Below are 144,179 nucleotides of genomic sequence, written 5' to 3' on the forward strand. Positions count from 1 at the left end.
CGCTCGCTCACCGAAAAATCCGTACCTAAAGACTAAAATTGATGATGTCACATCAATACCCAAAACGGGAAATAGGAGTAATCCGCTGAATCACAGGCCGATATCACTAACATCGATCTGCAGTAGGGTTTTGGAACATATACTATGTTCGAACGTTATGAATTACGTCGAAGAAAACAGTTTATTGACATATAGTGAGCATGGATTCGGAAAACAACTAGCTCTTTATATTCGTGATTTAATGAGTGCTATCGACAGGGGATATCAAATTGATTCCACTTCTTTAGATTTCCAGGAGACTTTAGACACGGTTCCTCACAAGCGTCTTCTAATCAAACTGCTTTCCTGTGGAATATCGCCTCAGTTGTGGGACTGAATTAGCGATTTCCTGTCAGAAGCGTCACAGTTCGTAGTAATAGACGGAAACTCATCGAGTAAAACATAAGTAATATCCGGCGTTCCCCAGGGAATTGTTATAGGCCTTCTATTGTTCCTGGTCTATATTAATGACACGGAGACAATCTGAGTATTCGTCTTAGATTGTTTGCACGTGATGCTGTTATTTACTGTCTTGTAAAGTCATCAGATGACCAAAACTAATTGCAAGATTATTTAGATAAAAATCTGTATAGTGCGAAAAGCGGCAACTGACCCTGAATAAAGAAATGTGTGAAGTTATTCAGATGAGTAGTAAAAGAAGTCAACTAAATTTCGATTACGCGATAAGTCACACAAATCTGGAGGCTGTAAGTTCAACTAAATACTTAGGGATTACAATTACAAATAACTCAAATTGGAACTTTCGCATAGATAATGATATGGGTAGAGCAAAACGAAGACTGGGATTCATTGGCAGAACACTTAGAAGGTGCAACAGATCTATTAAAGAGACTGCTTACAACACGCTTGTCCGCCCTATTCTTGAGTATAGCTGTCCAGTGTGGGACCTGCATCATGTGGTACTGACGGATGCCATCGAGAACGTTCAAAGAAGGGTGGCTCGTTTTTCATTATCGCTTAGTATTGGAGATAGTGCCACAGATAGTGGCTCAGACATGATACGTGAATTGGAATGGCAATCATTAAAACAAACGCGTTTTTCATTGCGACGGAATTATCTCATGAAATTTTCAATCGCCAGTTCTCTGCTTCGATTGCGGAAACATTATGTTGGCACCCACATACATAGGGAGAAATGATCGCCACAATAAAATAAGAGAAATTAGGGCTCACACAGAAATATGTAAGTGTTTGTTTTTCCCGTGCGCCGTTCGAGAGTGGAACGGTAGAGAGACAGCTTGAAGGCGGTTCACTGAACCTTCTGCCAGGCACTTTATTATGAATAGCAGAGCAATCGCGTAGATATAGATGCTGATGTCATCAGTCAAATGTTGGTGTTGGTGGTGGTGGTTAGTGTTTAACGTCCCGTCGACAACGAGGTCATTAGAGACGGAGCGCAAGCTCTGGTTAGGGAAGGATTGGGAAGGAAATCGGCCGTGCCCTTTCAAAGGAACGATCCCGGCATTTGCCTGAAACGATGTAGGGGAATCACGGAAAACCTAAATCAGGATGGCCGGAGACGGGGTTGAACCGTCGTCCTCCCGAATGCGAGTCCAGTGTAATGTTGGTGTTGATGGGCCCAGGAGAGACGTAAAGTTTTGTGTCGTGCTGTCATCGAGGATATAGGAGTGGACCTTCGGCTCTGAAAGCCGAATGGTTTTCATGCTGACACTTTTTGATGGCCCAGCATTGAAAGCTGCAACAATTTGTGGAAGGGTTCTACTTCTGTCACACAGAATGATTCTCATCAGTCGTCATTGATCCTGTTCTTGCAGGATCTTTTTCCGGCCGCAGCGGTGTCGTAGTGTGGTGTTTTACCCGATTCCCGATATTCACAGCACACTGGTGAACTGGTCGTACAGGAAAATCCCCACTACGCCGCTACCTCAAAGATGCTGTGTCCCATCGCTCGTGCCTCGATATAACAACGCGTTGAAACTCACCTAAATCTTGATAACGTGCAGTAGTAGCAGCAGTAACCGATGTAATAAGAGCGCCGTACTCTGCCTGTATATTTGAATATGCATGCCTATATAAGTTTCCCTGGCGCTTCGGTGTTAATTTGATGAATTTATTTTACACTATAGAGAACGTTATATTTTTTACACTGAGCTGGAACGAAGATGTCCTAAAAGGACTTGAGGAAGAGGAACGGCATTACTAGACGTGCGAGGTGGTTATAATTAAGCTTTCGCTACTTAAGAGGGCCCCAATGACAAATGAGCAATCGCCCGCATCTCGTGGTCGTGCGGTTGCGTTCTCGCTTCCCACGCCCGGGTTCCCGGGTTCGATTCCCGGCGGGGTCAGGGATTTTCTCTGCCTCGTGATGGCTGGGTGTTGTGTGCTGTCCTTAGGTTAGTTAGGTTTAAGTAGTTCTAAGTTCTAGGGGACTGATGACCATAGATGTTAAGTCCCATAGTGCTCAGAGCCATTTTTGAACAAATGAGCAATCGAAGGACAATGAAACTCTTTGGAAACACTTTTAAGGACACATGGAAGAGAAATAACGAATACATCAGTGAAAGAATCACATTTTAATTTCCACATAGAGTTCAACATTTGTTAATTTCGTAGCATATTTAGGTTCCAGGGTACAAACGTTTCTCAGTGTGGTGGAGCCCGTTGGCGTCCAATACAGCCCGTAACCTCACTATAGATAGCTGCACTGCTTCTCGAAACAACAGTGGACAAGAGAATGCTTGTCTCGTGGATTGCTTAAAGATAGCCCATTCCGCGCAGCATTCTCACTCACTGCAACAGTAACTTCTGAACAAGCTGCGCCACAATTGGCCCTAGGCCTCTCCCTGGCGCAAATAGTCAGTTAATTCGAAAATCATGTTCTTCAACCGTTGTTCCGAAAGAGGACCTCTCCGTATTTCTTTCATGCGTCGATACTCCCGAAGAACAGGAGCATTATTGCTGTTATTTTGGAAAAACAGCTTTACGGGTGAGGTCCCGATCATCTCGTCCAGTTCAGTGTAGACCGTCTGCAACTGTAACGCACACCGCTGCTTGTGTTTCAGTCCCACATCGCCGTACCTGTACCGACGCCTAACGGTAAGTCATGACACTAAAACCAGAAACGCAAATCCTGCAGCGCACAGTCTGAACGTCATTGCCATAAAGGCGGATATCAGTACAGTAAAAAGTTTTCTGTCAACACTGGTTAATGTAGCCAAAGTTTAAAATTATAACCACCATGTGTTTACATAGGCCAAAACAGAATTTGCGAAACAAGAATATAAAGAGAAAAAAGATGAGGTAGAAATAATTACGAGGAAAATAAATGATGAATCGTAGAGTAATTTTTTGAGCGGAATTGTACAAGATAACCACGGAATCTGTTTCTAACTTGCAAGATGATAATGTATTTGAAGAAAACTCAGAAATACTCAACAGTGTTAGACACAATACCAGATGATAAATGGACAGCTCGTTGCAAACAGCCCTGGTGTAATGAAAAGCAAGCATCAGAGGAGGAACCCGCACCCCATCCTGAAGTTTTAAACCGTATGACGGCGATGTCCTACTGATCAAAAAATTAAACCAGACTATGAATAAAGCAGAAATCCGGAAAACAGCAGGACGGCACGTCTTAAACTCGGAGTTACTTATATAAAGAGGAGGTGCTTTCAGTGCTTCACCGTCATCATTTATACAAATTATGTTATATACGAAACCATATCCCAAAACCACGGATAGCTGAAACTGTCGTATCAGTCTTTAAAACATGAAATGAATCCATAATTACCGTGCTATAACAGTAGCACACACAGCCAGTAAGATTTACGCCAAGATTATAGAGCAACGTCTCTAAGTTATTGTTGAAATCTGTTAACTGAAGAACAAAACTTTTTAAGAGAAGCGAGATCGTATACATGTAATTTTTGCAGACTTCAACAAGTTATAGTGAAATTGAGAGAGTTCAGTAGGAAACATAAACTGATAAGCCAGAACATCATGATTACTGCCCACGGCGACGTTGGCATTCTCCTGATGGCGTTGGGGACACGTGACATGGTAATGAAGTATGTAAGTGGAGCATGCGTGGACGGGGGACCACCCTCGAAAACATGGGCGGCAACTGAGATTTGTGAGATAAGCTACTTTGACAAAGGGCAGACTATTATTACGCAGAGCCTGTGAACCAGTATCTCGAAAACGGCGAAGCTGGTCGAATGTTCAGATGCTACTGTCGTGAGCATCTAGGAAAGAGGTAGAAGGGCAATCAAACTTCCAATAGGCGATAAATGGTTGAACGAACACGCCTCTTCACGGAAAATGGGGTTTGGAGGCTTGTCTGGTCTCTAAAGTATGATGGATGGTGATGTGTTGCATCTCTACCCAAAAGAGCACATCTCTGGTGCACGCACAAGTGTTTCGGAGCACACCGTTCATCTTGCGTTGTTGACTATGGAGCTCCGCAGCAGACCACACCTACGTGTTCACATGTTGTCACAACGGCGTCTTCAGTTACGGTTTCAGTGGGAACGGGACCATCAGGATTCGGTATTTCAGTATCTGTCTTCCTCTACAGTTTTTACCTTCTAGAGATCCCTTTGGCTCCATGGCCGTCATTCCCTGATGTCTTAACAGATGTACTATAATCCTGTCCCCCCCCCCCCCCCTCTTAATAGTGTTTTCCACATATTACTCCCCGATTCTGCCCAGAACCTCCTCGTTCCTTACCTTATCATTCCAGCCAATTCCGAACATTCTTATCTACCACCAAATTTCAAATGCTTCTATTGTCTTCTTTTTCAATTTTCCCGTATCCCATGTTTCACCATCGTACCATTCTGTACTCCAGACATATTCTGAGAAATTTCTTCCTCACGTTAAGGCCTATGTTTGATACTAGTAGACTTCTCTTGGCCAGGAATACCCTTCTTGTCAGCGCTAGTCTGCTTTTGATGTCCTCCTTGCTGCGTCCGTCATTGGTAATTTTGCTGTCTAGGCGGCAGAATTCCTTAACTTCATCAACCTCGTGACTATCAACCCTTTTGTTAAGTTTCTCGTTTTCACTATTTCTGCTACTTCTCATTACTTTCATCTTTCTTCCTTTTGCTCTCAATCCATAATCTATACTCATTACACATTTTAATTCCATTCAGCAAATCTTTCTGGTAACACATGTTCAATTCTCATTAAACTTTCGCGGGAATGCTAGTCACATGTACGCACTATCGAAGCATTAGACACCACTGCATTGACCGGCAAAACACTAATGAACAAATCTAGGCACGTTCTCGTAAAACGTAAAATATGCAGCCATCAATCTGAAGATTCTTTGTGGTCACCGCAGCGCTTTACTAGGCATGGTGCTGCTGAAGTTGGTATGCGCTCACCTTCCTGCTACCTCTGACCTGACTCATCCAGCCAGTTAAGGTTACAGTTTAACCACGCCACAGTTCGGCATTTTTCACGTCAACAAATATTGCCAGTGGGAAAAGAAGTGACAAGTGTCGTAAATGATAACATATAATCATTTTCGCTATAGTATTAACTCACCGTGACACTGACTCGATTTTTTCGAAACTGAAAACGTCTGTTCTCGTGTCTTGATTATAATTAGGCCTTTGTGTTACCTACGTACGAAAAGTAACTTTTCCTCCAGTGACTGATTCCGATATTCATCCGTAGTAACAAGAATTAAGCATGATTGCAGAAATAAAACTGTGAAAAAGGCAAATTGATGTATTTTAAATTTTCTGTCTTTGTGCAAAATAAAAATAACAGCGTTATAACAACATCTCGTCAATATTTCGGTTTTATGATTGCGAAACGCGCAGTACGCTAAGCTCATGCCATAAATATTTCCACGTAGCCTTATCATTTGTACAATTTGTGAATACTTAACGCAAAAACCTGTCCCTAATATACATTTTGTGGTGTCACCGCCAGACACCACACTTGCTAGGTGGTATCCTTTAAATCGACCGCGGTCCGTTGGTATACGTCGGACCCGCGTGTCGCCACTGTCAGTGATTGCAGACCGAGCGCCGCCACACGGCAGGTCTAGTCTAGAGAGACTCCCTAGTACTCGCCCCAGTTGTACAGCCGACTTTGCTAGCGACGATTCACTGTGTACATACGCTCTCGTTAGCAGAGACGACAGTTTAGCATAGCCTTCAGCTACGTCATTTGCTACGACCTAGCAAGGCGCCATATTCAGTTACTATAATTACTATCTTCGAGAATGTATTCTGAACAGATAATATTGTGAATCATGTACCGTCAAGAGCAACGTTCATCATTAATGGATTAAAGTTAAGTATCAAACTAATTACGTCCGCTTTCTGAATTCTCATTCCTTGTCATGTTCCAGACCTCACGTCAGTGTAGTTCTTCCCTCCTCAAGCCAGCCTGCGTGAGCTAGGACGCGTGCATTTCGGCCTCCACTCGTAACACGGTGTTGACTCTTCTGCTAACACAAAACATTTTAACCACTGAGTTCTTAAAATTCTACGACCCGTGCTTCCAATACTCTGAAACGTTCCCCTTTATTTGAAATCTGAACCATAAGTGAAGGAAACGCAGTCTGGCTAAACCTACCGGACATATCATGGTGACATGGATTTTCTCATAATGCAACGGAATCCTTAAAGTGGTGGAGTGGAAGGTAGAGTTTAAGATAAGCTAAACTAATTCATAACTGCCAACATTAACCTTACAACAGATCTCATGCTGATTCTCTCTATTTGCGAAGGTGAATTACACGCTATAAGTGTAATTCGTGCAGTGCCAATATGTGTGACCTCTGTAACCTACACCACTTAAGGAACCGAAAAGTTCTGAACTAGTGTAATAACAGAACATTGAAATATCCGTCGCTGCAACCACGTGACTAGCTGAAACTTTCGTCTGACAGCAATAGGAAAGCACCATCACTGTTGAAAACCATTTATTTTCTCATTCTGTTGTAAATATAATGGAAACGAATCACAATTCATTCGAAAGCGTAATTCTTAAGGAAACACAAGTGAAGATCAGAGGATTGAAATATAACTTTGTAGGAATCCCAAATGCTGTTCATAGGAGCACGTGACGCTGCCATACGTGACAAAACATTCACAAAAGACAACGAGAAATAAATACAATATTAATATTAACTCCCGTAAACTCATTATGGAGTGAGATAAGCAACTTGCATGCCTCTGTCACTGAACAAAACTTGTATATTGATTTCCGCGTCTTCTAACGAAAACGTGAACTCTAACAAAGACCTAACTTTGTCCACGTGCTATGCAGCTGCAAAATATCTCGGATGAATAAATCTGGAAAGCTATCTTGCATATAATTACGCAAAGGCAGCGTAAGAAAACAACCATCTCATCATAATCCAGAACGAAGTCACTTCATTGTGTTCATTTCTTTATCACAAGGCAATGTAGCTGTACTAAACAGCTGCGCACGTCCATACACTGTCAGGTGGGGGGAGGGGGGGGGGGGGAGGGGCAGTGTGTCACTTTCTCTATTGGCCACATTGCTAATTCATTCTCCCCACCAAGCCATGCTATTGGTAGGTCACTTACAGTTTTAACAACATGCAATCACGATCAAAAATAATCTTATCTACCAAAAGACTACGTAAAAAAGGTACTTTAATCTAGCAGAAGAATAGGTAAATAAGATCCTTTGAGACGAACAAGAGCTTACTGATACATGTATGAACACATGGGACAAGAGGGATCAACAGACGAACACTTTCAGCATAAAGCAGGAACATCCATGGAGTAAGCATAGCCTAATGCTCATGACGCCAACTTCAAACCAAAATATTAACGTAAATTACGCGCATCCACCTCAGTCCCAAACACTTACTGAAAGTACAAGTGACCTACTGGTGCGTAAACTGCTTTGTGGTAATGCTTGTCAACAATGAATGAACCTCAAATAATTTATTTGAACCAGTACTGAATTTTTTATAGCTGGTATCATATGTAATACTTCAGGACAAGTGGGACAATAATTATATGCACAAACCTTTTAGCTTGATGTTGCTTTATTTTAAAAAAGTCGTATACATTACACGCATTCTTTGTATTTGCCATAGTTTTCAAGATAGTTCAGATTACATATTGGGTATCTAAACATTCAACAGTTGTAAGCAAACAATTCTAACTGTATAACCAAAGTTACCCCTGCAGAAATTTTCAGTTTTGTTGCTTTTCTTGATATTATCACGTGCATCGTAATTAAGTTACCATTACTTGTCGTAATTTAATGTTGTTTTTGTGGAATGTGTTCAAGTGATTCCTGTCATTAATGAAGTAAAAGAACACTTGTCATCACGTACACCCTAGAAAGGTAAGGCCTCTGCAACCATCTGCCTAGCATTTTGACCTTTTGTTCTGAACATGTCCCCATGTTAGTGAAGCATGGGAATCAAGGGGAAAAAATGTAACTCCACTTCCACTGACGCAAATAAAGTCGGCATTGAGTCCTGAGGTGTCATATTTGATACCAAAAAGCTTAAAGTTAGTAAACATGTTATGACACTAATTTATAGGAAACTATTAACAAAGAAATGCTTTAATATATTATTAAAGCATGTGGAAACACTTTTAATTCGAAAACGACATGTATTTATTTCGCCGAGACATGCTATGCAGTTGCAGAATCCTAAATTCTCAGTCAGTGCTACCAGTTGGTGACGCTCGGCAGATGGACGAACAATTAAGCTAGAGCAAGCACAATGCGTATCGTCCATGATACCACAGGCCAGAGAAGGTTCAGGTGTTTTATGCGAGAAAAAAATAAATCCTTTACCTATCATGTGTGATATCTTAATGCTGAGGAGGCTAACGTAGTGGGGTATGGTTACACTTTGAGATTAGACAAACGTTAACGTTTTACTTATATCCACTGGTTTTACATATTCAAATATTAAGAACAGCAGTGGTTAATAATTCATCCTGTTACGGATGCAACTCAAAATACGTCGGAGAAGGAAAATTACACCATAGCTGTTAAGAAATGTGTGTGCTACAACAGAACAAAAAGAAAAGTAAAATCTGTCTTTCAGTCTTAACTGGAAATGAATACAAACAACGATATGCTAATTGTTGATGCTAAGAATATTCTTTGCTCTTCAGTCGGTAGTGACAGCTTTGTCAGCGCAGGCAACCTACTGGACCTTAGCTACCAGACGACACTGTGTGCCGCGCTTCTACGTACTCGACAGCGAAAGAAAACATACCACGTGGAATGAAAAACCACAGGAATGGTATATGTAATTAAGTTCTAAATGGTTTACATTTATTTAGAAGTTCAATGAAGAAATTCTTAGTGCACCGTATTGAAAACTAAGATTGGTGGCAGAGCGAAATCGAGTGAAAATTGATTCGAAGTCCGTCTTTAAACGTCTACCGATAAAGCTACTCCGTTCAGTCACCCTGCTGAGTGATCAATTAATGCTTAAGCTGCTTGCGTAACAATTTCCGTTTGATGTTGATGGCATGTGCAACACGCTACGCTCACTACATGGATATTCCTGCTCTATGCCGTTGAGTATAATGTGCGTCGTTGAATTAATAATAGCTATCCTGTGCAGCCGTACCTGTTGTCATATTTCTCAGGATACTTACTGTCTTTATTCTCCAGCAATAAACTGCATCAGAGATATAAATCAATGTGTACTGTGAACGTATGAACTGATGAAGTACGTGTTACGCTTATACATGGTGTAGTGTAACGACGTAAGTTTTGTATAAATGGTCTTCTTTTGACATATGACCATGTGCAGACTTCGTCACCTACGTCAGTTACAACACACCTCAAAATAATTTAAGTTTTTTTTAAATTGTCTCTAAATGGTTCTTTAACGAAACTGTAATTAAAACATCATCATTTGAGTCGTATGCGCAGAATTACGTCACTCAGGCCAATTGGTTTGCACAAACTTTTTCTCAATTTAGATGTCGTTTTGTTTCTTCTCAGAAGTTATATTAATGCAAGTTATCTGATTTAACAAATATTAGAACCACATTGAATAAACTTTCAAGACTCAAACTCGCGATGAATATTGTCAAAAACTAATAATCATGTCAAATAAATCAGTCATCCTTCTTCCTTAATATAATTCTTCATAAATAAATTCTCGGAACACGTATTTAAACTTTTGTAGTATACACTACTTTATTATCTTCATGCATATAGACGTGAACCTGAGCCTTGACAAGATAGGACTGACCATTTACACATGATTAAACTTTCTATGACGTCATTGTTGTACAAAACATCAAAAAATCTCAATTTTTCAATTTTTAGAAGCACGACGCAACAACTCGGTTTCAGGATCTTCTGTTGCTCTTTGGCTGTCTACCCGCGACGTATAGTGGCCAGCAATTTTCTCTCTGGTCCCGGCAACGAAGATGCTGTCTCCGTTCGTTGCGCCGCCCTCTCCGTACATGAAACATAAAAAATAAAAATAAACTTTAGACAATTCACAACCATTACAAATATTATAAAAAAAACATAAACAAAAAAACTAAATTAAACCTATATTCACCTGCAAACTGGGCTGACACTGGTGGAGGGGTGACGCTTCAATTTCGCGTCCCACTACAATGGTCATACAGAGACATGGTGTACCGCGGCAGTCGGTCCGAGACACAAACGCACTGCGCAGAGAACGTTATGACCGCTTCGTCCGCATACCGAAATTCAGACTCAAGTAGGTCACTGTCGGGCGCGAGACGCGTCAGCGGGAAAAAAAATTTGCGGTTGCGACCGGCGATCAGCGTAGGCAGCTTCGGCTGCTGCCCGACCAGTCGGCGTAACGAGGCAAACTTAGTTTCTGGAGTTGGCTTTCGCGCACCACCACCACAGTGAGGAGCTGCGCCAGCTCCACAAGCGGGATTTGGGAGGCGCACGGACAGCCACCGACCACCGGCTGGCGTCCCGACCACGAAAAAAAAAAAGGGAAAACTAATTTAGAGCCGCCTCCAAGACAGTAACAAACCCCTCCCCTCCTCCCTGCCTTGGCTCGCTGCGCCGAACCCGGCCATCCTAGCCGCTGCCTCTGTCTTGTTATCCAATTTGCGTTGGAAGGGTCGGAAAACTACGCTGGAAAAAATGGAGAGGGCTTTAATACAGTAATTGGTTCCTTGAATTTCGTCGCAAAGGGTGTGTAATGAGGTGAGTGGAGAGTTGATTTTCGCGGCAGCCTTCTTCTCGCCATCCCCCTCTCGCTTCTATCTCTCCCTTGGTTTTTTTTCTTTTCTTTTTATCGAAGCAGACGAGTGTTGGGGTGAGTGCTTCCCGGGCTGCCTTGTCAACGCGGCGCCAGACACGTAATGGCCAGCACGACTCTTTCTCTCGGCTCGGGCTCATTGTCTTGCCTGTCTGCTATTACGTGCTGAAATGCAGAAACACAGGTTTACGATTTCCTTCCTTACAGACAAACATCTAGCAACTGTAGAGGATGTTGGTTCCTTCGAAACAAGAACACGTAGAGAACATTTTCCATATGGTATGCCTCTAAAATTGCCATATGCGCTGAAGCGCCAGAGAAAATGGTATAGGCATTCGTATTCAAATACAGAGATAGGTAAACAGAATACGGCGCTACTGTCGGCAACGCCTTATATAAGACAACAAGTGTCTGGCACAGTTATTAGATCGGTTAGTGCCAGGTTATCAAGATTCAAGTGAGTTTGAACTTGGTGTTATACTCGGCACACGAGCATTGAGACGGAAGTGCGGATGGGCGTGTCTCCATACGGAGACAACCTCATGAATCCATGGACGCCGTATTTTAACAGGGGACTGTTCAAGTTGGTAGAGGATCCCTAACGTTGACGGGCGTGTGCAGTTGGAGTGATATGGGACCCCTGATACGTCTAGATACGCCTCTGACAGGTGACATGTACGTAAGCATCCTGTCTGACCACCTGCATGCGTACATGTCCAATGTGCATTCCGACAGGCTTGTTCAATTCCGGCAGGACAATGCGACATCCCGCACGTCCAGAATTGCTACAGAGAGGCTCCAGGAACATTCTTGTGAGTTTACACTGCCGCTGGCCACCAGACTACCCACACATCTGGGATGAAACACGCTGTTAAGAAGAGATCTTCATCCTCTCGTACTCTTACGCGTTTATGGATAGCCTTGTCAATTTAGTTCAGCACTACTTCAGACATTAGTCGAGTCCAAGCCACGTCGTGTTGCGGCACTTCTTCGTGCTCGCTGGGACCCTACACCGTATTAGACAGGTGTACCAGTTTCTTTGGCTCTTCACTGTAAGTGCGTTGGGCAGTTTCCATGCCGTAACAACCAAAATTTAAATATGACACAAAAAGGAATACATCCCAGAGAACTGACCCACTGGAAGTACGAATATTACACATGGGAAGGGAAAGGGCCAAGCACCTCCCCCCCCCCCCCCCTCCACCCTTCCTACTTGCGCCTCACCACTTTGCGTACGCCTATGATTTGAAGTGACACGCTGAAACATTTTGGTCAACGTTTTACATTCGACCAAGTAAAACAGCGATAGTAATTTACGGCCACTTTCAACTATTACAATTGTAGATCAGGACTTAACGTGCACTACTGGCCATTAAAATTGCTTCACCAAGAAGAAATGCAGATGATAAACGGGTATTCATTGGACAAATATATTATACTAGAACTGACATGATCACATTTTCATGCAATTTGGGTGCATAGATCTTGAGGTATCAGTACCCACAACAACCACCTCTGGCAGTAATAACGGCCTTGATACGCCTGCGCATTGAGCTTGAATGACGTGTACAGCTACAGCTGCCCATGCAGCTGCAACACGATACCACAGTTCATCAATAGTAGTGACGAACCATTGCTAAGCAGCCATTGACCAGACATTTTCAATTGATGAGAGATCTGGAGAAGGTGCTGGCCAGGGCAGCAGTCGAACATTTTCTGTATCCAGAAAGGGCCGTATAGGACCTGCAACATGCGGTCGTGCATTATCCTGCTGAAATGTATTGTTTCGTAAGGATCAAATGAAGGGTAGAGCCACGGGTCGTAACACATCTGAAATGTGACGTCCACTGTTCCAATGCGAACAAGAGGTGACCGAGACGTGTAACGAATGGCACCCCATACCAATCACGCGGGGTGATACGCCAGTATGGGGATGACGAATACACGCTTCCAATGTGCGTTCACCGTGATGTCGCCAAACACGGATGCGACCATCATGATGCTGTAAACAGAACCTGGATTCATCCGAAAATATGACGTTTTGTCATTCGTGCACCCAGGTTCGTCGTTGAGTACAACATCGCAGGTGCTCCTGTATGTGATGCAGCATCAAGGGTAACCGCAGCCATGGTCTCCGAGCTGATAGTCCACGCTGCTGCAAACGTCGTCGAACTGTTCGTGCAGATGGTTGTTGTGTTGCAAACGTACTCATCTGTTGCCTCAGGGATCGAGACGTGGCTGCACGATCCGTTACAGACATGAGTATAAGATGCCTGTCATCTCGACTGCTAGTGATAAAGAGGGCGTTGGGATCCAGCACGGCGTTCCGTATTACACTCCTGAATCCATAGATTCCATATTCTGCTAACAGTCATTGAATCTCGACCAACGCGAGCACCAATGTCGCGATACGATAAGCTGCAACCGCGACAGGCTACAATCCGACATTTATCAAAGTCGGGAACGTGATGGTACGCATTTCTCCTCCTTACACGAGGCATCGCAACAACGTTTCACCAGGCAACTCCGGTCAACTGCTTTTTGTGTATGAGAAATCGGTTGGAAACTTTCCTCGTGTCAGCACGTTGTAGGTGTCGCCACCGGTGCCAAGCTTGTGTTCAAATGGCTCTGAGCACTATGTGACTTAACTTCGGAGGTCATCAGTCGCCTAGAACTTAGAACTAATGAAACCTAACTAATCTAAGGACATCACACACATCCATACCGAAGGCAGGATTCGAACATGTGACCGTAGCGGTCACGCGGTTCCAGACTGAAGCACCTAGAACCGCACCGCCACACCGGCCTGCCCAAGCTTGTGTGAATGCTCTGAAATGCTAATCATTTGCATATCACAGCATCTTCTTCCCGTCGGTTAAATTTCCCGTCTGTAGCACGTCATCTTCGTGGTGTAGCAGTATTAATGGCCTGTAGTGTAGTAACAACGCCCAATGGTAAAACAGATACAGAACATTCACTAACACTTTTTACTGGACATTAATATGGGGCGCCTCAACCATCCGCCTGTACGACGCCTTGACGTTTACTAGGAAGACTTTCACTCTCGTGTCAGATTAATTGCGGGGGAATGGCAGTTTCATCATCCTCAGCAGCCGAAAGTTGAAAATGCTGTGATGGAGAACTCTGCAGTCTGCTGTGAAACTGACGTTCTAACTCATCTCAAACTGTGTTCCATTCGGTTCAGGTCGGTACTTAAGGCAGGACAATCAATTTCAGGAATGTTACTGTCTGCAAAGCATTGCCTCACACATGCTGCTACATGACAGGATCTATTTTCAAACTCATACAGTCACCGACGCCATGTTCCCCTACCCTGAAGCAGCACAGTGATTCGAAATATGTGACTATCCTTCCACATTTACCGTGTTTTTAAGCCTAATAGATGGCCACACCGTAAGTACGTGAAACACCCGTACCGGGACACCTCCTTACTTCACTTTTGGCACTGATGGCGAGTGATGTTGTCTAGGCATTCGCTCAATCCGGACCATTCCGTATGTTTGCCATAGGATATGGAGTGATTCATCACTCAAGTGTCGTTTACAGTCATCTAATGAAGAGTGGCGTCGCTCTTTATACGATCTCAAATATCGCTTGACATGGACTACAGAACTTGTACCTTGCGAGGAGCTGTTCGATCATTGTATCTCATTCTTTTTAAATCCATACGCACTCATTATGCTACCTGGACTTTAGCTGGCACCTAGACACTGACGAGTGGCTGATTCATCTGGCTCCATGCGATTTTTTAAAACCAAACGCACGGTGACAATTGTTGATGGCCCAGAATTGAAATGTCCAGAAATATGCAGAAGGGCGATACTTCTGTCACGTTGAATGATTCTTTTGAGTCGTCATTGGTTGCAGGATCTTTTTCCGGCTGCAGTGATGTCGGATGTTTGATGTTTTGCTGGGATCCTGATATTCATGGTACACAAGTGATATGGTCGTATGGGAAAATCCCCACTTAGTCGCTACCTCGGAGATTCTGTATCCCCTCGCTCCTGCGCCGACTATCACACCACGTTCAAACTCACTTAAATCTAGATAACCTGCCATTGTAGCAGCAGTAAGCGATCTAACAACTGCACCAGATACTTGTCTCATATGGACGTTGCCGACCGCAGCGCCTTATTCTGCCTGTTTACATATCACTGTGCTTGAATACGCATGCTTGTACCAGTTTCTTTCTGAAACATACACTGCACATTTTTCGGAAATAGAAAGAGCTGTTGATGAATGGATTTCATAGAATGGATTTGTAGTTTGGGGCTCGTTCTGTTAGCTAATCAACAGATTGTAATAATGCTTAGAGAGTGTAGTTTTTGTTCCAAAATACGTTTTTAATGCTTTTGACATTAACAGACTAAAAGTAGGTTTTTGTTGCAGGAATCCGGTGAGCGTGTTTATGAGATATCGTCTTTCGAGAAGTTTCAACACCGACATTTGTGTTTGCCATTCAACCTGTATGACTGCTAGGTTCGATGTTTTTATGTTTGCTTACAGAGTACTTGTGTTTCCCTTGAGTGCATTGCAGTTTGATAGACAGTTAGTGTGTGTGACAGTTCAAGCAGTAAGTCATAGTGGACGATGGGACTCACCAATGCAGAAAGAGGCAACATGCTCATGGTGTACGGAGAGTGTGGGAAGAATGCAGTTCGTCCTTGTATGCGGCAAGGTATCCCAACAGACCATCTTGGCAGTTGTTTATCAGCTTCTTCATCCAGTTACGTGAGAGTGGTTGTGTACCACCTCGACAACTTAAACTGAAGGAAACAAGTGACGACAGAAGAGGGGGTTGCAGTTGATCCGCACGATAGTTCCCGCGCAGCTGCACGAGTAAGTGGCGTGAGTCAGCAAGTATCCTACTCATTCTCCATCGACAGAGGTTCCATGGCTATCACACGTCTCTCTATCAAGAGCTGAATGGAATCGACTATGAGAATCGTGTTAACTTGATGGGTATTAAGGATGCTCCACATTATCATGCATCTTTTTAGTAATTAAACCACATTTACCAATCATGAGCAGGTAAACCGCCAAAACATGCATTATTGTTCTGTTGAGAACCCCTGTTGGCTTCGTCAGGCGGAAAGTCAGGGTCTGTGGAATGTAAACGTGTGGTGTGGGAAAGTGAACCATCAGCTCATAGGCCAACGTTTTACAGACGGCATATTGAACGCACACAAGTATTGGAGCCTCCTAACAGACCAACCTTCCTGGATGTCAGAAAACATTCCTCTGCAGACTAGGAAGAATCTGAGATACCAATATAATGGCTGTCCAGCCCAATGTGCACGAAGTACTACAGCATTTCTTCATGAATTGTTTCCATATCAAACTTCCTGGCAGATTAAAACTGTGTGCCCGACCGAGACTCGAACTCGGGACCTTTGCCTTTCGCGGGCAAGTGTTCCACCATCTGAGCTACCGAAGCACAACTCACGCCCGGTACTCACAGCTTTACTTCTGCCAGTATCTCGTCTCCTACCTTCCTAACTCTACAGAAGCTCTCCTGCGAACCTTACAGAACTAGCACTCCTGAAAGAAAGGATACTGCGGAGACATGGCCGAGTTCGAGTCTCGGTCGGGCACACAGTTTTAATCTGCCAGGAAGTTTCATATCAGCGCACACTCCGCTGCAAAGTGAAAATCTCATTTTGGAAACATCCCCCAGGCTGTGGCTAAGCCATGTCTCCGCAGTATCCTTTCTTTCAGGAGTGCTAGTTCTGCAAGGTTCGCAGGAGAGCTTCTGTAAAGTTTGGAAGGTAGGAGAGGAGATACTGGCAGAAGTAAAGCTGTGAGTACCGGGCGTGAGTTGTGCTTCGGTAGCTCAGATGGTGGAGCACTTGCCCGCGAAAGGCAAAGGTCCCGAGTTCGAGTCTCGGTCGGGCATGTACATGTTCACATTTTAACGACGCTGGGAAAAGATCTACAACAGTCGAACAGACCACAGCAGTTGCTGTTGTGAGGTTTTCCCTCCTCACCTTCCTCTTCAAATTTAATATTTTGTTGTAGAGGAGGATGACTCTAATGAATATCTTAAGTATTTATTATTGTGGAAATGACGTAATACATGAAATATCGTTCTTCGACGTAGTCCCAATGCTGCATAAAGCACACATCAAATGTGTATGGATTTATCGTGAGAAGAACTATTTTCATTAACCCCCGTGCATCACAGTTTATATCTCTTCAACGCTTCTGAACTTCTTGAGTCCCGGCTCTTCTTACTGTCCTCGGAACACATGAAATTCTCTCTGGGCGATGACTACTGGGTACGGTTAGGGTTTGCTGTATTCAGATTTCATATCCACTGTTGTCGCTACGTGTTGCAACAAAGCACCTACCTTCAGATATCCTAGTTCTCTAATTACAGGTCGATGGTGATTTCGTAAAATTTGCTATGATTTTCTAGTCATTGTTAATCCGCTTTCCATGTAATATTATCTAATTACCATTCTTTGCACCTGTTTGGAAGTCTATTCGACCTTTCGCCTCGATAATTGAGAACAGAACTCTCGCGAGTTAGGTGGAGTGCTATTGTGCCATTTCTTACTCGCTCTTTTCATTTCATGTTGGTAATAGTTTCACCCCCTGTAACACTTCTGTCCGTAAATCTATTACTTTCTACCTCGAAATTAATCAAAGGTGCCAAATAGTCGTTGACGATGTCTTAAACCAGTAGTCAGTTTCTGTGGCACCCAGCTTGAAGAAACAGCAGATAATGGATGATATCGTATACTGAAAGAACACTACTGCCCCAATTACAGGGTGTTTAGTTTCATTTAATTTTTTAAATTCTTTATTCAATCCAATAATATGATACATATTAACCCACCACCTTATATATTAGTGGGTCTTAACAACTACAATTCAATTCAGTGATATTTAGCAGCACTTTAACTCTAGTTTTAATCTACTTACATGCTACAGGAAATGATGAGCTAGTTGTTCAATGGGTAAGAACTAACTTCTATTCTAATCCAACTATTCTAGAAGCTACTTCCTTCAGCATTACAGACGTGCCAGCCAGTGTGTAAACCTACTTTTTTGGCCGTGCCCTCCGAGCTAATCCCCGTGGGAGCGCCCCTGGCACCGGACTGGCTTTTAGAAAATCGCTGCAGGTTCTGTTTGAAGATGTCCTATCTACTTCATATTGAGAATTATCTATCTACTAGGTCACTATCGGTTGTTGTGTGGGTGTTTGCGCACCTTCCCCGTGTTCCAGGTTGATTCGTTTACAGTAATACGCTAGTTTCCCATCGCAAGCTGTTCTACTGCAGCTGAGTTTTCATTTGTGAGGATCCGGTATGCTGGACCCAAGTGCGGAGCATCTTCCACAGTGATTATTCCTCTTTCAGACATTTTGCACCACTCCTAAAGCCTCTGTAGAGACACACACTGATCACCATACTTTTCTTTCATCCTGCGATGCATTTCGATAGGTTTAACAGCTTCACTAATCAAACGGCCGCTGTAAGTCAACGGTGGCAGTGACCATTTCTGCAGTAACACAGTTTATTTTTCTGTGATGCAATAGCCGGCTTACAACTGTTGGTTAGTTATCGGAACACAAGGATAACTCTTCCCAACAGCGAATAATCAATAGTGTAACGCTTAGAAATTAAGCTCCACTGTGGAGAGTTCCTTTGAATAACCTTCAAACCTTCAAGGCGTTCCTATGTAGAAAAGCGTTCTAGCAAAACACCAGGATACTTTGGACTGAAGTTGTGTTATATTCTCATCCCACTGAAAGTTACTTACGTTTACTTGTTTGACTGATTACTTTACTTAATATGTGTCAAGTGCGTTACCGTTCATACTCTTGCTCTACGATCCTACTGTGGAGTGCACTGCTTTTCCATTCTTTGTTGACGTTCATACCAGCTGTGTGCTCCCGGATGTTATCTCTCCAACTTATTCTTGGTCTTCCTCTTCTTCTCCTTCCTTCGTTCTATCAAATGCCATTTCAGGTAGTCAATTATGCGTCATTCCTGCTATACTGCCTTCCCGGACCAACCGTCTCTTCTGTAGCGCTTCGACGATGTTACGATGTTTTTACAGCGCCCTCATTTCTTCATTTTCTTTTTATCATTCCCATGTTAAATTCGTCATATACCGTTCGAAAACTTTTTCTTAGTATTTTTCTTTCGAATGTTATCAATTTTCCTTCAGATGAAAATACAGTCTTGGTTGTGGAAGCTATTATTTTCAAAATTCAGTGACGCGTTTAGCCTGTGGTAGGAATCTTGGAATCACAGAACATTTTCACGGCGCACGTCGTCCATGAAAACGATTACACTATGCGAATACATAGGTAAAATGCAATTAGGATATCAAAATTTTTGAAAGTTCCTAACGCCTGTCAAATGGGTTGCGTTATAACTTCTTTGTACGTTGTGTGGTTCTTTAGTGGATACAGGAGCGAAGAACAGTTGCTGTTCGTGAACAGAGAATTCAGATATTAATTTAATCTATATCTAATATCAAATAATGAAAATGATACATAGCTTTAAAATGCCTTTACCTTACGTCTATGGTCACACATTTTTATTTTTTCATTAGACTGCCAGTTTCGGTCTATAATGACCATCTTCAGATCTGCAGCAAAATATAGGGAAACATAAATACACTAACAGATTGTCTACAGCTTAAAACAATAAAACAGACCATAATGAAAAGTACTACTGACATGCATGTACATTTCTGCGCTTTAAGTATTAAGAGGCCTGTGCGGCTGATCCCGGCGGAGGTTCGAGTCCTCCCTCGGGCATGGGTGTGTGTGTTTGTCCTTAGGATAATTTAGGTTAAGTGGTGTGTAAGCTTAGGGACTCATGATTTTAGCAGTTAAGGCCCATAAGATTTCACACACATTTGAACATTTTTTATTAAGAGGCATACCTGTTTTATAAAAACTTTTCCTAATGTAGGGCAGGCATAGTGGCATCGTTAAATGTTAAGCACAAAATCAGCATCAGCATCATCAAATATATATAAATAACAGCATATGCAAATGTCGTCTTGCTAGCAGCACTACTGTTCAAAACAAACTGCCGTAGAGTAGCTATAAGATGTTTGTGTTGCAAGTTCACCAGATGTCGCTACTGTAAGCTTAAACACATTCTTCAATGATTAATTGAACACCGTAAAATAAATGGAGATACAGTTGGTAAAGTCTGTAATGTGATAGTAAGGTATAAGAGGCATTACAGATATAAAAAGAGGTGAAATAAAACAAGCCAACCTGTCGCCGTTTTATTTGCTACCATGTCGCAGCTTGTGATACATAACTTTGTTGCTGTAGGTGAAATGTCAGTTCGCTAACAGTAGATTTGAATGTAGAAGTATATACAGATACAAAACATTTATAAATCTGTCACTGTTCGATACAGTATCTATTCATTGATACGAAACACTGCCCACTATGAAAGTCGGTAAACGTTATTCATCTGGCAAATGTACAAAATGGGTCCAATGTCTGAATGTCCGAAATAAAGGACACCCGCCGTTGGAGCTCCGGAGAGGGGATGGTTCGTATCAGCACCCTCGTGTCGCGGTGGCGGCTGTAGGAAACGCGGCGGCGAAACTGGCGAGGCGCGTATTGGAAAGTGAGGCCGACCTGATAGCGACCGATACCGTAGGTTCCTTGCCCGTAGTCACGCGTAAACGACGCCGCACAACTTAGGAACAAATGCACAGCAGAGCTGCAACGACGTAACGGATGAAATTTTTCTTCATATTTCTTTCAAAATGTTAATGCTTCACATCCGAATAATGATAACGGTAGAACATTGGATTCATACAAGCAGATTTTTTAGTCCGAGGTGATATTTTATTGAAGATTTTTTAAAAAATACTGAGAAGTGTTTTGCTCACTGTTGCTAGACGAGCATTTATTTCTGTAACCCTTCTATTGTTATTACTAAGAAAGCTCCCTGAGTAGCTGATGCCACGAACTATGTTTAAAGTGAATCGATCACCAGCCATAATGCATTACTTTGAATTTTCTTACATATGTTTTCCTTATTATTACTTAATCTTGTTTTTTCAGAGATTTTGTAGTAATTTTTCATCAATATGATTAATTCTCTTTGGGAGGTACTTATGAATGTTACATCATGTGCTTAGACAAGCCTACTAACGTTCACATCCTTCATTTGCAACCATTCTGAATTACGAGGGCGTGATGAAATGTAATGCCTCCATAATTTTAATGTGAAACTCTTAAGGCTTTTTAAATAAAACAAACGTTATTTACATTCTGCATCTTTATTTCTCCCAACTATAGACCAGTTTGTTGATACCGTTTCTGTAGAGTGTTTAGCTTTGTTGACGGATCCAGGACCTCACTTCTCCTTAGCAAACTTCGTCACTATCAAGTTATGTCCTAGAAGGTGTTGTTTAAGTTTTGGAAACAGGTGAAACTAGGATAATGCCAAGGCGGGATTGTATGGGGGACGATCGATAGCAGTGAACCCAAGGTGTTGGACTTTTTCAGACGTCCCAGCGCTCATTTATGGCCTTGCACTGTCAAGCTGAAGGCGTGGGTGCGCCGTGTGTGGACGAACTCTTAGTTGCAGTTTTCTGAAGGAATCTCATACACTCAAGCACACTGGTGTGTAAAATTACAGCAACAAACCGCTATTTCCCGGTCCTGTGTCTACTTCACTATGTAATCACACAAACTGTCAACAGATGCACGTTTTATCGTGTTCTGCATGGAAGATGGCATTTCGGTCAGAGGAAAACGACGCCAATGATGACGACTGAGTACTTATCAAACGGAGTAGTGTTTGCCGATTAGTCCCACATCCACAATCGCCGAGTACACAGAACAGTCACAGACGGTGCGGTACGGCACAAAGTCCCGCACCTACCAGCGCTCGTGCAGTCGCACGTCGCACCGGCATTCCATACACTACTGTTTGGTTGGCACTGACGCGTACCCTCCAATGCTATCCGTACAAAATCCATCGGCATCATGAACTGTTACCTGGCGATTTAGTGAAGCGGAGGGCATTTGCTGTGTGGGCGTTTCAAAAGATGCTGGAAGATGACGGTTGGTTCAGTAACGTGTTGTGGACCGACGAAGCTCATTTCACGCTCCTAGGGTCTGTCAACGCCCACAACTGCAGAATTTGGGCTACCGAAAATGCTAGAACTGTCGTGGAAACTCCATTGCACGACGAGAAAGTCACGGTATGGTTTCGATTTACCACGTCTACCGTTATCGGGCCTTTTTTCTTCGAGGAAAAGCGAGATTCCGGTTTTGTAACTGCTACCGTGACGGGTGAGACGCACGCCGATATGTTATAGAATCGCATCATCCCCAGCCTGGCTGAAAAACACCTGCTGGAACGTATGATGTTTATACAAGATGGCGCCCCACCCCATATTGCTAGACGCGTGAAAGATCTCTTGCGCGCGTCGTTTGGTGATGATCATGTGCTCAATCGCCACTTTCGTCATGCTTAGCCTCCCAGGTCCCCAGACCTCAGTTGGTGCGATTATTGGCTTTGGGGTTACCTGAAGTCGTAAGTCTATCGTGATCGACCGACATCTCTAGGGATGCTGAAAGACAACATCCGACGCCAATGCCTCATCATAACTCCGTACATGCTTTACAGTGCTGTTGACATTATTATTGTTGAGGAATGATGGTGGACATATTGAGCATTTCCTGTAAATAACATCTTTGCTTTGTCTTACTTTGTTATGCTAATTATTGCTATTCTGATCAGATGAAGCGTCATCTGTCGAACATTTTTTGAATTTTTGTATTATTTTGTTTCTAATAAAACCCCATGCCATTCCAAGCATGTGTGTCCATTTGTACCTCTCTATCTCCATTATTCCGTGGTTTATTAATTTTATTCAGTTTTCACATTTATACTGACTTTTTGATCACTCAGTACATTAAGAATAAAGATGTATAATGTTAAAAACTTTTTTTACTTACATTTTTTTTAGAGTTTTCTCATTAAAAATTTGGAGATACTACTTTTCTGCATATCCTCTTTTTTTGGATTATCAGTCTTCTAACTGGTTTGATGTGGTCCCCCACGAATTCCTCCCCTGTGACAACCTCTTCAACCTCTTCATCACAGAACCCTAGTAAATAGGTGAAATGGCGTCCCATTATCGCAGCACAGTAAACAACTTATAACTCTCAGTTTCTGGTCAACTCTCTTTACACGAATTGAAGTTTCGTCTGATTATCTTTGATGGTATTTTAATTTCGCTCTTTATGTTTAGCAGTGTCTGTCGGTATATATTATTGTAGGCTTTCTTGAAATCTAGAAATAATATGTGGAGATCTACATTGATTTCCGACGTCTTCTCAGTTATTTGTCTTAGAGTGAATAAATGATCTACTGTGGGTCTATATCTGTAGAAACCGCTTTGTTTAACTGATGGACTGTATTTTTATTTCCTTTTGGGTGAAATATATCCACGTTAATTTTAAAGATGTTACTTGCTACCCAGTCGTTACAGCGAGTCATTACATGGACACCTTACTCTCTTTCCGAAACGTGGAGCGCAATAAGGCCTCATTCCATATAAAAGGTATTGTCTGCGGAGGTGAGAGTATTCACTATTCTGGCAGACGGAGCGTTTGCCACGTTACCGGCAGAGCGACCAGTTTCGCGATCTGTCACGCTCAAGAGTAGCTCGCCTTGCGGCGGGCAGAGGCGGCTATGCGCGTCGGACGTGAGATAACACGGCGGCTGCTGCCGGCGCTGCTGCTCGGCACACAGTGGCCGGCGAGGAAATGAAGAGCCGGCCCAGCGCTGAGTCGCGCCTTCATTTCCTGCGGCCGCGCCCCGGACCCGGCTTAAATAACGGCCGCTGCCCGCTGCCGGCCCGCCGGGGCACACCACACCACAGCAGGCGAGGCCGGGCCAGTGTTGACACGGGGCGCCCTCTGCCCTGCCTGAAGGCAGGCGGCGGCTTCTGCTACCTGCTCACACATAATACCTGCCGCCACAGACACTCCACGTTCTTAGTTCACTAGAAACGTCGCTACAGGTTTCCTAGATACAAGCGAGCGAAGGAGTCGGACAAGGAAAAGGAATATTGCACACTGTAGAGCCAAAGGAACTGGTACACCTGGCTAATACGGTAGAGCCCTGCGAGCACGCAGAAGTGGCGCAACACGACCTGGAGTGGACTCGACTAGTGACTGAAGTAGTGTTGGCGGGAACTGACACCTCGAATCCTGCAGGGCTGTCCATAAATCCGCAACAGTACGAGGGGTGGAAATCTCTTCTGAACAGCACGTTGCAAGATATCCCAGATATGCTCAAGCGAAAGTGTTTAAATTCAGAAGAGCGTTCCTGGAGCGACTATGTAACAATTATGGACGTGTGGTGTGTCGCACTGTTCTGCTGAAAAAGTCCGTCGGAATGCACAATGGACGTGTATGCATGCAGGTGATCAGACAGGATGCTTACGTACGTTTCACCTGTCAGAGTCGTATCTAGACGTATCAGGGGTCCCATAGAATTCCAACTGCACACGCCCCACACTATTACAGAGCGTCCGCCAGCTTGAACAGTCCCCTGCTGTCACGCATGGTCCATGGATGAATGTGGCTGTCTCCGTACCCGTACGCGTCCATCACTCGATAAAATTTGAAACGAGACTCGTCCGACTGGGCAACACGTTTCCAGTCATCGACAGTGAACTATCGAATTTGACGGGCCCAGGCGAGGCGTAAGGCTTTGTGTCGTGCAGTCATCAAGGGTACACGAGTGGGTCTTCGGCTCCGAAAGCCCATAACGATGGTATTTCATTTAATGGTTCGCATCCTGGCACTCGTTGATGGCCCAGTATTGAAATGTGCAGCAATTTGCGGATGAACTGCACTTCTGTCACCTTGAACGATTCTCTTCAGTCGTCGTTGGTCGCATTCCTGCAGGATCTTTTACCGGCAGCAGCGATATTCGAGATTTGATGTTTTACCGGATTCCTGAAATTCTAGATTCACTCATGAAATGAACCAATGGGAAAATACCCACTTCATCGGTACCTCGGGCATTCTCCGTCTCATCGCTACTGCGCCGACTATAACACCTCGTTCCAATACACTTAAATCTAGATAACCTACCGATGTAGCAACAGTAACCAATCTAACTGCGTCAGACACTTGTTCTCTTATGTAGGTGTTGCCGGCTACAGCTCCTTTTTACATATCTCTGTATTTGAATAAGACGGGCGCTGTGACCGAGCGGTTCTAGGCGCGTCAGTCAGGTACCGCGCTACTGATAGTGTCGCAGGTTCGAATCCTGCCTCGGGCATGGATGTGTGTGATTAGGTTATTTAGGTTTATGCTGTTCTAAGTCTAGGGGACTGATGACCTCAGATGTTAAGTCCCATAGTGCACACAGCCATTATTTTGTATTTGAATACGCATGCCTGTACCAGTTTATTTGGTGCTTCATTGTAACATTGTGCATGAAGTAACAGCGGGCATACACTCCAAAACGCCGACTAAATATTAGGAATTTCGAGACATGGCAAAAAGAATGGGAAACTTCTGACAAGAGATGTCGGGCCTTTTCATTCTTGCTGAATATCTGGTAGCTATTGAGGCTGACATACTTTGATCTAAGAGGCGGTATGGAACACTTCCCCTCGGGCCATGGCCCTTTTCTTACATACATGCACTACTTTGGCCTTAGTCAAAAAAAAAAAAAATAATGGCTCAAATGGCTCTGAGGACTATGGGACTTAACTTCTAAGGTCATCAGTCCCCTAGAAATTAGAACTACTTAAACCTAACTAACCTAAGGACATCACACACATCCATGCCCGAGGCAGGATTCGAACCTGCGACCGTAGCGGTCGCGCGGTTCCAGACTGTAGCGCCTTTAACCGCTTGGCCACCCCGGCCGGCAAGCCTTAGTCAACGTGAAACATGTGAAGGGGAAAAATAGGTCCCCCAGCATATAACAATACAATGTGGCCACCCATACACGGTCGCCCGATGACAAAAATCGAAGACATAGATCAGTCTTTAAAAGACACCATAAATGCCGCGCATTTAGCTACATCGCTGTTGCACTATCAAGAGCGCCACACAATAGTTATAAACAGGTACGACCGTCAACAACGTCAAGACACGCCGCAAGCCACAACACGATGCATGGGACAACACAGATCGAAACACTGATATGAACACATATGAACTTAAAGGAACAGATGATGATATGTACACCAGATACAGACAGACATACAACTTAGTAGCAGATGACACAACTACAAGTAATATGTATCTAATATGTATACTGCAACCAATATGTACACAGAATTAGAAACAAACTACGAATAATAAATGAAACATACAGTCCATTTGTTTATTGTATCGTTGGTTTTAAACCTATAAATAATACATAAACTGTATGAGATGCAAACTATAAAACGTCAGTGGGAGGTTAGTCTCAGTATCATTATTTCAAGGATCCTTCCGAAGTTATGGCGCTCTCAAATGGAGAACGTAAATACATTAATAAATAATAATGTCATACCTCATACACAAACTGCGTATAGGCAGTCTCATGGCATACACACACAGGGTGATAATTATTGAAGTATATGAAATAAAAGTCTGAACGGATTGCATTAGGACGTTCAAACTGCACCGTTGACATGATGGGATTTAATATGCACTGTAAGGTTTGGTGTAACATGAAGCCCATTTTCATATGGATAGCTTCGTCAATAAACAAAATTGGGGCATTTGGGGGACTGAGAACCGCATTTCGCGATCGAGAAGTCTCTTCACCCTCAGCGAGTGACTGTCGCGAGCAATGTCCAGTCACGGAATAGTCGGTGCGATATTTCTCGATAGCATGGTGACAATCGAATGGTACGTGAAGATTTTGGAAGATGATTCCATCCCCATTATCCAAAGTAAGCCTGATTTTGACAAGATGTCATTCATGTAAGACGGACTTCGACCAAATAGAAGCAGGAAAATATGAAAATTTATGGTAAGGACTATGGGACCAAACTGCTGAGGTCATCGGTCCCTACGCTTACACACTACTTAAAATATCTTTAAACTAAGTTACGATGAGGACAACACACATCCATGCCCGAGGGAGGACTCGAACCTCCGACGGGGACAGCCGCGCGAACCGTGACAAGGCGGCTGAGACCGCACAACTACCCGCGCGGCCATAGAAGTAGGAGAGTGTTCGATGTACTGGAGGACCCCTTTGAGAACCGCGATCTGGACCTGGGTCACCCAGAGGCCACTGGCATAGGTCTCGATTGGCAGCCATATTCTCCGGATCTGAACACATGCGACTCCATTTTGTTGGTCTGTATTAAAGACAAGGTTTACAGCAGTAACTCCAAACCCTTTGCTGAACTGAAAACAGTCATTCAGGTCATCGACAGCATCGATGTTCCGACACTTCAGCGGGTCATGCAGAACTTTGGTATTCGTCTGCGCTACATCACCGCTAATGATGGCAGCCATATCAGACATGTCATAACCTAAATCTGAATATTTGTATTGGCGTTTACATGTTGAGTAATGTGTGTGCACGCCGCAGCTTGTAACTGATTTACGTTTGTTTTCATATAGTCCAATGATTTTCTCCTTGTGTATAGTGGTAGCCACAGTAGAGCATAATTGGTTTATTCAGATGAGAAAGGTCCAGTGTTTTCCGATATACATCTTTCCCATCGTCTATTACTATGTTCTTAAAAACATAGTAAGATTTATTTTCCCTTTCCGAAATTTATTTTATGCATCATATGTTTTTCTAATTAACAATACAATTATGTAAAAGAAAAGTAACAGAACTGAGAGAAGCTTCAGGAAAAGACTCAGGGACCATATCTGCTGCTTCGTGACTACTTTTTAGTAGTAAACGACCCACCATACTTAACAAGGACGTGGATCATTCGAGGTACAAATAAAATATCGTTACACATGTAGTTATTAAAATTGTTACAGAAGGAAGTACAGCAAACACAGAAATGTTAATTATTGTAAGTGTACATTATTACAGTAAGAGTACACTAATAAATTTGTAGAGGACTGGGTGACATATTAGTTATGAATTTCAATAAAGAGAGCAGACACCTCTGGCAGCAACAATGCCGGTTATCCAACTGGCCATCGAAACGTAATTAGCTTTGATGACAAACACAGTTACGTGATTTGATGGTTCTTTAACTCTTTGACGAAATTCATCGTTGTAATCGCTGGCGAATAGTGACGTACCACTTCTCCATAATGTGATGTTTTCAATGTGAGAGTGTGGTGAGACTAACTGACAAGTAGACCCTCAACTCAACACAGATGCGCCAGTGCAGTGTCAGAAAAAACTACACAACAACAAGTCCAGATTTTTTCAAATACTCAGCCCCGTAAAAAATACAAGGAAAGTTCAAAGCCGATTTTGGAGTAGATGGCCAAATATCCTCGGTGGTGACTCTCGCTGAGCTCCGACTGCATGGTCGTTGAAGACTACCGCAGAGGCACGGCGCAGCCCGTTATAGTTTCACGCGGAGGAATACACACGCTCCTCGTGACTGGCTGCCACTGGCAGTGAAGACGAAGCGCTTGCTACTTGCCTCGCTGGGCTAGATGATGCCACCTGACATTTGATTGGAGTTTAAGGTACGCGTGCCAAATTAGCTTCCCCGTATGAAGTGTCCTCTGGAGGACGACGACGATATATGCCTTGCTGAACGGCCGCGCCTGTAATTTCGGCAGTACTTGGCACTGAGATGTAAGGTGCTGGGATACAACAGCTAACATAGATAAACTGTTGCCTAGAGTCACATTCGACCAGTCTTTGTATTGAGATAGACCAACAAACTATTTTGCGCTATCGCGTTCAATGTTTATGTCGTGTAGACCTCGATGATACGGCACAGAAACGTACCTTGATATGCGAAAAATCTACACTTTAAATGCGTCATCAGTGCTCTGACTGGTTACATGCAACCCGCCACGAATTCCTCTGTCGTGCCAATCTTTTCATCTCACAGCAGAGATTGCAGCTTTCGCCTTTACTATTTGATGGGGGTATTCCAATCGCTGTCTTCCTCTACAGTTTTTATCCTCTACGGCGCCCTCTAACACCATGGAAGCTATTCCCTGATGTCTTAACACACATCCCGCCATCGTGTCCCTTCTTCTTGTCACTGTTTCCAAGGTTTTCCTTTCCGCATCAGTCCTACGGAGATCCGCCTCATACGTCAACATTATTCTGTAGCACCACATCTCAAATGCTTTGATCTCTTCTTTTTCGGTATTCCCACAGCCCATGTCTCATTGCTCTTCAATTCTGTAATCCAACATATTAAGGCCTATGTGTGATTTTAATAGACCTATCTTAAACAGGAAATTGCTTTATGCCAGTGCTAGTCCACTTTTGATGTCCTTCTTGAGTTACCTTGGTGCCCAAGTAGCACAGAGTTCCTTAACTTCGCCTACTTTGTCATCCCCAATTCTGATGTTAAGTTTCTCGCTGTTCTCGTTTCTCCTGCTCCTCATTACTTTCGTCTTTCTTCGATTTACTCTCCATCCATATTCTGTACTTATTAGGCTGTTTATTTCATTCAGCAGATCATGTAATTCTTCTTCATTTTCACTGAGGATACCAGTATCATCACCGAATCTTGTCTTTGATAGCCTTTCACCCTGGATTTTAACCAGAGTATTTAATTTTTCTTTAAATTTTGTCATTGTTTCTTCGATGTATAGATTTTACAGTAGCGGCGAAAGACTACAACTCTGTCTTACAGAGTTTTTTCATCCGAGCACATCGTTTTTGGTCCCCCAGTCATTATCCCTGCATGGTTATTGTACGTCTTGAATATTACCCGTCTTTTCTTGTAGCTTACCTCTACATTTCTCAGGATTTCGAATACTTTGCAACACTTTACACTGCCGAAATATTTTTCCAGGTGCACAGATCCTGTGAAGGTGTCTTGATTTTTCTTCATTCTTGCTTCCATTATCAACCGAAACTTCAGAATAGCCTCTCTAGTGAATTTACCTTTACTAAAGCCAAACTGATTGTCATCTGCCACACCGACAACTTTATTTTCCAATATTTTGTATATTACACTTGCTTAAGCTGACAGTGCGATAATTCTCGCTATTTCTATTTCGTAGTTGTGTTTATGAAGTTTTTCTGAACGTCTGAGTGTATATCGACTTATACATTCCACACACCAACGTTAACACTCTTTTTTTTCCCCATTTCCCCCAGAAATTTTAGAAATTCTGATGAATGTTATCCATTCCTTCTGCCCTATTTGATCATAAGTCTTCCAAAACTGCTGTATATTCTGTATGTAATACTGAATCCACTATTAGATATTCGTGTTTCTACTTCTATCAAGTCATCAGATAGGTCCTCCGTCTCATAGATTCCTTCAGTGTACTCTTTCCGCCTATCCGCTCTCTCCTCTGCATTTGGCCGTGGAATTCCCGTTGCAATCTTAATGTTACCGCCCTTGCTTCTAGTTTCACTGAACACTATTTAGACTTTTCGATATGCTGAGCCAGTCTTTCCGACAAAAATTATTATTTTCGATTTCTCTAAACTTTTCATGCAACAGTTTCACCTTAGCTTCCCTGCACTTCATATTTAATTCATTCCTAAACGACTTCTGTTTATGCATTCCTTAATGTCTTTCAACTTTGTTTTCCTCCTTTTTCATCGATAAGATGAAGCATTTCCCCTTTGATTCAAGGTTACTTGGCTCTTACCTTCCTTGTACCTAAGATTTCTTTCTGACCTTTCTTTGTTCTTTGTTCTTTGCAGAGATGTCCATTGATCTTGAACTGAACTTCCTGCTGGGCTATTCATTATCGCAGTAGTCTAAGAGAACCTCAAGAGTATCTCTTCATTCCTTAGTACATCCACATTCCATTACTTTGCCCATTGATTCTTCCTGCGTACACTCTTATACTTCTGTCCACTCTTCTTCATCACCAAATTGTGACCAGTGTCTACATCTGTCCCTGAGTACGCCCAACAATCCAATATCTGATTTGAGATCTCTGCTTGATCATTATGTAGTCTAACTGAGATCTTCCCATATCTCCCAGCCTCCCCTCCAACCGCATTCCACTCACCCCTGACTATTAGATTTCCCTCTCCACTTACGTAGTGAATTACCCGTTCAATTTCCTTATATACGTTCTCTCTTTGCTATGTTCTGCTAGCAACGTAGGCATGTATACCTGAAGTATTTTTGTCGTTGTTGATCTGCTGCCGGTTCTGATGAGAACAAACCTGTCACTTACCTGTAAGTAATAACTCACTCTTTTCGCTATCTTCCCATTCACAACTAATCCTACTACTGTTGTACTATTTTCTGCTACAGTTTTCTGCCCTATACTCATCTGACCAGAAGTCCTTGTTTTCAATCCATTTCACTTCACTGATCCCCACTACATCTACCGGGTCATCAAAAAAGTCAGTATAAATTTGAAAACTGAATAAATCACGGAATAATGTAGATAGAGAGGTACAAATTGACACACATGCTTGGAATGACATGGGGTTTTATTAGAACCAAAAAATTACAAAAGTTCTAAAAATGTCCGACAGATGGCGCTTCATCTGATCACAATAGCATTAATTAGCATAACAAAGTGAGATAAAGCAAAGATGATATTCTTTACAGGAAATGCTCAAAATGTTTACCATCATTCCTCAACAATAGCTGTAGTCGAGGAATAATGTTGTGAACACCACTGTAAAGCATGTCCGGAGTTATGGTGAGGCATTGGCGTCGGATGTTGTCTTTCAGCATCCCTAGAGATGTCGGTCGATCACGATACACTTGCGACTTCTGGTAACCCCAAAGAAAATAATCGCACGAACTGAGGTCTGGGGACCTGGGAGGCCAAGCATGACGAAAGTGGCGGCTGAGCACACGATCATCACCAAAGGACGCGCGGAAGAGATCTTTCACGCGTCTAGCAATAGCGCCATCCTGCATAAACATCGTACGTTCCAGAAGGTGTTTATCAGCCAGGCTGGTGATGATACGATTCTGTAACATATCGGCGTACCTCTCAGCCATCACGACAGCAGTTAAAAAACCAGAATCAGGCATTTCCTCGAAGAAACAAGGCCCGATAACGGTAGATGTAGTAAATCCAACCCATACCGTGACTTTCTCGTCGTGCAATGGAGTTTCCACGACAGTTCTAGGGTTTTCGGTAACCCAAATTCTGCAGTTGTGGGCGTTGACAGACCCTCGGAGTGTGAAATGAGCTTCGTCGGTCCACAACACGTTACTCAACCAATCGTCATCTTCCGCCATCTTTTGAACCGCCCACGCCGCAAATGCCCTCCGCTTCACTAAATCGCCAGGTAACAGTTCATGATGCCGATGGATTTTGTACAGATAGCATCGGCGGGTGCGCCTAAGTGCCAACCAAACAGTAGTGTATGGAATGCCCGTGAGACGTGCGACTGCACGAGCGCTGACTTTCCCGTGCATAGACGAACCCGCTACAGTCTCCATTTCTTCCTGAACTGTATCAGCAGCATTACGCCTTGTGCGCGGTCGGCCACTGCGGGGTCTATCGTCTAAACAACCCGTGGCTTCGAACTTCCGAAATCATTCTCCCCACAGCTGCATTTGTCAACGGACCTTTACCCGTTCCAATCCCCTTGATATGGCGATAGGATCGTAACGCTGAACTAGCACAATCCCCATTCTGATAATACAGCTTCACTAAGAGCGCCTTTTCAGGTAACGTCAACATGCAGCGACTGCTGGCGCATCTGATTCTCTCTCTCATTACAGCTCCTTTTATACACGATTGTCAAGCGCAGTCACTGACAATTGCTGTCCAGCGCTATCTGTCGGACATTTTGTAATTTTTTTTTTTTGTTCTAGTAAACCCCATGTCATTCCAAGCATGTGTGTCAGTTTTTACCTCCCTTTCTACATTATTCGGTGGTTTATTAAGTTTTCAAATTTATACTGACTTTCTAATCACCCGGTAGATTGACACATTGCATTTCCCTTTTCAGATTTTCTAGCTTCCCTATGACGCTCAGCCGGCCGCTGTGACAGAGTGGTTCTAGGCGCTTCAGTCCGGAACTGCACTGCTGCTACGGTCGCAGCTTCGAATCCTGCCTTGGACACGGATGTATATGATGTCCTTAGGTTAGTTAGGTTGAAGTAGTTCCAACTCTAGGGGACTGATGACCTCAGATGTTAAGTCCAATAGTGCTTAGAGCCATTTGAACCCACGACGTTCAGACTTCTGGCATTCCATTCCTGGCTAGTGGAATGTTCCCCTTCCGTTGGTTATTCAATCGTATTTGATCGTCATCACTCTCTTGGCACTCCCTCCCGAATATCCGATAGGAGGACTGGTCCAGAACCTTTTGCCAATGGAGAGATCATCATGACAATTTCCCATTTACCGAGGACGCTTTCCTATTACTCAAAGACCAGACTGCAGGTGCAATCAGTCAACATTATTTTATCAAGACTGTCCGAATACCTCTGTGTAAAGCGGAGTTGAGCACCATATGTCACGAGATGTATACCGGACAGTGTAAAAGTACTGTGTTGTAGTAGAGAAACAGCAAAGGCTTAGTGGATCAGCCTGGAGAAATCAGTGATTTCGACCGTAGTCTAACGTTTTGACGTCCCTGACTAAGAAATGCACCAGGGATATTTCAACACTTGTAATGCCGTCCGATCGTTGGTGATGTGATTGTGAAATGGAAACTCTAAGAAGCAGCGTAAACTAAACCAGAACTGGGCAGACTTCATCTAGTGACGGACTTGGAACTTCCGATATTGCGGAGCTTGGTTGCTAACCTTCCTAACATTTATTCACAAGAAAGAATCACCCGTGAGTTCCAAAGTAACACCAGCAGTCCAGTTAGCACAATGACTGTGCGCAGGGACTTGAGAAGAATTGGGTACAATGCTCCAGCAGCTCAACGGCCATCCTTACATTTCTGTTGTCAATGCTGAGCGACGGTTTGCGGCAGCGCGGTGTCTTCTGCCCTTTTTTACCAGCACCTACCTGTGAACTCGTCGCAGCAGATCGCCGGTAGGGAAGCCGAGTAGAAACCTACCGTACTGAGACTCGCACCAGGCTGGGTACAACGTAACTATTATAAAGTTCGGGAGAAGGTCTTAATTTTGAATGAAAAGTGGAGATTGTGGCAAAACTTCGGTGTATTCTGAGGCTGAGAATTACGGTTTCACTGCCACGATCGTGCAAATCATGACACAGTCATACACAAACCCTGTCATTCATGTTAGCAAGTTTATGGTAACGTATTTCCCGAAATCTGAACAGCAACTGAGCAGGGATTGTTCTCAAATGAAAATGCTCGCTATACTATTTTGTCAGTGTCTAAAGCAATTCAGTTTTTAGTCACCAATCTGCTCAATATTCCAAGCGTAATTACTGTATTTTCCCATACACAAAATTCCTTAAAATCCGTACTTTCTAAAAAACTCACCCGAATTAATACGCCTTCACTTTAAAGCACTTCTGAGACCAATAGCACAACTGAAATTGGCAAACTATAACTTCCTTCGGAGCTCATACTACACACGATCGTACCATCGAAAGACTGGGCTCCGACTTCTTAGACTGTCGTAAGAATACTGTATCTCCAGGAGAAAAGACACGCGAAGAATACTCCCTTCTGATTGGTCAGTTTTCTTTAAGGCCAATAGAAAAACATTATTCTCCGTCGTTAGTCCGCGCTTTTCGTGACTAACCAATCAACAAATAACACACTTTCGAACTGTACTTTTTCCCCAAATAAATATTTAACATTCTTATATTTTGATTATACTTTACGCTATTAACTATTTTCATTTGCACTCGAATTAGCTTTCCTTTTACCATAAACTTACTTAACATATTATGATACAAAATTGTCCTCGTCTGCATTCACACGGTCTTAAAACTTTCTCACACTACAGCGTTCATTGACAGAACAATGATCTACATATTTACTTTAGAACACATTCACGCATCATTCACAATAATAAAAGTATATACAAAACGGTGCAAACATAAAAAGAACCATTCACAAAAACATTCTCTTGACCTGTTTCTTGAATGTCTGTGTCCGCTACTGCACTCTCATGGATGAAAATTAGAACTACATACTCGACTGAACCCGCTTCAGACCATCGTCACTGTGCACGCATGAGTCATTTGCCCGATACACAGGCTCTAGACAGGAGCGATATAATGCTCCACGCCTCACACCCCTATGATTATAAAAGTTTTTTTTTTTAGAATATAGAAAATATCGATCCTGGTTTCAATCTTACAAAAATTTTATATTTTTATTAACTAAAATTACAAATTTCTTGCTCTGGACTGGCAGTCTACAAATAACCTAGCCTAATATTTTAATTTCTTTATGAAAAATCATTTCTTATTTGCCAAAACTGATGTAAATTCTCAAAACAAATTTTCCACATTTTAATAACTTTTTCAACATTTATAAATTTTTGTTTCATGAAATTCGTTTGAAGTTCGGTTTCTTGTTTTTTTTAAAGGCACTACGATTGTATTCTTCCTTTTAATAATGGTATTTTATCCTATATTAGCACAAGCACAACACTATAGTCATCACATACATATCCCTGGGTTTTTATTATGGGACCTTTGCATTGTAGCGTCGATAACATTCCTCCACTCTCTACATACCTGTCCTTCCAGGGTTTAGATGCAACGTTATCGCTGAAACCATTCTTCCATCTAAGACTTCATTCCTTACCTACATCCTAATAAACACTTATTATTACAAGAAGTTATTTATGAATTTTATATTTTGGTTGACTTGATTTCAAATAGAAGTAAATAAACAGAGTGAAAATTTTTTCACGAATCTATTTCCTTTAGAAGACTTCATGAATTTTTTCTTTTCTTTTTTTTTAAAAAAAAGGAAAGAACTAGTTGCTGTTGAAATCAAAACTTAATATTTTCTTTACTTTCACTCAATTGGAGAAAATTTAATTGTGAAAAACACATTTCACACAAAGCAATTATTTGCAAACACTTTATAATACATAGTTACCACTTTTATGCTGTGTCTCTTTGCATCACATCTTCTTCATACTTTTTATCACTATTGAACAGAAATCAAAATTTTTATTTACAATATATATATTATAATCTCCAAATTTATTCATATTCCTTTCATTATAAATGTTATCCAAGTATATTTTCGTCATATTTGTTAAACGTCCTTTAACTAAGTGGCCACTGTACACCCCTTTTCATCATTACAGTACGCCTTTTCCTGACCACCACACTTTACTGTTCATCATCAAAGTCTCCTTTGTTAACTACACTTGTCACTTCCGGTTACTTTCACTTCCATACATTAACATATTTATGTTGTCACTTCATTCCATTACAATTTCACCCCCCTTTCTCTCACCATAAAACTTACTTCATCATAAGATACCATAACGCCCTTTGATTTCTAAAACACATTACCTCCACTGACAGAGAAGAAAACTAAAGATGATAGATTCAGCTCATAATGACAGAACAGGAAGATTGACGATACGAAAAGGAACTGAAATAGCATTGTCAGTAGCTCGAGCACCAGGTGTTCGTCAAAAACCTAACACTGCATATGTTGGAACGCCCTCTGAGACATCTAAGCTCAGCTCTCATCATCCCCATACTCACTGCAACCCTCTAAATCATCCTTCCTTCTACAATACCTAATTGGTATACTGGCTACTTGTTCTTTGGTCAAATTATTTTTTCGGAAAAACGGTACAACCACAACTTTACCACTAATTTCAAAAATTACTATTTTTCGCTAAAATTTAAACTCCCTTTGTACTGATGAAAGAAATCTACGCCAATTACCATTTTTACACATCGATCGGGGATTACAAGGAAGTTATGGAATACTTGCACACCACTTATTTTCACTGGCAACAGAACTTCGTGTTTAACAGGTTTTTTAACTTTTAGTGTAGCTACAATTTCTGCATACCCATTACTGCCGTTATTACGAGTTCATTTCAATTTGGCAACAATTCTAACCCACTTTTACTCACAGCACATAAATCACTGCTACTATCTGCTAAACACTTTACTTTTTCGTTACACACTTGCAGACTAATTACTGACTGACTCAACATCTTCCTTTCACTGTTAGTGTCAGAACCCTCCTCCAACAAATCGTTCACAACCTCTCTTCTATCGAAACCGGCTTCTACCGGTTTTTCCATTCTTCTGTAAAGGATTCATGATAGTATTTTGTAACCGTGACTTATTAAACTGATAATTCGGTAAGTTTCACACCTGACATCACCTGCTTTTCTTGGAACAGGAATTATTATAATCTTCCTGAAGTCAAAGGGCATTTCGCTTGTTTCATACATCTTGGTCATGAGATAAAAGAGTGTAGTCATGAATGGTTCTCCCAAGGCTATCAGTAGTTATAATGGAATGTTATCTACTCCCGGAGCCTTGGTTCGACTTAAGTCTTTCAGTGCTTTGTCAGATTCTTCCCGCAGTACCATATCTCCTTTCTCATCTTGATCTACGTGAGCTTCCATTTCAGTAATATTGTCCTCAAGTACATCTCCCTTGTATGGTTCCTCTATATACTTCTTCGAACTTTCTGCTTTCCCTTCTTTGTTTAAAACTGGTTTACCATCTGAGCTCTTCATACAGGTGGTTCTCTTTTCTCCAAAGGTCTAATTTTCCTGTATGCAGAATCTATGTTACCCCTAGTGATGTGTACTTTTACATCCTTACATATGTCCTCTAGCTATTCATGCTTAGCCATTTTGCACTTCCTGTCGATCTAAGTTTTTTAGACATTTGCATTGCCTTTCGCCTGCTTGATTTACTGCATTTTTATATTTGTTTTTCAACGCGTAAGCACAAGGGCGTAAAATATATTGAACGGTAATATGCAAAAAAGTAATAAAAAATAAACACCACGAATCAAATGTCAATTTACTCCAAAGCGTAGTCGTCAGTTGGCAAAGTCACGTCTTCGCTAGTCATCTGAGCACGGCTCGAAACGGGACTCATCAGTGAAGACGGATTCCAGTCAATTAAATTCCAGTCCGAAGACGTGTCTGGAGACGGTCTGGATAGTAGTGGGATACCTATCTGACTGTCGCCCCTGTAAGGCCGCACCACAGGGAATGATGGACATTGCCCAGCAAGATCGCCGGATCTCTCTCAAACTGACGTTGTTAGGAGCATTATGAGCGGGGACCTCCAACCATCCCGAGATTCTGACGCCAATTGGACAGACTCTGTTTCTATATCTCTCACGACAGCCATCGTCACTATCAATGGTAAGCCGAATAATTGTCTGCTTAAGGGAAATAGGTGGACCAACGGGTTATCGCCTTGCTCAATTTGTGAAGCTTTTCCTCTTGACTAAATGACCCCGTTTTCCTGATATTATGAAGATTTGTTTGTCTATACATACACAATTTCAGTTCATTTCGGACGATTCCTTCAGGTGTGTCCCTTTACTTTTGGCTTGAAGTGTATATTTACGAAATAATTTGGCATAACGAAATTATGTTTAGATATAAAGTAATATGTCAATTCGCCAGCCGGAGTGGGCGTGCGGTTCTAGGCGCTACAGTCTGGAACCTGGCGACCGCTACGGTCGCAGGTTCCAATCCTGCCTCGGGCATGGTTGCGTGTGATGTCCTTAGGTTGGTTAGGTTTAAGTAGTTCTAAGTTCTAGGGGACCGATGACCTGAGATCTTAAGTCCCATAGTACTCAGAGCCATTTGAACCATTTAAGAAGTGAATATGTTAACAACAACACGCAAATACTATTTTTAGGCCTAATTTCATTATTGTCGATTAAACATGCTCACAATTAAGAGATTCGAATAAAGAATAACAACCGACGGCACAAACGTGCTGAAACAGATTTTGCTTTATGCGTTTGCATAACAGGTTTACCTTGTAGCCAGTAATTTAATCAGCAAACATGGCTACTGCAAATGTAGTAAAACAAAATTACGAGCAGGGATAAGATGCAGTGGAATGCCTTGCCTCCACGTAGTTGAGTCATCGACCCCTTCGAAGCGTAAGACGGAGATAGGTACGAGAGGAAAAGAAACAGTGAATAGAAATGAACGCCAAAGTTTGCCTCTAACAAGAGCGCCAAGAGGTATAAGCTTCGCTCCTGAGTACCAGGAAGCACTCGCCGGAGAGAATCGACGTCAATAAATATTGCAGCGACGACACTGTAGGAAGAAAAAGGAGTTTCGGTGCCGAGGAGTGAGATAAGACCCGCCGGGCGGACGCGACGATGTTGATGTATCGTGCCCGCTGCGTCGTGCCTCTCCGCCGTGGCCGTAATACTGTTTGCGGGAGAAGGAATAAGGGCACGCGCGGGAGGCGCCGCCTGTCTGCAGCCTCGGGCTGACGGCGGGAACAACGTTGAACGACGTCGTGTGGCCGACGTCGTCGCCTCAGAACGAGACTACGCAGCGCTGCATATCTCTAGCGTCTTGGAGTCTTCGCCGCACGTACTTGCAAGGAGACTTATCACGATAAACACGCTCATATTTTTAATCCTTCTGTTATTTCAGCCTTTAATCCAGTATCATGCCGCAATCGTTTCTCTATAACGTTGGAATGTCATATATCGAGAAAGGGTGCTTCCACTGTAAGGTGTCAGGACATGGGCACTTACGCGTTAGCTTACCAACAAGATTATTAACAATAAAGGGACTGGCAAGGGCATCAGATGATGACTCTATTGGATTATGACAAATATGAGGCACTCTCGAGCAGTACTCCCTGCATGTCTGCAGGATTGAGCCACTAACTTAAAGCATTGGTGAAAAGCGTCGGAAGTTGAGAATTGTGGAATGTAAAGTCTGCAGGTGGCCCTAGCTCGCCGGGCCGCCGTGGGCGGCAGGTAGCAGTCACCGGAAACGGGGGACAATACGGCGCTTTTGGGGCTAGGCCGGCATCCGGGGCCACCTGTGCTGGGCAACACGTGGCGAAGAAGGGAATTTCGTTTGCCTAGGGGCGTTATGCCCTAATCGATCATTGGGTAGATCTCAGTGGAGGGATTTAGGCGATGATAGAGCGTTCGACATTGGCCGAAACTGAGTATTCTTCCACCGCGTTTTCGTACGGGTGGGAGACGAGAGAATTGTGGAAGGACTTCGCCTTCAGCTATCGAGCGGTACGGACTTGGAGACGGTGTCTTGGCCATCTTCTTCGAGGGGAAATGGTTCAAACGGCTGTGAGCACTATGAGACTTAACTGCTGAGGTCATCAGTCCCCTATAACTTAGAACTACTGAAACCTAACTAACCTAAGGACATCACACACATCCATGCCCGAGGCAGGATTCGAACCTGCCACCGTAGCGGTCACGCTGTTCCAGACTGAAGCGCCTAGAACCGCTCGGTCACACCGGCCGGCCTTCGATGGGAGATACACGGTCTGTATCGCAGCATTGCACCAACGTGTGTTCCGTGCAGAGTTCTGCGGTTAGAGCTCTTTGTGTGCTCAGAAGCTATATTTTCTCCAACGCCTAACCACTTCCAACAGCTTACCTAATATTCTCGATCTAGAAGTTATCCTTGCGAGGTGCCGAGTATTCATCAACGCAGCTGCTGCTAATAGGGGAGCGTAATTGCAAATTGTTAATGTGCCATTCTCAGGAGTGTGTGGGTGGACAAAGAGATTCACATATTTTTTTGTAAATTTTGTCAGGTCTGGGGAATATCGAATTAAAATGCCAATATTACGATCGAATTATGGACTTCATTATAGCTAGCATTTACCCTGTCCCAGTAAGCTCAACATGTACTCTAGTCACTGCACAGCCTGCCCAGACGGGAAGGAAAGAAGGTCTGCAGCCTTCTATGTCAGCGAAAGACAGATAAGCTTTCACCACGTCGTCCACATAGAGGAATGATAAAATCAAGACACAAAGGAATTGATGAAAGTAGTGCCAGTGGGCTATGATTTACGTCAATGGGAAAAGTAGAAAATCTGCTGGACCGGGATGCCAAAGCGGCCTCCATCTTCCTGGGCAGGTGCGGTGAAAACTACGCTATCCGGGCACAGTCGCTTGCACAACCGCATGGACTACCCTATCATGCCCTCCGCCAGATCCAAGTAATTATTAAATTATACCAAAAACTATCGATTTTGTGCCCCTGCTCATTAGTCATTAGCAGCGCCTGTTGGACGGAGGGGGTCCGACAGCCGATCAGTCCCAGTCATTTCACCAGGAAGGAGGTACACGGCTCGTGTTGTCTGTAGTTCAACCATGACTAGACGGTCAATACCGCTCTTCGATCACGTCCGCATTGTTACTTTGTGCCAGGAAGAGCTCTCAATATGTGAAGTTTCAATGTCCGCAGCTCGTGGTCGTGCGGTAGCGTTTCTCGCTTCCCACGCCCGGGTTCCCGGGTTCGATTCCCGGCGGGATCAGGGATTTTCTCTGCCTCGTGATGACTGGGTGTTGTGTGATGTCCTTAGGTTAGTTAGTTTTAAGTAGTTCTAAGTTCTAGGGGAGGGATGACCATAGATGTTAAGTCCCATAGTGCTCAGAGCCATTTGAACCATTTTTTTTAAGTTTCAGCGCGTCTCGGAGTGAACCAAAGCGATGTTGTTTGGATATGGAGGAGATAAAGATGCATGCCTCGCTCATGCTCTCCAAGGGCTACTACTACCTACTGATTATGGCTCGGAGGAATCCTGACAGCAACGCTTTTCGTGCAGCAACTGGACATCGTGTTACGACTCTAAATGTGCAAAATAGGTTGTATGATGTGTAACTTCACTTCCGACGTCCATGGCAAGGTCCACCTTTGCAGCCACGACAGCATGCAGCGCCGTATAGATAAGCCCAACAACATGACGAATGGACCACTTAGGATTGGCATCACGTTCTCTTAACCGATGAGTGTCGGATATGCCTTCAACCAGACAATCGTCGGAGACATGTTTGGAGGCAAGTTGGTGAGGCTGAACGTCTCAGAGACACTGTCCAGCGAGTGCAGCAAGGTGGACGTTTCCTGCTGTTTTGAGGTGGCATTATGTGGGGCCGATGTACGCCGCTGGTGGTCATGGAACGCGCCGTGACGCCTGTACGATACGTGAATGCCATCCTCCGACCGAAAGTGCACCCATATCGGCAACATACTGGCGAGGCATTTGTCTTCATGGACGACAATTCGCGCCCCATCGTGCACATCTTGTGAATGACTTTCTTCAGGATATTGACCTCGCTCGACTAGAGTGGCCAGCATGTCCTCCAGAAATGAACCCTATCGAACATGCCTGAGATAGATTGACAAAGGCTGTTTGTGGACAAAGTTACCCACCAAATACTCTGAGTGATCTACGTCAAGTCGCCGTTGAGGAGTGGGACAATCTGGACCAACAGTGCCTTGATGAACTTACGGATAGTATGCCACGACGAATACAGGCATTCATCAACGCAAGGGGACGTGCTACTGGGTATTAGAGGTACCAGTGTATACAGCAGTCTGGACCGCCACCTCTGAAGGTCTCGCTTTATGGTGGTACAACATGCAATGTGTGGTTTTCATGAGCAATAAAAAGGGCGGAAATATCGTTTATGTTGACCTCTATTCCAATTTTCTGTACGGGTTCCGGAACTCTCGGAACAGAGGTGATGCAAAACTTATTTTGATGTGTGAATTTGAAATTCTGTGATAAATTAACTCCGGACGCTGGATCAGGACTCGAAACCAGAACGTCGTCTTTAGCGAGCATGAATGATGGTCCCCAACGTATTGTGGAGAAGTTCAGTGAAGTCAGGAACATAAGACACTGGTAGTGATAAAGTTGTGAAGTGAGTCGTGCATCGACAGCACATTCAAGAAGAACATTGGCCTCCAAGGGGAAAGTTACTCTTTCGAGACCTGGAGGAGCTCACAGTTTGAATCTGCAACGAAGTTTCGGTGAATGTTAAAGGAAGTACTCGTTGAATAGGAAATGAGATAGAGTTTTAGCCTAGCCTGAAAGTTATTCGAACTGTACAGTGATGAAGATGTGTAGGGAAAGGTGAAATTAGAAAGTGACATTGAAATTCAGAGAGAAAAATAATTTAAACATTGAGGTTGACTAACAGCAGTGTAATATTCTTAGGGACGACAAAGGACTTGAAAAAACATTGGAACGGAATAGATTCTGTCCTGTGAATTTAGAAGCTAAATAAAAGTTAAAGTAAAACAAATTTAATGGAACGTGTCAGATTACAGCAAGCAATGCTGAGGGCATTAGATTATAAACGAGACCCTAAAATTACAAGACGAATTTCGCCAGCAAAATAGTTGGCGATGACCAAATTAGAGAACATTTAAAACACGGATTGACAATACAAATTCAGTTACCACAGTGAAAAAATACACTTAACCAATCGCTTTTTAATTTGTTTACAGATCCATGTCTATAGTCATGATACTCATTGAAATGCCCACTTAGAGGAACACAGAGATGGATCTGCAAACTAACGAAAACCAGTTAAATATCTGTTATTAGAGGTTATCTGTCTTGAGCTGACTGCAATGTAATTAGAAAGAACCACACCAGACGCGTTTCGATTTTATTTATAAGGCATCTTCTGTGGCAATCTGTATATTGGATACATACGTTTGTACGTATATTTTTTGATTCCTTTGGGTTAAAAACACCTTTTTCTTTATGAAGTTAGTCTGTAGCTACTTACGGTACTCTTTACACAGTCAGCACCTTCCTCTCTTGCTATGAGTCGCTGATGACAGGCTTCATTTCACATCTGCAGTTTTTGGAATTTTGCGTTATTTCCTGCTCTGGACTATTTACAATTGACTTTCTTAACTGGTTTTCACTCATCACTGCTGCAGTGTTTATGCCTATTCGTTTGTTTTCCTTAGTGTTACCAACTTATGAAACGATTTTGTATGTGTATATATATATGTGTGTGTGTGTGTGTGTGTGTGTGTGTGAGAGAGAGAGAGAGAGAGAGAGAGAGAGAGAGAGTGAGAGATAGTGTGTTAGTGAGAATGTCTTGTATGTCGGCAAAGACTTGAGAGGAATGGGCCTTTTTTTGTTTTTTTTTTTTTGTTTCTGTTTCTTTCAAGCGGGGGAGGTGAGGGGGGGGGGAGGATGACAGCGATGGCCTGGACAGTGATTACAGGATAGATCTGGGAGAAAATGGTAGTAGTAAATGGAGCCTTTGGTTGTATTTGTACTTTTAATGTTACATTAGGTGGTTTACCAAGTTGATCTGATCCTTTATGAGTAGTTTCTTTTCTGTATTGGTTTCTACGATGTGATAGTTTTCTTGTAAGGTGAGGAGGTGTTTTCGTTGTTGTTTATCTTTATGATTTCCATGTCTGTGTCTCTGGTTGTAGTTTTATGTTGGTGTTGGTGTAAGTGTTCTGCAAAAATTGAATAATTTGTCCTATACTTCCATGCTCTTATATGTTCTTTGTACCTGATGTCAAATGTCCTGGTGATGTGACCTATGTATCTTTCCCCATATGTATTGCATTACAGTTGGTATATTCTTGATTTCTGATACAGATCAGTTTTTTCTATTGTTTTTGGGAAGTATCTCTGAATTGAGTTGTTAGTTTTTTTAAAATATTGTGTGTGTATTTGTGGTTGTATGTCATTGTCTACCATCTTTTACTTTACTTTTTACTAGTTCAATAATTCATCATTTTCAAAGTGATAATTAGAAAATTATGACCACCCATTGTAACGCGAAATGCGTGTAAGGTGGCAATATTTTGTCACCATGAATTTAATATTCTGCATATTCTTTTCGATTTGTATTTGTATTAGACCATTGTTTGTGATGAACAATAGGATTGTTAATGATTTCATTGGATACTATTGGCTAACAACTTCTGTAGTGCAGCACGTCTGGGAGCTAATTAGAGCTGAGCACTGTGAGATAGGGTGACGTGGGCCATCCTCAGTAGCCGTTATCTGCTGAAGATGGGCTGGAACGAGTCTTGTCGTGTTCTTCAAGGATGGACATTTACTGCTCTAAGAGAGAGGGAGGGAGGGAGAGAGAGAGAGAGAGAGAGAGAGAGACAGAGAGAGAGAGAGAGAGAGCAGAGAGAGGGGTTGGCGGTTAACAACGCTGGAGGCCGCAGAACTCAGGTAGTGTGGGCTATGCGGAGCAGGAGGTTGCACTCTAGTCGCCCTAAAAAACTTTAGAATAGCGTACATGGAGGAAGGGATGGAATAAGGCGAAAGGACACCCTCTTAAAGCAAAGAAATTCAATGGGTCGTAAGCGATGGTCACGGGCTGACCTCTGAGGACTCTTTTCATGGGAAGTATTTTAATCGCTTGTAGGCATGAGAATTCCATTTCGGAGACATTAGGCAACCACACGTACACACGCTGTATGTTATATACGCCACGGGGGTTTACACGTGTATCTGGAAAACAGGAGTTCCTTATTATTGGATATAAACGCTAGAAAACATTTTGACAAGGCTTGGATATTGCCTTTACGGATGTGAAAGATGGACGAAAAAACAGTTCAGCCAAGAAGAGAATATGCTTCTGAAATGTAATGCCACAGAAGAATGTTGAAAAGTAGAAGGGCAAATCGAATAATTACCGAAGAGGTAATGATTAGAATTGGGGAGATGAGAAATTTATCGCACAACTGGACTGAAATAAGGAACTGTTTGATGATGCGCATCCTGAATCACCATGGAACCATCAATTTGGTAATCGAGAGAAGGTTTGAGGCAAAAACTGTAAACTGAGACATATATGCTTATAGTAGAGGTGGATGAAAGACAATGAGATATCTACAAATTGATAACGTATTAATAAGATCTGTGTGTGTGTGTGTGTGTGTGTGTGTGTGTGTAGTGTGTGTGTGTGTGTGTGTGTGTGTACGAGGGTTGCCTAGAATGTAATGCACCGTATTTTTTTCTTTTTTTTTCTCAGCCGAATACAGTGCTACGAATTCTTGTTTGTGGGTGATTGTTCAGGTGTACAACCCTGCAATAATAGATAAACTAATCCATACAGCAAAATTAAATCAACCAACTGTCGAACAATCACCAACAAACAAGAAGACCACATTTATAAGGGTGCCTTTCCTGGGGAACATTTCTCAGCAAATTGCAAACCTCTTCAAGGCACACAACATAAAAATATGTTTCTTCACCAACAACAAAATACAAAATAAACCATACACAGCACCATAACCACTATACAACAGTATCAAAAGTCTGGTGTGAACTAGCTCATTTGCAACTCATTTCCAAGCTTCTACATTGGACAAACTGGTAGAAGCTTCACTACAAAATTTAAAGAACACATCGATGGACTCCGTGTTAACAACCTGAATAAGTCCAGTTTTGCCTCACATTTTGCCCAACACAATCATTCTGCAAACAACATAGAAGAGAATCTGCAAATATTCCATTTTGCCAGCAAACGCGCAATACTTGACCTTCTTGAAGAAATTGAAATATTTATCTACAGAAATACAGCATCTGACTACTTACTCAATGATCAAATTGAACTGAGAAACAAATTTATCCTTCATAACTTTGAAGATCTACTAGTTCAAAACAAGTAACCACTCTACGAAACCTACACCGCACCGCCTCTCCAATCCCCCCCCCCCCCCTCCCCAACGATTCCCCTCCCCATCCTTACATCCTAACTACACCAGTGCCAACGTAATATCCTACCACAGAATAAAACCTGTACTATATTTCTAAATGTTAAAGCCCTCTACTGCTAACATAAATCAGTACTTTTATGCATATTACTTCTAGCTGGAACAAACAGAAGCTGCCATTACCAATATTCCAGATCACTTTAATGTTAGAATATAAATAAGTCAACAGTTACAGAACTTTTGTTCATGGTTTTTAAATATAAAGTGTACAGGCATACAAGTTAGTCTATTACAATCACTGTAACTTTTATACATATACCTTTAACTAAGATAAACAGAATCTGGTCTTGCTAATACCCCAGATAATGTTAACATAACAACATAAATAAGTCAACAGTTCATCTGAAGGTTAGTTATTAATTTAAATTTAAATTTAAAGGTCCTAGTCTAACAGACAGCTGCATCTCACTGCAGATACAATAACTCTGTAGCATTGATTCATGGATATCTATGTTAATGCCAATAAAAAAAATTAAAAAAAACGCTATAAACTGCCTGTATTATACGTAATATACAAATAGGAATAAGATATCAGATCACCTGATATTTGATCTTGTAGTAGATTATTTATATATTTTATTTTGTACTCTCATGTTATCGTCAGTCTGATTAAAATATTTGCCCTTACATCGACCTTAATACAGATAAAGAAGAACAAATTACACCTCTGTGCTAAGTAGACCTATGCCATATCTTTCTCTCAAGAACTTTGTTACAAGCAACAGCTCTAAAGCGCATGCTGGATGCTGGAAAATTCTCGCTCTCGGAGTGTAATTGATATAGTTGGTGTGGAAGTGTGTGTAGTGACATAGCAACTGGACATCAAAATGGAGGCAGACAGATGGACTCTAACCGAAAAATCCACCTATACTGTCGCAAGCCAGCACCCAGCATTGTGCTAGCAATAATGATGTAACTTCCTGAAACCATCTGAAGATAAACCTGAAAAGGTTCGAAAACCAGGTCATGGAATAAAACGTTGTTGTTGTTGTGGTCTTCAGTCCTGAGACTGGTTTGATGCAGCTCTCCATGCTACTCTATCCTGTGCAAGCTTTTTCATCTCCCAGTACCTACTGCAACCTACATCCTTCTGAATCTGCTTAGTGTATTCATCTCTTGGTCTCCCTCTACGATTTTTACCCTCCACGCTGCCCTCCAATACTAAATTGGTGATCCCTTGATGCCTCAGAACATGTCCTACCAACCGATCCCTTCTTCTGGTCAAGTTGTGCCACAAACTTCTCTTCTCCCCAATCCTATTCAATACTTCCTCATTAGTTATGTGATCTACCCATCTAATCTTCAGCATTCTTCTGTAGCACCACATTTCGAAAGCTTCTATTCTCTTCTTGTCCAAACTACTTATCGTCCATGTTTCACTTCCATACATGGCTACACTCCATACAAATACTTTCAGAAATGACTTCCTGACACTTAAATCAATACTGGATGTTAACAAATTTCTCTTCTTCAGAAACGCTTTCCTTGCCATTGCCAGCCTACATTTTATATCCTCTCTACTTCGACCACCATCAGTTATTTTGCTCCCCAAATAGCAAAACTCCTTTACTACTTTAAGTGCCTCATTTCCAAATCTAATTCCCTCAGCATCACCCGACTTAATTAGACTACATTCCATTATCCTTGTTTTGCTTTCGTTGATGTTCATCTTATATCCTCCTTTCAAGACACTGTCCATTCCATTCAACTGCTCTTCCAAGTCCTTTGCTGTCTCTGACAGAATTACAATGTCATCGGCGAACCTCAAAGTTTTTATTTCTTCTCCATGAATTTTAATACCTACTCCGAATTTTTCTTTTGTTTCCTTTACTGCTTGCTCAATATACAGATTGAACAACATCGGGGAGAGGCTACAACCCTGTCTCACTCCTTTCCCAACCACTGCTTCCCTTTCATGCCCCTCGACTCTTATAACTGCCATCTGGTTTCTGTACAAATTGTAAATAGCCTTTCGCTCCCTGTATTTTACCCCTGCCACCTTCAGAATTTGAAAGAGAGTATTCCAGTCAACATTGTCAAAAGCTTTCTCTAAGTCTACAAATGCTAGAAACGTAGGTTTGCCTTTCCTTAATCTTTCTTCTAAGATAAGTCGTAAGGTCAGTATTGCCTCACGTAATTAATCAAAAACGTGACTGGTAACAGTTTTGTATAACTTATTTACAAAGAAGAATAATGTTCTTTTTATGGGAATTATCCTGGCACTGGGAATGAGAGAGTTACCGGTGTGTGATATGTGAAATGTCAAAGCCTGCTTGGCTGGACGAAGCTTGGAGCAATCAGTACTTTATTTATTTATTCACCCCAATAACTTATTTCAAAAAGTACATACTTATGGTTGCATTGCTTGGAATAGTGTGTATCGTGGATGGTGTAGCTGACCGTATGTGTCCGACCACGTAATCCAGTTCGCTTCAAAAAGGGACTTTTTTCACATAGTGCCGTTTGATTGTCAGGAAGTAACCATGCAGTGATTTTCAATCTGGCGGGCAGCACAACAAGTGAGGTGCATCTTACGATTAAAATGAAATTCATATAATTTAATAAATTGAAGATTTCGAGTCGAAGGTATCAGATTGAGTCCCGATGAAAATTACGTTTTTAGAAAACTTGTTTTCTGTACATTTTGAATGTATAGGATATGAAGATGACGTGCGCTTGAGTTATGTCATGTTTGCCAACGTAATTATAAGTTACGCAACAGCCATGCAATGAAAGTTCCGAACATGGACTATGCACAGCTGGATAACATAGTGTAGTACCAACAGAGACAATGTAATTGAAGAACAATATATTTATCACACTCCACCTACTGTTATATACGAAATGAAACAGTTTTTTAAAAACGTCGTAAGTATCTCTTCTTGATATAAATATCCAGTGCGAAAACCATGTGGTATGTAACAGATTGCTTAAAATTTGTTTGCAAGATAAACAATTTTCACTTTGGAATGTAGAAGGCGGTTTCAGAAAAAAATTAGATTGTAAAAAACTGAAAACTTTCTTACTAGGAAAGTGTGTAGGATTACAAACGCAGAAGCTATGCCTCATTCTGACAAGTCACGGATTAGATCTTGAGACACTAAAGTAAACATTTATTCAGATATGGCTACGTAAGAGAGTAATGAAGCGGAAACCGTTGACCAATTTTATCGATGCTAGCAATGATGTGTGAACTTTAAGGATCATTTTCCACAACTTTAATATTTTGACACACAACGTACTCATTCTCAAAACGTTTTCCTAATAGAAGTATGACATTTTGAGTAAATGATTAGTTAAGACGTTGTAATACAGCTGAATTATACGATGCGTGAAATTATTATGTACTAAAAGACAGGAATATGCACCGACTTATATTTTGAAAAAAGGTAAAATTTGAAAGGCCAACCTGTTTTCAAAAATTACTAATTCAGTACAAAAGCAGAATTGTGCTGTATACTGTGAAAACAGCAAGAGCGTAATCCCAAAACCTCAAGAGAAAATATTGCTTTTCTTTGGTTCAGTTTAATACAGTATGCCTCGGACATTCCCTACAGACTTAATCACTGTGTCAGCTCCCATTGCATGCGGGACAGAGGAATGATCGGTGTTGATGATCACTGGCTGTAATCTGCATGAAATCGTATTTGGAGTGCAGTGGTGTGGATACACAAAGTCAAAATTGCCTAAATCGGTGGTTATGTTATTTTACATAATCCTGTAAATCCCATAAATCTTTATCAAGTAGTTTCCCATTCCGGGAGAGGAGCTGTGAGTAGGCTTCATCTGCTGAAACGCACACCCCATATTTGCGCGCAACCGAACCCTCGCCACTTCCTTTGCTCCCTTCCCTGCTGTATCATCTGCACAGATACGATCCGAGTTATGCCGATACTACAGCGATGTGCACGTAAGAATGCAAGTGGTGGTGAAGCTTTTCCCACATACGCACATCTAACAAATTTTTTCAGAAGTATGTAATATATTCTAAACACATTTCTGATAGCCGGCAGTCTGCAATTGCTATAAACTCAAATGCCTGTGGTTTATGAGCTCGTAAGGTGTCAAATATGGTTCAAATGGCTCTGAGCACTATGCGACTTAACTTCTGAGGTCATCAGTCGCCTACAACTTAGAACTAATTAAACCTAACTAACCTAAGGACATCACACACATCCATGCCCGAGGCAGGATTCGAACCTGCGACCGTAGCGGTCGCTCGGCTCCAGACTGTAGCGCCTAGAACCGCACGGCCAATCCGGCCGGCTTGTAAGGTGTCAGGCAAATTCAACACCTTCCATGAAAACCCTGACATAATAGTGTCAGGCAAATGCAACACCTTCCATGAAAACCCTGACATGATAAGCAAATCCAGTAGTATGCCACATAGCTGTTACGTTGCAAACTTTAAAAACATTGCCCCACCACGAAAAGTATAACGTTTCTCATTGGATAGACAGAATTTTTGTAGGTGGAGCTTAAGGTTAACATTGAGACATTGATTGGTCAGATGAAATCACAGCCAGATAGTTTTTTTAAACCAACTTCGGTAAATTATAGTAAGGAGAAGTTAGGAGAGAGTTGCTTCCGAGACGGCGAGGTGAGTGGAGCTGTGCTGCCTCTACCCCCTGACGAACACCGACAAGGTAATGAACGCACGCGATGCCGCATAACAGCGCATAAAGCTTCACTCAGAACTGCAGAAGTCTCATCTGTTGCACCACCTTTTTGCGTAATACTAGTGTCGATCGTTAATTAAAGCTCATGGTGTTCACATTTGCCACTTGAAGCAAAAATCTGAAACGCGATGATTTTTCTGTTATATAGTTATTGAGAAGCCACTATAATATACGAAAAGTTAGATAAGTAATTAAAGGTAATTGAGGGTCACTGTAGACCATTTTGATAGTTTTCTCTCTTGTGAAACTTAATTTAAACCTAGATTATAGATGTGATATGGCATAGGTCATCCTTTGATCCATTGTAGAACTTGGAAACCCATTCAGGGAATATTCGTTCACATTTTTGTTGAACGCAGTTGGTTTTTGCCATGCCGTATTAAAACATTTCCTTTTATCAATAGTGCAATTTATAAACAATGTTTTGTGAGTGGAATAAAATTTCCAATGGTAAACCTAACTGCCTTTTCGACGTTATTTTACCAGCTAACTAAAAATAGGAAAGCCTTGAACCCCTTCCACTAAATTTAGTTAGTATTAAGATTCATTTACAGGGAGTGCAGTGGAGCTGACGCTGAAATCATTAAGTATTTGGTTATATCATCGCTAGTCTCACTGAACTCTTCTGAACTCTACATGTCATGTGTGGTCTGACGTCTCTTTACCAGCAACAAGTCCCAGGTTCAAACTAGGCAATTCCCTAAAACACACGCTCAGAGCGTCGTTGCGCGAAAGTGGTAGGGAGACACGATATAGAACAACAGACACCACGCAGAATGTTAGAAGCTAAAAACATGTAAACTCTTGCTGCCTCTGGTTTGTGTGTTTATTTTGTTAGGAAATAATAATTATTTGGTAACACTTCCCTTAAAATTGTTTAGGTTTACTTTTACACTACTTATAATCCTCTTTAATTCTCACTCTTCCAGTATCAATATTTCTTAAAAGAATTTCATGTTATCGTCATTAGTTTGCTTAGGTCTACTTTTAGAACTAATTACACATTTTCTGTTCGACTTCCAATACTATTACTCTGCGTTATTTTCACCATTATTTCAAAATTCCCTCTAGGCATTTCCATTTTTATTTAGAAATTTATTACCATATTACTGTTGTTACTCATCATTAAAGTCTTTAATAATAAACACTGTTTTTATTCCGTTTATCTTTCTGTCAGTATTGTCGTGCACAGATTGCACTAGCTGTGTTAAGCGACTTCTATATCCAGTCTCCTGTCAGGTATTCAACGACCAGCTACAATTCTTTCCCCCTGCCGCTTAGCGCTTCCGACAACTCCCCTTCCTTACATCCGCTACTTCCCCAGAGTGCTGTTCTGGGATGAATTGTGTCCCCACCGTCACTGATACTGCGTCGCCAACACCCTCGAGTGGCATCCTTCAGACTTTTGCGTCCGAATAGACTGAGTTATATGTCGCACACGCAGATCTTCACTTTCTGCAAGCTCATGCCGACGAGTTTCGTCACATATTTCAAGACATAGAAATCCATGTAACACTTCTTTCGGAGACCTGGCTCAAACCAAGTATTCCTACGAGTTCGGTAAATCTAGATGGTTACATGTAAGACACGACAGATGCACCGGCAGGGGGTGGAGTAGGGGCGTACATACGCTCTGATTTATCGCATACTGTGTTACACACATAAAACAATAATGAATATTAAGGAAGTGGGATGTATGTTCATAGAGATTAAATCCATTAACAAAAAGTGCCTGATACGTGTCCTCTCCAAACCATCTAAAGCAGGTGGGTTTGCCTGCTTCGAAACGGCTCTGAAACCGAAATATGAACTTACTCTGAGGTAACAAAAGTCGTGAGTTACCTCCTAATTTCGTGTCGGATCTTACTTTGGCCGGCGTAGTGTAGAAGTATATCACATCTAGAAACTGCTGTTTCTATAGCCGTCCATAACTGACAAGGTGTTGCGGGTGCAGGAGTTTGTGCAAGAAACGACCTCTCGATTATGTCCCATGTCGGGCGATCTGAGTGGCCAAATAATTCACACGAACTGACCAGAACGTTCGTCAAACCTATCGCGAACAGTTGTGGCTCTGTGACATGGCGCACTGTTATAAATAAAAATTTAATTGCTTTTTGGGAACATGAAGTTCATGAATGGCTGCAGCTGGTCTCCAAGTAGCCAGGCATAACGATTTACAGTCAACGATCCCTTCAATTTGACCAGAGGGCCCAGTCCATTCCTTGCAGTGCGCAACATTAGGGAGACACCACCATCTTGCACAGTGCCTTGTTGACAACCTGGATATGTGACTTTTTGGGGACCTGCACCACGCTCGAACTTTACCATTAGCTCTTAACGATAGAAAGCGGGACTGATCTGATCAGCCCACATTTTTCCTCTCGTGGAAGACCCGACCAGTGTTGTCACGATAGTAGGAGACGCGCTGCAGGCGATACTGCGCTGGCATCAAGGGCAGTCACGTCGGTCGTCTGGTGCCATAGCCCTTTAACGCCAAATTTCGCCACACTGTCCTATCAGATAACATTCGTCGTACATCTCACATTAATGTCTGCGATTATTTCGCGATGTGTTGCTTGTCTGCTAGAACTGACGACTCTACCCGAACGACACTGCCCTCACTCCTTAGATGAAAGCCATCGGCCTCTCCGTTGTACTCGATCAGAGGAATGGTTGAAATTTGGTATTCTCAGCACATTCTTGACACTGTGGATCTTGGAATTTGAATCCCTGACCGATTTTTAAAATGGAATGTCCCACGCGTCAGGATTTAACTACCAATCCGCCTTTAAAGCCCGTTAATGTTTGCCGTGCGGCCGTAATAACATCGGAAACGTGTTCACCTGAGTATAAAAGACAACACCCTGATGCACTGACCTTTTAAACCTTATGTACGCGATAACACCGCACCAGTATATGAGCATATTGCTATCCCAAGACTTTTGTCACTTCACTGTATAACTACAGCTGTTGACAATAATATAAATTTTCTATACCATAGCCCAACCGGGTACTATTATTAACGACTTTAAGTGATGAATACGCTAGCAGAAGTACCTTTAAGATTGGCGTTTATTACTGCAAAACACTTATTGGTGTCGGTGGTCCAGCATTTAAATAAAATATAAGTTGAATAACAGGGAAACAATAGATTCCTACTTCACGTAATTAGTTATGAACCATAACATAGCTCGTGAGATATTCGCTTCTAAATGCATACTACATTTTCATAGCAGAAGCCACGGAAATCTCACAAGTGCACAAATCGGCACTATGAAATATTTTTAATTCCCACGACCACGCGCAAACTGCTCAACACCCTCCAAGTATTTTCTGCGACCGTCCGTCACACCCTCCTGTCTAATACTGCCACGTGTCCTCTGCCACCAGATGCTCCTCCTCCACCTCCATACAGTCTCACCATTTACTTCGGTAGTCGCCTACCGTAGTAACGAGCGCTGTGATTGGCTAAAGTACTCCCGCCATGTCTCCAAACCAACACACACACTAACAAACATATTGAAACACATACGAAATACTTGATTTACATTTAAATAATTAGAAACTAAATAAATATTCCAACAGCTGGACTTTAACACGCTCTAACACACATTATTAAATACATAAACAAATTAAAATAAGCATATATCAATAGAATAGAAACGAAAGTAGGCCAGTAGCCTAAGGTCTCTGTGCTTTCTAAAACACAGTAAATATTTGACCAATCTCTTCATGAATAGTATATATCGGTTTTAAACAAAGACATAGACGTATAAAAATATTTATAAATATGCTGTCACAGTTTTTCGTGTAACTGTGGAGTACTTATGGCCTGATGCTATCAATAGGAATCTGCCCCAATAACTCATGTACTATTCAAGTTACATGCCTGTAATTCATACCCATTTAGGTTTGCACTAATAGCTTTATAAAGACACATTTATTGACAAAATCGGATGAACCGTTTAGACTTTGGAAACCCATTGCTAGGTGTTACTTGTATAATTTACGGTCAGAGACGAAACCTTCAACTAATAAAGATATAGAAAAGGTGATTACACCATCAGAATCTTTGTGCAAATAATGGTAATGTACATGTTTCTTTTTAAGGCATCATGATTCCACTGGCTGTTATTATTTTCCGCATGAACTGTGAAATGTCTGCCATTGTGGTTTCACAAAGGCCACCATCTTTGGCACTCCCGGCATACAAATCTCCTTCATCGACACAAAGCACAGTCCTTCACACAGCGTCAACATGGAATTCCTAGCCACGCGGTCGGCCTGCACCACACGCTGGGGCTACCCCTCTAGCTCCGGCTAGTGTTCGGCATCACGCAGTTGCTAACGAGCCCCGGCTTGCCGAGCAGCCTCTGCGGCCACGCCAACTCCGAACTTAGAATAATTTCAGGGCGCAAGAACTCTCTCGTTATCTCACAAACTCCTGCACCAAAAATAGCTTGGGGGACGTCTTTATTCGTTTCTCGGACATAAACGAAAATCTGCATCTGTTAAAAAACAACAAAATTACTCTACTGTTGTTGTTGTGGTCTTCAGTCCTGAGACTGGTTTGATGCAGCTGTCCATGCTACTCTATCCTATGCAAGCTTCTTCATCTCCCAGTACCTACTGCAACCTACATCCTTCTGAATCTGTTTAGTGTATTCATCTCTCGGTCTCCCTCTACGATTTTTACCCTCCACGCTGCCCTCCAATACTAAATTGGTGATCCCTTGATGCCTCAGAACATGTCCTACCAACCGATACCTTCTTCTAGTCAAGTTGTGCCACAAACGTCTCTTCTCCCCAATCCTATTCAATACCTCCTCATTAGTTACGTGATCTACCCACCTTATCTTCAGCATTCTTCTGTAGCACCACATTTCGAAAGCTTCTATTCTCTTCTTGTCCAAACTAGTTATCGTCCATGTTTCACTTCCATACATGGCTACACTCCATACAAATACTTTCAGAAACGACTTCCTGACACTTAAATCTATACTCGACATTAACAAATTTCTCTTCTTCAGAAACGATTCCCTTGCCATTGCCAGTCTACATTTTATATCCTCTCTACTTCGACCATCATCAGTTATTTTACTCCCTAAATAGAAAAACTCCTTTACTACTTTAAGTGTCTCATTTCCTAATCTAATTCCCTCAGCATCACCCGATTTAATTTGACTACATTCCATTATCCTCATTTTGCTTTTGTTGATGTTTACTCTACTATAAGACAAATATGCCCCCTTAGAGACCAGAAAAATAAGAAGGAAACCTGCATCTTGCCTAACTCAGGAACTGAAACAGCTGATGAACCTCAGAGACACCACGGACCGGGCGTACAAACTGCACCGTGTAACTGAAAATCATGTTGCTTACAAGCGGAAGAGGACCAGAGTAAATCAAGCTGTGAGAAATTCAAAAGTCAGCACTCCCATACATTAACCGACTACAGAAATGGACAGGATGTCTTATGTAAACGCCAGTGTGGTCTATATCCCATTGTCCAAACAGATAAACCGAACCGGTTCTTTACCAGAACTAAACCGCAAACAACCCAGAGACTCATCGATTACTGCACTGGTGTGAACTACGGTAGCATATAAAATTCTATATGAATTGCAACACCGTTAAAATAGCCACCATGCGCATGGTATCAGCATCTACTGAACACGATGGCGTCATAGTCGAAATGATATCGTCAAGCACTCCTTAACTACAAGTGTATTCTCTGAGGCCTAGAAACGGGGAATAGTTAAGACATTAACTAAAATGCTTGCTGCCACGGTGCCCTTTGATTACTGATCTGTCCAGTCCACGACCAGCTGACAAACAACCTGACTACAAGCAACTTTCTAGACGAATACCGATCAGACTTCGTAAACATCGCCGGCACAATATCTGATTTAATAAAGGTAACAGATGGCCTGAAGCTTGCCATGGATGTACAAGAGGCAGCTATCACGTGTTAGACTTCCGCAAAGCCTTTGAAATCGTCACCTACGACATTTTACTTTCCATACTTTCACTCTCTCTCTTTCTTATGAGTCATCTATCTTATCACTGATCTGCTGAGGCCTGCTACGAGTTTCTCTCCTCCGCCAACCTCTTTAACTCACAGAAGCACTTTCCACCTTCGCCCTCAGTTATGTGCTGGATGTATTCCAGTCTCTGTCTTCCTCTACAGTTTTACGCTCTACAGGACCTTCTAGCACCACGGACGTTCACTCTTTCTTCTACTTCCTCTTCTACAACGGCATTCCAGTTCCCTATGACGTTTACAACTTTGTTTCGCTTTGTTTACTGAATTCCTCATTCAGTATCCTCAGTATCTGCTTCTATCTCTTCATCTTCTTCGTTCGACGTGGCACGTATACCTTAACTAACGCTGTCGGGGTTGGTTTGCTGTCTAAACTGATGGCAACAACCGTATCACTGAACTGCTCACAGTGTCTAATTTTGTGACCTACTTCTATTCAAACGAATCCTACACCCGTTATATTATTTCCTGCTGCTGTAGGTATTACGCTGTATTCCTCTGGCCATAGATGAATATATTATTTTCATTTAAATGACCCACATTATATCAAGACTGAGCCTTAGCATTTGCCTATTCAGATTTCTTAGCTTCCTTTTTTTTTTTGGGGGGGGGGGGGGGGTCATCAATATTCTGACTGGTTTGATGCGACCCGCCAGCTGTACCAATCTCTTCATCTAGAGTAGTACTTGCAACCTAGGTCTTCAGTTATTTTCTCGATGTATTCCAATCTCTGGTTTTCTCTACAGATTTTTCCCTCTGCAGTTCCGTCTGGTACCGTGAAAGTTATTCCCAGGTGTCTTAACAGGTGTCCTAGCACCCTTTCTCCTTGTCAGTGTTTTCATATATTCCTTTCTTTCCCAATTCTGCACAGAACCTCCTCATTCCTTGTCTTACCAGTCCACCTAACTTTCAACGTTCATCTGTAGCACCACACCTCAAATGCTTCGAGTCTCTTCTGTTACGGTTTTCTCACAGCCCATATACACTACAATTCAATGCTGTGCTCCAAATGTACATTCTCAGAAGATTCTCTCTCAAGTTAAGGCCCGTGTTTGGTAGTAGCAGACTTCTCTTGGGCAGGATTTCCCTTTTTGCCAATGTTAGTCAGCTTTTGATGTCCTCCCTGCTCTGTCAGACGTGGGTTATTTTGCTGCCTGGGTATCAGAATTTCTTCATCCGCTTTGTGACCATCAATCCTGATGTTAAGTTTCTCGCTGTTCTCATTACCGTTACTCCATTACATTATTCGATTTGCTCTCAATCCATATTTTGCACACATTAGACTATTCATTCCATTCAGTAGATCCTGTAATTCTTCTTTACTTTCACCGGGACACCAATGTCATGAATTAATGTGATCATTAATATCCATTCACCTTCAATTTTAATTCTACCCTTGAACTTTCTTTAATTTTTATCATTTCTTCTTCGATATGTAGACTGAACTGTAGGAGCGAAAGTCTATATCCCATTCTCAATTCGAGTACTTCGTTCTTGGTCTTGCACTCTTATTATTCCCTGTTCTTGCCTCTGGTACATGCTGCATATTATACATCTCTCCCTAGAAGTTACCCCTAGATGCCTTAGAATTTCGAACATCTTGTGCCGTTTGACATTGTTGAACGCATTTTCCGGTCAACAAATCCTATGAACGTGTCTCGATTTTTTTAGCGTTGCTTCCATTATCAATAGCAGCGTCAGAACTGCCTCTCTCGTGCCTTTACCTGTCCTAAAGCCAATCTGATTGTGAAGTAACACAACATCAATTTATTTTTCCATTCTTCTGTTTATTATTCTTGTCAGCATCTTGGATGCGTGAGTTGTTAGTCTGATTCTGCGATAATTCTGGCACTTAACAGCTCTTGCCGTCTCCGAAATTGTGTGGCTGATATTTTTATGAAAGTTACATGGTGTATCGCCAGAGTCATATATTCTTCACACCAGTGTGAATAGTCGTTTGCTGCCACTTGCCACAATGATTTCAGAAATTTTGATCGAATTTTGTCAATTCCTCCTGACTTATTTTGTCCTAAGTCTTCCAAAGCTCTTTTAAAGTCTCATGGAGTGATCACGCCCGAAATATCGGAATCCCAACCACCTTTAACTCTCCGTGGGACAAATATCAAGTTCCCTCCTACAGCAAAGAGCCTAGGTGTCATAACAGATGAAAATCTAAATTAGACGAAGCGCGTAATATTTAACAAATAATTACAATTTCTTAACAGACCTCAGTTTGATATGCGTCTGCAACCTACAAAAGCCATCCAACAAAAGATAAAAACAAAGGAAGACAAACGCAGATCATATAAGGAATTTACAATTATCATTGTCTTTGTATGATACATATCCATATGTCGAATTACATCATAAAATATTATATAAATAATTAATATACACTCCTGGAAATGGAAAAAAGAACACATTGACACCGGTGTGTCAGACCCACCATACTTGCTCCGGACACTGCGAGAGGGCTGTACAAGCAATGATCACACGCACGGCACAGCGGACACACCAGGAACCGCGGTGTTGGCCGTCGAATGGCGCTAGCTGCGCAGCATTTGTGAACCGCCGCCGTCAGTGTCAGCCAGTTTGCCGTGGCATACGGAGCTCCATCGCAGTCTTTAACACTGGTAGCATGCCGCGACAGCGTGGACGTGAACCGTATGTGCAGTTGACGGACTTTGAGCGAGGGCGTATAGTGGGCATGCGGGAGGCCGGGTGGACGTACCGCCGAATTGCTCAACACGTGGGGCGTGAGGTCTCCACAGTACATCGATGTTGTCGCCAGTGGTCGGCGGAAGGTGCACGTGCCCGTCGACCTGGGACTGGACCGCAGCGACGCACGGATGCACGCCAAGACCGTAGGATCCTACGCAGTGCCGTAGGGGAACGCACCGCCACTTCCCAGCAAATTAGGGACACTGTTGCTCCTGGGGTATCGGCGAGGACCATTCGCAACCGTCTCCATGAAGCTGGGCTACGGTCCCGCACACCGTTAGGCCGTCTTCCGCTCACGCCCCAACATCGTGCAGCCCGCCTCCAGTGGTGTCGCGACAGGCGTGAATGGAGGGACGAAGGAGACGTGTCGTCTTCAGCGATGAGAGTCGCTTCTGCCTTGGTGCCAATGATGGTCGTATGCGTGTTTGGCGCCGTGCAGGTGAGCGGCACAATCAGGACTGCATACGACCGAGGCACACAGGGCCAACACCCGGCATCATGGTGTGGGGAGCGATCTCCTACACTGGCCGTACACCACTGGTGATCGTCGAAGGGACACTGAATAGTGCACGGTACATCCAAACCGTCATCGAACCCATCGTTCTACCATTCCTAGACCGGCAAGGGAACTTGCTGTTCCAACAGGACAATGCACGTCCGCATGTATCCCGTGCCACCCAACGTGCTCTAGAAGGTGTAAGTTAACTACCCTGTCCAGCTAGATCTCCGGATCTGTCCCCCATTGAGCATGTTTGGGACTGGATGAAGCGTCGTCTCACGCGGTCTGCACGTCCAGCACGAACGCTGGTCCAACTGAGGCGCCAGGTGGAAATGGCATGGCAAGCCGTTCCACAGGACTACATCCAGCATCTCTACGATCGTCTCCATGGGAGAATAGCAGCCTGCATTGCTGCGAAAGGTGGATATACACCGTACTAGTGCCGACATTGTGCATGCTCTGTTACCTGTGTCTATGTGCCTGTGGTTCTGTCAGTGTGATCATGTGATGTATCTGACCCCAGGAATGTGTCAATAAAGTTTCCCCTTCCTGGGACAATGAATTCACGGTGTTCTTATTTCAATTTCCAGGAGTGTATATCATCGTTTTCACTGTTTTTTCATATGTCGGATAGATAACGTTTATAACTATTAGAGGCATAATTTACTCTCGTAGCACTGTAGCTAAAATTTATCTCGTGGATGTTACAACTGGTTGGTCGTTCTATGCCTGAAATATCGGAATCCCAACCATCTTTAATTCTCCGTGGGACAAATATCAAGTTCCCTCCTTCAGCAAAGAGCCTAGGTGTCATAACAGATGAAAATCTAAATTAGACTAAGCGCGTCACTGTAATGCGCTAGAAGTCATCAGCATCTCTCAATGCCCTACAAAAGAAATATAAAAAGCTCTCCTCTCTTGAGCTGAAACAGGAAATTAACCTGCAAGGCCTTTCTATGGAAAGCTCATGGCCCTGGAACTGAGTATGAATGCCTGTGTTCGTTATATCTCTGATGTCGGACGTCTTGGTCACATTTCACCATCACGTACACAGCTACCTTGGCTGCGTGCAAACAAGTGCTGAGATTTCCATAGCCTCTGTTCTCTCTCTTGCCTTATTGATGAACACTACCCCTCATACTTCTCCTTAACCTTATCGCTCTTGTCTGAATAAAAAGGCCAGAAACGTCCGTTCGTAACAGAGCAAAATCCTTTCTGTTCGACTCCATAGTTCAGCAACCTTCTCGAAGTCCTTCTCAGTATCATGAACCCGACTGTGGAACGACCTCATGTTAGAGAACTAAATAACGTCTCCAGCGTCAGAAGACAGGTAGCGACATATCTCATTTAATAAAATATTCCGGGCTATTATGCCAAGGTCGAAAGGATTTCGCATTAAGACCCGGCGTTTCGTCACCATCTGTGTAGAACATTTATAAGGGGGATCGAAGCTTTGATGGATGTCCGATTCAGCAGTTGTCAGTTGTCGACTGTCGGCGTCCGCTGTTACTATCATCTCATGGTGGAAGACTGGTACACACCTTCCTCCAAATTTCATTTAATTTCACGCCCTCCCCCTCCACATTGAAATTTCTGGGGTGTTTCACAGTATCTATGGCTTTCTGTATAGCGTATCGTCGTACCCCCTTGTGGCTGCCACTACTTGAGTCCCATCAAAATAAATGCGATGGTCTCCTGGCTGTAAAGTATGTTCCGCAACAGCTGATATGTCAATCTCTCCTCCTCTGCTATTGCCACTGAGCTCTTCGAGTCGTTTTTTGATAGTTTTCTTTTTTGTAGTATCCACGTACACTTCCCCACCACAATTGCACGGAATCCTATACATTTCATCTTTTCCCAGATGTTGGCGAACATCCTTGGCCGATTTTAGGTGATCTGTGTGGGAGTGGAAATTACCACGATGTTCCGCTTTTTCAATATTTTTCCTATGCGGTCATTGATCCTTATTGAATGGCAGGAAGATTTCCGATTTCATCGGCGTTTGAGTATCACTATGATTCCTACGTGGTGGTCTTATCGCTCTCTTCATCTCATCGAACGAATAACCATTCTCGAGCAATGCATTGGTGAAATTGTTTAATTCTGCATCAAGCAGCCCTGATTCGCAGATTTTCCTTGTTCTGTCCTCGAACGTTTTTATGAAGCCTCGTTTTTGTTGTGGGGCCGGCCGAAGTGGCCGAGCGGTTAAAGGCGCTACAGTCTGGAACCGCACGACCGCGACGGTCGCAGGTTCGAATCCTGCCTCGGGCATGGATGTGTGTGATGTCCTTAGGTTAGTTAGGTTTAAGTAGTTCTAAGTTCTAGGGGACTTATGACCACAGCAGTTGAGTCCCATAGTGCTCAGAGCCATTTTTTTTGTTTGTTGTGGGTGGTGGTTCCAATTCCGGTGTAGGTAAAAGTCTGTGTGCGTGGATTTTCGGTAAACTGTGTGGCCCAGTCTACCACCTTCTTTCTTGAAAACTAACACATCAAAAGAAAATTTATTCTTTTGCCTGCGTCCTGCTTGGCAAACATAATCTTCGGGCTGATCCCATTCAGATGTTTGTCAAAAGGATCCAGTTCCTCCTTGTCATGCTGCCACAAAACAAACGTATCACTCACGTAAAGGAACCAGATATTCTGTTTCTTGTTCGCAGTTTCAAATTCCTGTTCCTCGAATTTTTCCATAAAGAAGTTCGCTGTTGCCGGACTTAAGGACCTCCCCATAGCGACATCATCCGCCTGTTTGTAGAACTATTCGTTCCATTTGAAATACGTGGTTGTGAGTCAATATTTAAAGTTCTGCAACATCGGGAGGAAAAATCCGATTAAGCTTTTGCAATACTTACATGTTTACTAACGCTACAATTAGGCTTACCATTGCCATTGTACGCACTCGTTACCCTTCTACAGCCTTCTTCCTTAGTATATTTTCTTTCTTTCCCCTTAATATTAGATGGTCCTGACTGCTTAAATTTCCTCTCCCGAGAATACACTGTATCAGAAAACATGTATCTTAAACACCTACAAATTCTTTTTATACCTACCACTATCGTTATTGTTATTAATGTCACGACTGTTATCATTATTATTATTATGCTGCAGTAGTACAAAAGTAATGTCAGTGTTAACTTTGTTAGTTTATAGTCAGTATAATTTACTCATATTGCCACTTCAGACACTCAAATCATTTTAATACTTAGGAACATTTTGGTAAGGTGGCTATTAACGGCCATCAAGCAATGTACAAAATTCGCGTTTGACCATCAGCTGCTATTTTCTATTTAAAACCCAAATATCGGCCGGTTTCAGGCACAGATCATCTTCAAGGATTAGGGTTAAAACAGTTTAAGCCGCAACGTCACATCCGTGACTAATTAAACAATCGCCACATCTTATATGTGGATCATGCCATAAATTCAAGTATAACACACAGGACTTTGGAAGGCATGCATACTAATGACATGCGTATGCACAGATATACTGAAGAGAAGATGGTTGCCTTCCAAAGTCTTTGGAAGACAAGCTTGCTAATGACACGCATAAACTGAGCAATACCGAAAAGAATATGGTTGCCTTCCGAAGTCTTGTGTGTTCTACTTGATTTCATGAAATACTCTACATACGAGACAGATGTGATGTAACTTAAACTGTTTTAATCCTAATCCATGAAGATGGTCTGTGACTAACGATACTTGGGTTTTAAATGAAAAAGTAGCTGATGGCCAAACATGCATTTTATACATTTCAATACTAATTGTTACATTAAAAATGTAATTTTTTTATGCAACTGTAATATAGATACTGTATGTGTGAGACCCTGGCCCGATGGAAGAGAGCACCTGATAGCCGCGAAGAGGTCAGGTAAAACAAATAAATATTGTGAGGTTATTCAATCACTGTAGTGTTTTCTATATGTAGCATAAACATCATGCTACAATATGAAGCAACAACAATAATTTTCCGAGTATACAATTTTATCTAGTGGTATTCAGAGATATTAATGGAAAATGGCGCCTGCCTCAGTGTTGGCAGTTAACTATGGCAGGGAACGGTTTGGAGGCAGTGGAGTCGGGCAGTGGCGATGCGGCAAGGTTACTTTCTGTCTCTGTCTATGCTGAACGCATCACGCCGCCGCTTCTTGCTAGCACATAGCAGACAGATGACGATCAAAATTCTGAGACTTTCCTTCGCAAGATAAGCAAAGCACCACCAGTGTACAGTTGGACCATGCAGAAATTAGGTTCAATGGACCAAGTGTGTTTGTCAACAAGGTACTCGCTTGTCTAAAATTTTGAACGATTCCCATACAGAAAATCGAATACGGAAGAAATGCATTCGCGTAGCGAATAAGATTAGACTTCAGCTGCACAATTTATTGACGACATTGCCTATCCGAGGACGCCTTCTAGACGACCCCAAAAACTGGTATGTTGTCGTGTGCGTACGTCCATCGCTAGCACAGGGATATTTTACTGTTTATATAAGAATATACAGCCTATAGGTGCAGGTTAACTTCATCGTTTACCTGGGTTTCAACGTTAGTAATAACGTCTTCTTCAGAACCTGCAAAAAGTTAATATTATAATGTGCTAGCAAATTATAAATTATATTAGATATGGTCATCCTACAGGACGCAACGTGTAGTACTTAGATAAAATATTATTTAAATGTTTGCCTAAAACAAGCCATGTCCTAAGTCAACTTTATAAAACTTGATGCATAACCATAAGGTTTTGTCACTTCTTTGAAACAAGCTGTAGCAAAATCACTTTAAGCCCGTCGAATGGGCCTCGTCGTGTGACTAGAGACTGCGGACAATAGGGGGCTTCGCGGTCTGCCTCACAGAGGGCGGCGCACATGCGCGAGGCGTATAGAATCAAACTCTTATTACGCACGCATCAGATAACATCTTCGCTATGAATTAATTTTATATTTTACTATTGTATGTTAATTACAGTATCCAGCATGACTACGTTTTACATTCTAATACAGAGCCTTATAAACTGACCAACAAATCTCTTATGAACATCTGTAGGAAAGGTTCTATTATTACAGAAACTGTATTGGTCACATGCATTATGAATTACTGTAAACCTAATATAGGCTGGAAGCCTTCGAAGTATGCCCTATTCTTTAGATACAGTTGATCGTTCAGTAAATTGCCTCTATCTGTAATTAGGTGTGCATAAATTTTTAGTTCCTCAAGCGTGTTGAGTCTATGGCCCTTCATGACGGAGTAGCTCTGTGTCACGTAAAGGTTTAGGTGTATGAGCCATTTGGACCAGATGTTCCGCAAAGGCTGACCCCCGTGTTCCTACGCTCTTTATTGGAAGATGTTCTTTAAACCTTACTGCTATAGCTCTGCCTGTTTGACCTACGTAATCACACATAACCTTAAATACGCTTAATTTCGCTGACTTATCACAGTCTTTCTCAAGGGGATGAACCATATTTCGCTTTAAACTAATACTCGTCGAGAAGGGAATTTTAAAACCTGAACTTTTCAACAGGCGCCCTATCTTGTAGGAGACATTACCTATATAAGGAACCGACCACCATTTCTTGGTCTGATCTTGGGTTTGAGTATTTGTGTTAAAAATTATGTTTTACTGTCGTGGCCCGTCTAGACATGTAATACCATCTTACAGTGCTTGTGTTCTACAGTTCTTCAGAGATACATGCAAGCACGTTGCCTAGTCCACAGTAAAACAGAGTCATTGCCAAATATTAAATCTTCTACAGTTAGCAGAGGATCAGTGTTTTCAAATGGTTCAAATGGCTCTGAGCACTATGGGACTCAACTGCTGAGGTCATTAGTCCCCTAGAACTTAGAACTAGTTAAACCTAACTAACCTAAGGACATCACAAACATCCATGCCCGAGGCAAGATTCGAACCTGCGACCGTAGCGGTCTTGCGGTTCCAGACTGCAGCGCCTTTAACCGCACGGCCACTTCGGCCGGCCGATCAGTGTTTTCATTCACTGCATTTGCTGTGTTCTACCAATGCCTCTTGTGGATACTGTGTTTTTGCGTTTGATGTTAGGAAGTGTAATATGTTTCATTTCCCGCTTGTCTGGTACAGACACGACTGCTTTTTGCTGGCCGTGCTACAGCAGCGACAGGTGCCTCGCGGGACGGGAGGTGGCGGCTCTCGGCTGGCGACATCGGTACACGCGACACGCTGCACAGTGTTCGCTACGCGGCGCACGGCAGACGGGCGAGCTCGGCAGTCGCAGCGGCGGCGCTGTTACAGAGGGCGCCACAACTGTCGCTAATTGCAGGCGTGGGCGGCGGGGCGGCGCGCTTTCAAGTCGGCCGCAGCGCCGCCTTAATTACCTCGCGACCCGGCCGGCGAAATTAAATGAGAAATTCTGGCGCTGCAGCGGACACGCCGCCCGCCGGCAGCGGAGGGCACCCAAGCGAGCGTCACATTGGAGTCTCCTACATAGCGGCAGAGCACCCCGCGCTGCAGGAATGTGCTGCCTGGTTCAGATGCTACGAAATGCTGTCGCCTGTCTCTCAATAATTCGGAGTTCAAAGGGTCTGGGAAGTAGTTCTAATAACTGAGAAGTCGGTGTAATATTTGACGGAGCAAGGTGGAATCAAGAGAGAGTCGAAATGAAACTCACTCCTACAATAGATGAACTTTAATTATAGCACTGCTGTTTTCGTAAATAATACAATGACAGGAGGAAAACCTCAAAAATAAAAAAAATATGTAATGTAGAACAATGAAATTGCATTAATACATTTCTCTAGGTGTAAGACACGCATATTTCTATTGTCTATTGTCAAACCACAATTTATGAAAGATGTTTATATTTTATTAATAGGATTAAGTAGGAATAATTTATATTTGTCATGTTGGAAATAACTGTGGTAGCAGGGAATGTCTGCACCAAAGTATTGTTGTCAAGAGAGACCGCAAATTAATATAATTTGAAAAAGGGCGGGAGAGACCGCCTATGGATACATTTTAAGAAAAGAGCGCTCATTGATACATTTTGTAAGGGTAGCAAGGATTTTCTGCACCAGAAAGCATTGTTGTCGGGAGAGACCGCACTTTAGCGTTCGTAGGAAGCCAGTAGCAAGCGAGATGTGAAGCGAGTCGGTAGCAGGTCTGAAGCGAGAGGTTGAGATGAGCGGTGTGCCTGCCAGCCACCAGCTATGATTTACAAGAGATTATAAACGGATGTACGGAGACATTAGCTAACTATTATCATAAGAGGAACTAATATTATTGAATTATTTTTTTGAGAGACTCATGACTACTGAGGGTATGTTTGCGCAATGCTAGTTGTAAGATTATTGTAAAAAGTAAGTCCCATTTGAATGTTTGTAAAATCATTCCATTCACAATATAATTAATTTTTTCCAACAATATTGCATTATTGATTATAATCCATCCCAAAAACCATCAATGTTAAACTTTGCAAAATTTTATTGTTGTCAAGAAAAAGTTTAACTATGAATTACGTAACGTGAATCAAATTAATTAAAGAATAACGTCAGCTTTGCTATTAAAGAATAACGTCAGCTTTGGTAATAAATACAGCCACTTATTATGACAGCCCACCAGCAGCTAATAAAGTATAGTAAAACAGAGTAAGTATATTCATGACGCAGTTCGATGTAGCAGTCAGATGGCGATCCACTAACAGTAAAAAAAAAGGTAAGGAACAGTTTTGGGTTATTGCTGGTAACGACTGAGGGCCACGACGACGACACATCCTATTTTTCGTCGAAATAATCAGAAAATAACTTTTAATAAGCAGCATTTAAATTTGTATGCGAAGATTGAGAAAGAGAATTAATTTCAAAGGGAAGATTTCATTCGTTATTATTAAGCAACAGGTAGAAATCCTAAGGGAGGGTTTCATAGGATATTGTAGAAGGGAAGGTTGTGTAACAAAAGATAGAGGAGACGGGAAGGTTTCATAGGTAACATATGTAAGTCATTTACATTGAAAGATGACAGGTTAATATAAGGGTGAGATAAGCTAGGATGAATGTGAAACGCTGGGACATTAATAACCGGTGTAAACCGCCTGAATGTTGACTGTAAGCATGAAAAACGTGCATGTATTGTATCTTACAGATGCCCGATATAAATATGTGGCATGGAGGTCCCTGCCTGTTGCACTTGGTCTGCCAATACAAGGACAATTAATGCTGTTTGCAGATCGCACTGGAGTTGTCTGATGATGTTTTACATGTGCTCGATTGGAGGCAGATCTGGTGATCGAGCAGGCCAAGGCAACATGTCGACACACTGTTCAGCATTTTAGGTATCTGGGCGAGCGTTATCCTCTTGGAAATCACCCCTCGAATGTTATTCACGACTGGTCGCACAACAAGACGAATAACTAGACTGACGTATAATTTTCCACTCAGCGTGCGTAGGGTAACCACGAGAGTGGTGATGTCTTACGAAATGGCATCCCAGACCGTAACTCCACCTGTAGGTCTAGTGTACCTAGCACGCAGATGGCCTTATTCTAATCAACGCTGGTCCATCACGGGCATCGAGGCAGGATCAACTTTCATCAGAAAAGACAACAGACCTCCACCCTGCCCGGCAACGAGTTCTCGCTTGAAACCACTGTATTCGCAAATGGCTCTGTTTCTGGGACAGTGGAATGCACGTTACAGGGCTGCTGACCCTAAGCTCTCCGTGAAGTAATCGATTAGTAACAGTTCATTGCGTCATTGTGGTGCTAGCTCCTGCTGTTACGCATACAGTACGATGCGTCAGCGTCTTACGACGAAAACGCTTGTCTTTCCTCTTGGTAGTGCCACGTGGCCATCCGGAGACCGCTCTTCTTGCGGCCGTACATTCCCGTGACCGCCGCTACCAGCAATCATGAACAGCGGTTATATTCCAGCCAAGTCTTTCTGCACTACTGCAGAAGTAACATGCCGCTTCTCCAAGTCCTATTAACGACTTCGTTCAAACTCAGTGCGGTATTGCTAACGACATTTTTGTCTCCTTAAAGGCACTCTTGACTAACTCACGACGCTCAGTCAGAAAGGTAACTAACGCTCACGACCGTTAAAGAGGGTATTTAAAGCAAACCAGATTTCCAACTTCATACTGGGACTACTAGCGCCTTTCTTATGCGACTGGCATGAAATTGAATAGCCGTCATCTTTCAGGTGTAGAAACACGCCTACCAACTTCCGTGTATGTCGTCCAACTCTTTCTTGGTGTTGTGATTTTTTTTTTTTTTTTCTCTCAGTATGGCTCTGAGCACTATGGGACTCAACTGCTGAGGTCATTAGTCCCCTAGAACTTAGAACTAGTTAAACCTAACTAACCTAAGGACATCACAAACATCCATGCCCGAGGCAGGATTCGAACCTGCTACCGTAGCGGTCTTGCGGTTCCAGACTGCAGCGCCTTTAACCGCACGGCCACTGCGGCCGGCTTTCTCTCAATATAGTAATTCTTTACCAAGGGAAGGAAAACGCTAGTTACATCTCTCAAATTAAAACAAAGTAGAATCTTTTGCTTCTTTCCGTAATTTTGGTTTATTTTAAAATTTCGAACATAGGTCACTTAATAGTTTCCAAAAAAACGTAGGAAAATTTAATTTTCTTTTACAAAGGAATCACGATATTCTATGGACTCAATCGTCCTTTGCCGAGAACCTGTTATATTGTGACAAATACCTAAAATGTAGCGTAGTCTACTTCAGTTCCGAGTCTGTACCCAATTACCACTCTGCCTCTTTTGGACTCGCAGATGGAATCGGCTATGCATTTATTGTCTTCCGATTCATCTTTGTCTTCGTTCTTGTCATCCGGAACACCAACAATGTAAACTCCGGTTGGTTCTGAGGCTTCTTGATGAGTACTCAGCACACGAAACAGATCGTTATCATTATTCCATGATTACCAGCCATGGTCGTCACTATCAAAACTTATGTTGAGACTCTGACCATCTTCAGTGATATAATGTCAATTTTTTGCCGTCGCAGATCATTTGGCATACATTGTGTTAAATTAAGTGTATAACAGTCGGCAGACATTTCTTCCGCTACACTGATTAAGTTCTTTCAACAAATGAGACAATCAGTCCTCTATTTCTTCGACGTCATTTTTGTCACTGATTTAAGTTCTGTATTATACAACTCATCAGTCAGTAAGAGTGCAGCAAATAACCAAAGACCTAAAACGTAAACGAAACAGTTAAGAAAACAGTTCAAAATATCGAGTCTTAGCTAGCCGCTGACTTATAAGTGTAGTGTTCGCGGAAAGTGTCCATGACAACGACTCATCTTGTAATGAAATTTGATTACTTCCGGTTTCAATTAGCAAGAATCGACGGTAATTCATAGTTAAGAAAGAGTATGTGACACACACACACACACACACACACACACACACACACACACACGCATGCACACACACACGCACGCACAAACACATACACACACACAAATCTTTAGATATTGTAGTATAGAAACAAAATGAATCGTATAGTGCACTGGTAATACTGCAACCCCGAGGCTCTTCTGAGATGAATAGTCCACATGTAGATGCCTCTCCACTTTCCAGTTTAGTCCATAAAAAAGAGTCTACTTAAACGAAAATCATGTTTCAAATCAGATTTTCAAATCACGATATCAAAGATAGTAGCGAAGGAATTACTGCTTAATTCCGGAATCAAACAGTCAATAAAATTAGCCACTTTATGCACTAACTTCAATTTTACTCCACCGTCGGAACCCACTGGTGGTTTACCTAGGTTGAGGGCCATTTAATGTCGGTTACGGATTCATTTTCATATTCATCGACCAATTAAACTAGAAAAAAAACACAAGATGCAGAAAGTCAGTAGAAGTTCGAGACTATTACGTTCAGATTCAGGCTGAAGCCACGCCATTGCATAGAAAGACTAGTTTCGTCTAATCTCTGGAGGCGCTCCGGTGGTCCTGGTCGCCTACGGTGGACTGGAGGCCGAGCGGTGACCTCTCCAGTTGTCAGGATGCTAGGAAATGGCTGTAGAAGCGTCAGAAACGCCAAAGAAACATTATTAATTCATAACACCTTTATTCCTGCCGAGTACAATGTGGCTTGGTAATATCAACGACCTTCCCCGAGTCCTCGCTGACTCGTAGCGATGACACCAGCTCCGGGCCGCACGTCTTGCTAGCGCAGCGTGCTGTGACTTAGCGTGGCTGGCGGTGGCCGGCCGGCTGGGCTGCGGACCGCAAGCAGCTGCTCGTGGAGGCTCTGGGTTGGAGTCCCGACGCTGTCGGCACGAGAGGCGTTCTCGTAGTGCGGAGTGCACTCTGTCCCACCCCGTCTTCTTCCCTGCTCCTGGTGGCTCGTCCGCGGTGGACGGGCCGAACGGGCTGCAGTCCCCCAGCGTCGTCGGCTCACCCGGTTGTGATGGCGGGTGCACAGGGCCTAGGCACCGCACGATCTCGACGACGGCTCACTGATGTGGTCAGCATTGGCAGCGAGCGACTCTGCTAATCCTGGGTTGATGATTGACAGTGGCAGTAGAGAGGACCAGAGCCGGTACTGTCCCCTCACGTCTGCTGCTGGATGGGCTGCGCTTACTGTAACATCTCCTTAATAAAGATTAACATGTCGATCACCGAGCTGAGCGCTATGCAGCGACTCAGTACACATCTAACTGCAAGTCTAACTGCGAGTCGAGTGCCTTGTTACTATCAAAGCTGGCGTATTTAAAGGAAGCACGAGCGACGTCCTGACGTCATGTTTGTAATGACCGCATTCGTTCCACTTATACTGCTGATTCATCTGTCGTACTCGCCCCTTAGGTGTTCTTGCGACAGAGTAATGTGTTGTTGCGGCAGACTTACGCGAAGTTATGAAATGCAGTACAGCTGACGCTATACCTCTGTCTTGCACTCTACGAAAGTCCCCGTCTAACACAAACCCACGCGGTATGCAATTCTCTCTCGCCTGTTGTGTGTAACCGGGCCGTTGCTCCTACGTGACGGCACATTCCGATACATGTGCAATCCTCTTGCATCTTGGCTAACCTACTGCCTCTGGCACTCGGCATTGGCAACGAAACTTTGACAATATTCCACGTTTCCAACTCTTTACTATTCTGCGACACTACAGCTCTTTGAAGTGGCTCCACAACGGGTTAGCGAACTTCAATTCTAGGAGGGTGAGCCAACCCTCTGGTTGGAAGCAGCACGAACCATCATCATTGCCACCACCAATAAAGTTGATTACAGGAACCATTTTCACTCGGAGGAGGTACACGACTGAGCTGTGAACAAGTTTACAAACTCATGCACAGACACACCGACCCCCGATTCGAATGCAGTTCTAATCACTGTTACATCATTATTGGTAGTATAGTACATGAGTCAGTCAGTTTTACTTACTTGTTAATACAGTTCACGATAGAATGCGAGTGGCTGTTTCGGTCGATTCTTTTACGCGACTTGCAGAGTTCCTTGCATTGCTCGGGTATGTTATAATTACTATTGTATTAGTCTCCCTCTTCCTCCCAAATCTCTATCTCCTTCTCCCCCCCCCCCCCCCCGTCTCCTCTGCAGTCTGTCCATATCTTCCAGCCCTCTCACTGTCTATATGCTACATCCCACCACCTCTCTGCTCTTCCCCCACTCTTGGGCCCTCTGCTCCTCCCCCCCCCCCCCCCCCCCCAACACTCTCCCCTTCTGCCGATTCCTCTCCTGTACAACTCATCCTCTCTAATTTTTCTTATCATGTCCCCTCTACCTTCTCCTCAACACCTCACAGCCAAACTCTTCTTCCACCTTCTTTCTGTCCACCTCGTCTCCCTCCCTATCTGACCATCATCACCTCCACCTCTCATTGTCCACCTGCTCACATATCTGTTTTTGCACCTTGTTTTTGTCCATGTCGTCTCCCTTCCTATCTGGCCATCGTCACGTCCCCATCCGCAGCCTATCTCTTTTTACACCTTATTTCTGTTTCCCTAGCCTCCCTCCTTCTATGACCATTGTCACCTCCTCCTCTCATTGCCCCCTCCTCCTCTTCCCTTTCTCCTTCCATATCCCCACCCCCTCTACATCAAACTCCTCCTCCCCCATACCTACATTCAACTCTTCATTCCCCCTATCCATCTCTTCCTCCCACTTCTCTCTCTATTGTCACCCTCACCCCAACATGAGTTTTCTGGTTCTCAGCTCCACAGTACTTCTTAAGGAATTTGGTTGAAATCGATCCAAGGATTTAGAAAAGCATTTCATCCATGGGTTTACATGCAAACGCACATGTCATATATATTTCAAATATGTTTAACATATTTCACAAATATTTGTACACGCATTTCATCTGTATCTCTAACAAATTTCGCCCTGCAATTTTGGTTTTAGTTGGATCAATGTTCATGATATCATATGTCCTGAACTATGAATTGTACAATGATATAATTTTGCAGGTACATCCAGTGGCACTGTCTGCAGAAGGTGTTGCAAAGAGAGTTACTAATAAAGAAGTAATACGTCAAAACATCATCGACGATGCGGCAATTTTTCACGCATATCAATGTCTATGATTTTATATCATCTGAACTATGTTGTACATTGATATAATTTTGCAGGTGCATTCACTGGTACATCTGAATACGGTCTGCAAACTGTGTTACGAATAAAGTGTTATAAAAGAAGCAATAAATTAAAAGGTCGTGCCTAATGTGGCAGTTCGTTGCATGACTAGCGAATATGTAGTAAGCAATAAACTTTTTTCTCCGTCATCAATTTTCGTAGTCAGTGAGCGAGAAAAAGTCTCTTAAAAATTTCTGATTTCATGTATAGCTGTCTGCAAGACAGTAAGTGCTCTCATTCTTAAATACTGCATGAATATAGTGTGGTAACGTGCGTGTTGTTAGCTATGCTGCTTTGTCACGCCTACCCCACACCCTTTTAAGAGGTTTGTTGTCCTTAACCTGAGTGGTACTTTCCAAACTATGAGTAAAATGTGTAACAAGTTCGATTGTAATCAATCTAGTGGTTCAGGAGGCGATGTGGAATATAAATACGCACATACATCCACTTCTATAAGATGTATGGATTACATCGTGTGCCCCGTCAAGAGCCAGCACCGCGATTTCATTTATACTGTCGCGGTGACCTTGGTCGCCCCACCACTGTCTTTGCGATCGTACCCGTAACTCCAAGACATGCACCTCCTTGGCTCAGCCATGATCAGTCAGGTTCGACTGCTCTGGGGCCCAACGCTCCCTGCAGGAAATCTTAACACAATTCCCTGTTCCAGAATCGCAACCCATCATCAGCCCTCCTACAGTTATCACCCACCCACCGCCTCCTCTGGCTAATGCACATCAGCATGTCGTTGGGTGTCAGGCGTCACATAACGACATTCCCATGGAAGTAGCTATGTAAGGCTCCACCCGCTGCCCTCTGGGATGTAGGACTCTGATATCTGCCTGCGAAGGAAGGGCGTGGTACGACAAACATTAGGCGCCAGCTGTACCACGCATAATGTTTCAGTAGTTTCGGTTGCCGCGAGTTTAGCTCCTACAAAACGGAAGTTGCGAAAAATATGAGTTTCTGAACTCTGCTGCCAGACCAGCTCATGGTGAAAACAGCAGTTCATCAGGACCATCAGCAGCGTGTACAGCGACAGTAGAGGTCACTGACACACTGCACTTCTTCCTGCGTCTCCAATGTCACGTGCCGAAGGCAGAACGTCATGTATCTTACCGCAGGCATCTATTTGGACTGGCGTGCAAACTTAGCAAACTGATTCCATCGCAGTGAGCAACTGAAAATATTTCAGCAACGCCTCACTTAGGGACTCCGCCACCATCTTCCAGGACAGCACGCCACTTCCTCCATCTGGACTCTTCAGTGTGACTGGCGACTTGCCAGCTGTAACTTGGTACAATCTGTAGTGTTTTTACTTCACCAACAAGAAAACACCAGTACTTTATTTTGTGCTTCTATCCTAAGTCAGTTTTTATACTGTCTGAACGTCTGGACTTCCCCTATGCAGTCCAATTGCAAGATGTTTCGAACGTGTTTGCTTCTGGGACTTGTAAAGTGTGGAATTTCAAACACAAGGACTAAGTAACTTGTTTCATGTTGAATTTGATTCAGGCTCCATGAATTTGCTCACCATTAAGGAGTGTTGTGTTCCCTCCCCCCCCCCCCCCCTCCCCCCCCAATCAAGTGATTTTTAGGTATTGCGAAACGTAGTTTTCGTTTATTAAGGACTTCAAGTTTGCTTACGATTGGAGAGCTGCTTTTTTTCATTGGTGTAATAACTTTGTTTAATTTCGCACTTGAAGGAAATTTACTTCCATGATACATTGAAGACTTCGTTACAGTTGTGTTTGAGAAATAAATTTGTCATCTATTGATTATCTCTTTCGCTAGTGCATATCTCCTTGGAACCAGACATATCAAAATGGAGCGAAGAAATCATAAAGAAGTCTATTGGACTGAGGGAGATCAATGAACAGCGTATCAAAGAAGCCGCACATGTCAAGAATAACTATTATTGATCAGTTAACTCCAAAATAAGGGAAACTAAGAGGAATGCTCGGAGAAAGTCCCTACTACACACTCTTCACTTTTTTTGAGATTAGCTCAAAGAGAAAGCCTACCCAGCGAAGTTACGCCCTAAGGACTGGTTCCACGCGGTCGTATGTGCTTAGACGTGAAGCGTAGCGCACATATTTTTCTGATTCTAGATGATTTCTCTCCTTTCAGGATCCCGTACCTCAGCCGGTAGAAATGGGTCCCTTGTAAGATCTCTTTGTTGTCCGCATGTCTGTCTGCCTATCTGTTTGCATGTCAGACTATTAAAAACCCTTTCTCTTAGGAACAGTGAGACGTATCACATAGGTGTGTATGTCACATACTAAGGTCTACGACTCCTACATCAATGCAGTCGAAAGATACGGTCATTAACGTCACGTGCTTTGATATGCGCAAACTCACCCATTAAAATCCATAGCGTACTCCCTGTTGACCTGGAATCAAGAAATTTGGTGAGAAGCGCGCTTTCACAGTACAACTAAAGAAAACAATCCTAAAATTTATTCAATCTGCAATTAAATCACACAAAAATATTATATTTTGTCATTTTTATCCTTCTGTCTGCCCATCTGTAAAGTTCAGATTCATGTCACGTATTAAGGCCTATAGCCCCTTGGTGGTGTATCACGTTTAAGCTACTAAGTCAATGCAGTTAAGAGATACAGCCATGAATGTCACTTATTTGGATTCTGGCAAACTCACTCACTCGTACCTACGGGATACTTACTGTTGACATAAAATCACAAAATTTGGCAAGAAGTCAGATAAAGGAAAAATGTCTGAAAATTGCTGTCGGAAATTGTAATTATATGACTTAAAATATCTTTTTTCCGTTACAACTTATACTGCGACCCTTATTCGTTAAAAGCATAGTAGAAAAATTAATTTTGGATGCATATACAAAATGCATGTTGTAGTCATGTTTTGCTAACTAAACAAAAATATTTTATTAAATCTTCTCTCTCGGCATATATAAACTGAATTCCCGTGCTTGCTTCTTTTTTGTTTGTCTTGACTAGTCTCCGGAAATACTGCAGAGATTTCGATATTGTCTTGGAATTCCCAGAACTGATATCTTGCCAGTATGTATAACAATAACACCCTAAAAAGACGAGCTTCTCGATTCACGCGATGGGTGGAGCATCTACATACATAACTAGTGAAACAGGGATTGCTTCGTAATTGTTAAATATATCTTGGAATTGGATATATGTCCTAATATGCTTTCGGTCCTCTCTCTGCTCATATCCTCGTCACCCCTCTCTTTGCCCATGTCCTCCATATTTCCCTTCTCTCCGTCCATAATCTCCGCCCTCAGTCTTCCTTCCTTCGTTGCCGGCCGCGGTGGTCTCGCGGTTCTAGGCGCGCAGTCCGGAACCGTGCGACTGCTACGGTCGCAGGTTCGAATCCTGCCTCGGGCATGGATGTGTGTGATGTCCTTAGGTTAGTTAGGTTTAAGTAGTTCTAAGTTCTAGGGGACTGATGACCACAGCAGTTGAGTCCCATAGTGCTCAGAGCCATTTGAACCATTTTTCTTCCTTCTTTACCCTCACACCTGCTCTGTGTCCGTTTCCTCCTCTCTTTGTCCATTCCGCCCCCCTCCCCCGCCCCCCTGCCCCCTCTCCGCGTTGTTCACCTCTTCTTCCATGCACTCTCTGTCCTTGGGCCTTGCTTATTGTTAATGCAAAGAAACCTTGATAGGGACTTGAGTTCGCTTAAAATGAATGAGAAAATGATTGGTATAATTGGTATGTAGGATACGAGACAGTCCTTTCCAGCGGTGATTCTGTAAGATAGTAACTTCAATCAAAGTATTTTGCATAGTGTTAACCTAGGAACGGGTAGTATTTCAACGTTTTAAGGACTGAGACTGCGTTGAAGCATTGTGATCGGAAGCCAGTAAGCCAATGAAACAGCTTTCCTGTCTTCTGTTCAACTACGAGGAAGAAAATACATGAGCACACTGTTGGGCACACAATTTTTGTGGAAAATTATATATAACGAGAAAGAATATGTTTGAGAGAAAACATTTGTCTAAGGGTTTAATAGCTCCGCTAACGTAGTTGATATTCTCAGTTATTTATTAGAGAAGCACGTAAAAATTCAAATCATTGTTGAAGAATTTGTTAGTATTTTCACTTCATATATTACACGTGTTTATATCTTATATATACCATAATTTCCTTGCCAATGTCCGTCCGAATGTTTATTAGAGTATCAAGTAAAAATTCGAATTAGTCGGTCAGGATTGTGACGTGACCTTCTGTGACGCTCTTTCTTTCGCCGAGTTTTCTCCGTGTGAACGACATGCTCTGCGGCGCGCTGGTTGGTGTGCGCCCCCATGCAAAGCGGGCCCCGGCGCTCGGCAGAAGTGAGCAGTACGGAGCGAGTCTGCACGGGCAATCACAGGTGATCAGCTGGCGAGTAGTGTACCGCTGTGCCGCACCGGTCTTGTCACTACGGCGCCGGTGGCTGTTGGGGAGCGGATCCGGAGTGCGGCTGCAGTGACCAGCAAACACAGGCTCTCTTCAAAAGTCGCTCCGACTTTCCGCTGTGATGGGACTCGCTCCGCCTTTTCGCTGTGACGAGACTTCCGGAATTTGGCTTAGCTCGTACATCTACGGCAGCGCCCTGGATTAATTTTCAATTGGCGAGCTATTTGGCAGGTAGATCGTTTCCGAACCGTAGTTGCTCCATTTGGCCACTCCGGTTCCAGATCACTTTTCTATTGAGTTTGCATCACTGTTAATCGTGAGTGGTATTAACTGACTGCTGCCCTCGTTGATCTTGCCATCAGTTCTTGATTGCCGTCAGTTGTGCCCGGTATTTGGTAATTTTAAATCTTCAGAATGAGATTTTCACTCTGCAGCGGAGTGTGCGCTGATATGAAACTTCCTGGCAGATTAAGAGTGTGTGCCGGACCAAAACTCGAACTCTGTACCTTTGCATTTCGCGGGCAAGTGCTCTACCAACTGAGTTACCCAAGCACGACTCACGACCCGTCCCCACAGCTTCAATCCTGCCAGTACCTCGTCTCCTACCTTCCAAACTTCAGAGCTCTTCTGCAAACCTAGCAGAACCGGCATTTCTGGAAGAAAGGCAAAGGTCCCGAGTTAGAGTCTCGGTCCGGCACACAGTGTTAATCTGCCAGGAAGTTTCATATCAGCGCACACTCCGCTGCAGAGTGAAAATCTCATTCTGGAAACATCCCCCAGGCTGTGGCTAAGCCATGTCTCCGCAATATCCTTTCTTCCAGGAGTGCTAGTTCTGCTAGGTTCGCAGAAGAGCTTCTGTGAAGTTTGGAAGGTAGGAGACGAGCTACTGGCAGAATTGAAGCCGTGGGGACGGGTCGTGAGTCGTGCTTGGGTAGCTCAGTTGGTAGAGCACTTGCCCGCGAGAGGCAAAGGTCCTGAGTTCGAGTGTCGGTCCTACATACAGTTTTAATCTGCCAGGAAGTTTCAATTTAAATCTTATCTGAGTGAATGTTACTTTCACGATTTATCAATGAATTCTTCGCCTGCGTACTGAAGGTTAACTTTCAACTTAAGCTGGTTTTTGTTGTGCAACTTTCCGCCTGTGGGCGGTTGCAGCTTGTTCAAAACAAAGCTGTGTGCACGTTTTCCTTCTTTACAAGGTCAAAGTCTTGCATCGCTCTGCAATTAGCTTCTATGGGTGTTAATTGGGCCGGCCGGCGGTTCTAGGCGCTATAGTCTGGAGCCGAGCGACCGCTACGGTCGCAGGTTCGAATCCTGCCTCGGGCATGGATGTGTGGGTTGTCCTTAGGTTAGTTAGGTTTAATTAGTTCTAAGTTCTAGGCGACTCATGACCTCAGAAGTTAAGTCGCATAGTGCTCAGAGCCATTTGAACCATTTTTTGTTAATTGGATTGAAGCTGTCCTAACGGCAGAATTAACACCAACTGTAACTGCACTTTACCAAGCAATATCTAATTTAGGAAATCTTACCTCCATTTTTTTCTACTTTGATGATTATATATTTTTACCAAAAATAGTTCAAATGACTCTAAGCACTATGGGACTTAACATCTGAGGTCATCAGTCCCCTAGACTTAGAACTACTTAAACCTAACTAACCTAAGGACATCATACACATCCATGTCCGCGACAGGATTCGAGCCTGCGACCGTAGCAGCCGCACGGTTCCGGACTGAAGCACCTAGAACAGCCCGTCCACAGCGGCTGGATGTATTTGACCGTTGTGGTGGTTTGTTTAAGTGAACTGCATATCAACGTCGGTTTTGTGTGACCTATAGAAGCTGTTGCAAGTGTACAGCCCGAGGGGACGGATGACCTCAGCAGTTTGGTCCCATAAGGCCTTATCACCAAATTTTACAGCCCGTGCTGTTTGTGGTTTCCGGTCTGGTCTCGCGCACTAAATTCAGACGCGCTGTCGATGTTTAACGCCAGCCGTGAATAGTGTGCTAATTTGAGTTTACTCTTTTCAGGCTACTGCATTATGTAATAATCATCCGATATTTGTTGTTATATTTTTCTCCGTAAGCTGCTAATTCTTTGCTTATTAATTAGGTTGCTCAACTGCGACAGACTTTTGCTGTTACGACAATTTTCATTTGATTAGTTTGACACCTTGAATGGTATAAACTGTATTGCCGTATTGACATTCATAAGGGACTATCATTTGCATGCATCGAAATTCGTTCATGCAACTTGCAGCAGTAGTCAAATTTTATTTTAATTTTAATTGTGAAGTTATTTCTGTGTAACAGTGATACTGCTTTTATTAGAGTTTTGAGCCGTAAGGCTGTTTTTCTTGCACCTCTTCAAGAATTGTTTTCGTAAATGGGCGGTAATTCTTTAAATTTTGTTTTAATTAATTCTGTAGTTATGAATATACCACCGACTCCTTATGATAGTAGCGTTCTGTAACTGTTGTTACCAGTGTTTGCACCTCGGCTTTGTCAAATAAATCTAGTTTTTTTCATTGAATCCTCAAATTGCGCACTCCAGCAGCCTTGTGCCCTGCTCCCTACCTTGTCAAGGAACGCTACGAGATTTTTGGGAACAATGTTAAACAACTACTTGTCTTTATATAGTAACATAGATTAAGTTTGCATGGAACCCTCAGTGAGTGAGGCCTAGTGAAGATTGGCCATTTCTTCTTCTTCTTCTTCCCTCTCTCTCTTAAAAAAAAATAGCTACTCATAAGGGTATTAGAGGATAAACTAATGATTTCTCAACCACCACACTGTTGTTAACACCGGTTAGTTGAGAATTTGTGTCACCGGAGACTCGAGTCGCCACGTTTGAGCACCGTAGTCCCAGGGCCGCCGTTATTTAAAGACGGGTACACGTGTAATACCGAAATTTATAGCGGTCGTGTAAGACAGTGCGGATTACAGGGCATACGGTCGGAGTCTACTAGATGATCCCCATTCCCTGGCTAGGAGAGAGGGAGGGGTACATCGGCCACTGCTGCTCTGCCTGCGCGGCGCACAGTGGCGGAGTCACGTGATTAATGCGCGGCGCGGTGGCCCAGGCCCCGGGCTGCAATCTCTGGCGCGCATCGGCACAGCACATGATGTATTCCGCTGCCCGCTTACGGGCACACACGCGTCCTCACGCACACCGCCGCGCACGAACGTCAGTGCCGAGGGCGCGGGATCCGGCCGTGCAACGTTCACTCGCCCCCGTCCCTTCCAGTTCCCGACCCCCCACCGGATAACTCCTAACACCAGTGTGCAGTTTAATTTCCTGTTCGGAAAAAAGGAGGAATCGCTCCCGCGTCCGCACCGCCTCGAAATGAAAGTTCTTATTTAACTCCAGCGACGATGCGCAGTGTTATGGCTGGAGGCTGCAGCGCTTGCTATCAGTAGCGGACAGGGTTGCTTAAACCGCGTTTCCTCGCAAAGACGCTATACTCCTAGGGAATATTTCTCATTATTTATTACCGTGACGACAACGCGAGAGAAATCTCATTTCCTCCTGTACTGGCAATGGAGAGGCAACAGTTTAATAAATTCGTCGTGGAATGAAACCGCAGAGTAGTGAACGAAATAGCTCTATGTTATAATGCACAGCGTCAGCATGAACGCACGAATGTGACATCATTTAAAGAAGCACACGGCGAACTAGTGTGGGATTTTCAGGTAGAGGAGGAGCACTCATATCGCCACAGAGGTTGAAATATTTATTTACTGACCTCAGTAAACTGAACAGTAAACTGTTTAATGATCATCTAAGCAGTGAGAATGATAGCTCACTAAAATGTATGCGTACAGAGAATGTTTTGATACTTGAAAAGTGTCGGATTATTTATCAATTTGCATAATACGAGGGTTATTCGGAAAGTAAGGAACGATCGGTCGCGAAACGGAAACCACAGTGAAAATACGATGAAGTTTTGCACAGGTGTGTTGGGCAGTGTCTCTAGTATGCCCGTCGATCGTGTCACGTCGTTCGTTTTAGTTCTGAGCACACAGGGAACACACAGATACCTAGAACAATAGTGTCTCGCGCCAAGTACGAGGGCCTGGTGAGAAATTTCGCCTGAAGCTATTTAGCCAACATTACATAACTGTTGTGCGTTTTCTTCTTCAAGACAATTCTCAGCCGTATTCTGCAGAGGCAATGAAGATACTCCTGCATCGTTTTCATTTGGAAATGTTTGATTATCCACAATACAGCCCGTTATTGTCTCACTCTGAGTTTCATCTCTGCTCACATGAACCGCTGGCTATGAAGACAACATTTTGGCACAGACAAGGAGCTGTAGGCCAGCGTAGAGAATTGACGGAAAGCACTGGCGGCTGCCTTCTATAACGAGGGTATTGGAAAGTTGGTAGAACGCTACTACACACTCCTAAGTCGCATCGGCGACTATGGACAGAAGTAGCTGGAAGTTGTAGCTCACTGTTGTAAATAAAACAATTCTGATATTGCCTCTGGTTTCTATTTCGCGACCTAACGCTCTTTACCTCCCGAATAGTCATCGTAATTTTTGCACAGCAATGTTACCGAAGCCTGTTACACAACATTTGGGCGTTGGCGCTGCATTTGTCACTAATTTCCTTGTAATTTTTCAGTTGCAGGTATCAGAGCTTTTCGAATCATCATCCAATCTGTCCACTAACAGAGTTCCCTTAGTCACTCATTCGGTGCGTTGTGTACGAAAGCTGTTGTCGAATGTATTTCAGCTTTTATAAGAATGTGGGCAAGCTTCTATAGTTTCTGTATAGCATCTACCATTTCGTTATAATTATATAATTTCAAATTTTTAATGTAAATTATTGGTATCTGGTACTGTAATGTTAATTATCCACGTGTTGCAGTTAGTTTGCTCAACTGCACTTCCCTGTTGACGGTACTGACACGCTCGTTCAATAGCTGGGGTGCTCAGATTTTCGTGGCTGCTGGGTTTCTCGCCGACAAATAGCAGACCAGAAAGACCGACGAATGACCATCTGTCCGGAATTGCTTGCTGATCATATCAATTTTTTTTAATCGATGAAACGTGGGTTCATCGCTTCGGACCGGAAGGAAAACGGCAGTCCAGGAGTGGCACTACACAGCTTCCCTTCAGAAGAAAATGTTCAAAGGCGCACCCTCTGTCGGTGTAGTCATGGTGAGGGTCTACTGGGACTGTGAAGGGGTTCACTGTGTTTGCTGCCCTCCCTCATTCTGCAACGATCGAGTGTGAAGAGTGCTGTGCTACCCTCAGGAAATTGTAGAAACGGCTTCAGCGTATTCGTCGTCACAAAAATGCAGACGAACTTCACTATGACTTTGGAAGCCCTCGCACAAATCTGTGAGAGGAGGTCTGGCCCAATGAAGGACGCACGTTGGGTGAAGCAGTACGTGGATGATGCGGACATTATTAACGCAGCAAGAGATTGGCTTCGACGTCCACCGCTAGAGTGGTACCATTCTGGCAGACAGGCCATCCCAGTAAGAGGGCGCAAGGCTATAGTATTGAACGGAGATTATGTTCAAAACAGCATTTTATTGCCAAAAGAGTGGGAAATAATATGGTGTAAGGATATCATGAATAAGAATAACGTGCATTCAGAAAAAAATTCTTGCGGTACTTTCTGAACGCCTATCGTAAATATATTATCGACTGTTCTAAATTTTTCTTAATATTATGTGATGTTTGGATCTGTGTATTTCCCTTTCTGTGTCTGCTTCTGTATTTTCGGCATTTGTTTCTGTGCCTCCGTTTGTGTCTGTGTCGATCCACATGTTCTGTTGTATCGATCCTCGTGTGTCCTTTCTGATTCATTTGTGTGGATGTTATTGTCGGTATGCCTGTTATATGATACGTGAAACTTCGTGAAGTATGTTATCCTGTTGTCGCATTATTTGTCCAATGTCGTCATACTGTGTCCTTGGTCGCGAACGGAACACCCACTTATCCCAATCTGCCATCTTTAGGCTCAATTCCTTTAAAGTCAATGGTAGAGATAGACGCCACTGCTTGTACTCAGCATTTGCCGCGCCTGCCCGAAGCTGTCTCTCTTTACGCTTGTTTAGATTCGAACCTGTCGTACTGTAGTTTCCCTAGCCACACAAGCATTTAATACCATTGCAAAAAAAAAAAAAAAAAAAAAAAAAACACGCTTCACTCTAGTATCTGGATACGCTTACTGGCCTCCACATGATGCAGCCTCCCGACATTTTCTGCTTTTACGACTCATTGCGCTGTGATGTAAGGCTTAGTATTAGGTACGACTGTCAACAGCAGTGTGACGTTCTTCAGGTTAGTGAAACTAGACGAATTTTTTCCAACAGGTTCCCTTTGTGCATATTCCTGTGCATAGTGCAGTAACAGTGCGAACTAATTTTTCTTATTTTTCTTTTTCTCCTTCTTCTACCGTTACTACCAATACTACTAAATCTCAACAACAATGTCATGTGACTAGGGCCTCCCATCGGGTAGATCGTTCGCCGGGTGCAAGTCTTTCGATTTGACGCCACTTTGGCGACATGGTCGATGATGATTAAGACAACACAAAAGCCAATCCCTGAGCGGAGAAAATCTCCGACCCAGCCGGGGATTGAACCCGGGCCCGTAGGATAGACATTTTGTCTCGGTGACCACTCAGCTACTGGTGGCGGACACTACTACTACTGCTACTACTACTACTACTACTAATAATAATAATAATAATAACACACTAAGAGAAAAATACGACTCACCACGAAGAAATTTTCCCAGTGGGATGGAAATCAGGAAACGTGACGTACATGTACAGTTAAATAAATGATTACCACTTCGAAGAAGTGGATGATTTAATGAAGAGAAAGAGCTTAATTAACTGAGAAAGTCAATAACACGTTGTACTTCTCTGGCCCTTATGCAAGCAGGTGCTCGGCTCGGCACTGATTGATAGTGAATCTTCTCCTGAGGGATATCGTGCCAGATTCTTTCCAATTGGCCGGTTGGAGGGCTCTGACAAAAATGCTCCAAAGTTCTCAACTGAGGAGAGATCCCGCGACCTCCCTGACAGAGTAGGGTTTGGCAAACACGAAGATTAGCAGTAGAAACCATCGCCGTGTGTGGAAGTTGCTATATTGGTCAAATATAAGCTCAGTACGACTTGATATGATGGACAAAAAAGATGTGTAGAATATCGTCGACGTACCGCTGTGCTGCAACAGTAGCAAAGAGGTCCTACCATGGAATGAAATGGCATTCCATACCATCACTCCCGGTTGTTGGGCCGAATGGGGGGTGACAGTGAGCGAGGCACTGCTGTCTGGGTGTCTCCAGACACGTCTTCGATGGTCACTGGGACCTGGAATCTCATTGTCTGGAGTAGGAATGTCTCTAGTGATGAGTCCCGCAAAGAACTGATCCCCGATGCCCAGCAAAGACGTATCTGCGGACGTCCCGGACGGTGTTGCGATACCAACCAGAATGTCACCCGCCATACCGCCAGAAAACCAGGAGTGATGATCTGGGGTGCCATTTTATTTCATATCAGGACCTCTTTGGTAGTCAACTGCAGCGCCCTCACAACACAGCGGTACGTCGTTGATATTCTACTCTATGTTTTGTTATCTTTGAGCTTACATTGCAATGAGATAATGTCCTCTCGTACAGAGCGAGAGTTTCTACTGTTTGTCTTTGTGCTTGCCGAACCCTTCCTTGGTCAGCAACTTCTCCAGACCACAGCCTCATTGAGAATGTTGGGAGCAGTATGGGCAGTGGAGTGCACCCTGCTCGGGAATTTGAAGATCTAACTCGCCAGTTGGATAGAATTTAATAGAAGAAGGAATTGACCTTTGTAGACTATGAATAAAGCGCAGCACAACTTACAAAGAACAATGTACTCTTTTATTAAACACTTAGAGGCTGTGGATCCACATGGAAGCAAAATCTTTGTGGATGGATCAGGCACGATACTCCTCAGGAGGACGTCCAAAAACTCTATCAATAAATGCCAGGCTGAATAATTGCATGCATAACGGCCGGAGGTGGACTAACGCCTCATTGACGTGCTCAACTTGTGAACCTATTTCTCTTGAATAAATGATCCTTTCTTTTAAGCTGTAATCTCTTGTTCGTATATGCACGTCAGACCTACAGATTTTCGTCCCAATAGGATAATTCTTTCGTGGCAGTATTTTTTTTAAAGAGTGTATACAGATATAGCAATGAATATGGCACCAAAGTAATGTCAGTCTCATGAACACTGCGTTAAGCAGTTTTTTCATTACCTCTAGTGAATAATGTCATATAACAGGAATGTAATCCTGACTAATCAGGGAAGAGAGAGAAATAATAGTGTAAGGTTAGCAGATGAGATGCAAGGAGGAGGTAAACATGAATGAGGGAAAGATGGTTAGCCTAGAGACGATGAAATATTTTAAGAGATGTGTTGAATTGGAAGATGACAATTTCTTTGTGATGAAACTACGATAGTTTTGAATACATAGTCGTTTCGGACAGCACGCAAGTTATTATGTAATTTGTTCCCATGTCGTACGGCTGGAATTGAGAAGGAGTCGGAGGAAGATTTACTATTATGCAAACTTAACCGTCACTTAGGTTAGGTTGCCTACTGGCTTCTCTTTTTGCCGGCGAATGCTAACTGAGTTATATGCTTGCTAACAAAAATGAGGCTTTGTCGTGCTATTGCTTGTAGTGATTATTCAAATGGCTCTGAGCACTATGGGACTTAACATCTATGGTCATCAGTCCCCTAGAACTTAGAACTACTTAAACCTAACTAACCTAAGGACAGCACACAACACCCAGCCATCACGAGGCAGAGAAAATCCCTGACCCCGCCGGGAATCGAACCCGGGAACCCGGGCGTGGGAAACGAGAACGCTACCGCACGACCTGTAGTGATTAGTTGGAGCAGATGCGTGAAGTTCTGTATCACAAAAGTTGCCAGTTGTATGTCGTTATGCTTGCCTGCTGTTCTCAGTATCAGCCATGGACCTTACAACTCAGATTAATTGACTTTCACAGCAATGGTAATGCAACGGTGATTATTTCGGTCATGAACCACTACAAATAGGACGGTTTTTATATCGATCGGTAGGCGTGAGAAAGCTAACCATTCTTGCTCGATAGTATTATGCACTGCTCCTGCCTGGGCGTCAGTTTATTCTCTGTCCTAGATAATAATAATCATTAAAATGTATCTCTCAGTGTACACTATTACTGGTCAAGGGCTGGGCGGGTTAATAGGAGGTTCGTTTACGCTATAAATTGTTCCCTTCGTCTTGTCTTGCACCAAAACGTTCACGGTGTCATGCGTATGCTATTCCTTTATGTGTAGCATCCAATATTTTAATTGAATCAGGCTGCTTCGCATTTCCATATGTGTGTTTATGGAAATATATGCAGTAATGTGCGACTTGTGGTCTGTAGAATTCTCTTGTTGCCTCCTACACCCCTTTTATTAATAACCAGAAGCCCTAGAGAGGCTAGAAGCTAGAAGAGATGAGGTACAAAGCTGGCCACGGTCAAGACAGAGATTAGCAGCTAAGTTCAAATGTACGTCTTAATTTGGAAACGAAATTCAAGCAGTCATTTAAGGCATACCACCCCTATTGCCACGTCCGTTCTTTTAGAGAGCCGTCGAAAGCAGCAGCATCTACAATCTGTTCATTCAAAATTCGTTGATGCGGCCGTGATGTATTTGTAACAAGACATCTTCAAATCTTAAAACATTTTCCAGTTCATAATGTGGATGGTTCAGAAACCAGTATAATTATATGAGATGTAGAAACAAGCTAACTTGTTTGCAATGTTAATTTTTTTGTATTATTTCCCAATGACGCGTTTCACCTTTAGTTATGCATCTTCGGATCGGCTGTTTAGTAGTGTTGGGTAGATGGGATACCGCACATAAAATATCCCAGCAGGTAAATGCAACTCGTCAAAGACTTCAAAAACATTGCACGGTGTCCTTGTTACGGCATGTGGTGCAGTCCAATGCAAACCAAACGCGATCTGGCCTACAGTAAAGCTTTACAACATAAACATGGCGTAGGTGTATTGCATATTATGGTTGCACACATGATGTGTGTGAAGCGCGTCAATGGGAAATAATTTAAGAGATTTACTACTGCAACCAAAGTTGCTTTCTTTCTTCATACGAGGTTTGGATACAACGTAATGGCGAAACCACCGTAACATGAAGGATGTGCGACACATGGGTCGCCAGCTGTCTACAGTTGTTAACCGTTGCTGAGGTGCAGTGAGCGGCGACGGCGATGTTCAAGACACTTGCTGTGTGTACTGTGTAAAGTTATGGAGCTCAGTTCAGTTATCATAACAGAATGTTTAGGACATACGCACAACGTGCTTGGATGAAGATGGAAGTAGCATGTGGTCCGAGTGCACCGCAGTGTTTCCTTCTGGAACGGATTCCCATCTTCCCTCATGAGAATACACGATGCCACACTATGAATCCCGTGCAGGAGCTCTTGTGTACATAGGGTTGGGAGATACTGGAACAGTTATCTTATTCACCAGATACGAGTCCGTGCGACTACGACTCGTTCGTCAAAATGAAGAAACATCCTAGCAGCACGCAGGAGAAGACATCATCTGTGCCACAGGGCGAGCCTTGCGAGACATCGACGGTGGTGGATACGCTGACAGTGCAAGACCTCTTCCATCTCAGTGGGCTAAGTTGGTGGAGATGCGGGGCGATTATATTGAGGGAATGTAACACATTGAACGTCTGTTAATAAAGTCTGTTATGAATTTTAGGTGTGTTGTCACTACTTTTTATCCAGCCCATGTCTCTTCAAATTTTGTCGGTAACGATAGCGGAAGAGAATAGTTCTGTAGGGCAGTAAGCTGCTCGATACACTCTACCGTTAAGTGCCCAGCTGAAGCCATTACGGACACAGAAATGCGACCTGCCTGAGGTCCCACAGGACTTAGCGGAGCCGGCGAGCCGGCGAAGGGCGTGCGGCAAGGGCTAAGCGGCCGGCGCCGTATTATAACGTAACGCAACGCAACGCAGCGCCGCCCGGGCTCAGATGGCCACGCCTATCGAGAGACAGCCATTAGCAGCTCGCTACGCCACACTTCGCGATACATAAAACAGCTACGCAAGAAGTTTGCATAACGCTCCGGCCTTTAATATAACGACCAGAATTTAATAACTGGAGGAGCAGCAGGCAAACTTCTTAATACCCGCCCCCCCCTCTCCCTCCCCCCCACGTTCAGCCAGCCCGTGGCTCGCTTCTCTCCATCGTCGTCAGCCCCTCCCAAAATAGTCGAGTCGTAATCTCTGCCAGAATATTGTGTAAGGGTTTCGTAATTAAGGCGTCATTTTAATTAAGTTGTGGGACGCTGGTGAATGGACCGAGGGGGCCAACGAATGTTTCATGAATGTAAGTTACGTAATTAAAAATAAACAAGCTCAATGTGTACAATGATTTGTTTAAAGTTGCTATCCTGCTTTAATGGCTTTTCAAGTGAAAACATTGCTTCCCCATAATAATTATGCTTTTCGGAAAGCTGTCGAGTATCGGGCGCGATATACATTTTACCCTGCGCAGCTGGTCAGAAAAGTAATAGCTCTTACATTGCACAGTTCCGAAACTATTTTACAAATGTAAACCATTAACTACAGGTGACCTATAAATCTGAACTGTTTAAATCAGTATGTTATGCATCGTGTGTATGACGGTACTGATTACTTCTGAAGTGACGTGTCGTCAAGAAGAAGTTAATGCAAACGAAACTGGATCAGCGCAACGGCGGCGCCGAATGTCGGGACGCTGCCCTGTTGTCAACACGGAAACTGTGGGCCAGGTGAGTGGCGCCTGCGCTTGTTGTAATAGTCTCCTGGAATCTGTGAAACCTAGTGTAAAGTTATTGCAAGGTAGTGTTCCTAGCCGCGTGCAAGTTTTCCTAAAACAGGCGCAATATCATCATTTGCTTAATCGTATTCACGATCTCGAAAACTTAATGGCTGCTTCTAAACAGAAAGCGCTTATTCAGGATTTACGTAGTATTGTAGTTCAGTTAGTCTGCTAACCTGGCAAAGAAACTAGAGGAAGGAAGGCATGCACGTTTCTGGCCACGCTAGTGAAATAGTTTGTGATAGTGTAAGTGCGAGAGTGGGCGTTGGTACATAGGGTTGCGAAATGTATAATAAACTACCAGATCAGTTTTTCGATCCCTTGCTACTGCATCAGAGTTTGCAGTATACACTAATGAACAAATTGTCCAAACTACAATGGTTCACAGTGCGGCTACAAAATTTGAGTGAAGCTTTGCTAGCGCCTGACATACCAGGGTTATAGATGTTTCCTCGTGCTGTAGGGAAACTTAAGAGTAATCACTGCAGCCATAAATGAAAATCTATCATTAAGTAATTTCCGGAGAACAGTTTTTCAAAATCAGCTCTCAGAACGACCACGATATGAACTCATAAAAACTCATGTATATCGTGTACGAAGGAATTCGGTAAATATGGCTTAATATATTGAATATAATTGAGGGTTTTGAGGTAGAAGAAAGATAAAGGGCGATATTTTGCCCTAAGCCACAAACATTTGTTGAGTTGGATCAGTTAGTATTGCGCACTGATCAGCTTAGGTTTAGTGATATGAAACGTACGAGCGGGGAAATAAATCTCTGAAACAACCAAGTACAAGCTCCCGCAAGTGAACAAGCTCAGCCTTGCGCTGAATTTAGAAATGATATGGTGTGTTTCCGATGTACTAGAATAGGAAATTATGCACATGGCGCTATGGGTCAAACGAAGAAACAAGCATTTTCGATAAACAGTTACAGGTGTTTCTGTTGTAATGAGCTAGGTCATTTTGCACTTGACTGTAATAAAAATCGGGAAAGAGGGAAAACTAATAGACGCCACAAGAAGGGGCAGTGTAATAATATGAATGTATTGGCGCGTGTCTCCCGCGTCGCTCCCCTACGCTCTGTAAAGTAGTATGGGAGTCATCATCATCACCATTGATTAGGAATACGTGTAGAGTGAAAGTATTTACGTGTAGCAACCTCCCATTTATATGCGCAACTGTTCATGGAGAATCTATTTGTCCGCTACTAGACTCGGGCAGTAGTTTTTCTCTGTTTCACGATCGGTGGTATCGGCATATTGGGCGCCTTTCTAAGGCTCCGCAGGTTTTACGTTGCCACAGCGTCAATAGAGAGTCTCTTCAGGTAATAGGCACTATTCTCTTGTATGTCAAAATTCAGGAGTGAGTTGGACAATTCAGCGTATTATTATTAAGCAATTGATATTATAATGGAATGTGATTTTCTTAAGAAAATCGGTTGTGTTTTATATTACGTGGATTCCGCCATTCAGTTTGAATTTAGGCCGGGTCTAAAATACCGTTGGCGTCAGAATCAGTATCGACCTGTACATACCCTCCAGTCCAGGGTTTCCAAATTTGATACATCTCATTAGTACTCAACAGAGGGAGGCCTTGTTAGAGGTGTTAAGGGGAGTCTTTGAAGCGCTGACGGACAGCTTGGACGTCACAGATGAAACTGATTACATCATTAAGTAATTGATGAGCTATCTGTTCGCCAGTACCCCTGTACTGATGAAGGAGATGCGGCATTTGGTGGATAAAGTGCTGGCGGAGGGAGTAATTAGACCGTCTGCGTCTCCCTGCACCTTGCACATGTTTTTACTGGTTAAACCTCAAGGGCAAGGTAACCGACCGCTAGTGGATTATAGAACGCTCAATAATGTGGTTCTGGTATCTGTCCCGTTGCCCGATTTGCATAATTGATTTGCTTGGTTTTCTGGGGCTAACCATTTCCCATTTTGGACGCAAACTAGGGCTATCGACAAATACAATTTTCTTATAATCTGTCTTGATTGCAAAGAATGTATATTCACATGACCGGTTTCGGTTCCTCTAGAACCATCTTTTGATCTGCAATTTCGGATACAGGAGTCATCCGTCCACACACAGCAACCTTCACATGCTCCTGTAACCGAAATTGCAGATCTGAAGATAGCTCTAGAGGAACCGAAACCGGTCATGTGGATAAACAATTTTACAATCAAGACGGGTTATAAGTAACATTGTATAACCAGTGATTGCGGTATCCCATCGGACATTATGTCTGTTTTGGCAAAGCTATCAACAAATTCCTTTGGCTGAAGAATCTAAAGCGGTGAGTGCATTTACCATCGATCTGAATTTGGGCGGCTATGTTGTCTCGTTTATTACATTCAGTTTTGGGAGACCTTAAGTATAAATCTGTTTGTAACTATTTGGATGACTTCGCGATCTGTAGTCGTACTTTTGATAACCAAGGCATTTAAGCCAGTGGAACGGGCAGGCTACTCCATTCGCCGAGTATCGTTCCTAGAGCCCCTACACCTGTGCATTTCGATGCGATGTCATCCATAAAAATGAAGTCAGGTTTCGAATGAAACCTTGGAAAGACATATACGGGAAAGAGCTACAGTGTCACAATAACATAGAGGCTAAAATACCGTGCTCAAACATTTGGAAGTCAGCACGCCCATGCAGCGTTATGCCTTCCCACACCATAATACATGGACCACCAAAACGTTCATGTAAGACAACGCTAGACTTACTTTCACATGGGGAGAAGTGGGAATACGTAATGCGCACAGAAACATTTTTGAACGTGAACTCATCGCTGGTCCTGGTGTTACGGTGTGGAAAAGCATAATGTCTGAGCACGGTACACTCACCGGTCAACAGTATTTTGATGTGTACACCTTCCACAAATGCGCCTTTTGCGGGGTGCATGCCACGCTTACTGACTTCATTGTTATGGCTGGCAATGCGCAACCGCACTGAACTGCATTGAGGGGCATTTGGAACGAGAGATTATTTGGCGAATGGACTGCCCTGTCAGTTCCCCGAGTCAAATACCATCGTTCACGAGTGGGGTGCGTTTCTCGTGGGACATATTGCAGCACGTGCACATGCGTCAAAAACCATCCAGGAGTCGTCAACTGCGCAGGTGGAGTAAAGGCACCTTTCCACAACAGCTCCTTACCAACCTGCTGCCCACGATGCGAACACGTTGAAGAGCATGCACTATCGTCTGTTATCATAACACACCCTATTAAGAAACATGCCCAGCCTTCTATAATGTCCAGGGGCCCAATATCAGCCACGGTGAGCTATGTGAAATTGCAGCCTTTCAATGAAGCTATCACTTCTGTTTTGATTGTTTGTTTCTTCCTATTATCTTCATGATAATACTGGAGCAGTTCTTCTAGGTATGATCAGATGATGCTAATGTTACTTCCGTCCTACTGCGGTGTGTCGGGGTTTAATCTCTCGTAGCTATTTGTCGTTGTCACTGTGCAGGCTGCATATTAAAATTCACCTACCTCAGAACGGCGTCTCCTCAATGTCCCTTCACTTGGCAACGTCGATACTTACAAGATGATGTAAAAGAAGCGTTAACAAAAAAAAAGCACCACCTAATGTCTACAATTACTGAGGCCGCGCAACTCTAGTTACGAAAGAAAGTTCTGTAGAAATACTGTCATCCAATTTTATCGGGCAGTAAGAAAACGGATTGGCTTCTGAAAAATAATGACCGAAATTTCCACACAATAATGCTTATTCGGTCCTTGATAATCAAAGAAGAGGTACTATTCAGTCCACATTTAAACTATGGGCTATTTACTTCCAGTTCACGGTTCATACACAGATATCACACGCACAGCTGCTAGAAATCTGTCCAAACCCGGCCCAAATTAAACAACGTTTTCACAGGCGTTAATTTCACCACTAATATGAGTTCTTGTGGATGTCTAAAAAAGAAACTGCTTGCCAAAAATGCTCTGTAGTGAATATTGAAACATGCCACGCGGATTCTATGAAGGTCAATATTTCACACGCGAATATCTGACCAACAGATTTAATCAAAACCTTTGACATTTCGCCAAGCAGTCCTCAACAACAGCTGTTAATGACTTAGCTGACCAATAACTCAAACACTAAGTAATTCTTCATCTGATACATTACTTTTACTGGCACCAGCAACATGACCGTCCGCTTTCAAAGCTAGCGAGCGACTTCCTTCTTCCAGCCTCACTCCCAGTATATCTATCAGGTAACGAGCATGAACTGTCTCAACTCTGATTAGCTGACCATGCTTGCTGGTGGTCATACTCGCGCCAAAACTGGTCTGCACCAATCCTTATACACAGACCTATTTGTGTCAATCTAACATACAAATATTATAGTAACGTTTACCAAACGAAATACAATAATTCTGGAAACATTCTTTAGATACAGATTTTACTCCAGCTGACTTTCTGGATGCTCTGGTACAAGAGCAATCACACCTAGACATACATCATCAGCAAAGTGGGTAAATCACCTAGGATCATTTTCCCACGACAGGCACGTGTAACACTTGCATGCTGAAATTTGACGAATGTTCCACATACACACTCTCAAAAAATGGCTCTGAGCACTATGGGGCTCAACTTCTGAGGTCATTAGTCCCCTAGAACGTAGAACTAGTTAAACCTAACTAACCTAAGGACATCACACACATCCATGCCCGAGGCACGATTCGAACCTGCGACCGTAGCGGTCTCGCGGTTCCAGACTGCAGCGCCTAGAACCGCACGGCCACTTCGGCCGGCTACACACTCTCATTCACTCACAGGCACACATAACAAAATAAAGATTGGCGGCCAGAGTGGCCGAACGGTTCTAGGTGCTACAGTCTGGAGCCGCGCGACCGCTACGGATCCTGCCTTGGGCATGGACGTGTGTGATGTCCTTAGGTTAATTAGGTTTAAATAGTTCTAAGTTGACTGATGACCTTAGAAGTTAAGTCCCAAAGTGCTCAGAGCCATTTGAAACATTGAAAATAAATACTGATTTTAATAGTTCTTTCTGAAGTTATTCTAGATTTAATACTACAAAAATTGTAAGGTATTTGAAATTTTTAAATTAAATTTCAATAATTCTATAGCCTGATATTTCAGGTCAGTATTTCAATTGAGAACCTAAAACATGTCATAAATGTTACCAGCTGAATTTCCTTTCTTAAGCGCAGTTTTTCTAACTTTAAACTAAATTTTTCTATCTCCGAAAATATGCCCGCTAGAAAGCTGAGATTTTCACACCACCTTTCTATTAACAACAAAGTTCAGCATACAGATTTTGAAAGCGATTAAACAGAAACTACTATCCTTTATTTAGATTCTTATAGGTGGTGAATGCACGCATTCAGTAAGAGATCTTGAATAACTTTCTCACGGCAGGCACTGACCGATGCACGTGTGTCTCCCGGGTAGATGATAGCCCCCGAAGTTACATACAGCAAGCTATCCTAAAACAAACGGTCGGTCGGAACAACTTGCGACGCTACGCTACGAGATGTGATCAAAAATTAACGGGAGTTTTTGTTGCCTTTTGGGTGTAGATGCTCGTGATGTATGCCTGCATTTTCAGCTGTTTGGATATTTAGTTTATTGTTGACAGTCGAAGAGGTTATTCGTGTTTTCGAGTATTCGATAGATTTTTAAACTTTGAAAAAGATGTGTCCAAGAACTAGCTTTAAACTTTGCTTAAAAAACGGAACAAAGTGCAGCACCGCATTCGTAACGTTGACTGTGGCTTCTTGCGGATCTGCTACGAGAAAGACCACAAGTTTCAAAGAGGGTCGAGAAGAAATTGAAGACAATGACCGCCAATTACTGACAATTGCTGACATACCAGTTACTGACAATGTGGAAAGAAAAAAGAGAATGGTTCTGGAAAAACACCAAAACACAATCAGAGAGGCTCTCAGCACTATGGGACGTAACGTCTGAGGTCATCAGTCCCCTAGAACTTAGAACTACTTAAACGTAACTAACCTAAAAACATCACACACATCCATAACCGAGGCAGGATTCGAACCTGCGACCGTAGCGGTCGCGCGGTTCCAGACTGTAGCGCCTAGAACCGCTCGGCCACTCCGACCGAGAGGTTGTTGATGATGTCGGCATATCCTTTTGCTCATGCCAAGCAATTGTTTCCGTAGTTTCTTCCGAAACTGTTGAGTTTCGACCGAAAACGACATAACGTAGACATCGGTCAGGAATTGCTGAATAAAGTCGACGTAGATCCAGAACTTCTAAAGAAGGTTATAACAGGTGACGAAACATACGGCTATGACGTCGAAACCGAGGCCTAATCGTCCCAGCGGAAACTGCTTGAAGAGGAAGAGCGAGAAAAAATTATAAAAGTTGGATCACACGTAAAGGTTCTTCTCACTTCTTTCTTCTATTACAATGGGACAGTTCATCGTGAGTTCCTGGCTTATGGTCAGACAGTGAATGAGGAATACTACCTGGAAGTTATGTGCCGTTTGCGTGATTCATCCGAAGAAAACGACCAAAATTTTGGCAAAACCACTCGTGCCTGTCTTCCATGGTTTAGAATGGCATCATATATCAGTCTTGGTGCAAAATAATAGTAAATTCAGGTAACGGTCATGAAGGTTCCTAGCGATTAAGCCCACTTCTTTCCAATGTAGACCACAAAAGTACAGTATTATTGAAATGTGGTTGTGGTTGCCAAGAAAAATACTACAGTTATTCCGCGTGCTCACGAAACCAGTTCTGGATGACGTGACGGTGTGGACAAGGACTCTGTTGTCTTGGAACACAGCATCATCATTGACAAACACTGTACCACGGGAGGGTCCCGACCAGCAAACATGGTGACACGATCCTTGGCAGTAGTGCGACTTGCAGAGTAACAATTGGTTGTGGTTGCCAAGAAAAATACTACAGTTATTCCGCGTGCTCACGAAACCAGTTCTGGATGACGTGACGGTGTGGACAAGGACTCTGTTGTCGTGGAACACATCATCATCATTGACAAACACTGTACCACGGGAGAGTCCTGACCAGCAAACATGGTGACACGATCCTTGGCAGTAGTGCGACTTGCAGAGTAACAATTGGGCCCACTGAATACAACGATATGTCTGCCCGAATCATCACCGAATCCCTGCCATGTTTCACTCTTGGGATGTAAACTCGGCCAGTACTGAGAAACCGTGGGAAACAGGACTCATCCGATCAAATGACTTTCTTATATTGCTCCTTAGTTGAGGGTTTATGGTTTCGGCACCACTTTTGTCTGTTGTCAGCATTTGTATCACTGCTGAGTGGCAGTGGAATTTCAACTCGCCCTCCTATTCCCTGCTCATGGAGCTCCCTTCGTGTTGTTTTGGCGTTCAGGCGCCTCACGAGTACGATATTCCGTAATTCAGTGACTTTTTCAGTTGTCGTTCTCTTATTTTGCGTCTCAGTCCTCTTCAATAAACGTCCATCACGATCAGTCAACATAACATTCGTCTGCGTTATGACTTAGCGACTGTTACTTTTCCGCTTTCCCGGCATGCGGCGCACATTTTCGAACCATCAAACGATTCGACTACGTTGGCTTCAAAAGAACCCAGCATACGAATACTAAGTACTTGCCTACGTTAGAATTCATTTATCTCCTACATAATGCACTCACAACTACACAGAACACTGTTTCGATTGTGACTGACACTTGCAACATACACTCCTGGAATTGGAAAAAAGAACACATTGACACCGGTGTGTCAGACCCACCATACTTGCTCCGGACACTGCGAGAGGGCTGTACAAGCAATGATCACACGCACGGCACAGCGGACACACCAGGAACCGCGGTGTTGGCCGTCGAATGGCGCTAGCTGCGCAGCATTTATGCACCGCCGCCGTCAGTGCCAGCCAGTTTGCCGTGGCATACGGAGCTCCATCGCAGTCTTTAACACTGGTAGCATGCCGCGACAGTGTGGACGTGAACCGTATGTGCAGTTGACGGACTTTGAGTGAGGGCGTATAGTGGGCATGCGGGAGGCCGGGTGGACGTACCGCCGAATTGCTCAACACGTGGGGCGTGAGGTCTCCACAGCACATCGATGTTGTCGCCAGTGGTCGGCGGAAGGTGCACGTGCCTGTCGACCTGGGATCGGACCGCAGCGACGCACGGATGCGCGCCAAGACCGTAGAATCCTACGCAGTGCCGTAGGGGACCGCACCGCCACTTCCCAGCAAATTAGGGACACTGTTGCTCCTGGGGTATCGGCGAGGACCATTCGCAACCGTCTTCATGAAGCTGGGCTACGGTCCCGCACACCGTTAGGCCGTCTTCCGCTCACGCCCCAACATCGTGCAGCCCGCCTCCAGTGGTGTCGCGACAGGCGTGAATGGAGGGACGAATGGAGACGTGTCGTCTTCAGTGATGAGAGTCGCTTCTGCCTTGGTGCCAATGATGGTCGTATGCGTGTTTGGCGCCGTGCAGGTGAGCGCCACAATCAGGACTGCATACGACCGAGGCACACAGGGCCAACACCCGGCATCATGGTGTGGGGAGCGATCTCCTACTCTGGCCGTACACCACTGGTGATCGTCGAGGGGACACTGAATAGTGCACGGTACATCCAAACCGTCATCGAACCCATCGTTCGACCATTCCTAGACCGGCAAGGGAACTTGCTGTTCCAACAGGACAATGCACGTCCGCATGTATCCCGTGCCACCCAACGTGCTCTAGAAGGTGTAAGTCAACTACCCTGGCCAGCAAGATCTCCGGATCTGTCCCCCATTGAGCATGTTTGGGACTGGATGAAGCGTCGTCTCACGCGGTCTGCACGTCCAGCACGAACGCTGGTCCAACTGAGGCGCCAGGTGGAAATGGCATGGCGAGCCGTTCCACAGGACTACATCCAGCATCTCTACGATCGTCTCCATGGGAGAATAGCAGCCTGCATTGCTGCGAAAGGTGGATATACACCGTACTAGTGCCGACATTGTGCATGCTCTGTTGCCTGTGTCTATGTGCCTGTGGTTCTGTCAGTGTGATCATGTGATGTATCTGACCCCAGGAATGTGTCAATAAAGTTTCCCCTTCCTGGGACAATGAATTCACGGTGTTCTTATTTCAATTTCCAGGAGTGTACCTGAGACACTGCGCAGTTGCCTTTAGTGATCAAATACAACAGCGTAACCTGCAGGCTTGGCTACCATCAGGATTTCTTTGCAAGCATGCATTTCTCGCGGCGTTTCCGTACTTTTGTCCAATACCTGTATATCAGCGCTGACCGTTCAGGTATATTAAGCCTCCCGTAAACGACTTTTCGTGGCAGATCGCAAGTTTGCCTTATTGTAGTGGTTCGCACTGACATCACGTCATGTCATTTCACGTTACTGCGCGAACGTCAATTCACCAGTAGTAATATTTTCACATACGCCACACCCCGAGAGAGAACCACAGGTAGACGTTTTTGGTGACAGTGATTGGTACAGGCTGAGGTAACTGACGATAAATACAGATATCCATGTTCGATTACTGTTTGGTACAGATTTTTACTTGCTGCTGTATACTCACTCAGTAGCGCAGTTTCTGTGGGATATCAGTATAGCACGGCCCAGTCTCTGTAATCAAACCGGCGAAGTGAACCGATAAACTCCTGATGCTCGATGCTGTTTTTATGTTGCTTTCTTCCCTATCAGAATATTTACGTTGCTTTCTTCCTTATCAGAACTAAGGAAGAATAAAGAAAAAGATAATTTCCAGGATCAATTTTCAAGCTGGACTGGTGAGTGTGCTGATTCGAACTTCTTGGCAGATTGGAATAACACCTGGGACTTCTGAAATTCACGGGCACCTGAGTTACCCTAGCGCATCTCACCAGTCTCCCACACGGCTTTCACTATCTCTTCTCCAACTTTCCAAACTTCACAGAATTTCTCCTGCACACATTGTGGGACAATCACTCCTACAAAAAAGGAGACTGCAGAGAAGTGGATAAGCCAATCTCTAGCGACTTTTCCGTAATGAGTCTTTCTTTTTGCAACAGAATTTGGGCTGATCTGAAACTTCCTGGCACAATAGAATTGTGTGTCGGGCCGAGACTCGAACGTGGCATCTTCACGTTTGCAAGGTAGGTGGAGGTATACTGGCAGACATAAAGCTGTGAGGACCAGTGCTGACTCACGTTAGGACAACGAAGTGGCTAGATCTCTTAGCAATTAAAAGCAAACGTCCAGCGTATAGGATACGGGCTTCTTTTTTAAGAAACCATATGTGCATTCCCCTCGAATGATTTACAGGAAACTAAAGGAGACCTAAACCAAAGTGATCGGAAATGGATTCAAACCGCGCTGCTACTGAAGGTAAACATATATCTTAACCACGGTGCCACTTTTCTAGGTGACTGACAAAATTTCACTTCTGTAATCAAAAATAGACCAAACGTTTCTCTTGGCGTATGTACATAAAACCATCCATTTAGACTGTCTCTACAAATTCGACAAACACAGAGCAATAAAATATTATATTTCATTTTCACTGCTAATAGGATTAAGTTACTGCGCATTGGTGAAACGCTTTCCGACGAAATACTAAGAATCAGTGTTTTTAAAAATAGATTGCACATGCAGATTTCATTGCTGATAATTTTAATATTGTAGGCAAGCACTGAACAGTCGGCACGCATGGTGGATCGAGTTGCTGTGGCGTTCGCCTCTGTTAAGCCGTGGAGTGGTTAAGTGGTTCCACGAAACTGCGTGCACATCAAAGCCGCTGGTTTTACTTGCGGACGTTCGGAGAAAATCCGGCAGCAGCGCCACTTATGAGGCGGAGACCTCGGTGGCCAGCTCTCGAGTTTTACATTACTGGCTGTATTTATTGCGCGCCGGACGCTAGCAGAGGTTTATGACTTGCTGCTGGACAAACGTCGTGGAACAGTCTACAAGTTCTTCCACTTTATTGACATAGCTTTTGCTAATACGTTTAGTAACCTTTCTGTCCGTAATTTTGTGTTTCCTTTTGAAAGTTAACAGCCAAATTCTTTAGCTTCCCTGCCAAGTTCAAACTTCTGACATTTCACGCTCCGACTTGTAGAACATTATCCTTTCGTTGGTTATTAAATATTTTTCTCATTGGTGTGCCCTCAAGGAGATCCGAATGGGGATACTAGTCCGAAATCTTTTGCAAGTGGAGAGATCATCAGAACACTGTTTCAGTTATAGGCAGAGCGAGGTTGACTTCTTACAGCGGAAGTCATCGGCCGCCATAGGCGATGGTTTTTACTCCAGTTTAGACAGTCTCCTGTCGTTTCTTGACACAGGATAGAGGGAAGACAGGGGGTATAAGGTCAGCCTGTAATTTACAAGTGGTGCGGAGCAACTGCAGAAACGCAAATTCCCAGTGAAGGCAGGTAGATGATTTGGATCAGCGCCAAGCACTGTTAGACGGAATCTACGAGAGGTGCGGATTTTCGGATTCGACTGGATGCTTGCAGCAGGAGATTCGAGGAATTCAGGGATCTGTTAAACACTGTTTATATGTGATCAGAGTAACTACAACACTGAAAGCTAATTCTAAATATTAGCAAAAGCAAGGGAGGCAATTGGTTGCACAATGGCAGTTAGTGTCTAAAGTCACGGGGCAGGTGCTAACACAAGTAGCGTACACCACCAGCTAATTAAGTTCAAAATTGAGATAAGCTCTCCAAGTGAGGAAAACAAGCATGTCGGAGCTTACCGAGGATGGCCATGAGCGACAAGGAGTCGGCGCCCCTGCGATCTGACTGAGAACTCTCTCCGAAAACAAAAACATTTCTTCCTTGCTGCAGTGGAACCACCAAGCCACCGGCGCTTAACGATCTTCGGCTAATGTCGAAAGTCGTTTTGCACCTACAGTGCGCCTCTGGTCAACCACATGTACAGGGAGTGGGCAAAATAATATGAGCATCTGACATATACAGAATATTTACTTACTAATAAGGAATTGGGCCACCATTGGCTTTGGGAACAGCTACGACTCTTCCCAGGATAGCTTGTCTCATTCTTGAGCCAAAATATGCGACAACTGTTTCAACAATGTAGGGCCTGCAGATCTGTTCCTCAGTCTGTACTCAAAGACTCGTAACCTTTCAGTGATGTTGAGGTCTGGCAACTGTGCTGGCCAGGGAAGCTGTTTGGTGACATTATAATCCTCCACAAATGATTCCTGGACCTTTTGACTTTTGTATGGGCGCATTATCATCCTGGAATATGGCAGTTTTCGGCAGCAGTATGCTAGTTATACTAAGCACGTCGGTGTCGAGAGTGTCGAGATATGCATACGCACTAATCCGGCTCAAATGGTTCAAATGGCTCTGAGCACTATGGGACTTAACAGCTGTGGTCATCAGTCCCCTAGAACTTAGAACTACTGAAACCTGACTAACCGAAGGACATCACACACATCCATGCCCGAGGCAGGATTCGAACCTGCGACCGTAGCGGTCGCGCGGTTCCGGACTGCGCGCCTAGAACCGCGAGACCACCGCGGCCGGCACTAATCCGGAAAGTGAGGGCAATGACAGGACAAGCTGAATACCACGACGGAGCCGGCCAAATCGTAACGGAATCTCGTCTATACTTGACTATAGGAAGCAAGCAGGCCGGATCGTAGACTTATTTTCGTAAATAAACCAAGCCGTTTTTGGAAAACAATGTAAACGATGATTCAGCGGACCATACCACATTCTTCCAGTCGTCAGGTGTCCAGGTTTTATGGTAGCCGCATAGCGTTGGCTTCCAACAGTAAGCGTTTCACAATTGCAGATCTTCCATGAATGTCAGCCTTGTGAAGCTCCCACCGTGCTGTTTTTGTCGACATAGTGTCACTCATATGAGTGTTGTCTTCTGCAGTCACTTTTGCCGCAGTAGTTTTGTGTTGCCTGGCCACAATCCTTTTGAATGGTAGTCGTTCTCTGGCAATTAACTTCGACTTTCGTCCATTATTTCTGTTCGCCAACCATGTTTTACAATGTTTCATGTATCCTGTCGTTACCGTGGATACTGTCACCAGTGAAACCTTAAACAGTTCAGCCGTTTTCGTCTCAGATGGACCCGCTAACCGTACACCAACGGGTTGCCCTTTTTGGAAGTGTGAGAGATCACACATTTCACTGATCGCTTGTGATCACTGTCGCAGAACAAAGTGTATAACACACTGGAAGATAACCTTCAAAACTTGTGCACTGCAGCCGCGTCACAGTAATTACACGTATGCAGCGGTACCAGCTTCCAGCAAGATGTAGTATGTAGCGTGGTGTTCACATTATTTTGTCCACCCCCTGTAGATTCCTCCCATACTCCTACTCGACAGGTAGAGATGCTTCTAGATTTTATATTAACAAACTCCAAATTTGGTATCAACAGTTTTTAGCTGAAGGTTAAACGTCGTTACCACTCCTATTTTCTTCTGTAGCATCATATCTCAGTTGCTTCGGTTCTCCTCTGTTCTGTGTTCTCCACAATCCATGTTTCACTACCATACAACTCTGTGTTCCAAACGTTCATTCACAGAGATTCCTTCCTTAAATTAAGGTCTATGCCTGATACTTGTAAACTTCTGCTGATATAGAATGCCCTCTTTACCTGTGCATGTCCTTCTTCCCTCGTCCGTCTTGGATTATTTTGGTGCCAAGGTAGCAGAATTCATTAGGTTTCTCATTTCTGCCACTTCTTATCACTTTCGTCTCTCTCCTGTCGTATTCTGTACTCATTAGTCTGTCAGTTCCATTGAACACAACCTGTAGAACTTACCCACTTTCACTGAGGATAGGAATGTCATCAGTGAATCTTTTCATTGATATACTTCCGCTTGAATGTTAATGTCACTCTTGAAGCATTCTTTTTTTCCATCATTGCTTTTTCTATGTACCGATTGAACATTAACGGCGAGACACTGAATCAAGGTAACATCATTTTGAAGCTGAATATTTAGTTCTTGATCTTCCAGTCTCACGGTTCCCTCTTGGTTCTATATCGTCGAATGTTATTTCCAGGTTGACGAATATCATGAGCGTGTCTTGATTTGTCATCAGTCCTGCTCCCATTTTCATGCGCAACTGTAGGAGTACCTACCTAGTGTCTTTATTCTTTTCTAAAGCCAGACTGATCGTTGTCTCACAGACCCCTAGCTTTCCATTTTTGTGTGTATTATTCTTGCCAGAAACTTGGATACATGAGCTGTTAAGTTGACTGTGCAACAGTTTTAACACTTACCGCCTACTGAACCTCATGGATGAATTTTTTCTGAAGTCTGATGGCAAGTCGTCTGTTTCAGTCATTCTACGCACTAACTTGAATAGTCGTTTGGTTGCCATTTCCCATTATTTTAGAGAGCCCGATGGATATTGTCTGTCTTCTGCCTAATTTTATCCTAAGCTTTCTAGAAGTCGTTTCAGTTCTAGTACTGGATCCCTTACCTCTTCCGTATCTACTTCCAATCCAATTTCTATCATGTTATCGTACAAGTCCTGTTTCTCATAGAAGCCCTCAATATACTGTTGCCAACCATCCTCTCTTTCCTCTGCGTTTGCCGGTGTAATACCCACGTTGCCACCCTCTCTCTTAATTTCACCGAAGTTTTTTTTCACTTTAGTGTATGTTGAACCAGTCTTTCTGGCGATCATTTCTTTATTGATTTCTTCATATTTTTCCTATGGCCACTTCGCCTTGGCAGCCCTACTCTTCTTATTTATTTCAACCCTAAGTGATTTATATTGTTGTATTCTTGTCTTTCCCTGAACATTTCTGTTCTTACTTCTTTCGTTGATCACTTACCAAGGTTTCTTTGCATGAATCTTCTTTCTAACTATGTTTTTCCTGCCAAAATCTGGGGTTGCTGTTTTTTGGAGATGCCTACAGTTTTGAACTTATGTGCCTATTGTGGTATTTCTTATTGCAGTACCTACAACTGGAGTGAAATTGAAACTCGTCTCTTATTCCACAAGTACTTCAGTATGCCACTTCTTCTCAGATCGGTTTTACCGAATGATTCTCGTCTTTATTAAATTGTAATCTGAGTTGATATCCGGTGTGTGCCTTACAATCCATTGTCTGATTTCGGAAACTCTGTATTACCTTGATGTACTTAGCTGCAATCTTCATGCCTCTCTGGGCCCTTTTCCAGTATACCTCCTCCTCTTGTAGTAGTTCAACAGATAATTTGCGATTACTAGCTTAAATATATTGAAGAACCCAATTAGTCTCTCTTGCTTCGGATTACTGCTTTCAAGCCCATATTCTTCCATTGCTCTTTCTTCTGCTCCCTCTTCTACAGCTGCGTACCAGTTCCCCTTGACTGTTCTACATCTACATCTACATCTATACTCCGCGAGCCACCTTACGGTGTGTGGCGGAGGGTACTTATTGTACCACTATCTGATCCCCCCTTCCCTGTTCCATTCACGAATTGTGCGTGGAAAGAACGACTGCTTGTAAGTCTCCGTATTTGCTCTAATTTCTCGGATCTTTTCGTTGTGATCATTACGCGAGATATATGTGGGCGGTAGTAATATGTTGCCCATCTCTTCCCGGAATGTGCTCTCTCGTAATTTCGATAATAAACCTCTCCGTATTGCGTAACGCCTTTCTTGAAGTGTCCGCCACTGGAGCTTGTTCAGCATCTCCGTAACGCTCTCGCGCTGACTAAATGTCCCCATGACGAATCGCGCTGCTTTTCGCTGGATCATGTCTATCTCTTCTATTAATCCAACCTGGTAAGGGTCCCATACTGATGAGCAATACTCAAGAATCGGACGAACAAGCGTTTTGTAGGCTACTTCTTTCGTCGATGAGTCACATTTTCTTAGAATTCTTCCTATGAATCTCGACCTGGCGCCTGCTTTTCCCACTATTTGTTTTATGTGATCATTCCACTTCAGATCGCTCCGGATAGTAACTCCTAAGTATTTTACGGTCGTTACCGCTTCCAATGATTTACCACCTATGGCATAATCGTACTGGAATGGATTTCTGCCCCTATGTATGCGCATTATATTACATTTATCTACGTTTAGGGAAAGCTGCCAGCTGTCGCACCATGCATTAATCCTCTGCAGGTCCTCCTGGAGTACGTACGAGTCTTCTGATGTTGCTACTTTCTTGTAGACAACCGTGTCATCTGCAAATAGCCTCACGGAGCTACCGATGTTGTCAACTAAGTCATTTATGTATATTGTAAACAATAAAGGTCCTATCACGCTTCCCTGCGGTACTCCCGAAATTACCTCTACATCTGCAGATTTTGAACCGTTAAGAATGACATGTTGTGTTCTTTCTTCTAGGAAATCCTGAATCCTATCACAAACCTGGTCCGATATTCCGTAAGCTCGTATTTTTTTCACTAAACGTAAGTGCGGAACCGTATCAAATGCCTTCCTGAAGTCCAGGAATACGGCATCAATCTGCTCGCCAGTGTCTACGGCACTGTGAATTTCTTGGGCAAATAGCGCGAGTTGAGTTTCACATGATCTCTGTTTGCGGAATCCATGTTGGTTATGATGAAGGAGATTTGTATTATCTAAGAACGTCATAATACGAGAACACAAAACATGTTCCATTATTCTACAACAGATTGACGTAAGCGAAATAGGCCTATAATTATTCGCATCTGATTTATGACCCTTCTTGAAAATGGGAACGACCTGCGCTTTCTTCCAGTCGCTAGGTACTTTACGTTCTTCCAGCGATCTACGATAAATTGCTGATAGAAAGGGGGCAAGTTCTTTAGCATAATCACTGTAGAATCTTAAGGGTATCTCGTCTGGTCCGGATGCTTTTCCGCTACTAAGTGATAGCAGTTGTTTTTCAATTCCGATATCGTTTATTTCAATATTTTCCATTTTGGCGTCCGTGCGACGGCTGAAGTTATACCTATTTTCCCTTTGTGCACTGAATTACCCGTTCAGTGTCCTCAGATGCTTCCTCTATCTATTCATCTTGTTCGTGCGACGTCGGCATGTGTACTTGAACTATCGCTATCGGAGTTGGTTTGATGTCTAAAATGATGAGAACAACCACATCACTGAACTGTGAGCTACTTCCTATTTATAACGAATCATACTCCCGTTATACCAATTTTCTGCTGGTGTAGGTATTATGCAATATTCCACTGACCTTAAGTGATATTTTCTTCTCTCTATAACCAGATTGAGCCTTGGCATTTCTCTTTTCAGATTTCCTACCTTCGCTACTACGTTCAAACATCTGACATTCCACTCTCCAACTTGCAGTGTGATACCCTTTCGCTGCTTATTCCATTTTTATATCTTGGAATCTCCCCCTTGGCAGTCCCCTCTCAATGGTCCAAGAAGGGGGAATACCCGAAATCTATTGACAGTATACAGATCATCATGACACGTTCAGTTTCAGTCCACATGTCCTTTGGATACACCTTAATTTTCTATAACACAATTGATTCCGTTACCTCCTGCCCTCATTCCGTTGATATCTGCTGATTCTTTCCCCTTCTAGGACAGCCTCCCTCCCGCAGGCCAAGAGAAGGTGCTTTTAGAGATCTTGATATGTTAAAATGTTTTCAATCTTCCAGTTGTTAGAAACGTTCTTGAACACTGATGCTAAAAATTTCTTGTTTCTTTCAACACGAAACTATGATGGAAGAGTGTGTACAATGAGACTGAAGAACTTCACAGCATTGAACTAAATGAGACAGGACCTAACCTGGGAGATGATAAGTACTAATCAGATGTACTACTTCGTAATGTGATCAGAGTGGTTCCAGTGGTGTTAATACGTCTAGGTATGCTGGCTAGGACAGTGAATAGCAGAAGACATGAGGTTAGAGGTAAGCTCAGCAGGATGGAAGCCAGTCCATCTCTATGTTGTGGGAAGGAAGGATATGATGGTAAAGAACGAAGGAATAAGCAAGAAGTGGTAGAAAGGAAGGAGTTTGACAAGACAGAAAGGATAAATACAATGGCAGATATCTGCAACTAACTGGAAGTGCTGAAGTTGGAGGAACGTACGGAAGGAGCGCAGGTGTTGGCAAAGGAGTCTGGTCTATTATACATTCGCTTCTTCATCTTGCTCTTCGTTCAGTATGAATGTATCGTTGCACGATAGTTCCCTCCTCGCTATGTGGTAAAGGTATAAATGGTCGCTCTGTACAATAACTTCTTGGAAGTGATAGTCACGCCGGTAATCTATCGCATTGGCATTCCGAATGTGACTGGATGAAGAGGCCAGGTCTTCTGCTTTCCAGGATGGTTCTGGTGGGAAATCACATGCAACACGGAGTTGCTGAGTAATAAAGTGCCATTTCCAAACGCTCAGAGTTACTGACACCAGCCATCAATCCTACAAACTATTTCGAATGCTCTTCGCTCTTTACTTAGGCAATCATCCATGTAACAAATGGTTTCACTGTCACCGACAAGTAAGTACAGCATTAAGGATATTCAACTCAATTAAAATACACTGAAGCGCCAAAGAGACTGGTATAGGCACGTGTATTCAAATATAGAGATATTTAAACAGGTAGAATACGGTGCTGCGGTCAGCAATGCCTATATAACACAAGTGTCTGGCGCATTTGTTGGATCGGTTACTGCTGGTACAATGGCAGGTTATTAAATTAGATTTAAAGTGGTGTTATAGTCGTCGCACGAGCGATAGGACGCAGTATCTCCGAGGTAGCGATGAAGTGGGGACTTTCCTGTACGACTATTTCACGAGTGTACCGTGAATATCAGGAATCTGGTATGACATCAAATCTCTGACATCGCTGCAGCCAGAAAAAGATCCTGCAAGAATGGGACCAAGAGTAATAGGGCAACAAGGACATCACTCCTTTTGCAAGTCTGGGTTCCATACATCAGGAGCAAGTATGAACTCAGTTAGCAAACCTATTGTTCTCCTTTGATTGACAGTTCATTAACCTATTATCCTGCTAAGAGGAATAAGACCCTCTGGAGGTAATCCATTCTTTTGATTAATAGGTTATTACCCCCTGGGGATAATCTTTCTTTTTGACAGACCGGTCCTCAATCTATTGTTCTCCTCCCTCCTCCTCCTCTTCCTTCTCCTCCTCTGTCTCCTCCTCAACCCTCAACACCGCCTCCTCCACCAACCCTCAGGGACGTCCCCTCGCCAATACAATCACACTTTTGATATCAATTTGAATGATTAATTAATTAAATCGTTCAATTAATTAAATCCACCCTCTGGCAAACACCCCTCTCCCCCCTCCACTCGTGCTCCCGCAAATTGGCTGGGAAAAGACGCTCTAGATCGGTCATTTGGAAGGAATTCGATTGCAGTGTATGGTATACTGCTTAAAATATACAATATGTGCAACTGCTTATTCAAATAATTTATAGGATTCAAGGCGGTGTATCTAATATAATTTACATATTTATTTAAATAAATTATCAGGAAATTGATTGCAGCATATGGAGTATTGTTTAAACAATTTACACAGTGTGTGGAGTATTGTTTATTTAGACAATTTATCGGATTCAAGGCAGTATATGGAATGTAGTTAATTCCTTTAGTTAAAGAATTTGTCAGGAAATCGATTGCAGTGTATGGAACATTGTTTAAACAATTTCAAAAATGTGTGGACTACTGTTTAGTTAAACAATTTGCGCAATGTAATGCAGTGTTTGGAAAATAGTTTATATATCTGGTTAAGGAATTAGTTGGAAAATTAGCTGCAGTGTATGGAATACTGTTTGTTTTAAACAGATGGTGTTTGGAATATAGTTTACTTAAAGAATTTGCCAGGAAATCAATTGCAGCTTAGAATATTCAAAGAATTGATGTCCTTTCCATTATGACCGCGTTTAGTAACGCTAAGTAGGCTTAGTTTATATCTGCTGACGGAGTCAGGGATGTTAAGGCTCTTATTATTTATTTTCCTCACTTTTCGAAGCACACTGGTGTCTAAGCACAGACTGAAAAAGCAGAACAATTACTTATCTAAGAGTTCATGACATATTGCGCAATACAGATCGGAAACATACAGCGGTGGTATTGCACTGACAGTTAAAGCCTGCGAAAGTGGTTTACAGATCGTGCATGAATAGAATGAAGTGCAGTATAGAAGCCTCCATTTGGGGTCTCCTGTGAGTGTCTCTTTCTTCATGTCACTACAACGAAGTTCAGAACCGCCGAGTGTCGAATTACGGATCAAGTTGCTAAATACCACGGACCACATATCGACCTCCCTTGATCTCGTGACCCGTCAGACAAAGCATCAAGTTGCGTCATTTAGTTAATTGGGAAATTCTAGACTCACTTCCTGTGCCTAAATTTCTCAAGAGGTCACTCCTTGATTGTGTGTGTCAACCAACATCCCGAAACACGCAGACGGAGTTTTGCATCTGTCCTCAGAATAATGTGTTCCTACTGGTTAATGCAGGAGACAAAGGGAGAGCTGAAACAGCTTCAATATCAGAAATAGAATGAAATAAGCAATTTGCAATACTCTTCCAGATTAATTGCTTAACAACTTACAGCAGTCAAATAGATCGCTTAAAACACTCACCTTCGCCATACGATGGTCCTCCTTCGTAATAAAACATTGTTCAACGTTTGAATATCACGCACAAATATTATGCAAATCAAGTAATGCAATTTCCGTCACAAATACATTGTGGCGCTAAATACATCTGATGTCTTGTAAGCTTCCTTGTACGCGTCCACTAAACATATCTGATGAGAAAAAGGAAAGATCGGGAAGGTCACACAAACTCACGCTCGCCGTCGGCCATCTACAGCGTAGCCCCTGTCCATACAGACTGGGAGAGGGAGACGCCACGCCCGAACACTTGCGTGAACGCAGTACAACTGCCGGAACTGCGATCGGGTCTTGAAAAGTACTTTAGGATTCCTAAAGTGTTTCTCTCCGCTGCATTCGGAGGGAGGGAGGGTTCCACTGCGTGATAGAGACAACAGCCAATACCATTGCAAGACAGGATCCACTGCAATACACTTAAGCCATGATCCAGTCCGTAGCAATAATCTGTCATTGCTAGATGTCGGAGACAGCTGTAAACACTTGTACATCTCGCGCATTTGAACATATCCACCACAGCCGCAGTCGCAGGCTTGGACGCACATGTATCCCAGGGGGCACCACTCCCGTCCATGGAGAGCACATGGGGATGATTTGAGTGGTAATAAATCGGATGTTATCAATATGTCCAGCGCAAACGACCATCATTTTGAATCTTTTCTCACGTAACACACACACGTTGGTTTCTGCTGCGGAAGTCTCCCATGACCCAGAGTAGATCCGAGTTAGCTTTCGATTGTGGATCCGCCACGCTTTATTTCACGAGCGATCCTGGGGTTGAGATCCCCAATATACCCCAACACGGATAGGGTCTGGAGGTGGATCTTCTGCACGTTACATCCAGAGCGATGTTCAGAGGCGGATCCACAATACTGATCTGGGAGGAGGCTCGAAAGTCGACCAACCATGCTTTACGTCCGGACATGTGTTCTATCTTCGAAGCTGGATCCACCAGCGGGAATACCGGGTCATGGGAGGCTTCTGCAACACATGCACGGACAAATACATACAAAAAGCAGAGCAAACGCATTACAATTGTAGAATATGTGGCTGGAGGTGACTGGATGCATTCGCGTACAGTGCTATACTATGCCGGCCGTCTAGAAAAGTGTATTTGCGTTAGGTGTTGGCAGTGTACTACATTTACAAGCAATTTTGGAATACAGAAGAAGAAGTGATGTCATTATTACGTGAGTAGAAGTGGCATAAAATCGATGAAATTACAAAAACTGATGGAAAATACATATAAAGTGAGAGAAATTGGCGGAGTACTTTCATGTCTCCGGCTTGGTGCAGAACAATTCTTGTACATGGGAACGAACATGCAACAGCAAGAGGAATACGAGAAAACGTTGAGATGGACGCTCCAGAAATCATGTAACAGTCGTTTTTTTCGTTGAGGCAACATTCTACTGCATGTCTATTGTCATAATAGTGATACACGCAACTTTCCTGCTGTCTTTAATGCTTTCCTGAAAAAAAAGAGAACCATCTTCCTATAATTGTACTTCCATCTGTGTTAGAGGATGACCGAGAGTGGATGGAGTGATTGGTTGAGATGGAGTTGTAACGAGATATTAATTAATGGTAGTCTGATGATGCATTCTAGAGACAGAGGTGGGGGCATGTTGACCATCTTTTCCATTGTTCTATAGGGGTGCATCAGTTGTGTGACACAACCTGCTTTCGACTTATGTACCACTGCGTGTTCTGTGTGTGACTTAGAGCAATTTCTACTTCGGTAGTTAACAGCAAGTCTCTCGGTCATCAGAGGACTTCCGTCTCATATGTGATGAAACATATCCATCCTGTTTTGACACATTCCTCTTGAAAAACGAAGAACTATACAACGTAAACCATTCACTTGCCACATTTTGACCATAAAATCGAGTTTTCAGTTTCATACCTATGGTGATTCTAAGTTAGCGACAGGTATTTGTGAGGTACTGCACCCCCCGTGTATACACCTGCTTTACAGACGTCCTGTTTACGAAATCAGTGGCAGCATGACGTGTAATTTTACATTTCAGGCACAGCTGTTATGAGTTTGACTCTTTCTTTGTAAGAGGCAGTCTCCGTTACTAACGATCATTTTATATAGGATTGATGCGAGCACAGTATGATTTCTGAACCATGACGGGATGTGAACAGTGAGCGCTATACACCTCTGGAAAGCTATATTGTGCTTTTATCACAAAGAATAGATGTTTTAAGGAATAGTTTTTTCATTTTACATTGCAGCAGCCATAGTTTATCGCAGAGGAACCTGCAAGAAGAAAGTATGTCATGTGCTGGAGACATATTTCTTACATTTGGATAGTAACAGCATTACATTCCTCACAACTGATAGGTTGTTAACCAGAATGATCTAATATTATAGCGTGTTGTATGTGCAGAACCGTGTAGCCTTAACAGTGTGAGTTATTTTACCAGTACCTTCTTGCTACTGACCCCAGACACTAGAACAATACTTTATAATTGATAGCTCAGTTCATTTACGTAAAATGCTTAATACTTCGTCCATCCGGTACTCCATCATCCATATAAACCCCTGTTTCATCTTCTTCTTAACCGTCTGCTATATCATCACAACACTTTCATATCTGCTATAAACCGAAAAGGGTGCTAACGTCCTCGACATGTGTGGATCTGGAGAAATCTTGTGCTCTCGGATGGATGCGAGACAGCAGTTACGGACTTGGCTCACTCCATTCCTTCACGACATGTGGAATGTAGCGGTCTTCTTCTGTTCAGCTGCAGATTAAATCAGTGACAGTGCAGTAGCGAGAGTTGATCAAAGACAATGAAAGGAGATCTTTCAGTCCCTAACTTTATGATAAGAATGTGAGAATGCTCCGTGAGCTCCATGCATATGGGGCAAGATCGTAATTTATCCATTATGATAGAAATGCTAGGAATTGTTGATCGCTGCCAGCTATAGTTTGGCGTATATATTCAAGAATTAACAATGAATAGACGTATCACACAGTCATTTTTCTACATTCACCATGGTATTCGCAATGTAGTGGAGGGGTGGATTAGCGATGATACACAAACTGGGAAGCATGCTGCTGTGTCGCTGGTCAGTGTTGTAAAAAAACTGGTAAAGTGGCGAAAACTGATTGCACGGTCAACAGTGATGCTTATTATTACAGTGCATCGGTAGTGTGTCTTCAGTCCCATCTGTCCACTGGTACGCTATTGACTGACTGACTCGCTTGTTTGAGTTGGAGGAAGAGTCTTGGTGGTGGGGCAACACTTTCTGGGGATGGCCTGCACTGGAACACTGATCACAAACAATACAGTAATGTGATGAATCAATCGAAACCGAACACAGAGCCATCAGCTAGCCTGTCACTGTGAAAGAGGAGTTTAAATGTAGAGGGCCACAATCAGCATCGGACAGCAGTTTGGAAATGCTCTACAATGACGCAAAGCTCTTTCATGTTGCTTATGTTGTGACTGTCTTTTATTTCAACCACTCAGTGTTTGTTGTGGGAGCAGCAGACAAAGACCTCGAAGCTGTGGCGGAAAAAAAACAAAATGTGTGGCAGTGTAAAAAGTGTGTTAGAGCATAAAAAACAATGTAACAAACAACAAAACAGGGAACCTCTCTTGCGATTGATAGTCTGTGGAATATAGTTCTCTTACAGTACAGGCGATAAAACTTTACACTGGTCTGTGCATGCGATTTCTATCACTGGCCACCAGCTCCAATGGATCAACACCTGTATATTTAACAGGATCAGCACATAGCTCGATGCTGGTACACTGATGGTGTTTTCGGTATATCGTGAGGGAGAGATGCTGTAAAAATCTAATCGGGTTCTCTGTCGAAGTTAGCGGAGCTGCTATTGTTCGTAATTTTCCTCTGTTGAATTGTACAGAGTAACGATGATAGAATGTTTGGGCGACAGACGTGGACGCAGTCTGAGAGTCGTAGATCTCCTTCAGACTGTAGTACCTGTAACACGTTGAGTCTTCCTAATTTTCCCGGTAAGAAATACCACCGTAACTGTTCATATTGTCTTTTATACTACCTTTTGTTGCAGAAGAAAGCTTCGGTTTGGCTCTGACCTTACACATCGTACATTGTTGGCGGAGCTACGACGTGTTCCCATTTCCATCGAGTGTTCGAGTGGTCGAAAAAACGTCCCTGTCGCATTAACTCGGATTATCCTCTTCGTGCATAGGTTATAGAAGGTGGTACTTACAGCGCTTTCCGACTTCTGCTCAGTTTCGACTTAAATTGGAACGATCACAAGTGCAAAGCTGCCAGGGTGGTGTGGAGAGACTGAGGAACGGTCGCAAGATGCATAGGGAGTGTCTAAAACCACCTTAAGTTTAACTGTAGCTGATAGGTTCGAGAAAGGTGACTCATTTCGAGATATGAGAGTGCCACAAATATGATACACTAGTGGCTGTAATATTAAAAGACATCTCTATAGGATCCTACGCAAGTATGTGACTGAATGGAAAGAGCTGATTCCAAATCGAATATAGCAGTTCTACCAGAAAGGGTAAAACTATCAGCGACTCCCGTGTGTACCAGTAGAACCAAGACAGGTTTTCATGCATAGCGACGGTAACATAGTCGTTGTGACAGTGTTTTTAATAGCGCAGTCCTTTCGCATAATGTCTGTTGCCGGCGGTAGAACCCTAGAATCCTTCCATGCTCAGCTTCGTTGGCGGAGCTACGATACTATGTTCCCATTTCCACCAAGTGGCCAAAAGATGGTCCTGTGGCATCAATTCAGCTCAACCTGTTTCTACATCGGTTGCAGAAGGTGCTGGATATAGCGCTCTCCGACTTCCGTTCAGTTCCGACGTCAATTGCGACGATCACATGGGCGAAGCTGCAGGTAGGCCGGAGTAGAGACCAAGGAACAGTTACAAGATGCAGAGGAATTGTCTAAAACCACGCTGGAGTTCTGATGTACCAGCTATAGATGACTCGTTTCGAGATGTGAGAGTGGCACGAATATTATTCGGCTGTGTCTGTAATCATTAAAAGACGCCTCCATAGTACGTAGCTCTATTATGTGGTTGAATGGTAAGAGCTGATTCCAAATCGCTGACAGAATTTCCATCAGAAAGCGTTAGACTATCAGCGACTCTTGTGTGTCCCTGTAGAATCAAGACCGCTTTCTATGTTAGGTGATGGTAACATAATCGTTGTGATCGTGTTTTTAATAGCGCTTTTACTTACGCGTAATGTATGTTGCCGGCTCTAGAATCCTTCTATGGTCAGCTTCAAATGTCGGTTCTCAATAGTGCTCCTCGAAAAGAACGTCGACTTCCTTCCAGGAATTTCCATTTGAACTACCTGGAGAGTGTAATGCGACTCCTGGAAAAGAAAAGTTACTCGCCATGCAAAGTGACCCTCATGATCAATTTAATTAATTAACCTATCAATCTGAGATCAATGATTAGCCGTCTGGTGGGTGCAATCGATGGCTATTGCACCACGGCTATGATTCTTCACCTGGTGTTTATTTCTTGGCGGCGATATCTTGCAACGATATTTCAATCGTCCGCGTGTACAAGGAGTGACAACCATGGTAATAAAATCAGATGTCTTACCGAATTTGTAAAATAATACGTAGTCTAAAACTTACATTTCCAGTTTCTCTGAGCTGTTACCTTAAGAGACTTCGTATGTGGGGAGACATTTGGTTACTTTAAGAGAGAGTTAGAAAGTGAGAGAGCGTCCTGTGACAATGGTGGATCTTAGCACTCCGCCATGAGTAAAAATTGAGTTTAGTATTCAAATGGTTCAAATGGCTCTGAGCACTATGGGACTTAACATCTGAGGTCATCAGTCCCCTAGAACTTAGAACTACTTAAACCTAACTAACCTAAGGACATCACACACATCCATGCCCGAGGCGGGATTCGAACCCGCGACCGTAGCGGTTACGCGGTTCCAGACTGAAGCGCCTAGAACCGCACGGCTACACCGGCCGGCCGAGTTTAGAATTGTAGTCCTGTGATGCATCACATGACAAATAAGGAAAGATATTTTTCTACTTGATGAAACAATACCGTACGTAATTTTCACAACTAGTAACGATACTTTAGCGTGTGTTGACCAATTTCTTGTACCTTCTTAAACAACTCGCATAAGCAGCAGGAATCTACAATTTGTGTGAGAAATTCGAGGTGTATGGTCAACAACCACGTTGCCTCGAATTGGGCAAAGTGGGTATTTTAAACTAGTGGGTCTATATCGGGGCGGAATTATTTAGAATTACTGTGTACGTACAAGTTGCACTTGCTTGTTTAGCAGTGTATCGCGGCTGGCTGCAACAACGGTCACGGGGAGTCGGCAACCGGAAGCAATGGATTAGCTCAGCCTTTGACGTCTACAAAGAGGGACGGCGAAGTGACCAGTGTGCTGGGTGAGCGCTACAGAATAAATGGAATGAGTCATGTGGAAACTCTTCAGATACGATTTAAAAGCGCGTGGATTACCCCAACGATCTTGGAATTCTTGTGGTAGCTTATGGAAAATGGATGCAGCAGTATACTGCACACCTTTCTGCACAAGAGTTAAGGAAGTCCGATCCAAATGCAGGTTTGATTTCTGCCGAGTATTAACAGAGTGAATACTGGTTATTCTTGGGAATAAGCTAATGTTGTTAACAAGAAATAACAGTAAGGAACATGTATATTTACAGGCTAATGTCAAGATACTCAGACAGCTGAACAGGGGTCGACAAGAGGTTCGTGAACTTACACCACTTATTGCCCGATCCGCCTGTTTCTCAGCCAAAATTATCCTTTTATAATGGGAAGAGCTACCTCAAAAGATAGTACCATACGACATAAGCGAATGAAAATAAGCAAAGTAGACTAATTTTCGTGCGGAACGATCACTCACTTGAGGTACCGTTCAAATGGTAAAAACGGCAGCATTAAGTCTTTGATCAAGATCCTGAATGTGGGCTTTCAACGTCAGTTTACTATCTATCGAACACCTAGAGCTTGGAGCTGTTCAGTTTCACTAATCATATGCACATTCTGCGAAATTGAAACACCAGGTTTTGTTGAATTGTGTGTTGGAAACTGTACAAACTTAGTCTTACTGTGATTTAGCATTTTTTTATTTCTACAAGCCATGAACTTACGTCATGAACGGCACTATTTGAAACCAAACCAGTGTTGCATACAACATCCTTTACTACCAAGGTAGCGTCACCAGCAAACAGAAATATTTTAGAGTTACCTGTAATACTAGAGGGCATGTCATCTATATAAATAATTATCTCAACACTGTGAATAATGAACTTTTGCTGTTTGTTGCTAAAGTAAGAGGTGAACCAATTGTGAGTTACTCCCCTACATACAGGCCTGAAATGTAAAGTACCGTACATTATTATTCTGCCAGGCACTCCATCATATCCATGAGAGTCCTTAGTCATCAGTGATTTAATTATGGACTCAATCTCGCTAATGTCTGTATCACAGAGGAGTATTTCAAACATCAGTCTCGGAAAGGCATTTGCCAAGAGAGTTACTTGATTCCCAGTAGAAATAAAATTTTTATTTAATTCACCAGCAATGCTCAGAAAATGATTGTTAAATACTGTACATATATCTGATTTATTAGTAACAGAAATATTTTTACTATGGACTTACTTTATATCGCCGACCCTGTGCTGCTGACCAGACACTCTTTTCACAGCTGACCATATGGTTATAATTTTACCTTGTGAATTAGCTATATGTGTACCACAAACTCTTTGCCTTCTTAATAACATTTTTAAGCACCTCTCAGTACTGTCTGTAATGGGCTACTATACCCTGATTGTGACTACTTCCTACATTTTGATATAATCCCGCTTTGTTCTACATGCACAAGCCATGATAACAGAACGCAGCAAGTTATTTTCAATGGAGAGAAATCTTCCGAAGTAAGAGTGATTTCAGGTGTGCCGCAGGGGAGTGTCATAGGACCGTTGCTATTCACAATATACATAAATGACCTTGTGGATGACATCGGAAGTTCACTGTGGCTTTTTGCAGATGATGCTGTCGTGTATCGAGAGGTTGTAACAATGGAAAATTGAAATGCAGGAGGACCTGCAGCGAATTGACGCATGGTGCAGGGAATGGCTATTCAATCTCAATGTAGACAAGTGTAATGCGCTGCGAATACATAGAAAGACAGATCCCTTATTATTTAGTTACAAAATAGCAGGTCAGCAACTGGAAGCAGTTAATTCCATAAATTATCTGGGAGTACGCATTAGGAGTGATTTAACATGGAATGATCATATAAAGTTGATCATTGGTAAAGCAGGTGCCAGACTGAGATTCATTGGAAGAATCCTAAGGAAATGCAATCCGAAAACAAAGGAAGTAGGTTACAGTACGCTTGTTCGCACACTGCTTGAATACTGCTCAGCAGTGTGGGATCCGTGCCAGATGGGGTTGATAGAAGAGAGAGAGAAGATCCAACGGAGAGCAGCGCGCTTAGTTACAGGATCATTCGGTAATCGCGAAAGCGTTACGGAGATGATAGATAAATTCCAGTGGAAGACTCTGCAGGAGATACGCTCAGTAGCTCGGTACGGGCTTTTGTTAAAGTTTCGAGAACATACCTTCACCGAAGAGTCAAGCAGTATATTGCTCCCTCCTACGTATATCTCGCGAAGAGACCATGAGGATAAAATCAGAGAGATTAGAGCCCACACAGAAGCATACCGACAATCCTTTCCACGAACAGTACGAGACTGCAATAGAAGGAAGAACCGATAGAGGTACTCAAGATACCCTCCGCCACACACCGTCAGGTGGCTTACGGAGTATGGATGTAGATGTAAATACCCTTATCCCACTAGTCAGCCAGTGATTCAGGCTGCCTTTTACTGCTAGTACCCGTTCAGAACATTCTAATGGAAATCAACTCTCAAAGAGCAAGAGAAATGTATTACGGAAAGCATTATATTTGTCAATTATATTATCGACACTATAGACATCCACCCACTCTTGTTCTTCGCGAGGTTTAAAAAACTCTCTATTCATGTTGGATTAATTTCCGTAGATAGTTTGTAATTATTAGTGACATTTGTTTGAGTACGAAAGCCTTTTAGTGTTAAAATTTGTGCATCATGCTCTGAAAGGCTATTTACCCTTTCATTAATAGAATGCCCATCTAGTAATGAAGAATGAATAAAAATATTGTCTATGGCTGAGCTAGTATTCCACTGCTTCCTAGTTGGAGAAAACACTGTCTGCATCAGATCATATGAATTTAGGAGATCTACCAAGATCCTTTTTCTTGCACCATCATTTACAAAATTATTATTGAAGACACCACATATAACTAATTTCTGGTACTTCCTATAAAGTGAATCAAGAACACTCTCTAGCTTGAGCAGAAATGCTCTGAAGTCAGACTTAGGGGACCTATAAACAACAATTAGAAGTTTAGTTTCACTAAATTCAACTTCCCCTGCACAACATTCAAATATCTGTTCAGTGCAGTGCCTGATACGTCTATGGACTCAAACGAAATACTGTTTTTTACGTACATGGTCACTCCCCCACCCCGCAAGGAACTCCTTGAAAAACAGCCAGCTAATCTGTATACTGGTAAAGGAAACCTCTGAACTTTCAAATTATTTATGTGGTGCTCCGATATACCAATAATTTCAGAGTCAACATCTATAATCAGTTCGCTAACTTTATCTCAAATACCTCTTATATTTTGATGGAATAGGCTAATTCCTTCTCTACTTGGAAACATGACGTCCTTTGAAGGTGAGCCCTTAGTTAGAGGGACTTTTTTTAAACAGGTATACCTACCAACTGACTTCAATCTAAAAAAGGTGCAGCTCTAACACCGACTACTTCAGAAAGTTTTCCGTGAGTGATCCCACCACCACCCACTACATTTTCATCTATAAGCTTTGCTCACCTCTCCTTCTCATTCCTACTGAGGTATGTAATTCGGACACTGGGCGGTTCTGAGCTTCGTTGCAGTGCTCTGACGACACAGACACGCACAAGAGTCAAACAAAGGCTACTACACGGCACTTCATTCCATTCGTGCACGATCTGCAGACCACTCGTGCAGGGCTTCACTGTCGGTGCAATATGACTGCTGTATGTTTCCAATCTGTACAGAACATTTTGCCATTGTGATTCTAGTAATTTACCCATCTGCTGAAAGTCACGGTGGGTTTCGCAATATGTCATGAACTTGTAGATATATAATTGTTTAGATTTTTCCGTGTGTTCTTAGACACCATTGTGCTTCGAAAAGTGAGGAAAATAAATAATAGGCTTAACAGCAGATATAAACTAAACCCACTTAGCGTTACCAAGCGCGATCAGAATAAAAAAGCGCTGAAATTCTTTAAATATTTCATGCTGCAATCGATTTCCTGACAAATTCTTTAAGTAATCTATATTTCCAACACCATATTGTGTCCTGTAAATTTAAATAAACAGTATTCCGATGCTGCAGTCAATTGCCCGACTAAGTAAATAAACTATATTCCAAACACTGTGTTGTATTGCGTAAATTGTTTAACTAAACAGTATTCCACAGATCGTCTGAATAGTTTAAACAATATTGCATACACTGCAATAGGTTTTCTTCCAAATGACCGACCAACTGAGTCTTTTTCTTGCCAATTTTCGGGAGTAGGAGTAAGGTAGAGGGAGGGTTGGGGGCATTCCCAGAGAGTTGATTTAATTAATCAAATTGATATCAAAAGTGTCCTTGCATCTGGCAGATGGAGTTCCCTGAGTGTTGACGGAGGAGGAGTTGGTGGGGGAAGGAGGAGGAGAAGGAGGGGGGAGGAGAACAATAGGTTTAATTACTGTCAAATAATCTCTAGGGGGTCATAAGTAGTCAAAAGCATGGATTATCCCCAGGATTACTTAATCCTCATATGTTAATGGCCTGTCAATCAAAGGACAACCATAGGTTTGCCCTGAGTGCATACTTGCCCTGATTTAGGCAACCCACATTGAAAAATGCGCTACTACTACCAACGATGTCTGAAGAGCATCATTCAGCGTGACAGAAGTGTAACCCTCCCGGAATTTGCTGCAGATTTCAATAATAGGCAATCAACAATTGTCAGTGTGCGAATCATTCAACGAAACGTCATCGATATGAGCTTTCGGGCGGAAGGCGCACTCGTGTACTGTTAATGACTGCTTGATACAAACCCTTACGCCTCGACTGGGCCCGTTAATACCATCATTGGATTTTTGATGACTGGAAACATTTTACCTGATCGGTCGAGTCTCGTTTCAAATTTTATCGAGCGAATGAATAAATGGACCCTGCATGTCAGCAGAGGGCTGTTCAAGCTGGTTGTGGCTCCGTAATGGAGTGGGGCGTGTGCAGCTGGAGTTAGATGCGACTTCTGATACGTCTAAATACGACTCTGATAGGTGACACGTACGTTAGCACCCTGTATGATCACCTGCATCCATTAACCTCCTTTGTGCATTCCGACGGACATGGGAAATTCCAGCAGAACAATGCAACACCCCTCCAGAATTGCTACAAAGTGGCTCCAGGAGCACTCTTCTGAGTTTAAACACTCCCGCTGGGCACCAGACTCCACTGAGCGTATCTGAGATGTCTTGCGACGTGCTGAACAGAACGCGACCCCCTCGTACTCAAACGGAGACCATGATATCTGCAGGATCCATGCTGTCAGTTCCCTCCAGCACTACCTCAGACATTAGTCGAGTCCACACCACGTCGTGTTGCGACACTTCTGTGTGGTCGCAGGGGCCCTACACAATATTAGGCAAGTGTAACAGTTTCTTTGGCTCTTCAGTGTAGTTTCGTACTGTACTGAGGTGCGGTTGGCGAGACGCATCTTAGCTGGACTTCTCAGTTCCCCAACGTCTCTGAGGGAGTTCTCCGCGTTGTTCTGGATCCGGCTGTGAAATTTTAAGTCTGCAGAACTGGTCTTGGGGCATTCAGGTTTGGCTATGAATAACACTAACAGACTCAAATAATGCAAATGCTTTCAGCAGCTGCCACTTACGTTTTAACGGCTTATTTCTTATATCTTGGACTGTTTAAAGCACGGTGGGTTTATCGGGGCATAGTCACACCCAATAATTGTGATTCATGCGAGTTGTTCCAGTTTGATGCCGACCAGTTAATACCGCAGTGCGCGTCATAGAACGCACTATTCCACATGTAACGAATGTCAGTATAGTGGGAGAATTTTCTTTCGTTCTGGAATATCCAATTATGACTGTATTCTTGCCCTCTCTGTTCCTCCTTTGTATGTCCGAAGAAATTCACTTACAGCAGCAGACACTGCCCGTTCCCTGTGCATGTATGTGTGTCGATTACGTGAAACTGATCTTATCTGTTGTGTTGTTGCTCCACCTTGAGCACGAGACTCGTTTCACTCCAGTGGGGTCCATGCGTAACCCATACCCTAATGTGATACATGTTGAACGGTTCATGCTATGAGACGGAATTTAATGATGTGATTTAAGCCTCTGTTTTTCTTCCTTTTCTTCACCAAGCTTTTGTAGAATAAATTGTATCCATTTGTTGATTATAAACCTACCTCTCAAATTAGATACTCCTTTTATACCACATAATCCCTATCTCCCGTGCTGTTCAGTGCGCATATGTCAACAATATCTGATAGATAGGTGTGTCATGGAAAGATATAAGTTTGAAACAGAGAAAACTGAAGTAAATGATTTTGAAGGACAACACCATAACGTCATCTCCCACTGCTCACTTGATTACACCGTAGTTATCTATTACCCTAAGTACTTCTAACTCTGCTGATGGACCATATTTGGTAACATACGTTCCCTCCTTTCCTCTTCTTTTTAATTGTTGTTACGATTCCCACAAAGTTTTGTGAATATACACACATCAAGAAAAGTTTTGCATGACCCCAGTTCCCAGCACTCCTGAAGATAGACGTTGACTATAGATGTTGTATCACAGACACAGTCCCCTTGACTAGTCATAGATGTTACTAAGCGTACCCAAAGATGTAAACAACCATGCATGAGCAGCGCCTATTAGACGGAGGGGTCCGAAGCCGATCAGTTCCAGTCATTCCACCAGGAAGGCGGTACACGGCACCACGCCTAGATTGCGTCCGCATTGTTACTGTGTACCAGGAAGAGCTCTCAACAAGGGACGTTTCAAGGCGTCTCGGAGTGAACCAAAGCGATGTTGTTCGGACATGCAGGAGATACAGAGAGGCAGAAACTATCAATGTCATGCCTCGCTCAGGCTGCCCAAGGGCTAATACTGTGGCGCACGAGCGCAACCTATGGATTATGGCTCGGAGGAAACCTGACAGCAACGCCACCATGTAGAATAACGCTCTTCGTGCAACCTCAGGACGCCGTGTTACCAATAAATTGTGCGTTATTGGCCCGCATGATGCGCAACTTCACTTCCGACGTCCATGGCGAGGTCCATCTTTGCAACATGACGCCATGCAGCGCCATACAGATGAGCCCAACAACATGTCGAGTGGACCGCTTAGGATTTGCATCACGTTCTCTTCACCGAAGAGCGTCGCATGTGCCTTCAACCATTCAACTGTCGGAGCCGTGCTGGAGGCAACCCGGTGAAGCTGAATGCCTTACACACACTGTCCAGCGAGTGCAACAAGGTGGACGTTCCCTGTGTAACAACTACAACGGCATCTGACACAAATGTAAAAGTTGTGTTACTAAATGTGACAGTTCTGTCACTCAATGTAACTGGGTTTTCTCTTTTGATGCTGTCAATTGTCAGGATGAGCATTCTAAAGCATTCTGTCAGGGTGACAATTTTAAATAAATTAACTTTTCTCTCTTACAACATGTGGGCAGGGTGGGTTCTCCCTTGGCTCGGGTATGAGGTCGAATGAAACATCATTTTTACATAAGATAACTTTTATTGAAGATTTGTACAAGTGTATCTTACGGGATGTTCTGGTTCGGAGAGCGGCAGCTGTGTCGTTTGTGAAGTCTTTTGCTGCGGCAGCGGCGGCGGCGGCGGCGTCTGATTACGCGTAGCGGTGTGTATCTCGTGTCGCCGTCTCGCCCAGCTGACGGGAGACGCGCAGCGCGAGGTGGCCGGTTTAATTATTGCGAGCGAAGTCGTGCATCGGATGATACCTTGGGTGTGGCGTCCCAGTGTTTCTCTTCTCTAAGCGGCCGCGTGTGTTGTGCGTCGGCCAGCGGAGCGGTGCGGCGGGGGAAGGCCGGTGTCGCGGACTCGAACCACGGACTCCCACTTGCCAGTCTTCGGCTGTCAGATCTTCATCCCAGCTCACAGGTGACTGCTGATGTGAGGCCGTCTCCTTCCCGTCCTCACGAGTCACCCGGGTACGTAAAAATCAGACTTTAAATACCTTTTAACTTCTGTCTTCTGGCGCCGCGGCTGCTGCTTGCTATTCCATTACAGCGGCGGACTTGGTGCGACTGTGCATGATGTAGTCTCTTCTTGCATGACGGTCTTCAGCACCGAAACTGACTGAAAACTACTGCTACTCTTCTTTTCTTCCTTCGTCTCTCGTCTTCGTCTCTGTCTGTCTTCATCTGTCTTCATCTGTCAGGCCCACCGCGTCTCGCGTATTTATTCACTTCAGTTCACTGGAGGTGAACGACTTCACGGCCATTGCCTCTTCTGTCACGTTGAAAAGCTTCTCGAAGAATCTTCTTAACGTCGGTCATTGGCTCTTGGAATGTAGGCGGGGGCCTCTGATCGCATGCGACAACTGAGAAACACGTGAGCCGGTCGGGCGATGCCCTGACGGCTGAATCGACAGCGCCCGCTTATGTGGAACTGCTGACTTCACGGTCATTGTCTCTTCTGTTCTGCTGTTCTGCCCACTGAATGCGAGTATGTAACTCTCTAAACTAAACCAAGTTTTCCATTTATATTCTAATTTCTAGTTCACTTTGATTTCACTAATTTATTTACTTAAGTAACACTCAACACCTGCTGTTTTGGGGTGGCATTATGTGGCGCCGACATACGCCGCTGGTGGTCATGGAAGGCCCCGTAACGGCTGTACGATTCGTGAATGCAATCCTCCGACCGATAGTGCAACCATATCGGCAGCATATTGGCAAGGCATTTGTCTTCATGGACGAAAATTCTCGCCCCCATCGTGCACATCTTGTGAATGACTTCCATCAGGATAACGACATTACTGCACTAGAGTGGCGAGCATGTTCTCCATGTATGAACCCTATCGAACATGCCTGGTATAGACTGAGAAGGGCTGTTTATGGACGATGCGACCCACCAACCACTCTGAGGGATCTAGACCGAATCGCCGTTGAGGATTGGGACAATCTGGACCAACAGTGCCTTGATGACGTAGTGGATAGTATGCAACGGCTAATATATGCATACATCAATGCAAGGGGACGTGCTACTGGGTATTAGAGGTACCGGTGTGTACAGCAATCTGAACCACCACCTCCGAAGGTCTCGCTGTGTGGTGGTACAACATGCAATGTGTGGTTGTCATGAGCATTAAAAAAGTACGGAAATGATGTTTATGTTGAGCTCTATTCCAATTTTCTGTACGGGTTCGCGAACTCTCGGAACCGAGGTGATGCAAAACTTTTATTGGTGTTTGTATATTGAGTCAAATACATGAGGGAATATTATGACTATATAAGAGCCGGTTAAAGGTACTTTAATAATCTAATGTTTACTTCGGTACTGCAGGCGAGTAGAAATGGGGAGTATGCGGAGTGTCCATGAAGCAATGTTCTACCAGGGAAGAACAAGGTCGGGAAAGAGGGTGTTTATCCAGAGCAAATAGATGAGGCAGATTTGTTACAGGCAGAGTTGCAACACTACCGAAGTCACCGTTGATCAAAAAAAAAAATAGCATCGACTACAGTAGGTTTCCTAGTAGCCTTGGTCAGATGACCGAAATCTCGTTACTTGTACGTTATGTGAGTTGCACACGGATTGGGCATACCTCATTTCGATCGCTTTGCTTCCGTATGCACTCAATCTTTTATTAGGTTCCCCTAAAAATCGGAAGCGGTGAACCATCTAGAAACTAAGAGAGGATATATGAAGGGCTGCATGGCTATTCTCCTTTTTGTTACTCAAAAATGAATTGAGAACTCACGTCTGAAGATGGTCATCGTCGGCTGAAATTCATTACCAGGTTAATTAACTTTTGTGGTAAGTGACTGGATTTATAACTAAACAAATATTTATTGTGTGACTCTGAAACATTACTGTGAATATATCGCAACTTGATAAAATAAGCAGTATTTGCAGTAAAATTGAAATTGTCAATGTTGAGTTTAGTTTTTATTCGAAAATTATTGATTTGTAACGTGAAACAGAGAAATGCTGGATCAAAAATTAAAATACGAAATTGCTGATTTAACATATAGCGCTAGACAACACTATACGCACAACGAGAAATAAAAGTGAAAAAATACGTAAGACAAAAAAATACCAAACAAAGCTTCAGTACTTCGTCGGGCATACATAAAACATGTTTCTGTTATTCATAAACAACTTCTGAAGTTATCAATAACGTAAAAAAACCTTGATTTTAATCGAGACGAGTATCCTTCTAATTAGAATAAATTAACAACAATAACTATACAGGTTTTTTGCGTTTGTGCATGTAAACTGCACTTGCCTCAAACGTACTTTGGTCACATGAAAGCGCAAAAGTTACGAGACAAACTAATTTTTATTACTTATAAAATGCAGTTTATATTTTGCAAGGATAAAAATACACAATGTACTAACATTGAACGACGTGCAGTTCTAATTATGTGCGAAACAGGCCAACAACGAAATAGCAAAGGCTTCCACTGAAACATCCCCTTAGAAAAATTAAGATTTTCAAACAGCTGAGCAAAACTGAATGTACTCAGACATTTCTCTCTTTACTTATTCTGATCAACAGTAAACTGACACACAATATTTTTTTTTTTTTAGCGCAACTTTCAATATTCCCTACAAAAGAATGGCCCAGACTAACAATAACCTATATCTTTCATGAATCACTTACGTGACAAAAATCTTTGTTACTCGAACTACAGTGAACGCCAATACTGCCAGCTAAAGATTGCACACAGAACAGTTAGCGATTTTCATACAGAGCGCTACGTGGCGTTACCAACATAAAAACCTAAACAGCCTACTTACACCACTGTCGCTTTCCCACACTCCTTTATGTATTTCCTTACCAATGCTAGCAATACTACAGATAGCACTACCATTTACTACATCATTTATGTACTGTACCAAAACTACCGAATCGTAGTATTGTTAGAGAGCGACTGTAGTAACAGGTAATCAAGCGTGCATTATAAAGATAAAATATCCCAGTATTGAAGAGTAACTCGAAAGTTCAACAAGTATAACGTGAGTAACGAGAGAAGGGCACTAACCAGTAACAAGCAGAGGCAGACACAGGTAGAGCACCTCCTGTTTGAATTATACACGCGTTTTCCCAACACGCTCTGTCCATCGCGCTACACACCCACCGCCACACCTACCCATGTTTTCCGCTGCACAGGCGAGGCGTGATTTGATCGCCAGCGCACAGTGGCAGTGCGGCCGCTCGCCTCGCCAGCAGCCGGTCCGGTCCGCTCCGGTCCGGTCGCTTAATCCGCCGGCCGGCCGTTTCATTTATTAACAAGCCGGGCCGCGCGGCGCCGCATCGGTGTCCGCAGTTTATTGAATTAGCGGCGGTGCGAGACGCGACGCAATTCATTATGCGACGCCGGCGCTGTCCGCCCGCCACGTCACGGTCTGCAGGTGAAACAGCGGCGCGCACGTTTGGACAGCCCACACTGCTAGCCGCGGCGCGCCAGCGAAGAATTAGGGGTGGGGTGGGGAGGAGGGGCATTTCCCAGAAAGACTACAGAAACACTGTGCGGACTTACGTTACTTTGCTGCACAACTGTTGAGGCTATGGTGCTCGGGTGGACTGTCGAGACAAGTATAAACAGGAATAAGACCTATAAGCGAAAGAAAAGGCAAGGCAAATATCCTAACGAGAATAATAGGGGAAGCAGTTAAAAATTTTAAGGTTTCGAGACGACGCAGGTCTTCCGGCAGAAAGAGCAGAAGATTAGGCTGCCGCGTCAACAATGACGTTATGACACATCCAGTCACCTTAAAGAGACTACACGTCGAAAGTGTGAATAACTGTCTTTTGTAGCTCGGAAATCTGCGAGACGTGCAATAAAAGAGTCAATGAGTTTCTGGAGGTTACCGACTGGATGTGGAGCCATACCGACTACGATGCCGTGACCAGTTGCGCTAAATTTCTCGGTTGAGGTCCATGATGCGTGCAGCTCGATCGAACTGGTCACACAGATTGTCGGTCGGATTTCGTGGAGAGGTAAGTACGGTAAACTCGCCCGCCTGGTTAGCCGAGCGGTCTAACGAACGGCTTTCCGGAGTGAGAAGGATCACCCGACGGACTTGTGTCGAGGTCCGGTGAGCCGGCCAGTCTGTGGATGCTTTTTAGGCAGTTTTCCATCTGCCTCGGGAAATGCGGGCTGGTTCCCCTTATTCCACCTCAGCTACACTATGTCGGCCATTGCTGCGCAAATAAGTTCTCCACGTACGCATACACCACCATTACTCTACCACGCAAACATAGGGGTTACACTCGTCTGGTGTGAGACGTTCCATGGGGGGGGGGGGGCTGAATCGCACAAGGGTGACGTGGACTGCGGTAGTCGTGGTGGGGTTTGTGGACCACTGCGGCTGCTGCGGGGACAGAGCCTCTCCGTCGTTTCTAGGTCCCCAGTTAACATACAATGCAATACAACACGGTAAACTCATCATTGTGCTCTTGCACCTGGCACACACTCTTCGGGCTGTTATACACTGCTTCGTCCTTTTGGCAGATATCACTGTGCCGAGGAAAAATAAACCACATGGAGGGGTGGACACGTTCGACAACGACAGATGCATACTTGTGTCTTCCAGAATGACGAGATCATCCATGGAATGCCGCAAAAGTGTTTCCCAGACCGTAACACTCCCTCCTCCGGCCTCTACCCTTCTGACGATTTTTGCAGGGTGTTTGGTTTTAGACAATTCACACTGCACACACCGACCTTCGTCTGTTCGATGGAGCATAAAATGGGATTCATCTGAAAAGGCCAGCTGTCGCCACTCAGTGGATGCCCAGTTGCGCTTGTAGCTGGCAAATTCCAGCCTTCGTCACCAATGAACAGCAGTCAGCATTGGTGCAAGGTGGCTGCTGCCAGAACCATACACAGCAACGTACGCTGAACAGTCGTTGAGGAGACACTGTGGTAGGCCATTGGTTCATCTGGGCGGTCGGTTGCTCAATAGTTGCACTCTATTCGCCTGTATACATCTCCGCAGCCGTTGTTCACCCCTACCATTTACAGCCCGTGGTGTACCACAGATGCCTTGCCGCTGGTTTTAGACAGAGCCATTTTGCCATGCCCCTGGCGGCAGGCGAACGGTTTACAAACCTAGCCGTTTCGGAAATGCTTCCACTCTTCACCCGAAAGCCACTTATCATGCCCTTTTGAAAGTCAGATAAACAGGTCAATTTCTGCATTACAGCAACGATTGCACTGGTTCTGCCGCCCCCTCCTCCCACCCCCCCCCCCCCCCCCCACCCGAACGCGCTTTATATGTCCTTTACTACCAGTGCTGCTACCTGCCGACTGTGAATGGTTACTGCACGTTGACGTCTAACATAGACGGTTGTCACATTGATGTGACTGGACTGAGTAAAATCGATGCAAAAACCAAGATTCGACAAAGAAGTGGTCAGAAGTTGGCTACAGCCTTGTCGAACTAAAAATTCTGACATTCGTCTTAAGTGATTGAGAGAAACCACGAAAAATGGATAACTAGACGTAAACTTTCAGCTTCTCCTCTACCGCGGATTCATTATGCCTTTAACGCGTAACCTTTTTTCAGAGGAGAATGAAATAAATTATTCTGATAATTGGAATTGGAAATGAAAATGTTCTGTTAAAAATTCTCTTTTCTGTTGGTTAAAAGCCACGGCTGGTTGTTTTTCAGGGCGCTATCGCCAGAAATATCACATGTATTCCAACGTGAAGACATCCATCTTACTCACGATGGATTTTTTAAAAAAGATCTTTCTTTAATGTTAAGCGATAAACCAGTTAAATAAACTGCTTAATTATTTCTTTTTCTGTGAGGCTTGATTCTCTAGTATAGCTCCCTATGTACAACGGCAGCGTATACGCTAGTAAAAATTGTTATTCATAAAGCTGTACCTCTGGCCTAAAAGAGAAATAAAAATATAACAAAACGCCGTTCTGTATTTATTAAGATTATTATCTTTAATAATTCTTGCAAGAAATGAATATTAAAAGCGTTTTTATTATTTTTAACACCAATGGCGCCGCTACAACGATTAACTTACACAAATGGCCAGGTCAACATTTAATTATTACATAAATGAACCATGGGTCAGAGAAGGTACCTTTCGCTACTAACAATAACCACATACTACCAAGCTACTTGCATATATATTTAACAATATTTATCATGACACTACATATAATTGAAATAATTTGTAAATAATATATTTCAGCTATCACTCGTCCTTTGGAATATTTATTGGCAGATCTAGATTTCGGCTAGCAACTAGCCATTCTCAATGCACTTACCATTTTTGGTCAATGCGTGTAATGCCTGTTGATCTGGCTTTGTATACAATTCATGGAATACAGACCAATAGGCATTCCATGCATTGACCAAAAAAGGATGGTGCATTGAGAATGGCTGGTTGCTAGCCGAAATCTAGATCTGCCAATAAATATTCGAAAGGACGACTGATCGCTGAAATCTATTATTTACAAATCAAAATAACGGTCGCTGCGTGCAACAGCCTCTGAATGGACGGTAACCTGATTGAAATAATTATATACAGACCGTGATCTATATGCAACGGTCAGGTAGGACATCAGAACCTACCAAACACAGAAGACAAAGAAAAGGCAAGAGCGTGAAACAAAGAAATCTTCTTATATACTACGATACAGAGACAATAGTAATTACAATTTTATGAGCACGTATAGCGGTTCCATTGTAGTTACATATCGATACGTTCATTAACATTACATTTTTTTTCAAGAAGCGATGCTATACCTTCTGCTACCACATTACATGAAAATAAAAAAAAAGGTCCCACAGAATATGTAAATAGAACTGGCAGGAGTCTGCTAAGAACACAGTGCGACAGAAAATTAAATACAGCTAGAAAAAGAACTGAGAAAAGTACCAAAAAGAAAAAGGCAACCTGTTAAATAATAATTATAGGACGATAAGACAGCGAGCTGTTGAGAGGATTTTACCGAATACGGTAGGCAAATGTTTCCAGTAATATTTTGGTCTACATGATGAAGACAACTACACCAATTCATGTATGTCCATGAAGCTGTGGAGTCAAGAAAATGTACACCAGGATAAATGCATCGTATAGAAGAGAAACGTAGATAATAGACATCAATGAAAAAGTTAAATTAATTCGTGATGTTCGTTAGTCAACGTATGAAATGGATAGAGAGCATCAAGAAAAGAGTAAAACAAATTACACGTGAAATACACAAGTGAAAGGATGAGAAATGAAATACACTCCTGGAAATGGAAAAAAGAACACATTGACACCGGTGTGTCAGACCCACCATACTTGCTCCGGACACTGCGAGAGGGCTGTACAAGCAATGATCACACGCACGGCACAGCGGACACACCAGGAACCGCGGTGTTGGCCGTCGAATGGCGCTAGCTGCGCAGCATTTGTGCACCGCCGCCGTCAGTGTCAGCCAGTTTGCCGTGGCATACGGAGCTCCATCGCAGTCTTTAACACTGGTAGCATGCCGCGACAGCGTGGACGTGAACCGTATGTGCAGTTGACGGACTTTGAGCGAGGGCGTATAGTGGGCATGCGGGAGGCCGGGTGGACGTACCGCCGAATTGCTCAACACGTGGGGCGTGAGGTCTCTACAGTACATCGATGTTGTCGCCAGTGGTCGGCGGAAGGTGCACGTGCCCGTCGACCTGGGACCGGACCGCAGCGACGCACGGATGCACGCCAAGACCGTAGGATCCTACGCAGTGCCGTAGGGGACCGCACCGCCACTTCCCAGCAAATTAGGGACACTGTTGCTCCTGGGGTATCGGCGAGGACCATTCGCAACCGTCTCCATGAAGCTGGGCTACGGTCCCGGACACCGTTAGGCCGTCTTCCGCTCACGCCCCAACATCGTGCAGCCCGCCTCCAGTGGTGTCGCGACAGGCGTGAATGGAGGGACGAATGGAGACGTGTCGTCTTCAGCGATGAGAGTCGATTCTGCCTTGGTGCCAATGATGGTCGTATGCGTGTTTGGCGCCGTGCAGGTGAGCGCCACAATCAGGATTGCATACGACCGAGGCACACAGGGCCAACACCCAGCATCATGGTGTGGGGAGCGATCTCCTACACTGGCCGTACACCACTGGTGATCGTCGAGGGGACACTGAATAGTGCACGGTACATCCAAACCGTCATCGAACCCATCGTTCTACCATTCCTAGACCGGCAAGGGAACTTGCTGTTCCAACAGGACAATGCACGTCCGCATGTATCCCGTGCCACCCAACGTGCTCTAGAAGGTGTAAGTCAACTACCCTGGCCACCAAGATCTCCGGATCTGTCCCCCATTGAGCATGTTTGGGACTGGATGAAGCGTCGTCTCACGCGGTCTGCACGTCCAGCACGAACGCTGGTCCAACTGAGGCGCCAGGTGGAAATGGCATGGCAAGCCGTTCCACAGGACTACATCCAGCATCTCTACGATCGTCTCCATGGGAGAATAGCAGCCTGCATTGCTGCGAAAGGTGGATATACAGTGTACTAGTGCCGACATTGTGCATGCTCTGTTGCCTGTGTCTATGTGCCTGTGGTTCTGTCAGTGTGATCATGTGATGTATCTGACCCCAGGAATGTGTCAATAAAGTATCCCCTTCCTGGGACAATGAATTCACGGTGTTCTTATTTCAATTTCCAGGAGTGTATCTGTCAAAACATCCAGAAATGTTTATCCGTTTTCTGGAAAGAGCAAAAGAGCAGATACTGTTCTAGCGGTATCCGACGCTTAGAAAATGCCGAACGTTTTGACTTGTACTTTCCTCTAAATATACTCTAAAGTAATTACAATATACATCCTGAACTTTATGTTGGAAGCTATCTAAGTATGGTACAGTTCAATTGCCAACCGGTGTGCCCGTGTGGTTCTAGGCGCTTCAGTCTGGAACCGCGTGACTGCTACGGTCGCAGGTTCGAATCCTGCCTCGGGCATGGATATGTGTGATGTCCTTAGATTAGTTAGGTTTAAGTAGTTCTAAGTTCTAGGGGACTGATGACCTCAGCAGTTAAGTCCCATAGTGCTCAGAGCCATTTGAACCATTTGAACAGTTCAATTAGCCGGTATTTCAAGCTCAATAGTTGCAACTGCATTGTACTTGAAAGATTTTAACACCATTTTGTTACCTTTACCAAATGATCTACTAGGCCCCAAAGACTTCATGAAAGCTAACTTCTTCGTCCAGAATATTAAATTCTGACTGAAATTTATTGATAATATTGGTGAAATAGTGTTTTTGTTTACTTCCATGAAGTATCGAAAATGATATCACAATAACGGAATCGTTGGGTGATGAAACTGATCTGTGCTAAACAAAGAACAATAGTTACTCTTTTTAGTGCTGTGACTGTTTCCAAATTTCTCTCAGCCAGAATGACTATAAACTTTATCACTGGAGTCCCTTGGGGTCACATAATACTGATTAGATGGCAGGTCCCAGTTTACAATTGCTGAACGTCGCTCACCCTAGAGCAAACACCGAGTTTCGGAAGCAGTGGAGTCAGGTCTTGCCAATTTCGTTTCTGTGGTTTGGTTGCTCACTGCAGTAATATGGTACAGTTTCTTTATAAGGATTCTACAGGTCTTGGAAAATTCTGGTATTGGTTGAAATTACTGGATAGCAGACAACTCAGACAACACTGTGAAGAAATTTCCCATACTGTTTACTACTGATCACGGATTTCAACAGTTCAGACTACGATCTTCTGAACTTAAGAAACAAATCTTGAAATCTTGTATTTATACGAAATGTTCCATTATGTCTGTATCACACATTCCAATTTGAGCCCAGTTGACTTTATAGAGGATAATATCTTACACATCCACACAGGCTTGTTAAAAATAAGAACATGTTTTTCATGAATAAAAAAAAATACAATTAATCACCTAGTTCGCTAGGGATGTCCATACACGACATTTCGCTAATGTTTGTTAGCTGTTGAACCGAGTAAAAGTGCGCACTTGTGCATATGTTTAAATCTCTTGTTCTGCGTGGAATGTGCTACATATTATCCACTATGTCATCAACATACGATGTGCGGTAGAGTCATAATGGAATATGGCGTATAAGAGCAAGATTTTTTCGAAGATCACAATATAACAGTGTTAACTGTTGAGACTGGTCATCAGAAATAAACGGTACTGAATATGATTTTGATCTTTAAGACTTTCTTCAGAGAAAATACAGATCTCTCCTCTCCATCTCTAATTACGACAACACTACTTGAATTATAGACACAGGAAGGCAGAACCACACGTTTCCACAGCAAAAAGGGCTTTTAACCGTATCTTACCTGCGGAGAGTAATACAACCAACATCTCTTACACACAACTCTATACATGCCGTTTAAGTTGTTATTTTACGAAAAGTTGTAGCTTGATGTGTTTCTAATGCCTAATTTCAAACTCAGAATTAGTGGAAGCAACCGTCATGCCCATTTCCTGTATGCTGAAAAATTTCCAGGAGACAGGATACCATATGCATTTTTATTCAGCCGTCTTTGCAAGCGACTAGCAGACTCTGATTCCGTAACCCAAACAACGGCGAAACTTGGCAGGCGATGCACCATTAGTGCTTCTTTTGTGCTGAAGCAAGTGTCACAACGAGGGGAAGAAAATCCCGGAACTAGTGTACATTGAATTTCAGCATCCATCGGGGTTGGTCGTCCTTTAGCCTCGGCATCCTGTATGAACTTTAGCTATGCCTACATCGTGTACAGCCTCTTCGGCTACAAGATGAGCCTGCCAGCATGAAGTTCTGCCGTTGGCCGTTGTAAAGATGTGAAGATCCACTTTTCACAAGGGAGATACAGTTTATAGATGAAACTGGTTTCATGTAAGCTGGAATTCTCAGTTTTCATAAGCAAATTGTGTGGACTTATGCAAATACAAACCCAGGCGAAGAAGAAAGGAATTAGTACCGACTATCAATGTATGAGCAGTAATTACGGGCGATAAACTAACAGGACCTTACATACTATCAAACAAGTTGGCTGGTGCAAAATATGATCAGTTCCAATAAAACAACATGGCTCACTTGCTAAAAGAGGTCCATTCCAGCAATGGCTGGAAATTTATTTCGTCCATGATGGAGTATCAGCCCATTTTCCTCTGAAATTCCCGAGTACGACTCACAGAGACATTTAATGGGTAATTGATTGTTCGGGGAGGTCTAGTACGTTGGTCAGCTCGTTCCCCCAAACTTAATTCTTGGATTTTCGATTGAGTGGACGCTTGATATCTTTGGTGTATGCAGACCCCCATTGATGATGTACAGACGCTACAAGAACGCCTGACAGCTCATCCGTGGCCAACCTGGAGGTTTTCAGGGAGTTTTTACTTCCCTAAAACGTTGGGTAAAACATGGCTTTCTATGAGTTGTCGCCATGTTGAACACTTCCTTCAGCGATGGATCACAAGTTCAGATTATCTGTAATAGTAGACAAACTAAATTAGAGCCTCTGCCGCTTTACAGTAGCTGAATAATATAGTATCATTCGTTTACTAATTTCTTACTACATTCTTTAGGTCATTCATAACAGCTGTGAGCTTGCCGTAGACATAACTTGTTTTACGGTGGCGTAGGTAAACAAGTGCACGTAACTCTTAAGCCAGGGTCGGCCACGACGTGCAAAACTCCATGTGTGCACAAAGTCCTGCCCACGTGCTGTCCAAGGGTCGGCCTTCCTCAACACTGCTAGGTACGTCATGTTTTTGCTCGAATCTTATGGGTACACCGCTATATTTCGTTTAGCAGTGCGATTCGACACTTTCATCCAACACTTGGAGCACGACTTTCTAAAGTTTGGCATAATTGCGGTGTAAACGCTGTTTGCCTTTCCGTATTCATTCGTGGTCCGAAAGAATTTCACAGCTCGAGAAAATTGCGATATATCGTCACAATCTTCTAAAATGAATGGTAACAAAATTGAAGAAGTATAAGAAATTTCAATATCTATTACGTAGTTGCACAACGGATGAGTATCGCAAGTTGCTACTGAGCGCCATTACAGTAAGAATAATTTAAATATTTAATCGATGGAGATAGAGTTAAAAATATGATTGACAGACGATTTGTACCGAATTCATTGCGCTGTAGATCAAGAAGCACTTTGTGTTAAATATATAGGAGTGGAACACGTGATGGAATTTATATGAAGATGGTATCTGTACTTTCGGACATGTCCAAAAGAACAGATACCATCGTCATATAGATAAGGCTCACCCGCCAACGATCTTCTTAAGTGCGGATGCACTCACATTGCTCAAACTCTTACGGGAATCGGTAAACTGACTGCTGCGAGTAATGAGTATAATTAGCAGGGGCACTACGAACGTAGTGTGTGGAAAGTACGTTGGAGATTTGGGTCTCACGGGAAGCGTGTCAGAGATAAGTCCCTGCAGTCCTACTATCCTCTGTGTCCTCGGTGGCTCAGATGGATAGTGTGTCTACCATGTAAGCAGGAGATCTCGGGTTCGAGTGCCGGTCGGGGTACACATTTTCATCTGTCCCCGTTGATATTTATCAACGCCTGTAAGCAGCTAAAGGTCTGGATTTCATAGTAATATCATTCACGTGATGGAATTGGTTGTGCAAACAGGAAAATTCTGAAGACGCGCGTAATATTACGTAATGATTCAAACTGGCTCTGAGCACTATGGGACTTAACTTCCGAGGTCATCAGTCCCCTAGAACCAAGAACTACTTAAACCTAGCTAACCTAAAGACATCAACACACCCATGCCCGAGGCAGGATTCGAACCTGCGACCGTAGCGGTTTACCTCACGGGTTCCAAAAGTTTTTCTTGGAACTGAACTAAGAGTAAGCATACTGCAGAATACGTTGATGAAAACAAATGACATGCCTGGATGACTTTTAGATTTAAGCGCAACTAGTTCTGAAAGATACGAAAAGAAAAGCAAGGACACAATTTAGAAGATTTGGATTGCAGACCTTGCATTTTAGGTAGAGTTGCCAACATGTTGCCGTCAGTTAGACATTGCAGGGTGGGAAGCAGTTTACTTCTGATTTCATGGCGAAAGTACACGCATTTAGATAGAAAATCTCGTTCGTGAAGGGACATCGTTTGACAAAGAAAACAACCATTTGCATAAGTTCACCAGTATTAAAGGCGTCCATTCTGAGGTTGAAAGTACTACAGAAATAGCTTTCCAAACGTTAGAGGACACTACCAGTCTTACATTTGTTTTTGTTTTCAAATGGTTCAAATGGCTCTGAGTACTATGGGACTTAACTTCTGAGGCCATCAGTCCCCTAGAACCGTAGCGGTCGCGCGGTTCCAGACTGTAGCACCTAGAACCGGTCGGGTACCCCTGTTCGGTAACATTTGAAGCGGTCTGAGCTTCTGCAGATGAAAGTGATTGACCTGCAGTGTAAGTCCCATTTTCCCAAAGTAGCACTTCCGACCTACGTCCTACGTCCTTTATTTGTAGGATGTATTTTAATCTTTGTCTTCCTCTACAGTTTTTACCCTCCACAGCTCCCTCTAGTACCAAGGAAGTTATATCAGGATGTCTTAACAGTTCTCCTACCATCCTGTCCTTTCTTGTAATCAGTGTTAACCATATATTCCATTTATCGCCGATTCTCCGGAAAAGATCCTCATTTCTTACTTTATCAGTCCACCTAATACTCAACATTCTTCTGTAGTAACACATGTCAGATGCTTCGATTCCGTTTTTTTTTTTTCAGTTTTCCCACAATCAATGCTTGACTACCATACAATGCTGTACTTCGAACGTACATTATCAGAAATTCATTTCTCATATTAAGGTAGATGTTGGATGCTGGTAGACTTCCCTTGACCGAGGTTGCCCTGTTTGCCAGTGCCAGTCTGCTTCTTATGTCCTCCTTGCTCCGTCGTTCATGGGTTTTTCTGCTACCTGGGTAGCAGAATTCCTTAACTTCACCTACATCGTGATTAACAACCCTGAGATAAAGTCTCGCGCTATTCGGGTTTTTGCTACTTCGCAATACTTGCGTCTTTCTTCGATTTACTTTCTGTCCATATTCTGTACTCATTAAACTGTACATTTCATTCAGCAGATCCCGTAAGCCTTCTTCACCTTCGCTGAGGATAGCAATGTCATCAGCGAATCTTGCCATTGGTATCCTTTCGAATTCTCTTGAACATTTCTTTGATTTCCGTCACTGCCTCTTCGAAGTAGCGATTGAACAGTAGGGACGAAAGACTACATCCCTGCCTTATTCTCTTTCTAATTCGAGCAATTCGTTCTGGGTCTTGCAGTCTTACTGTTCCCTCATGGGTCTTGTAGATATTGTATATTACCCGTCTTTCCATACTGCTTACTCCTATTTTACTCAGAAATTCGAAAACCTTTCAGCATTACAATTGTCAATCGCTTTTTACATGTCGACAATTACTATCAACGTGTCTTGGTTTTTCTTCAGTCTTGCTTCCATTATCAAACTCAACTTCAGAATTGCCTCTCTGGTGCCTTTACCTTTCCTGAAGCCGAACTGACCGTCATCTGGTACATCCAAAATTTTCTTGTCAATTTGTCTGTGTATCATACTTGTAGGCAACTTGGATCCATGAGCAGTTGAGCTGATTGTGCGATTATTATCGCGCTTTTCGGCTCTTGGGAATTGTGTGGGTGACGTTTTCTGAAAGTGTGATGGTATCGCCAGACTCCAGACTCCTACACTCGGCACACAAACGTCAATAGTCATTTTATTTCCACTTGCCTAAGATTTTACAAATTTTTATCGAACGTTATCTATCACTACTGCCTTATTTGATTTTATGTCTTCCAAATCTCTTTTAAAATCTGGTTCTAATGTTGGATACCCTACCTCTTCTCTATCGGGTCCAGAGTTTTCTTCCATCACGTCATCAAACAGGTCCTCCCTTCATAAAGGCCTTCAGTGTACTTTCCCACTCTCTCCTCTGCGTTTAGCGCTGGAATGCCCATTGCACTCTTAATGTTACTACCCCGGATTTTAGCTTCTAGGATAGTGCTTTTGCCTTTCCTATGTGCTGAGTCAGTCACTCCGACAATCTTTCCTTTTTCGGTTTCTTCACATTTATGGAGCCATTTCGTCTGAGCATCCTCGCAGTTCCAATTTATTTCATTCATAAGTGTCTTTTACTTCTGTATTCTTGAATTTCCCTGAAGAGTTTTGTACCTCCTCTTTCCATCGATCATCTGAAATATTTCTTTGGTGACACATGGTTTCTTCACACTTACATTCTTTGTGCCTAAGTTTGTCTTCTAAACTTCTGTGACTGCTCGTTTTGGGGACGTCCATTATTCATCAACTGAACTGCCTACTGAGCTATTCCTTATCGTAGTATCCGCAGCCTCAGAGAACTTTAAGTCTATTTCTTCATTCATTAGTATTTCCGTATCCTACTTGTTTGTGGATTGATTATTCCTGACTAGTCTCTTAAACTTCAGCCTACCCGTTTTCACTACTAAATTGAAATTTGAGTCTGCATCTTCTTCCTATACGCCTTACAATCCAGTATCTGATTTCGGAATCTCCGCCTGACCATGATGTAATCTAACTTAAATGTTCACGTGTCTCCCAGCTTTTTCCAAGTATACCTACTCGTTTTGTGGTTCTTGAACAGAGTTTTCTCCATTACTAGCTGAAATTTAATGCAGAACTCAATTAGTCTTTCTTCCCCTTCATTCCTAGTGCCAAGCCCATATTCTCCCGAAACCATTTTCCCTACTCCTTCCCCTACTTCCGCGTTCCAATCCTCCATGACGTATATACTGAATTACCCTTTCAACATCCTCGTCTACTTTCTATATCCCTTCATCTTTTGCGTGCAACGTCGGCATTTAAACCTGAACTATCGTTGTCGTTGTTGGCTGGCTGTCGATTTTGATGGGGACAACCCTATTACTGAACAGTTTTCATTAACTCACTCTCTGTCCTACCTTCCTATCCATAAGGAATCCTAGTCTCGTTGTACTATTTTCTGCTGCCGTTGATGTCGCCCTATACTCATCTGAGCAGAGATTCTTGTCTTATTTCCATTTCATTTCAGTGACCGCCAATACATTTAGATTAAGCCTTAGCACTTCCGTTTTCAGTTCTTCTAGCTTCCCTGCCACGTTCAGACTTCTCAGATTACGATTATGAGATCACAAATGTGATATGGATGTTTCGGTCAATGCATGTGCATGAAAGGATTTTTTCAATTACGAAACTAAAGAAATAACCATTACGTGGCAACCTGAGTGATGAAAATCTGTGACACTATCTGCTTCAGTCGTATGTTGACAGTTTGAGCAAAACATAAATTTTATTATGCCTTCACCCAAAAATAACTGAATAGTACTTATATTGTGCTGTTTGTTACTTACGCTACTGGTCAAAAGGCTTCGATCACCTATGACAAAAGCCATATACTTTATTTTAAAGTAGAACCACTTTGCACAAACTAAATAGACCCACAAAACAAGTATTTTCTCTCTTTATCATTAAGTACTATAAAATATGGTTAGTATTTCAGCGGTTTGTTTCCAACTTCTGTCATTACAAGAGCTGCACAAACTCTTGGCATTCTGGTCTCAGATTTTTACAGTGTTTTTGCACATATTGCATTTCAATACCTTTGTAAATTTTTCCAGAGACCTACAACATTAGATGGCCACACTTATCTAACTTCCCTGTCACGTTCATACCACACGAGTTAAATGCGACTGAATTCAGGTAAATGACTTGACCAATCATATTTTTCAGTTCCCCACATTTCTCCTTTCAATTGACATATCCTCTGCCTATTTTAGAAGCATGTTTGGGATCATTGTCCTGCTGCAAAACAAACCAACGACCAATAAGTTACTTGTCAGATGGAACTGTATTGTTGATCATTATCCTGTAATTTATTCTTTTGATGGCCGAATATCTCTCGCTTACCAACTGCCTTATCACCCACAACACATCCTCCCCCACGACACTGACTCTTCAAACGTTCTCAACAAAGGCGACGAAAACATTCGACGATGGCTTTCTGATGCTTTAGACTTAGATTCGTCCATGAATGATACCTTGGACCACTGCTGCACGCTCCAGTTTTTATGTTACTACACCCACTGCAACGCTTTCTCCTTTTATGCATAATAAATGTTTCTGGTCGCTATGCAGACGTTTAAACCTTGTTAAAGAAGACGGAGTTGCAGTATTGAGACAGAGGCTGGAGCTGGTCGCGTACTATTACCTTACTCACAAATCTGAAGTGCAGTACGTGTCGTCCGACATTTTCCCTGTACACACATGAAGTCATCTTACCTCCATAATCTTACTCTAGGTCTTCCAGATCGCAAATCAGCAGCACTGGAACCAGCTTGATTCACCCGCTGCAATGTATGCGCCACTTTAGACTGGATTATACCAACATTTGTTGCTCATGCCCTGCTGAAATAATTTTACTTACCCAGAGCCAACATCTCAGCTCGTTTTTCAATTCGCATTTCCCGCTCCACTACCACTAGAAGGAAATATTGAATGAACCTGTTGTGATGGGCAAACGCACTGCTAGATGCCCAGTATGTACTGTAAACTAGTGCGAACTGATTGGTACATAGAGAGCTGAAGGAATGAGGTCTATTCAAATGGAACAGCACCCATGTTTGCATGTTTATACTTTTCTATTAGGACGAATATTTGATATAATACTTAAAAATATGTCACAGTTTTAGCCAAAATCCCATGGTTGTGATAGGTGACAGACAATTTTAGACTGGTAGGACGCATTTTGTTGAGAAATATGAAACAAGAAACAATGCCACATCCCACGAGTGGCACTTTCACAGTTTATCTCTCTTCCCCTTTTTCATCTGAAAGGGTATGTGGTTTCAGAGAGGGTTCAAATGGTTCAAATGGCTCTGAGCACTATGGGACTCTATCGCACATCGTATGCTGATGACATAGTGGATAATATGTAGCACATTCCACACAGAACAAGAGATTTAAACATATGCGCATGTGCGCACTTTTACTCGATTCAACAGCTAACAAACATTAGCGAAATGTCGTGTATGGACATCCCTAGCTAACTAGGTGATTAATTGTATTTTTTTTATTCATGAAAAACATGTTCTTATTTTTAACAAGCCTGTGTGGATGTGTAAGATATTATCCTCTATAAAGTCAACTGGGCTCAAATTGGAATGTGTGATACAGACATAATGGAACATTTCGTATAAATACAAGATTTCAAGATTTGTTTCTTAAGTTCAGAAGATCGTAGTCTGAACTGTTGAAATCCGTGATCAGTAGTAAACAGTATGGGAAATTTCTTCACAGTGTTGTCTGAGTTGTCTGCTATCCAGTAATTTCAACCTAGACCAGAATTTTCCAAGACCTGTAGAATCCTTATAAAGAAACTGTACCATATTACTGCAGTGAGCAACCAAACCACAGAAACGAAATTGG

This window comes from Schistocerca americana, chromosome 2, assembly GCF_021461395.2.
Source record: "Schistocerca americana isolate TAMUIC-IGC-003095 chromosome 2, iqSchAmer2.1, whole genome shotgun sequence".
Taxonomy (NCBI): Eukaryota; Metazoa; Arthropoda; class Insecta; order Orthoptera; family Acrididae; genus Schistocerca; species Schistocerca americana.